The sequence below is a fragment of the Cyrtonyx montezumae genome, unplaced genomic scaffold (assembly GCF_038088225.1).
Source record: "Cyrtonyx montezumae isolate F1298 unplaced genomic scaffold, pur_monq_1.0 scaffold_8, whole genome shotgun sequence".
Taxonomy (NCBI): domain Eukaryota; kingdom Metazoa; phylum Chordata; class Aves; order Galliformes; family Odontophoridae; genus Cyrtonyx; species Cyrtonyx montezumae.
In genome coordinates, this window is record NW_027072089.1 from 98,060,004 (window position 1) to 98,173,061 (window position 113,058).

Sequence of the window (113,058 nt, forward strand, 5' to 3'; positions counted from 1 at the left end):
GAAGGGATAAAAATAAAGTAGGAAAAAAAAAAAGGAGAAAGAGGCTGCAGGCAGTGGAGACTGACTCAGGGGATGGGCAGGCAGCTGCTGGTGGGATGGGAACAGTGGAAGCTAAGCAAGGGGCACATCTGGAGTGGGCCCAGCTGCCTCAATGTGCATCCCTGCCCTCATCAGGGTTGGGAGACCCTGACCACTCCCATTCATTTTGGATGCTGCAGGTGGGTTGTAGCCATCTGCTCCCTGTCCCAGGAGATTGTTTTCTCCCAGATGTGGGCAGGCTTCACTCAGAGGTGCTGAGATGCTGTGAGGAGCCTGTGCCATCCAGCATCTCATCTTCCTGTGTGTAATTAAAGCAGGCTCATAAATGCTGCTGTGAAGGAAATACAGACAGTATAAATCAGCGTTTTCTTGTCTTAAAAATCAATAATTCCCTGTCAAACCCTGAGCTATTCTGCAGATCGGTGTTACCCCACAGGGATCAAGTCAGTTCCAGTGTTTAACATGTTTTATTTTTTGTCAAACTGCTTCTTACAGCCTCTCCTCAATGGGAATCTGACCTATGATGCCTTCAGAGTGGGTCCCTGAAAGTCTACCTCAGCTCTGGGAAGCAGAATTTCTGTAATCTAGTGGCTCTGGAAAATAAAAAGACTATTAAAAGCTTCATTGTGAATGCACACTGTGGTACATATCCATTCCTTATCCCAATCCACTTGCAAATGCATGTTTTTCCTTTTCTAGGAAAGAAAAAAAAGAAATGAAATAAATTAAACTTAAAGTAGAGGTAATAGCTGTTGCCTGAGCTTTACAGTTCCTGCTTATCATTCCTCATATAGATAGCACTGTTCTGAGCAGCTCTCTCTTTCTGCTATTTTTAATAGCAGATAAACAAAAATCATAGTGCAAAGTATCTTATCCATATGCCAGCCCTGCTGAAATCTGCAGGATGTTTTTCTTAACGCTGTAGAAACTTGCTATAAAAAGCTGCTGTGCTACGGTGACTGCAGCTCCATTAAACCCTCTTTAACATACATATCACTTGGTTCCTGATGACACTTTGAAGTCCTTTAAAACTGTGCATATTGAGTGCTTGCTGCAAAAGCAGAGTGCTAATAATAGGCAAGGAGAAAATCTTCCTAGCACTGAGGTCTTGAGAATGGTTTCCACTTTATCTCTGTAGCAAAACATGAATATACACAACAGCACTTACTTAGAAAGAATATAGATAGCTCCAAGGCTGCTCCCCGGCGTGTTGAGCTGCAGAGCACACAGCTCTATCCCGTCATCAGTGGGATTATTGTCTCGCATTCAAGGCTGGAAAGAGCAGTGAGACAACCTGGAATCGCATGTAACTGTATTTCATGAGATCTTGTGTGTTCATGAAGCTCTTTAACCAATTAAAGAAAACCCCAAAGCCTTTAAAAACACGCAATCTGGTCAGACAAACAAGGGATCTGCCTGTGTGGATTTAGAGGCCAGCTGGCAGGATGCCCCCCTGCCAATGCTTTTTCTTCCTCCCACTCAAATCACATAGCAGGTTCAGCCTTTTGCCAAGTTGGTTTTATATGGCTCTCAAGTCCCAGAGACAGTGCGACCTAATAGCATCTGGGTAGAGCAGCAAAGGAACATGCAGTGATATGCCTTCTTAATAAGCGCATGAAGGATGTTAACGGGAGGTGAAAAATAAAAAAGCATTAGATCTGTCCCAGAGAAAAGGATTTGATCATAAACACTTCCATTATGCTTGTGTGCAACATACCTGAGCCAGGAAAGGTGTAGCTGGGACACACCTGGCTCTGGAGCCAAAAATCGGGGATATATGGTGGGCATCAGAGATCTGCCCTCTGTGCTGACACACGGCACAGGGGTGATGCCTGGGGTGTCCCCTGCCTTGAGCACTATGTCAGGATCACCCTGAGCTTCTGAGCATTCCTGAATCCCCTTGCCAGTGCCAGACCCAGGCAGGATGCAGGGTTGTCACGGGGCTCCTGGTCTGGTCCTGAGGGAGCTGGCCAGGGCTGGTAAGGCCCAGAGGCCCACAGAGCTAAACACCAGTGGCCTGACATTCACATGTAGGCCAGCAGTAAGTGCGGTGCACGGGGCATGCCCCCTAGGAGAGGGCTTCAGCTGCTGCCAGCTGCCAGGACCTGGGCAGGCCCATGAGGACCAATGGATGACTGCAGGCCTTCCTGCAGTCTTAGCACCTCCTGACTCACGCTCTCCAGTTGCACCCCCAAGTTCTCTCTGAATTATGGACAAAACTGAGAGAACACTGCACACGTGTCAGGCTGCCAAAAAACCCAAGGCAAAGCAGGTGGAGCAGAACAAAGCCCAGTCTGAATTTCCATGAGTACAGAGGGCAAGGTGGCAGTGCTTGTGTGCATCAAGTGAAGAAAAGTGATCAGAGCAGGCCCTGAAATCAGGAGTATAGTTGCTGGGGTCTGAAGGACCTGTAATACTCCTTCATTGCATGTACTTCAGTATTAGTTCCTGACAATTAATGAAAACTGTCTTGGGTGGTGGTGGTGACAAATGAGCTAGGGATGGGTAAGGTTTAAGCCTCCACTCCTGATAGAGATGCACTGAAATGGAGTTAGAGCTTCTGATCTTCTGAATGAGGGCTTAGGCAGCACCACCAGCACTCCTGAAGGAAACAGTCACCTTCTCCCTAAAGGGGATGCTTTGTGTGATTGCTACTAAAAGTGTGAAATGAGATGCAAGGGTGGAGATATTCTCAGCGTTGCTTTTGGTAATGAGTCCCTTAAGACCTGTTTATGTACATGGCTTACACATTGAAAAAAGTTCATGAAAAGAAAAAGGAATGCAAAACACTCACTTGTTTGTAAATGATTTTTTGGAAGGTCTTCTCTCTATCTCCTATCTGACATGTTCTCCTCTTTAGGGAATAGACATATGCCTTAGATTCTTGTGGCTTGAGATAAAACCTGCAGGAAGAAGCCTTTAGATCAAAGATCCTCTCAGTCAATCCTCTTCCTTTTATTTTCCAAATGTCTCCCTTTGTGCCCCTTCATGCTGAAGTTCCAGAGGTTCGTTGCATTGGTTATTTTGCCTTGCTGCTCTCAGGATTTCTGTGACTGTCATAATCAGTTCCATGGTTGGTGCATTATCATTGGCATGGATGAACATTGCCAAAGCCCCATGTGGATTTGCTACTGCACCACATCCAACTGAGTCATTCCCTCTGCCCCAGTTTCTGGTTGAGATTGAAGTTATGCATCTATTTCAGAGTCTCTCTCAATCTCATTGTCATTCAAAGCTGCAGGGAAAGCATTTAAAGCAATATTATCCTACACTCCTATCTGGAAATTTGTTCCAAGCTATTACCAAGCAGTGGCTGAGATGATTATCCTCTATTCTGCAACCTTTAATGAAATTAACTGTCCCAGCTTGCATGAGCTGTTGATATCTGTGCTTCTGGAACAGTAAACCACTGACACAACTTACTTCAGCTTTGGGTATAGCGAAGCGTGGGAACAAGACTCCTAGGGTTTTTAGATAGGGAACATGTGAAAAACACGGCTTTGTTATTGGTGTTGCGTTTTGTTACTGGGTTGGTTTTGGTCCAGAAAAACAAACCTGGCTGATGTGTTCTCACCATGCACAGATGTCACTATAAATTCACAAGTAACCTTACAAACATTGGTTTTGCCTTTTGAATTGCATGGACACAATGTTAAGCCTTTTCAGATCTAAGTAAGAACAAACTCTTGCCATCACTGAGACAAAAGAAACAAATCTGTTAAGTAAGGAGAACGAGGTGCTGCTACTGAGAAAGCATTAATTAGAAAGGCTTATTTAGAGCACTTGGGTAGTAGAGTAAGTAAGAGCCAGGTGGAAATACAAGTCTGGGATGGACTCAGCAGTGCCCTGCCTCCTGGGTGCTCATTTAAAGAAGTAAGAGATGAGCATCACCAACTGAACATGGTGATGTTTTTCTCTCATTATCGTGAGGCCATAAATAGCTCCCCACTTGCTCAGATCAGCCCTCCACACTGTTCCCCACACAGCTCTCACTGCTTCTTTGGGTTTTGTCAGAAACATAACCACCCATTGGGCTCACGGGTTTGCATCAACTGAGGGCATGTTGGTTGGGAAAAGTTCTCCCAAATGCTGCCAGGTTAAGAGTGTTCACAGCAGGAGGGCACAGCATCAAAGGAGAAGAAAAATAAATGTTTGACGGCATTTGTTCCATTTGATCTTTCCTCTGATCACACAAACTGAAGAAACACAGCTTTACAGCCTCTTGATCTCAGCACAGAATGTGTGCCAAAAAAAAGATAATTATTCCCAGTGTTTGGGTCTGGGGACAGCAGCAAACAGCACAGAAGGCATTTTTAGCACACACCAAAGTTCCCAAGTTGATTTAAATGTATTGCTGGAGGCTTGCACTGGGACTTCTGTGCTCAGAAATGGGGCCTGTATGAGAGACATACTGCGGATGGCACTCCTCAGTTCAATCACAGGGCTGAGTTTGAAGGATTCTTTTTTCTTTTCAAAGAGACATCTCACTGATTTGCTCCAATAATAAAAGATCTGCAGGTGAGTTGGATAGCTTCCATTAGCAAAATAGCCCTGCAGGGACAGCATCCATCATTCACAGATAAATATGCCAAGGCAGCACAGCTGATTCTTTGAGTATTAATTAAGCAAGTGACTGGTCAGCCAGCCATGGACAGAGTTTTCCTGCTCTATGGGGGCATCGGGCTGCATGAAAGCCCTCTAAGTACTTGAAGGATACTTAAGTACTTGAAGTACTTGAAGGAAGCCCTCTAAGTACTTGCCTCAGGCAAATAGAGGGCTACATTACAGCCAAGTTAGGCTTGCACCCACTCCACTGCCACTCAGTGGTGTCAGACAAACCAAACCCAGGGACCAGGTCAGTCCTTAAGTCTTGATCTATCGCTGAAAATTCAAGGAAAGCTTATTTGCACTTGTTTGTCTTTTTAATAGCAATAGATTTCATGCTGATATACTGTCTTTACACCAGTGGTTGAGTGTTGCATGTATATGAGAAGATGACATGGGCAGTTGGTTTCCATTATCATTGCTTGTAGCCACCTCACCATAAGCAGAAAATATGCCTCTCAAAGACAGCTCTGATTAGGAAATACTTTATTCCTTCTCTCTGCTGCTTTATGCTGGCTGGATATCCCCCAGATCTGTCTCTTTCCAAGTGAGGGAGAAAGCATCCCATTTGCCTCCCTCTCAAACTGTCTCCTGCATGCAGGGTCTCTCCGCCTGGTCCCAGCCCCTCTGCACGTGCTGAAGTCATTAAACCATCCATTAGGACTCTGTCCTTTGTGCACGGGGGGGATGGCTGGCTGCTTGGCTGCCTCCCTTGCTCATTATTGGTCTTCTGTGGTCCTTTCCAGCTGATTTAACCAGCTGGTGCAATGAGACATGAACAGCATCTCAGAGAAATGTGCACCCTGCTATAATACATTTCCAATGTCTTTCTGCTCTCTCTCTGGATGCATAAAGAAGCATCGTAGTCTCTTGCAGTGAATTACTGAATCTTTTTTGAAACCTGATATATACTCAGTGCGAAGTTTATTAAATATGAGGTGTATAGACATATGTATTAGCAAAGTCCAGCAGCCTAGATTGTTCAGATGAGAGGATCAGACAACCTTCTGCCTTGCAAATCAATTGCTCTGACACAATGGAATGCTCCAAGCCTGCTGATGCTGAGTGCACCTCTTTGTTCTGCAGACACCTCCACAAAGCACTCAGCGTGGCTTGAGCTTACCTGAACATCCTTTTTAAAATTTTAGACAAAGCTGCTGGATACAACAGCAGGGGGAGAACAATTATCCAACTCTGACCCTGAATTCTCTTTTCTTTGCCTAACTGGCACAGGGCGAATGCCATGCGGCCAGCTGTTGAACAGAGGGAGGAAGAATCAGGGATGCTATTCAGGGTGCTAGAGCAGTGTGACACAGAATTGGTATCTCCCTCCTCCTCCTGGCATAGAAAACAAACTAACTTTAGAGTATTTGTGGATTTTATCTCCTGGCTATTTGTTTGCTGCCACTCATTGTGTAGACTCAGCTTTTACGTACATTGAAAGTAACAGACATAAATTAACAACAAGCCTTCAGTGTGTTAAATAACCTCCTCCTCCTGGAGTCATTTCTCACAGTGCCTTTACTTGAGCACATGTCTCGGTCTGACACTGTGCCCTAGAGATTAGCACAGAGGGAACTGCATGACAGCCACCATGGACCCCTACTGCCCAAAAGAGAAAGACCTTTCCTATTGCTTCTGCAGGGATTGTTCGACTGTGCCAACAAAGTGGCTCTTCAGCCTTGCAGAAAGGCAGCAGACAAACCCCTCTCCTAGCAGGTCTGCCACTCCTCACTAAGTTCCCATCACATAAGGACAAAGAAGAGAACAGGAGATCAGGATCTGTTCAGGAGCTCTGGAGTGCTGTGTTCCCTGAATTGAACACAAGGCAGCAGCTGCTTCTAGTAGTGATCAGATCCCAAGCAACATCAGGCAGCATTCCCCAGGAAGCAGAAATCCCTACAGTGATGCAGCTGAGTGTGCCCAAATCTGTTCCATCTCTGTTTTCAGTACGTGAGTGTGCTGCTTTCTGTGCAGTGTGCTGCTGGAAATGCCCGGCAAGGAGTCTGTGTAATCCTTCCTCTGAGTGATACAGCAGCAGTGTATCAGCAGCAGCAGCAGCGGTCTTCATCCCACCTTGTGCAGAACTGGGTACTTCCAGGGAGCTACTGTCCTGGTTCATTTTGCCAGGGATGCAGAGCCGAATTCCTGCCCTGAGGGTCCTCCAGATAGAAGACCTCTTGCCCCAAAGTCTGATGTGGAAACCACAGAGGAAATGGTAGCGAATCCGTGTTGCAAGTTCCTGGGCTCTTAGTGATGAGGAAGTGTTAGGGGTTAGGACAGCTGCAGACAACCCCATTCCTGCCCAGAAGGACTGTCTGGGTTTGGCCATCGCTGTGTCTGGTTCTCTGCCCTGTTGACAGCTGGGTTTTGGCAAATGCTCAGCACCGACCTACTGAAAATCACATCCCAGTGCAGCTCTTCAAGATGAGCAACCAAATCCCAGAAGCATCACTGTGGTAAAAACTGCAAAAAGAGACTGGGAGCTATTGGATGCCAAACAGGTGAAGAAGAGTGGCTCAATTTGTTTAAGGTGCAGAACGTAAGCACTTCTTTTCTCTGAAGCTGGTGTCATTTCCAGCCCTTCAAAACTTGAGAACACTTGCCCTCAGTCTGTTTTGTGCATCACACTATTTTAGGCAACAATTTGTGACGAAAAATTCATAATTCATCCGTCTACATCATTTCTTTGCTTTGATCCTACATTCAGCAGTTTCTTTTGATGACTAGCAAAAATAACTGCAGTCAATGCAGATGAAGGTGAGCTGTAACCTTCATCCCAAACTCCCTGTCTATATTTATCAGGCTCGTCAGAGCAGTGACCCAGTCCCTGCTCCTGCAGAGCATGCCTGCTGCTCTAAGGGCTCCAGGAAAGCTTACTTGATGGTGGAAGAGTAGGTATCTGAGTGAAAATGAATCTTTCCTGTCCTCTCAGCAAGATAAATCAGATCATCCACAAAGATGGGTGAAGTGCTGTTTTAGCTTTGTGGTAGGAAGGATATCTAGCATATTTTCCAGTTTTATCTGCCCCAAAAAGTCTGACAAGCTTTACAGCGCTGATGTGCTGGGGCCCAAGATGCTTTCCATTCCCATCTTTGGACATGGCTCCCCTTGATGACCATCTGGAACCACTGACTCAGAGCTTCCCTCCCCAAAGGTATTTCTGGACAGAGAACAGTACCCGCAAGGGAAGCCAGTTGTATTTCACCTACGCTTCCCCTGCACACACACTGGGTGTATTGTGGGAGAAAAGACTCCCATCTGGAAACGTATTTCTTCTGTCACATTTACAGGCAAATAAAAGCACAGCAGCGGGCTTTTCCCCCTTTACTAAAGGGGAATCATCTATTAGTTTGCCTGTCTGCAATAACTAACTCCAGGGCTTTCATGGTTCGTGCCATTTCCACAATGCAAAGGGGAAGGATGGATTCAGTACACATTCAAAAGAACTGTAATCTGGAAATGCCTTATCGTGCGAGGATAAGAACAGACCTTCCATTTGATGTGCCTGTGGGGCTGCTCAATTTTAGAAGCCAGTTTTGATGCTAAGGGAATGTTATTTTGATGGCTACACCTCAGCCTCATACATTAGATAGAGAAATACAAATAAATACACATTGGGCAGGGCACTGGGCAGCTGCTGTTGTAAATGTCCCCATCAGGGCTTGCAGGGCATCAGCTGTGTTAACGGGGGGAATCAGCAGTGTTGAGGGGCAAAAAGTGCAATGTATTGGCTGCGCCGGGGGAAAGCCAGCATGGGTTTCCCACTGCTGCACGAGATCCTGCAGCTCCCCTCTGCTGGGGGTCTGGAAAGCGGTGTGCTTTGCCAGAGTGAGACGACATCCTGCAGGATCGGGCCCTGGAGTGCACATAAATCAGTTACAGGTACTTGAATTAGGAGAATTAATTAATAAGGCCTTCCCATCCCCAGGGGGTAGACACCACAATGAGTTCAGCAGGAGACACCATTAATCCTGCATTTGTCCCAGAGCTATTCTTCGTGCTCAGGGCGGGGGAATGGCCGGGACAGAACAGGTCTGCCTCTTCCCTTGGGTGCAGGGAGCTGTGTGCTCTGGGCATTGCCTTTCCCAGTACCTCCCCACATCCCAGGATCCTCCCCATGAGCTGTTCAGCTCCTATTACTCCATCCCTGCTCACCTGTGTGATCGCTCTCAAACTCATACCCGTCTTTTAGGGATGAATATTTTCTATCTTAATTGCAACAGCACAACCAAATCCTCTCTTCTTTAATAGCACAGTTCCTTCTCTCAAGATAAGCACACACATCTCCCCAAAAGATTAGCTTCTGTTCTTCATTCCAGAATATTTGAGGACTAAGTTGCAGGCTGGCTCAAATCCCCAGCATGTCAGGAAGCAAGAGAACATTTAGCATCCTCACCCCAGGTGCCCAAATAACTCCTGTGCCAAACCACAGCCAGTGCTGTGCTTCTGTATGGTGGCAGATGCTGCTGGAGGGCTACGGCACAGTGCCAGAGTGAGTTGGGGGCACTTCTCTCAGCATTTGCCATTGGTGGTGTGCTGGAAGAAGGCACAGTGCATGACAATCGCTAGGATTTACCCTGGATGTGAGCCGGCAGTGTGCTCTTGCAGCCCAGAAGGCCAACTGTATCCTAGGCCGTATCAAAAGAAGGGTGGCCAGCAGGAAGAGGGAGGAGATTGTCTCCCTGTGCTCTGCCCCTGTGAGGCTCCATCTGGAGTACTGTATCCAGGCCTGGGGCTTCCAGCACAGGAAGGCTTTGAATCATGGCTATGGCCGCTCCTTGGGGTGCTGCAAAACTGGCTTGGATTACTTTCTTCATCAAGTTGCTCTACCAGAAGAAATATTTGTGTGAAAATAATGCAACTCATCACACAGCGCTTACCGTGGAAGGTCTTTTCCTCCTAGCCAGCCACATGAGCAGGTGGGATGGTGTTCCTCGTGCAATTTAGGTTTGGGAGTGCAGAGGCCAGCATTTCTGGTGGGGGAGGTACCAAGTCTTCTGCAAATCACCCTGTTTTGTGGAAAAAAGAAATGAAAAAATAACACCAAAGCCCCACAGTTCTGTAATTTCTAATAGAAAGTGAAAAAAAATCCAGAAGTCATATTTTTATTTTAGTTGTAACCTTTTCGACTCCTGGAACTAAAGGAAGCACTGAAACACAAGCAGTTTCTCAGAGAGAACCATGATCTCCAGCAGTTCAAAAACAGCATGGAGAGTAAGTTTCAGCCACTTCAGCTTTTCAGTTTCCCTTCCCAAAGCAACAGCACAGCTACATTCATACACGCTGCCCCAACCTCCCCTTGGCACACCCCCACCAGCCTGCCCCCAGCTCAGATTTTCCTCCATCCTCTCTCAGTGCTGTCAAGTTGTAAATGTGTTGATTTTGAGCCTGTTTTTGAGGAGATGGGTGTGAGGCATGTGAACCCTGTGTGCATTGTGGATCCTTCTGGGAGCCGCTGTGTTTGAGAAGAGATGGGAAGTTGGGAAATACTTTGTAAGGTGGCAAGAAAATGAGAGTGGAGGATCCTTTAAGGGTCTTCACTGAAGGAAAACATTTTGCTGAAAATAAAGCTTCAAGGGATACTGGAGAAGCAATGGAAGGCCATAACAATGCCTCAACCTCAGCTTTGATTTTGAATTGCATCAGGAACCAGAGAAGCCTGAGACATGTGCTCGATCACACAGAATCACTCAAATTGGAAAAGATTTCAAAGATCATTGAGTTCAACCACAACCTAACCATACTACTCTAACTCTAATAATCCTCTGCTAAATCATATCCCTGAGCACCACATCCAAACGGTTTTTAAACACATCCAGGGATGCTGACTCAACCACCTCCCTCGGGAGCCTATTCCAGCACTTGACAGCCCTTTCTGTAAAGAAGTTTTTCCTGATATCCAACCTAAACTTACTCTAGTTTAGCTTAAGGCCATCTCCCCTCATCCTGTCACCAGTGAGAAGAGGCCAATCCCACTCTCACTGCAAGCACCTCTCAGAAATTGGAAGACAGCAATAAGATCTCCCCTCAGCCTTCTTTTCCCCAGACTAAACAGCCCCAGTTCCTTCGGTCTCTCCTCATAGGGCATATTCTCCAAGCCCTTCACAAGCCTTGTTGCCCTTCTTTGGACCTGCTCCAGCACCTCCTGTACTGAGAATGAATGTGGAAGTTGGCTTTGCTGGGCTGCATGTGGGCAATCTATGAGTGATGCAATGGTGGAGAGATGTAAGATGTTAATGCACTGACCCCAGGACAGACAGGGGGAAATCCCAGAGCCTGGTGTTGGTTCTGAGGCTGACAGAGGACGTCGTGTGTTGAGCAATACATGCAGAGGGAGCAGCACAGCTGAAAAAAACACAGCGGAAGTAATCTGACTGGTGCTGCTTAAACATCATCCTGCCAGCAGAACTCCTCACATGTTTTGCAGAGGCACCTGGTTCTGCTGCCTTAGGGGTGGGAGTGGGGAGTTGGGTCCTGGGCAAACCCCAGGGATGAGCCATCCTTGTCCTTGAACACTGCAGGCAGTCAGCAGCTTGCACAGCCTGCTGCCACTTCTGCAGCCACCAGCATCCTCAATGTCCTCATTTTAAGCATTTGCAGAAAATTTGGCTTTTGAAGCCTGGCAGATCCCTGGAATCACTTCTCCTGACTTGGTGTGTTCTGCTGGTGGGACAGCAAAGGTCACCTAGGTGTCCTCTCATAGGGAATGGACATCAAATCTCAGACTTTTCAAGGGAAACTGAGAGGATGCAGATGCTCTTTGGAAACAAATGTTGCTAGAGACGAGCAGCCTCCCTCCCCTTCACGATCAGCCAAAGGAGTCCCAGAGCACAGCCAGACTATGCTGAACATCAGGCTGCCAACAAGATTAAAATTAGACTCACAAGGTTTCATCAAGGGAGAGTTTAGCTGTGGCGCTCAATCAGGCTGCAACACCCGCTAATGACAATTGAAATAAAGTCATTCAAGGCACATCCTTACGTGTCATGCTGCAGGAAGGAAAGTCTGCCCTTGGCTGAGTTGCTTGGCCAAGGTGCGTTTGATGTCTCATCCCACTACTACATGGCAGCTGTTCCAAGGCTGGCACCCCTTTGGGACAAGCAACATTGGGTCCCCTGGCTCCGTGACTGTCCCATGGGTCACACCTCATAGGAAATGACTGATAAACAAGTGGTAAATAGAGTGGGAGAGCATTTGGGTGAGGCTTCCAACACGAGGAGGCTTTTTTGTCCGTTGCAGATCACATCAAGCCAAAAAAGCTATAGATCCCCACTCAACAACCTGAGTAGGATGTCTGAGAAAATTATCTGTTGGAAAAAAAACCCTCAGTTTTTAAACTTCCTCTGTTTTCAGCAGCAATCTCTCTGCTTGTGGAAGGACACGTTTCCTGGGCTCTGCCCATGTCCCTGCAAGCTGAGTCCCTGCAGCACCAGAGCAGCTCTGCACCCCAGAGACCTCCACGGTCTCCCACCCAGGAGAAGAAATATAATGTAAATATATGTCACTAAGTGAGTGTGAAACTCTCTCCAGTTCTTTAACCTTGCCCTCAAGAGGCTGTGCTCCCTGAATAGGCACTTTGTAATCACCTTGCAGTAAAAACTCATCACTCTGCCAACATCTGTTTTATATGTGGTGCTGCCCCAACAAAATTCTGTGTTGACATCACCCTACCCCCGTGTTTCAGCCTGACTTCATGCCAAAAGGAGAGTCCCTTTCAACCCTTCTACCTCTGCCTAAGTCCCAAGGCTGCACGGAGCAGCTGCAGAGGCATTCAATAGCCATGCAGCGTCTCCTTCAGCATTGCAAGGTAACCAGTAGCACCAGCCTGATCACACAGTGCACAGCAAAGTCATTACCACATCACCTCTAAGCATGAGTGCTCTGTTACTCAGGAAGCCATGTGGATGTTCAGTATTCAAATAATTCAGTGAGGAGCACTGAATGCATCTCATCCTGGTTCAGCAAACTCTGGGGAAGGCAACATCCTATGAATGTTTTCCAATGTGCAGGGTTTTATCCTCAGCAATGTGAAGGGTTGTTCTCCCTCTCCTCTCTTCAGAAGTCAGAGTCTACGTGAAGGTAGCAGGACCCACCAGATTTCCATACAAGCCTGTGCGTGAGACATGTCTTCATTACTGGAGAGCACTGACATGCGAGAAATGCTGGTAACAGTGCCTCAGGCAGGCAGAGCACAATCCTGGAAAGGGCATCAAGAGGATTTCACAAATAAAGTAGTCAGGATCTTACATGATAGCTTTGCAACCCAAAAGACAGTCATCACCTACTTGCTGCTCTGCAAGAGAATGTTATTTTCTCTGCAGGCTGTAATGTTGAAGTGTTCTCTGTGCTAAAAAAAGAACTGCTTCAAAAAAGAAGAACCATAAGCCATGACAGAAAGCCCTTCCCATGACACATAGCTTTCTTCTGGACAGGATTGCTCAGCACTGCTGCTCCTCTCCTTGGCCTTCCAGGCAGGACAAACAGCTGACTTAACATACATATTTTCCAGATTCATCTTTTCTTGTAAAGAATATATTAACTTTCAAAGAGAAAGTCATTTCAAAAACAAGAGCTAAAATTAGGCTTATTAAATTTTTCTCTCCCCTTTATAGCTTTTACAAGCAATTATCCACTTAGTATTTTGAATTTATACACAAAACTACAACAGCAATTCTGTTTCCGAAGCTTCTTGAAGGGAAAACCTTAAAAGCTTTTCCAGAACACACAACAGCACAAGCAAATGAAATTGCCATTTCAATTCTTGTTTTTTAAATGAATGGGAAGCAGCAGGGTGCTCATTCATCACCAAATGTCTTTTTAAATTTCATTCTGGTGAAGCGAGCTGTGTGACTGCTCTAGAAACTGGAGGCAGGGTTTGTGTTTGCACTGCAACCCCTTGCACTGCTGTGGGAGTGTTGCTAAAATAGCTGCATGGGCTATTATGCCAGTGCGGAGCCCAAGTCTCTTCTCACTGATGGCACAGACAGGCCACGTGGGGGGACAAATTTAGCATCCCTGCAGCTTGGGGCACTCACCTTTGTGGGAGAGCCAAGTTTAACCTCCTCCTCCTGCTCAATTCATCCTCAGGAGGAAGGTTTTGTTTGCTGCTCTCCAATGCTCACACAGCTGTGCTCCTGCTAAGATCTCCATGTTGGATTGCCCCTAAGCAGCAGCGACAAGGTCAGTCTAGAAGGCGAAGGCATTTCTTTTGCCAATGACCCACAAGCAGCTCTGCAGTCAGTAAACAAAAAAGCAAAGGTTATGCACAGCCAACTCACCCAGTCGAGTCGAGGAGGTTAATAAAACCACTCGGATTCTCTGTCTCGCTCTGAGCCTGGTCTTCAGGAAGCCGGGAGGCATCTGTGTTCAGTAAATAAATTTGTTCCTACCTCTGTCCCCAGCTCCAGGACCCCTCCCACATCCCTGTCAGGCAGCACCTTGCTTCCACTCGTTCATGACCCCTGACTGCCTTCACTGTGTTACAAGACTACAGAATAAAATAAGTCAGAATTCCACTTCTTACCTTGCACATCCCTGATCTCATTCATATTGAATTTTCTCTTGGGCTATGGTCCATATTAACTTTGTACTCCAGCATTTAACCGAGCCTTTTTTCTTTATGTGACCATCCTTCACCACCTCAACCAACCTTGCTTTTCTCAAAGCACTCATGAAACACTGCAAACACCACTTTGGGAAGGCAGGAAGGCACCTTCTTTAGGACTCTCCTGCTTGAATAGGTACAATGTTCTCCTTGACTCCCATTTCATTGCACCTGAAGAGCATCACTTCTCTTCCCACCTGCTGCAAGGTCAGTCAGGATACTTGTTCCAGTCAGCCCAACAGACAGAGGCCACCTCAACCAATATCTTCTCTGTCTGTTTAAACTGGAGCCACTCTCCAGGCTTCTCCCTAGCCCAAGCTCTGATAAAAGCCCTTCACAGTCCCCTTGAAGGCAGGAGAGGAACCAACACTAATACAAATTTGTCTTCAGCAATAAGGGCTGGTGGGTTCCTCCTGATGTAGACTCAGCACTGAGACACTGAACATGAAACCAGAATAGGAAAAGCAGAGAGAGAATCCATCCTACAAAGCCCAGACTTCCTCACCACCACCAGTCCTTTACAACAAGAAACACTCTGCAGAGAAAATGGAAGTAGAGGAACTCCAGCAAACACATTAAAGCTGCAGCCTTCAACTGATCGTAAGCACATGAGCGTTTGATTTCAGATCTCTGAAAGGCTCCTTGCCCCAGGAAGGCTCTGTACCTGTGGCAAATGAGTATCTCTGGACTCACCTCATTCTCGTCACCATAAGCAAACAGTAAATAAAATCAGGTGCAGATGAGAAAGGTCGGCCTTTCCCTCTCCTCTTTGTACCAAACACTTGAAAACCACTAGGAACCATATAGAAGACAATTTCAGAAGAAAAACAAGAGTTCCAAGAATCATCACAACTCAGAATTTTATTCAACAGCAAAGTTGAAGGGAATATTGGTTTTTCCCCTCAGGGCAAGTGTTCCAAATGGAAATTAAGTAAAAATATTGTTCCCCAAAAGTACTCACAATGAAATTAGTTTTCATTAAATATATTTGTCTGGCAAAATAAAATAAAATAAAAAAATCAGAACCCGTACAAAAGAAAATCCCTTGCAAATTCATAACACTGTAGCAATGACAACAATGTAAACCTAAATGTCTGGTAGTTGTAATTAACTTGTGGAAATTACTGTTGAACTTTGGACCAAGAAAATAAAAATCACTCTGAGTAGCAACAAGCCAATTTTAGAGGCAGTTGAGGCTTAGGGAATGCTACAGGGACAGGGCACACTAGTGGCATCATAAACAGTTTGTGCTAGTGGGCTGCTAGTGTAGGGCTATTTGAGAGCTGGGAGGAAAAGAAGTTAAAAGCTGTTGCGGCATCACAGCATATGGTACAGCAAAAACCTGCAGACTTTCCATTCTGAGAGTTGATCAGTTGGGTGAAGGCCAGTGACAAGAGCTGAGATGACAGTGGAAAGAACTATGACAGCGATGAACAGTGCAAGCACAGGGAAGCAGTTAACTTATTATTTTTTTTCGTCATTGCATTGGATTCAGTTGTGAGCAAACTCTTGGGAGTATCTGGGGAAATCTTCTGCTTACAGTAGCTGCTTCTTCTCCCTACTTCCCTCCTCTTTCCAGTTAGAGCCTCTGCTCTGACAAGTGGGTGCCAGAGGCATGTGGTTTGGTAGCGTCGTCCTTTAGTTAAGAATGTCTATTCCAGTATTAAAAATGTAAAAAAAGTCCTCGAGAGGGTGCTTCTTAGTGGCAGTCTCTGCCTTAAGCAAGGCCAATGGCCTGCGATTAGAAGTTAATTAAAGCAATGTGGATTTGGATGAGCAATGGGGAAGATGGGAATGGGGAAGGAAAGGATGCAGGGTTGGGGAAGAACGCGAGTGTTTCTACATCCCTCCCCGAAGCCAAAATCCAAGGTGCACAAGTGGGTTTCTGTTTTTTCTCACTCTTCTTTTTTAATATCTCTCCAGTTATAATATTTCCAGTTTCAAAGCAAGTTTCAGTGGCAGCCTCAGTTACAGTCATAAACAAAGTCATAGTTGCTGGGCTCCTTTGGGATAGGTGGAGGAGCATCTGGGATCTGTATATTTTCCAAGTCAAGGAGGCGTAGCTTTATCTCCATGCTGAGCAGTGTATCTAAGTCGTTCCGCGTCAAATCACTCAACATGTCTTTCCCAAGGAGGGCATTCAGCCCATCGGTCCATACACAGTACTGCACAGGGAAAAGAGAAAAAACTGTCGTTAATAGACTCTCTGCATACAGACTGATTGTCTGGTTTGGTCTTTGTCAGTTATTGCTGCCTCATGACTTACAAAGCAACCTAAAATGAGGTTGATTCATTTTACTACCTCACACTGTGAAGAAGGCATGTTCCAATAAGCTTCTCAGGAATAAAGAATGTCCTAGAACTGGGAAGAGATGACAATCTCTACATGGTTTAACAGTTGGATGTTTGCTCCAAATTTCTTGTAGAATACTTCTCAAAAGTTAAGTAAGAAAGAATGATGCTTCAGCTAGGACAAGAAACATTTGGAGATGGCTCCTCCTCCTTTTCCCCAGTACTTACAAGCACAATTCTTTTACATCAAACTTCTGTTTCCAGCACAACTAAACTGTGGACAACCCATCCATCAAGGCACTCAAGATCAGGTCAGATGGAGCCCTGGACAAACAAAACTAGTGGGTGGCAGCCCTGCCCAAGGCAGGGTTATTGGGAATTGGAACTAAATGGTCTTTAAGGTCCCCTCTTGCCTGAGCTATTCTATTATTCAATGAAGTTAGCTGAGTTCCAGCTCAAATCCCCCTTTACTCTTTCTGTAAGATATCCTCTATAAACTACCTAATCTACAGCAAAATAAACCATAACAAGGTGATATCAATTGACCCGTGCAGAGATATGCTCACATTGACATATCTGTGCGTACTTTACCTCTGTGAAAACTGCAATGCTAGTCAATGCTGTGTCCTTCATGAAAATAATATGCCAGGCTACCTGGTTTAATGCTAAATGCTGCAAATGCTCAACTGGCCTCTAAAACCCCCTCTTTATTGTTAGCTTTTTCCTAATAGGAGATGCTACCTTTCTCAATGGCCGACAGCCTGAGACAAACACTGGCTGAATAACCATTTTAAATATGTAACAAACCCGTGGGTGATCGGTGATGTACAGTCAACTAATATCAAAATAAGTCTCTTTCATTTATTACTATAGGCCATTTATTCAACCATGAACAGAAGTACTCAGATGCTATCATCTAAAAATAAAGAGTTCAATCATGAACTTGTGTCCCAGTTTGCAGGAGAAAACTAAATCAACCGTAACTACATTTTTATCTTACAAATACTTCTGCTAGATTTCATGCCAAAAATGGATTTTAAATTTAGCTGACCATTTGCTACATGATATTGGCAAATCTAAAGATAGCCACGGTTGACTTCATCCTACAGCAGAAATGAAGATTATTTTAAAGAAAGATGGAGAGAAAACCCCCTCTTGGGGTATGTCTTCATCCAGAAAATGGCATGTTTTTCAAATAGGACAGTTAACACACTTCAACATCCAAAGTGAAATACAACCCATTTAAGTCAGTAACACAAGAGCAGCAGAGCTAAAATTTCACCCAGGGTGTTGGTAAGCCAAGCTGCAGTTTTAATATGATTAACTATACAAAAGAGACTTGAAGGTTCAGCTCAGCTACGTAGAGGAGACACGAGGGTTCAGGCTGTCCTGCTAACAAGTACCAAGGAAACAGTTTGCCTACTTACTCTAAGCTCTCAAAGTGTGCCACTGAAGACTTCTAAAGCATGCAACTACTGTGGAGAGTATACAGAATATCAAAAGAAAAAAAAGCTACCCTTGACCTGTAATCATTTTAAAACATACTACATTATTTTTTAAGGACCAACTTGAAATCTTCCTTTGGGAAAAATTTCCTAGCATTCACTTTCAGGAAAGGAACGGAAAGGCAAAGGGCTTTGCTCAAGTTACAGAAGTGCAGAGCATCCATTCAACAGATGCAGCACCTGACGTAAATCGTCCATCACTTACTCAGTGAGTATGACCAGGACTTTCTCTGGGGAAGAATACCAGTGATCCAGAAAGCAGAATTGTGATTCTCTTCTCTTCCAGATATAACTCATTCAGGGCCCACAGAAACCAAGTTCTGGCCAGAATTCAAATGAGTGCAATGGCCTGGAAAAGGGGATTCCTCTCTAATCTCCATATTGGCAAGTGCCTCTAATTAAACTGCACATTTTGAGCAGAGAGAGATCCTAATGAGAAGGTAGAAAAACAGAGGCATTCATTCAATTGCTTTTTTCTTTTTTAATATTCAAAACAGAATAAGAAACACTGAAAAATTAATTTACTACAGATTCATTTTCATAAAATTCCAGTGAAACCTAATTATAGCATACTTCATCAGTTTCTCTGTCAAAAATCAAGAATAAGATTAATCCATCTTTTTGCTATGTAGTTGAAACCAGTTATTAGTATTCAAATGAAAAACAAATATGATAAAGTGATCTCTCAGTGCTGAATCCTCTGGCTAGCAGTAAGCTCCAACAGATGGCTAAGGCTATTGCCATACTTAAGAGTGCAAGAAAGAGGTCCAAATCTCAATGACATTGGCTCTGTAATGAGACCTTATTAAAAAATACCTTAGGAATCAAGCAGTGGAGCCAGACAACGCACAAGATTGCACAGGCTCCATCTCTGAAGGTTTTTCAGATCCATCTGGACAGCCCCAAGCAATCTGGTCTGAGTTCACTGCTGACCTGCTTTGAGCAAGAGGTTAAACTGAGGACCTACCAAAGTCCCTTACAGCTTGGATTATCCTATCATCCCAGTTGCTTTTAGGACACGCTAGATTCCCATGTTCAAACCTCTCTCTAGTCACAAGGATTGCTGAAAAAAGTTCTCTAAATCTGACCTAAAAATTCTCAGGCACTAACGTCATTTGTGGCACTTTACACAAAGCTATCCAAATCTTGAGGTGCCACCTATGAAATGTCACTAGGTGACAATATTGCTAAATCAGCATTTTTATCAACAGGGACCTCAGTTACTTTGATGAAGAACCATGAGGTTGCCTTTGCTTATGGGTGCTACCTCTGTACACTTGTACTATTCACTCAAACCATAACTTGCTCCTCTGTAATCCATGAAAAAGTACAGAAGAAGGGAGATGCCCTTTTGAAAATGTTTATGTGGGAACTATCAAGTAGCAGCAGAGATTGTTGCCTCTGGCCCCTTTTTTGAGCATATTATTTTTGTTTCAAAGAAGCTGCGTAAGATCAAAAAGACATATAAAGATAATTTAGGTGTTTTTAACACAATCTCTAGTGCATCTCAATGCTACTATCAGTCAGTGTGGTGCAGTAGCAGCTTTTGAACATTCAGACCATTGAAATACATTTGCACCCTTAGGCTATATTTGCAACAGAAGTAGCTGAAAAATCTGTTAATTTTCATGACTATTTGCTTTTATGAGCTGAAACAGACCAGAATTCAATTTCTGGAGAGTTCATATCAGAAAGCACCTAACATATGTCCAGTTCAGTAGATGAAGACAATCACATTTGGTTTGGACCAACAGCTCCGATGGCACATTATACCTGGGATCCTGCTGCTCATGGATGAAAATTTACCAGCAGTATTTCTCAGCTAAATTTTTACTTGGAAATTCCACGTTCTTTGTGAGAATCACTTGTGATGCTTCCACATAATTACATAAATAAGTTCTATCACCTCCCAAAAGACAATGATGCTGCCAATCTTCTTTTGTTATCAAGTAAGAGAAAGAAGCAGGGAAGAGACCGTCCCCACACCTTACTGTTGTTTTTCCCACTGTCTTTATACAAAAGTGAGACCAACTGCAAGCCCCTCTTGTATCCACTGATGGAGATGCAAGAGAAAGGACTTTCTATAATTGCCTGTCATCAATCATTTCAAGAAGCATGAAACTAAGAAAAAGGGAATATGCTGTTCTGGAGAACACATGAAACTGAGCCCCAGTGTTTGTGTAACCTCCCTCGATTATACAGGCATGGTCAAGATGAGCTGAGAACAGCAGTGATTCATAAACAGTTTGGCTGTACAGATCATTGATGTTGAATTAAAGTTCACAACACTGAATAAATAGCAAAGTATTTCAGTGTCTAACAGACCAGACAAAGAAAAATCATTACTGCACTAGGAAATGGTGAGCAAGGTCTGTGGAACTGCGAAATTTTCCCAAGCTCTCTTCTTTCCCTTACTTATAGTTTGCATTTCAGTAGGTCTTAGAAATACTGTCCTGGATTTTGTCCCCCGTGGTGCTCTGTGGCACACAAATGCAAAACACACAGTTCACAGTATGCATGAAAACTGCACGTCTTGGTCCTGTACTAATCTCTCTGCTTTCAGTTTGCTGTGGAACATGACATACGTTCAGATGGATATGTACTCTGTGATAGGGTGACCATCTTGAATTCTTAAAAAACTGAGGAGCTGAGAGGGCTTCAAAGAAGTTTTTGTGCTCTGAGATTGACTCACCTCATGCTTGTCTGGAGCAATGAAATTCAACTGACCACTTGAGTCATACAATATAGAGAACGCAAGCTCTAGCACTTCCTGAAACAAGACAAAGAAACGTGTTAATGTTCCAAAAGAGGCATTCATACGTGTAGGTCTTACTTTCTTTCCTAGCCCTTATTCACATAAACAAATGGGAAAATAAGCTATGACACTCCCCTGGTCCAGCCAAAGCCACAGCAGTAGCAGACCACTGCAAGACATTGGCACAGCAAGAAACCCAACACAGATGCTTCAGGTAAAATTAACCCACTGCTGAATATTGCTCACTCTGTGAAGACTAAAATCAGCATAACCCATAAAAATGCGCTTGGAAATCTGTGTAATCACTAATTCCCATAAGATTTCTGTCATTTAGTCTGTACCTGAACCAGAATCAGCAGGTGCAAAGTGAACTATCTGGCTGACTTAGTTGTAAGGACCCTATTGAATCTTGGGAGAGGACAAACCATCAACTTTTTCCTCCTCAGAACTGAAGCTGTAACTTCAAAGGTGACAAGGTGAATTCATTAAGCACCAGTCTTCCCTTAAGGGCACCTGAAGCTGGGATCCTATAGGGAAACCCAATCAATGTGAATAAATAATGAACTTTCACTGGCCAACAGTGAGCACATAAGGATGTTATCATGGTTACCGCACACGTCACTGTAAGCACTGCTACAACAATTTCCCAACCTGTAAGCTAGCTGATATGTAAATAACAACTCTGTGGAAAAAAAGACCAGCCTACAATGGGAGAGTGCTGACTCAGAACTACTTTGATCTGTATCATAAGTCCTGTTTTTTTTTCCTCTTGGCTTCCTGAGCCTCATAAAGCTGATCATCAGCTGATTCTCACCTGACAACAGGCCCTACACTGCCAGCAGCAATAATAGCACTGCTTATTAAATTTGCTACACTAAGTTTTAGAATAGGAGCTGACTGCAGGATCTGCAACATGTGTGTTGGTCTAGATTCCCACCTTCACCTCCTGTGCTCCAACATGTGTACAGATCCTTGGGTTTCAATAAGGGTTACTTTATTTTTGAATTTGTGTGATTAACAGCAGAGTCTGAACCACAGAAACTTGCAATCATTAAGGATAATCTTGTCTGATCAGAGATCAGGATCTCACGGGGAATGCTGCTGATTTCCCTGAGTATAGTTATTAGGTCCAATTTGCAGTATTGCCAAGCCACAGGAGACAAGTCTGTGCTAAATCCCCAAGAGAGCTGAAGCTACAACTACTGCTGGTGTGCTAAGCAAATAAATCGCTCATGGCTCACATAGCCTTTCTGTGTGTTAGGTGTGTCTCTAAGCCACACCTTATTAAGAGTGATATCTCTCATTAAGGAAACAAATTACTGCTGCCCACACAAACCCGGCATTATCTCCTCACAGTGTTAAAAATTACTGACATCAGAACATGCCAAGTCATGCAGCTGAGGTTGTGAAAATGAAAGGTATCACTGAAAAAAGGGCTTGTACTGCTCTCCTATGATGTTCCTGAATTTTATGAAAGTCAACAATTCTGCTGGCCTGGTTTCTGATTATTTGTCCCTTGGAGAATTTCAAGGGATTGAAGATTGTATTCATCCACAAAAAAGGAAAAGGAGAGAAAAGCCCTGTCTGAGAGAGGAACATGAAAGAAAGACATAGATTTGGTCACTCCTAAGCACGTAAACAGAAGGGCCTAGATTTAAGGCATCAAGCTTCTTTTTATGTGTAAAGTGAAAGTTTGGCAGCCCTGGCTTCAGTTTGGCCTCTTTGTTGGCTGCCCCAGAGACTACTGGCTCAGGAATTACAGCTCCCAGGCTCCAGCATCTCTGTTACCCCATGCACAGCAAAACATCAAGAAAAATGGAAGGCTAAGGCTGGAGTTGCCATCTGGTCTTCCACACTGATGGAGGTCTCAGTTAGTTGGTCTGGCTGACTTGTCAGACACCCACCTGGTTTTGGTCTGTTCCTATCAAGGACAGGTGATTTTGAGGATTCAGCACTTCCTGGAGGAAGACCAGTCGTCTCCACCAGCCATCTGTGATTTTCTTTCTAATTTTCTGTTCTACTTCTCAACATTTCTCAAAGGCATCTTCAACTCCAGATTTTTCCACCACTTTCTGATGCTCTCTGATTTCAGCTCTCTCCCATTCCTTCTAATCTGTTCCTTCTTTGTTTTGCTTTACTTCGCTCTTCAACCTGCTGAACTCAGTACCTTGACACTCCTAACTCCTTGCCTTCTTGCACATTTCAGACACCTGCCCTTCCCTAGGTGCTCATAAGGGGGAACTATGCTATCTCATGCTATCTGGGCCATCTGGATAAATGCCATTTAGATACACAGATATTTAAAGTGTCTGTGGTTGAGTGATCCCATGCAGCTGGAATGACCTCTTTCTACTGTCACCAACGCTGGTATCTTTGCGAAGGCTGAGACAACAGCCACATTAAGTTTACTTGCCAGATCTCAGAGGACTGTATATACACGCTGTGACAGGGCACTTATTCAACAAACATGAAATAAAAGGGGAGCTGCAGGAGTACAGGGAAGTGAGAAGAAGCATTTCTGCAGACTACATGGGCACCAAGCCTGAAGACTACTGCATCAGCAAATACAGGCAGATAGAATAACAAATACACAGCAATATTTTACCCAAATTATTCCCTTATGCTTTGCTTTGAATGCTGCAAAATGTAGAACATTTAATTTCCTTGAAATTCATTAATATTACTCAAGAGTTAGAAAAGAGGACTTTAAATATGGTTTAAAAACACAGGTAAGATGAATAACAATTCTATCAAGTTGTTCCAGCTTCATGAGCATGCAAATTCCAACTCAGTCTCTCTCTTATTTATTTCTAAATGGTCCCACTGGAAGAATAACAGCCACGTGCCAGCAAATTATGAGATGCTGAAGCCTTTGCTATGGACACTCTGCCAATTCCAACTATGCTCAGAGCAGTGGCTTTCTGCCATTCAATTTTCTTTTCAGCCAATGGATGAACATTATAGTGGTTGATATGCATATATATATCCACCTTATACATACCTACACACACATACAGTACACACAAAAAGAAAGCACTGGTCAGAAAGTCCTCTTTAAAAAATGTATCACCAATTATGAAAATTTGGGAAGTGAAAGATTTAATACCCTAAAGTCAGCCAAATGCATTCTACACTTGCCTTTCTCCTCTTCATCTCACTGTCCACTGTTTGGTACTCAGAAAATAATGGTGTATTATTCCTATATGATGTTGCAATATTAAGTTGTTGCAGTATTGTGCACTTTTGTTTGGGAAGACAAATGAACTCCCAAATACTGTGATTCCCAAGGGAAAATAAAATAAACAACCAAGCAAAACCAAAACAAAACAAACAATCAGAAATAGTAGAAAACAAAATTATCATTGTTGTTTGGATCAGAAACTGAATACTCCAGCTGTGGATGGAGCTATGCTAACTATTATCTCCTGATCTTCACATCCTCAGAGTTTTACACTAATTCAAAGCAATTTTACTGAGGAAATGGAGCAAAGCTGACCACTGAGGACAAACTGATTGCAGCATTACTATTTAGCATTAAATTCTATTGAGGCATTTCTGCTCCATAAAGATGACAAATTTCCATCACTGCCACCCACTGCTTTCATTGCTCCTACCTTTCCATTTTGTAAGGATGTATGAGTGCGAATACAAGAAAACACTAAAAATACTTTATGTGCATCATAGAAACGTCCCAGCCAAATACTGTTGATGGTTCAGCTGTAAATTGAGGTAGGAGTTCTATGTAATCTATTTGTGTACATGTGTGTGGCTATTGCTCTGATTCAGAAAATCAACATGGAAAGATATCCTTGGGATTTTATTTCTCACATGGCATGACTTTTTTCATTTCTCACTCAGTGCTGAAAAGAGATTACCATATCCTAATAAATTTAAACCACTTTGCATGTGCGAGAAACAGAATAATTGAGATACTCTGTTTATCTATCTCCATTGATAGGTAAGGTAAGAAAAGTCAGTAACGAAGCTGCAATGACTGACAGGTGGATGGTTGGACTGGATGATCTTGTAGGTCTTTCCCAACCCTGATGATTCTATGACTGTGTGACATAGTTTTGACAGCGCCTTTTCATTTTCTATATCTTTCCTCAAAACTTCTCTCCAGTATTTATTTGATCACTAAATGCACACACTTTGCTTTTAAGTATTGAAGCAGGGACTCTTAACTTTACAATTCTGTCCTTAAAAATCTCTTGTTGGTTCCAAACTTCCTTACTTGCAGGTACTTGAAATTCTGATCCAGCTTCCAGAGCTCATGATGTGGTTCTAGGTCAGACTGAACATCATTGGGATCTGACTCCTTCTTGCAAAGTCAGACAGTTAAACCTGACTGAAACTTCATGAATATATGTAATTCAATATGTGATGAAGACCTTCACCTCCAAGGGTGTCAGGGTTTGCGAGTAACTCAATTTCTTTTTACTGTGGTGGCAATGCTTACTAACAAAAACTGTGCAATATCCTGGCACTGAACATCTTGAGTCTTAGCGTCAGCTCAATTTGAAATTCTGATAGAGTAGCATAAATCTAATTTAGGCTGACCACTGTCTGCTAATTTTTTTCCCAAATGCACTGCTGAATACATCCTTATACGCCTCATTAATTGCCTAGCACCCAACTTACATCGTTTTGTTGGCAGTTATTTTTCTACCTGATGGACCTGAAGTTATCACCAGCTGGACATTAATTGGAATACTGGCATGTGCTGGTGTTCAATGAATGTGAACTCATCAGAGAATACAGCTGGAACAAACCAGTTTATCAGAGGCAATAGAAGAGTAGGTATCAAAAGCCATTACTGCTGTGCTCTGTAGCAGTGGTCAAAACTGCTTTGCTTTAAAAGTGGAAGACATCACTGCCAAAGTCTATTCTAATGCGCTCTGGGCATATCACAATGAACATCTGTCAGGAAATCTGAGAAAAGGAGAGTAGGTTGTCCTAATTATTTAACTCAAATAGTCTGAGGTGAAAACAAAGCACATGTGCGTACACAGAAAGGTGCCAGGTTGGAATGGAAGGTATCCATTACTTCAGGGAAGGTTGAGTTGACGAGTCTTGTTTTCTTTGGGGTGTGCATGTTTATGAATTTGAAAGCCATACCTTGTTTTGTTTAAGAGCTCCTTTCTCCTTCATGTGAGGGCAGTCTTTCCCAGTCACAACGGCTTTTATATCTGCCACTGGCACTGCATTAAAGCAAAAATCCAAGAAGCAACAACAAAAACAAACAAAACCAGAAAATGAGTTATAACCAAGATGTGTAAAAGCCACAGATTCTAAAAAGAACCAAGACTAATGTGTTAAAATTGTCACCGTTTGCCATTTCCAGCCTGTTCTAAGAATGAAAACTAAGAAAACAACCAGAAGAAGCAATAACAACTTTTTTGACATGATTTCAAGCATGTGGATAAAAAGCTGAGCCTTTTCTTGCCTGTTGAGGGTACCTTGGGAAAGAGCATTTCATATGTACCTGTATCTGGACAGGTTTTCTGTGTATTTGTATACCTTAACAACATATACTGATTTCTCTCTTACTAATGTAATATGCCTGCCTGTCCTCTTGTTGCTCTCCCCAGGGCCTCTGGGTAAAGGCTCTGCTAAACAGAGGATGCTGTGTGAACTGGACCCTCGATCTCACTCGATGCTGCTGTCCCTCTGCTAATGCCTACATGTGTTTTTCAAATACGTACTTATTTATCTAAATGCCATCAGTATTTTAGTTGCTTCAAGTATTAACAGGAATGAAGACCAACCAAGGCTTGTAATAACCCATTCCAATTGCTTTAAAAAGAAAGAACAGAAATCATTGAAAAAAAAATAGGAAAAAGTTTTGGAAGCTGTTGTCACCCAAACACATTCATGGAGTAAACCTAGTGAGGTCACTAAAACATATTTCCCAAAGCTTCAAGTGAAATTCAATTTTCCAATCATGATTACATTATGGAAAATCTATACACTCCACAATACAATACGGTCAGTGAGTGACAGAAAGTTTCTACAATCCATAAATTATCCATTACCACTACGACTCAGAAAAGCATCATATATATAGAACAGCAAAATAAAGCCTGAAAAACTTGAAGTGATATCAGAAGCTGACTACAAAATGCTGGAGGCTGTAAGCACAGATGTGGCATGCTCACAACACATAAAGCCCTGAAAAAGAGGGCAGCTGTTCCCTGTCCCAGATGGAATCTGCAGTTTGTTTAACCCAGCCAGCCTGAAGAGAGAGATGATATTCACAGAAATAAAAAGTTCTAAGAAAAAAACATATTTATTTTTGGAAATAGACACAAGTTATTCAAGCTTGGCAAGTGGTACACAAAAAAGCATTATTTCTCTCAGCCCTCCAGTTTCTCATCTATTTTCTTTCATCTATTGACCTGTTCACAACTCTTAACAACCTAAAATAATCAGGAAAAGTGAGAAGAATTAGAAGGTCTAAAGGCATATCCTTCCCCAGAGATGGAAGCCGTTGTATTCTGTACATGGAGGACAATGTTAAACATCATATTCAGACCTTAACAATCCAAAATTCAATACAAGTGTATGAAAAGAACACCTGAGTATTTTTGGAAAATGTTCTGCAAAATTCTCAAGCCAGATTGGTTTGACATGCTTAGAATAATAATGATGCTTTATAATCTTACATCTTGTAATATTTCCAACTCTCTTTTATCAAACTCCAGTGTGGGGAGCGCAATGATAAATCTTACATCCTTTACAGTCTTTAGATCTGCTGTCCCATTGTGATCATGGCATTCCCATACAGGCTCAAGAGCCTGCAGGAAACGCAAATGTAAAGTGAAGCCTGCAGTCAGGGTTGGGGTTTTCACCGTGGAAATATGCTCAGAGCAAACAAATCTGAGAACTGCTGGTCTAGTAACTGTGCCTGCAATTCAAGTGTGACCTTCACTCTTTTTCTGTCGTTCTGACACTACTGTAACTTTCAAGAGCTATTTCTCTAAGCCTTGCCCAGTAAAATAGCATCTTGCAGCGCCAATGCAGCAATATGAGACCCTGTCCTACATTCTGCCAGGACCGCAGTAAGAGCCTGAGGCATCCTGAAGGTATTGAAAAGAAGTAACTGTGACTATGAAATGCCAGGGCTTCAACATCAGACAGGTTCTTCTTTCTCTCACAGCCCGAGTCTGGGAGAACTTAGACATTTTAAAAGGTACTGCCTGCAGATAGGTTAGGGATCAGAAAACAGAAACAAGTCTTTGTTTTACTAATATAAAGAAAAGTTTAAATCACTGATTTTCTTCTTTCTCCATTTTCAGGCTGAAGAAACTTCTAACATCTACAAAAATTATTCTTTCTGTTATTCCAGGGCAGAAATGGAACAACCAACCTGAATTCTTGTGCAAGCTTGTCTGATTTGGTAATGACAAGAATGGCATTTATTACTGATGGCAGTTCAGAAAGGAACAAAAAGCAATGATTCCTTATTTAATACTTAGATTTTTGTTATCATTTTCTGGTGATGAAACTACACAAGTCATTATCTCAGTCATCAAAAATATTTTCCCAGAACTCCAGGTTAAACCTCTACAAGTTATGTTAAAGGACAAAGGATAAATTTTCTAGAGAGCATCATTTTCTGAAGGACTCCAAAATGACTTTAGTGCCTACAAAACATCCCAAGAAATCTCCTGGTAGAGGGTGTCACAAAGGCATCTTCCCTCCCAACAAAGTAATGTGGAATCCTTTTAACAGCGTTCAAAGCAACATGTTTTTAAGCCCACTTGCTATGATAATGAAAAAGACCTCTGCCTGCCTCCCAAAAAAACCTCTAATTTTTCAGCCAGTCATTAGATTGTTTGCAACAGAAGAAACAGCTGTCTCCATGGACAGGATGCGCTTCTGAATATGCCAAACTATTTTAATGTGACATCTGCAGTTAGACAAGGAATGAAAATAAACTGTGTCCCTCTCCATGAGATGCACGACATTTCCAAATTGAATGAAATTTACAAGCTCATTGGAAAGCTGAGCTCAGTCCTCATGTACGCCTGCCAAAACTAGGACAGCAGTGTTTGAAGGCATGAGGAAATGCTGCTATCTCCATAAAAGAGCTGCTGATAATGCCCTGTATTAAAACACTACATGTTAAAAAGAGGAACAAGCTTGAAAGAAGCAAAAGTAGCACAATCCTTGTGCATAACTTACATTTATCCTGCAGGGAATCATGGGGTACTTCTCCCTGGGGACTTTCTTCCAAGTCTCCATAGTGCAAGACCTTGTGATTAGGTGAAAGTCGGCAATACCAAAATTTGTCTGTTAAAATAAATGCATTAAACGAGGTCAGTAACTTGTTTTCATCTGCTTTACCAACGGTGTACACAAATAAGGCACTAAGGGAAGGACTGTCCTTTTGTCTTCAGAAGAAATGTTTGCGACGTATGGAAAGTAGGGGAGGGACTTTGCTCAGCAATTTCACGTGGTTGAACAAAACTGGCACCTACCATTTCTGTCTTGATTCAGCCACTGGTTCCTCAGATAAACAGTAAGAAACAGTTCAATTGGTTTTACATGGTATTTCATACACTCATGGACAAAAGACTTAAGTGGCTAACTTCAATGTAACCACAAATGTTTCATGTTTTGCATGTTTTGTGAAAACTGAGACAAATTTGGACACCCCAAACCTGACAGATTTGAAATATCCCATAACACGAAAATTTTGACTCATAGCTTTTTATAGACTAGAGAATGCATTTATGGAGAAATAAGGAACAACATGTGCAAAGATTTAAAAAGCAAACATTAACTCCCTTGTCTTGTAGATAACTCAGCGGTTGGTGTGCCCATGAATGTACACATATCACACTCCTCTCTGCATTTTAGCCCTTGCTAGGAGATACGTATTTTAGGTCTCCTGCTTCTCAGGGTATAAATTCTCTTAATGTTATTTGCTAGATCTGGGCAGTAACCAAAGGCAGCCCATGTGCACTCATCTGAGTGTAGCAAAGGAAGGACTCCTTGGCTCCTTTAGTAATGTGCTGGCTTTATGGACCCAGCTTTTTTTGAAAGGACACTTAAAGTCTCTTGGCCAGTGATTTTAAATGCAATGCAACATAAGACAGAGAAAGGCAATTCAGTTTTGAATGGCAGAAGAGGGCTTCCACATGTTTCTTTAAATTTATTTGTCATGGTGGGTAAAAATGTTTGAGGAAAATAATGATGAATATACTGTGATATAAACAAAGAGATGCTGAAATAGAAGCATCCTAGGACTGTAAGCAGAACAGTATATTACAGCATAGAGTCAAGAGGAAAATCCACTTACAAAGCTTATAAAATGAGAAGGTGGGAGCCCTCATTCAGTAGACTCTCACCTGAAGAACACACACAAATCCAATTTGTCGATGTCGTGAAACTTCTATAGATTCAGATCTTTTACGGGGAACTCTACCAGAAACATTTCAAAACCTAAAGCTTTAAAAATACATCCCCCATTGAACCTGATGGTAGAGCAACTTCCCTCTTGTCTACCCAAAGAAAAGATGCTGTTGTGTAGAGGAAGGTTCTCGTGTCTAACTTTCACTTTAGCCTCAAAAGAATTCAAAAGAACACACATTTCAGACACTAAGATTACAACTACCATATTTTACTAATAAAACCTAACACAGTCTCACTACTTTGTCGATAACCCAGCCAAAATGTTGCAACTGAAAAAAAATTATATATGTATTGAGCTTCTTTCATCTTAGCACAAACAGGGCTGCAGTTTTTACTGAGGGTTTGAAAGAGTTGCTTCCTTAACCTCCTAAGAGTCAGAGCATTCTGGTAACCTTGTTCCCATTTCAGTCCCTTGTTCCAATAACAAAGGGGGAAAGATGCTCTGAAAATTTTTGTACTTCATTTTTAGGAAAAGGTGGTTTTATCTGAACAAACCCTGTCTATCTATCTATCTCTGAAGGTGTAGGGAGCCTTTTCCAGCAACTCCTTGTAACCCAAGATTAATTAAAGAACTAACAGCTGTAGACTGCAGCTCAAAGCATATCCAGTGTGATTCTCCTGTGGGTTCACTAAGAACCATTGTACCTCAGCTAGGTTTTCAGGGGGAAAACCCTTAAATAAAACCTATACGTGGAACTAACGAAGATCCCTCAGCTGCAGCCAGGCTGAGCCAGGTGATAAGAACATTAACAGCAGAGCTCAGGCCTCACTGCACCGAGAAGCCTCCGCAGCCACCTCAGCCTTGGCTATCTGAGCTTCTCTTTACCTCTAGTTTAATAAGTGCATGGTGCCTCAGGTTAACAGCTTTGAACGGGACAAGTGTCGTTCTACTGCAGTGCAGGTGCTGAACACAGTTTTATTGGAAGTGGTATGTATAAAGCAATGCTGCAGTCAAAATAAATATTATACGAAATTGCTCCCACTGACAAGTAGGGTGAAGGAGCCTTAATTACATAACAGAGGGAAGTGGTGAGCATTTATGTTCTAAACAGGGAAAATTTAAAAAGTAAGCAGAAGAAAAAAGGCAACCCTGTGCTCTTTTCTACTATGATCAGAAAGTGATGCTTATGAAACAACGAAAAACCAATGGTCAAAACCTAGAGAGCTCTTAAACACAAGTCTGTAAGTAGCACAAGAGGCTTTGAAGACAGGGCAGACCCCGCCATCTCAATGGGCAGATCTGTGCTTGGGTATAGCTGGAGCCAGAGCATCTGCCAGCTCAGGAAAGAGTGAAGGGCACTTTGTTCAGAGCAGAGCCAGATTTACATAGGTGCATTCTCATTAAGTTGCCCCACAGCCTAAGTCACTTCTAAGACATACAAGTCTTGCTATTGCCAGATGTTGTTACACCTGAAGGAAAGGCAGTTGTATGACACGGAGTGTTAAGAGACAACCTGTGATTCCACCACAACATTCAGGCACTATTAATTAATCTTGTCACTGAGTTTTCTGTCTAGTAGCTGACCTTTGATGCAATCAAATTTAAACGCTAGGGATTCTTCTTTGGGAAACAGTTATTCTTTCTGCTATTCTTTTCCTTTTTTGATTTTCAAACAATTGCTAGAGCTGTCAGTGGGTTAAATACATCGTGGCACATTGTTAAAGATTACAGACAAGGTTAAAAAAAAAACCTAATAACAAGACTAACTACAAATTTGGCTGGAAGAGTCATATTCAAAACTGTGACCAAATAGTAGAGCACAGAACATTTTGCTGATGGGCTACAGAGTGCGTGACCATTCATACAGTGTTTCCAAGTGCATTAATGGCCAGTGACTCATATGCCCTTAACAATGCTACTCCAAGTGAAGAATTGCTGTGATTATTACAGAAGTGCTCTGTGTTAGAGTCTGGAGGAAATAGCTCAGATATTAATGGAAAAATGTCAGAGAGTATACCTTTTCTCCCAGAATATGTTCCAGATTACTAAAAAAAAAAAGTTTTTTTTTCTTATTTTTTTCAGATAGAGGCTGTTCACAGATTTAGCAAAAGGAACATGTTTTAACATCAGTAAAAGCATACGTGTTTGTATGTCCATTTTAAATACATGTGTGGACTCACCCTTTTTCTTTCAACGTGCTGTGTTCCTTTTCAGATACTCACCACAATGACACAGTCACTCTAACTGGTCTTAACTGGTTAGACAGAAACCAGCAAGCCTCACAAATGATTGGCCATTAATTAGCTTATGGCAATGCTGGAGGCATTTTTGGTTAACCAGTTCCTCTCAGCAAATCACATGCTCAGAGGATATTATTTTTTATGGGTTTACAGAGTGTGGAACAAAGTAGAAGCTGTATCCTTTTGCAGAAAAAAAGACAAAGTGTGTTTCAGTGTTCATAAGAGGGATTTCACTTATCCTAATGAGAAGGAAACCTTCTCTTTGCCTCATTTTTTTGCTTTATGTTTTTCTCATTGTAGGTTACATTAAAAATATGTTGCCTTGTGTTTTCAGTATAATGGTGTATAATCAGGCTTGCTTTCACTTCTAAATAAAATCTGTCCAAGAAACCTTGTCTTCAACCGCAAAATCACTTCAATAGCATGCAATTCCTTTATAATCTTTATAAAGGTAAAAGGGGAATTTATTTCCAAGAGTGCATCCAGTCACATACACTACAAATATGCTGGATGACAGATACAGAAGTGTCTATTGTTATCAATAAAATACCTTTATCTGCCACTTAGCTCTACTTGAAAAAAAATAACCTTCAGAGTTATAAACATCTTTGTAGGCTTTTGCTTTAGTCTTCATCTTTTCTTTTAGGAATTACCACAGGAAAGAGAAAGCTAAAGAGGGTTGTCTATCAGCTGATGTCCACAAACAACGAAGTAGGAATTAGCAGAGCTTCACAAAATGCCCAGAAGGGCAGACTAAATTTTACTATTTCATTTCCTATTGATTAAGAATGCCTAATAAAAACAGGAGTTAGTGCTGCAGTTTGTCTGTGAAACATTGCAAGGCAAAGGCTGTGTACTTTGAAAGTGGCAAGGATCCTGCTGGGACAATAATTTCTGAATTTCAACTACAGAGAAACCCTGCTGAATGATAATCCTGCTCTGAAATGCAAAAGGCAGAGACTACACACACCACACTGCTTAACTTTCAGCTACACTCCCCACAAAGAATGACCTGCCGGACTGAGGTTTTCCAGTGCCAAGTATGTATGAAAGACTTTTCATCTCTTCTCAGAAGGCCATAAGAGGCTTTAAGTTCCCTGACTGTTTCTTTTTTTAAGTCAATTGTCTCAACTTAATGTGACTAACCATGTGTATCCTACCACATGTTCAAACAACAGACTAAATGGAAGTTTGCTCTGGAGTCTTTATCATGGAATAATGCCAGTTAATTATTTTTTAAATAGACAATTTAATGCTTTCAGCTTCTCCAGTGCAGGCCATGTTCAGGTTCCTCTTGTGTAATCTGTAGACTTGCAAAATTTGTACCAGGACAGTCTCAGTAAAAAAGAATCATAGGAAAGGTAAAAGAAGCCCTACACATACTGAAATAAAACAGCTACCTGATCTTACCATGCATACAAAGAGTTTGCTACATAACAGGCAAACCATGATGCTTTACAGGGTTTCCCATTTCAGTTTTGTCAACCTGGATGGTGCATGGCCACACTCCGTGGCAAGAGTACTCATGGAGCACAGTGCAGGTACTGGGGCTCCTGCTGACCCCTGAACAAGCACAGGGCACAGACACTGCAGGGCTAGCTGGGGACATGAGATGAGAAGCCAAGATAAAGCTAACAGAAGGCATGCTCAGGAACTTGTGGCTTGTGTCATTTTTTATCATGATATTCTGGAACATTATCCAAAAATTGGACTCCCCTGATGTTGAGCATCACTTGCTAAACCCCTGGACTTCCATTTACTTTTGGTCAAATTTTAGCTTCTGACATCATTCCTGGTTTGATAGCTTGCTCTGCTTGAGGTACAGGAGACACAGAGGGACAAAAGTTGATTTCAAGAAAACTTATTTGACTTTATGCCAGCTGTCATTATTTGCTCTTTTGGGCAGTGCCAAGCATTGTACACATGTAAAAACAGACTGTTCACAATTAAATGGCTTCTGAGCCAAGCATGTTTATGTTTAACATGCTTTGCCTGTTCATTAGACTGCACAGTAATGGCAGTTGTATCTTCTTCCTCCCTCCCTCCTAGGCAATGCCTTACACTTTTGTTTCAGGGAACACAGGAACTTGAGCATTAAGCACACACAGCTCTAAGGCATGTGAAAACATGTCCTCCTAAATGGGCATTTATCTTACAAAAAAGCCCAACCATATATTTCTGAGAAAATAAGCAAGTTCTTTGAAGCATGACTGCACATTTTCTTTGTTTCCAAAGATCCATGAACCCTTTCTGCCCTGAAATAAATATGACATCAAGGAAATTAATTTGATGACCCATACAGCTCACTCCAAGTCATAATGCACAGCAGCCTTTTTAACTGTAGACCAGAATATCAAGTTGATTTTTTTCTTTTTCATTTTATTCTCCTTTAACTTCAACTCCACTCAAATAAATTGAACCGATTTATATACTCCGAGACTTTTGATCATATTAATCATGGACTGACTACAGTTTATAATAAAATATACTGGGGATATGCCAAAACAAGTATGTTCACCAAAGACTCTGCTCCTTCCTTAGAATTTCAGTCATTTGGATCAAGGGTCTGAAAGAACCAAAATAAAAAACCCTCACTACTGATAGCTGAACAATACTACAACACATTATGTTAGGTACTTTCACCTCGTGAAGATGTTCCCTGAAGGGAAATATGCCTCCCTATGAAATTTGTACAGAAGCTGCAGTGGAATATTCATGCTCTTTCCCTAAACTCTGTGCAAAGAGCTTTACAGAGGCTTGCAGTCTTGACAGAGAAGGTATAAAGCTGCATCATAATTTTCTGTGACTTCTCTCTTTGATAAAGGATTAGAATTTTCCAAAATAACCACTGTACATTAAGGAAATTTGCCAGCTTATTTCTTAGGACTAAGGCACTGCAGGGATTATTCCTTCTGTGAGGAAAGCTGTTTTCCACAATTAATTTGAATGTTGCAAATATTGATCTTCCGCAGTAAGAAACTTTCTATTATGCACTGCATTTGCAGTGTGGAAGAAAACAGCAATCTGTATCCTCACAAAATAGAGGTTCTAAAGGGATTTTTTTTTATACAACCTCACATTAATCTTCTGAATTTACATTATGTTCCCATTATTTTGTTTTGAGAAAGAAGCATGCCTCTCTGAGGGGAAAAAGAACCATAAAGATTTGACTGTATTAAAATAAGCAGTAAATCTAGTACTGAGCAATGATTCATATGATTGGGAAAATAATCTTCTCATGTCAATCATTATTCATCTAAGTGTACACAAATTACTTATCTAAGTGGCTTTTAAAAGAATATTTAAACACCATGCTATATTTAATTTATGGCAATGCACAACAAAATCTAAGGACAGGCAGTTGTAGAGTGAAGAGTGCAAAATGAGTTTGTATAAATGTTTTGGACATCTGCTGTTTGATTAGTAATAGAGGTAGAGATTTTGTTCTGGGAGAACAAGAAGTCTGGACACCAGGCAGAAATGAAAATACTTAATTCAGAGTGCAAGACTGCTGTTTGAGATTTTCATTAAATGCTGGACTGGAATTCCAGATGAAGCCCAAACCAGTTTCAGTGAAACAGAAAATCCTACAATTGTAACTAGGAGATGCTTTCAGACGCCCGCTGGTAGAAGCAGTCAGTCAAGACAGCAATAAAAGAGATCTTGCTGTACTCAAGCAGTAATCATCCTCTCAAGTTTTAGACAAAAGTGACAAAAAAAACCCAGACCAGGCAGTCTGAGCTGTACCTTGCCGACGTCGACTGTTCAGTTTCCTAAAGCAGGTGCCCTCCACAAGTCGATTAAGACGCTGCTGCTTGATCAGTTCTAAGATCTCAGGCTGAATCTTCTCTTTCAGTTCCCTTGGGAAGAAAGAAAGCAGGCACTTGTGAGTCTCAATCAAAACCCATCCTCTTCTCTCTGAAACAGAGACTCTCACAAGATGTTTATGTCCAAAAAGAAGACAACTGTCAGAAGCATGCCCAGGTCAGAATCTAGCCTGCTTTAGAATATGATTATTTTCTTATAAAAGGGCACGGGAGTCAGGCTATCTCTGCTCTAGACATCTTCCTGCTATAGCATCAGTGTATGACTCAGGCAACTTACTTGTTTCTTAGCTTATGCAGCTAAAAATAACACTTGCTATAATCCATTGACAAGCTTTCTCTGCAGCAAATAATGCTCTTTCATCACTGGAACACTGTGAAGCTTATTTGAGGGTCTCTCACCCCTTCTTGTATGGTGCTCTGCTAGCATGCTTTACTAGCATTACTATTTAGGACAACACAAGAAGACTAAAACACACTTTGAATCAACAGAAAAACAAAACAAACCAACAAAAAAAAAAAAACCCAAACAACAGTGAACATTGCTAATGAGCCAAAACAACGATTAGTTCTGTATGCTTGGTATTGAACTTAATGCCATTCAGTTAATTTGTTATTGGCAGAATTTGGTGGAAAAGTAACCCCTGATGCGAACTGTTCAAGGATCAAGCTTTGCCTTTGTCCAGCAATGCAAAGAAACAGCAGTGCATTTAGAAGCATTATTATATACCCCCAAGGAAACCCATTTTCCACATTCTACTTTGATAAAAGCAATCAACATGTCAAGAACTAGGTGTAAAATGTATGCATGTAATATTTAAAGTTTGATTTCAAATATCATCACATGGACTCAGAGATGTCTGAAATAATCAGTTATATCCTCATGAAGATTCATTAAGAATATATAAAAGACAGGTTGAAAGATTAACTTGACAGTAAGCCTAGTAAGATTAAAAAAAAAACCTGAAAATGTAGATGGTTTATAAAATATGAAGCATGTCAGAACCATAATTTTGCACTGCTGTGAGCATTAGGTAACACCAAAACTCATTCTGTCTGGCAGTATGTTCCAGTGATCATCATCAAAAGAAAGCAAAGCTGTGGTATTTCGTAGATAAAACAAAAATGTCTCAACTTCTTGAATGCTTGGGAACTTCAGCCTCTGCTGATTTCCACATTCACGTGGATCTGGCAACTTTGATCTGCCAACAACCCACCGAATCCACTGGAAGTTCTCTGTTAGTCAGATCAAGGCTTTAAACAGAAATGTCATAATTCTCCCAGGTATTAACAAAATGGTTGGAGTACCTGATGCATAACTCACCACATATTTACAAGCTGTGAAAATCTAGCTGGTCAAAAATCAAGCAAACATTGTAACTATAGAAACAGGCCACCTCTCAGAAACACACAATTAGTACTTCAGGACAATTTTCTAACATTGTTTTCTTATTGGGAACAGAGGTAGGAATGTGCTGAATAGTTACGTTCTGTGATTAGAAGAATTCTGTGATTGAATAGATGTCTTCCCTTTCTGAGCTGATGAGCTTCCCCATTCCTTAGGTAAGAGCTGGGAACAGGGGCAGAGAAAAGCAGAGCTAAACCACAGTGCACATGACTGAGCAGACTGAGGTACAGTCTACATACAGCAGGACTGACTCCAAGCATTCAAAATTGATATAAACTTCTGTGTGATGTTTTGGTAGTTTAATTTAGAAAATAGATTACTAACATGATTTGGCATAGGGGTTGGACTAGATGATCTCTAGAGGTCCCTTCCAACCCCTACAATTCTGTAATTCTGTGATTAAAGATGTGCTAAAGATCGCCTAGCATTAGGTTTCTACAACAGTATGGAAAAAAAAGCAACAAAAAAGAATGGGTCATCTAGCACATCAATACCTGACTAGTTACTCACAGTATTCCCTCCTCTGTCCTCTGAAGTCTCATCTTCCCTTTACAAATCGGAGGAAGATTTTAAAGCAATTCAAAAATAAAGAAGCAAAACCCTCTGAAGTACTTCAGTATCTAAGATTCTCTGGGGAGAAAGGGAGGTAGGAATGAAGGGGAGCCTTCAGTCTCCTAGCTGATGTGCCAGAGTCTCTCTACACATATGCATAACTTGCTTTCATAACCATGAAGCTCAGTGAGATAGCAATTTCTTTAGTTTTACAGTCCCCATGCTTCAGCACACAGAGGAACAAAGAGTTGAAGGAAGATCATAAACGCAAATATATTTTTGGAAAAATTATTTATTCTCCTTTGGATGACATCAGCTGAACAGTTTGTGCCTTGTGAAGAGCAAGAACAAACTAGGAAAGCCAACAGAGACAGGAGCTTTAAAAATTGCTGTTAGCTTCCTACTGTATTGCTGTGATGTAAGAATGACAAAAGTCAGTGGGCTGACATGACAGAAGGGCTGATGGAACTACACAGTAATATACGATCACTAATTTTCTGATCTCACTGGTCTCAGCACTATAGGCTGCTGACATCAGTTAGATATTTTTAAAATAACAGACTTGGACTGTCTGTAAATCTGAACGGCACTGGATTTTTTGAAAATAATACGGATTATTCTAGCTCTAATTCAGCACCAGTTCTACCTGCCCCTATCTTTTGCCTTTTCTGCTTATATTGAAGACTCTTGTCAGCTGTTCCCCTTCCAGGATGGGGCATACTGTAGTCATTTAAATCATTACAGTGTAATGAAAGACTAATCCAAGGACTGCTTTCATGGGTTCTATCCTTTTATCTTTCTGGTGGGTAGCTATGTACTCTCCTAATCACTTCAAGCATTCAGAGCAGGCATTAGTGAATCTTTAACATCACAGAGAAATATGTCAAGATAAAAAGCCAGAAAGCATCCACTTCCCTTCTTCTCTCTATTTCCTTGCATGTGCCAATTTTCACTCAGATATTACCCAGCAATGGCTCCCTAACTGACACGAGCTTTCCTTTAACCATCAAGTCTCCACATGGAGATCACAACTTTATCCAGTATTACCCCCATCTCTGTTGCACTTAATGCATCAAGTAGTTCTCAGGACTCCTAAACACCCTCTTTCACAGCCATTCAAAATGAGCCCATAATATTCTATAGCACTTATATTTATATTTGTGGAATGGCTGTTTGGATGATCAGTAATGATCCCAAGCTCTTGCATGCATTCTGTTCTGAAGAATTTTCCCTCATCTGAAGAAACTCCAGTGCATGGCACAACAATGCTCTTACAGAAGAAACAATTACTTGCAAAACAAGGTTGCTGTAATTACAGGGACCTAAGGCAATGCTTTCCAAGTTACATTCAAGTCCAACTCAACTGGAACTTCTCTGATCTGGCAGCTTGAAAACTTAAATCATCAGTACTTATATAAAGAACAGCAAAAGAAAGATTTCTATCGTGTCAAAGGCAGGAAAAACCATCCGACTGCCATATGCTCACACAGAATTAAACAAGGCCCACTGACTTTACATTCAGCTGTGCACAATCTCTTTTAGCCTATCTGTAAAGCTTTAAAACATACAGCAGAGCCACGATTGCTCTCTTCACTCACAGTCTCTTTCCCCACAATGGGACCATGATTCCGTACTCCTATCAATTGCGCCATCTACGCAATTTGAGAGAGCTCAGTACACAGAATCAAATCAAAGGGGAAAATGAAAGAACCGTTTCTTTTCACTGACAAGAATAAGCCATCGTGGATGCAATCGAAATGCAAATTCATAGAGTCAAATCTCTGCAAATGCAGTTGTGATTGCTGAAATACCTTATCAATTTACTCAGCCTTCATAGCCTTTGGGCTTAGCCTTTGTCCTGAATCTGAAATGAGTCTAGTAACATTTTAGTTTCCTTTAACTACTTGTTTCCTTCATCTCACCCTGGTGAAGAAAACTCCAGGCCGGGGCAGCAACTAGCTAGAGCCATGCTGGACATAAGGAGGTTGCAGAGGGCAACTGGCATGTTTCATGAGGCTATGCAAGGCAGCAAGAGAATATAAATAGTTGACCTGTATCATAGCTGAACAGTTGACTCACAGCAGAAGCAAGGAAAATGAGCAGCTTTTGTGACAAGCTTAGCAGTACTGTAAGCAGCTCTGATCCACTGAGCACTGCACAGGATTGGCAGGGGATTTTGAGCAGTGTAATGATGCAAAACTGACTGGAACCATTTGTAACTGTTTAATTGATGCATTACTATGAGTGACATCAGTTCTAATTGGGCATTGGGTCCTACCTTTTAAAACACTGAACACATAAAAGAAGCATTCCCTCTCTGATCCACAATGGTATGATTAAAGTGTAGTTCTATTTAGCTTATGCTTCCTCTGTTGCCCTGCTGCTCATGGATGAAGACATCCCCAGAGCTCAGACATATCTATACCCTTTAGAAACAAATGAAAATGAGCATCCAGCAACAGAATTCTGAAATGTCCCAGTTCAAACCCTTCCCTATAGCTTTGCCTTGTGACGGAGATTTGGAAAATTACAAGCCATTATACTTCAAACATAGTCAAGACTTCATGACATATCTATTGACATTTCTGGAATCCTCACTGTTTCTCTGCTGATATCAAAAGGTTCCTGCTATCTCTTTGTGCACCATGGAGTCTGAACTTGTCCTGTGTTATTAGTTCAGCCATGAGTCCCGGTCCAGAGCCAAGAACGGCCTCCATTTCTTATGTAACAGAACAAAGGGTATTCTGAGCAGCAGGAAGGAGCTGTGATGGTGATGTTAGCATTTAATTCTTTGCAGTAAACAACATGGAAATGAGAATCTCATTGTCACGCTACCACAGTGTTATCATTTACAAATAAATAATAGCTTTTCATTAACACCAAAGATAATGCTCTAAAGAAAGATGGTAATACATAACCCCAATCTTTTCTGAAGCCACTGAGTATTGACTCCTTTTATTTTGAACTTCTTGTCTGGCTCAGAGAAGTAGCATTTTCAATTCTTTTCTCTTGGACAGAAGGCAAAGTTTAAAAAGAAATAAAATAAAAAAGCCAATACTGACAACAAAAAACAGGTCTATATGCACAAGGATACAAAGACAGGAAATGTCAGAGCATTGTTTCATACAAATGAGCTATGAGAGACCCTGCAGGAATCTGATGAATCTGATTTAACTAAATTCAATAAAAAAGTTGTGATTCCCAGCAGAAGAAATCAAACACACTTCAAGCAGATGCTGTACTACTGTTTCTGAGCACAGCTCCCTGGACAGCTTACTTCCTCAGGTTTCCCCTGAAGAGCTCATAAGTGTCAATCACATTTGTTAATCCTTCAATGCAAACATGGGTTAGGAGAGAAGACAGTACTTACAGAATTGGACGAGACTGGAAATCTTCCTGGTTCATTCTTTCGGACTGGCGTATTTTCAGTATTTCTGTGTAACTGAGATTCTGAAGCTTACTCTTGAACTGATCCAGTGAGCTAGGCTTGGTAGTGAGTGCTCTCATTATCTGTTCTTTCACTACCTGCATTACCTGTGGTTGACAAGAAAAAGAAAAGAAAACCCATGTTAACATCTTCTTTGCTTTTGTTTCAAATCTTGTTTTGTGTCACAGCAAGGTTTGCATTGGGTTCTTGGGCACCAGAGCAGAGATTCCCCAGTGGCCTACAAGCCCCATTCCCAGTTTCCCTGTGCTGCCTGGGGAAAGGAGGAGGCAGAACAATTGAGGTGAGTCTGGGAAGAGGTCCATGGAGCCAGTACATAGGTGCAGAAGCTGGTTAGTGCTATCATGTCTCAAGTCAATTGCTCAATAGCATATCCAGAAAAGGATTCAACTTCTAGCAGGACAACACAGCTTACAGAAAATGCTCTTCTGGTCTGTAATGAGAAAATTATTAGTTCAGGAGCTGGTGGGGAGAGGGTCAATCATCACTTGGCTGTCTCTTTGGACAGCTGAGCTATGGTCTCTGGTTACCAGACTGTAAATCCCACTCTTTCTGCTGCTTGCGTGCTCATGTCAGCAAGAGCATGACTCTTCCGGGCTGATGTGCTCCTGTCATGTTGGGGACAGGCACACACACATACACACACAACACACTTATAACAGCACGAAAAAGCTGTGATCTACAAAGGAGCCAAGAGTGCAGACGCACATCCTGACTTCTGTCAATTCAACCCAGGTGATGTCTACAAGCTGTAGGGTCTAGCTGCCCACTGGACACGACAAAGAGATTTCCAGGCCTTACAACTATCCTGCTGGGCCTAAAAGCTGCTCTTCTGACCATGTGTTAAGCCACTGACTGTGGCCCATTGCTTCCCTAAGTGTTGTCATAGTGAAAGGAGGGACAGTTTGGCCAGATGGTTGTCCTTGTGAACATTATTATTTGCCATGTAGGTTCTTCCTGTTCCCTCCCTCCCTTCTGCCTTTCAGTTATTTTATTTCAGTACTCAGCATGCTCAACATGAACGAATCTCCATGGTTTCTCAGATGGAGAGAGACTGGTATGTCCATTTCTGGGCTCATCAGTACAAGAGAAAGATGGAAGGAGTCCAACAAAGGGCTACAAAGATGATAAAGAAACAAGCATCTCTTGTGAGAGAAACATGGTCCTGCACACCCTGCTCTGGATGTCCTGGCTTGAGCAGGGGTTGGACCAGGTGACTCCAGAGGCCCCTTCTCATCTCAGCCCTCTGGTGATCCTGCAAGAGCTCCACAGTGCAGGCACCTTATGATCATATACAGTGAAGGAAAGGGAACTTGCTAACAGAGAACGTTAGTCAGAAGGAAGACACCAATTTGCCAGGGATATTAAAGGATTGCTTTTGAAGCAATGTCATAAACAATGCAAACCAAAAACAAGAATGAAGGATAGATGGCCAACAGACATCAATCTGAATATTAATTATTTTATCAGAGAAAACTGCTGAGACATAGTTAACTAAGGGGAATTGCTTGGCTTTATTTCAAATGGTTGCACATGACAGATTACTGCATTTCTCTCCAAATTCCGGACTCATTTCCTTTCCCTAGTGCTGGTGCAAATAGCACATCTTGAAACATCTGATGTTGTGCTGAAGCTGGCTGAAAGAAGAACGCCAGTTTTAGAAAGGCCCATGCCACCCAGATCCAACAGCTAGAAAGCAGCAGGAAATAGTAACCACCCCAATGGTATCAAAGCAGATGTGACCAAAATTAACCGCTACACAGAGGTCAAAAATTTTTTCTGCACTGTTCATTTCAATTTCTTCTTCCATCTTCACCATGTATCTTAAAATGGAAGTTCAGCCTCTCAGAGGTTCCTTAACCATTCTGAAAATTTACCTTTACATATGAGTATTTCTTTGCTTCACATGTGTTGCCTCAATCTACTAAATCTCATTGCCTGTGCTATGTTTTCTATTTTTGCTTCCTGAGATTTAACTTCTTTCCTAGATGTAATCCAAACACTCATTTAAACCATGTGCAACAGTGGAAAGTAAGAAACTAATAATTGGAAGACAGTCTCCAACAGGGACTACATCCATCCTAGAGGTATCTCCAAGAGCAAGATGCTTCTCACAAAGCTGTTTGCTCATCTGGACAGCAAATACTTTTGCTACATTTCCTTGCACCCTTGCAAGATCTCACTCTTGGTAAATCTTGGAAACCTGGCCCAGACAAAGAAGAGCTCCCATCCACCCACTCCTAAAAATTAAACAAACTGCTGTGTGCCTGAGCAAATCTTCTGAAACTTATTTTGAAGATAGAAAGAAACACTGAGTTCTCTGCTCTATAGCTATGCATTGTCTTTTACAGAGAGATCCATTTGTTCTCAGATGGTGGCCACATTCAGCCAAATCTTTCAGACCACCTTAATTAGCTGAGAATCAGCTACTTCCCCAGCTGAAAGGAGAACTCCTCTTGCCTAGTAACAACTACATAACAGTTACATTTAGTCTCACCAGATCACACCAGTCCACATTCAGTCACTTAAGCCCCACTGGAATCACTAAACCAGAGCTGGATGGAAACATAGTCCTTCCATCAGGACCATGAGCGCTCTCATTCACGTGTAGTTACAAAATCCTCTATAAGCCTTGCTTCCTTTCTCTGGTACTTTGTTGTGCTTAACATGCAAATAACACAAATTCCTCCTCTTTGCACTAATTTAAAAGGTTACTGACAGAATATCATTGGTTTATGAGCTGCCCTTGTTCCTGAAGAAGAAGGCAGGAAGCATGCACCCTGGGCCCAGTACATAAGGGGTGATCAATTGCCTTGTAATGTTTATAGCGAATAATATTTAACTTGTTGGCCAGAATGTCAAAGCTGTTGGTAGCAGTGAGTCTCCTGAGCATTTGGGAACCACTGCCAAGATCTTCTTCTAATCTGTTCAGAATTTCTAAAGCTGAGCTGCTTTCTGAGAGACAGCAGTAATCCTCCTTGTGTATCTGACCTTCCAATGAAATTAAAGGTATGCTCTACTCAATATAACTGTACATAAACACTGTAGATAGTTGTTTTAATTGCATTACACTTTGCTTCTCTTACTGAGAGATGAGTATTTTAGAGGGCACATGTTTTTATCTGATGACCTTCTGTATGGTAAGAGGATCCCAAGTTCTGCATTATGACAAGGACAGGTAAACGCACTAAAGACATTAAGAGGAAGACAGAAGGAAAAAACCAAACCAAAAGAAAAAAAAAAGCCCCCCCCCCCCCCCCTTTTTTTTTAATTTAAATGAAATGTCTATGGCATACAGGACCTTATTCCCAGGCTTTCATTCAACTAATCTGTCTTACGTTTTTATGGTTCATATCCATAACCATGAATTATACATGTTTTTATTAAGCTGTTTTTTTTTTCCCTCTGTATTTTGCTTATTTGACCTAATCTCTGTCATATCACATTCTGATTATTTCTCCTTTCTCCTCACTCCTGTCTCTTGTCACAATAAATTTATCTAAGCAAATAAAACCTGTGTCTTTCAGGATTAAGCAGAGATCTGAATATTTAGGCTCTACAACAAGAAGCCAAAATACTTTAAAAAGTGAGTGAGAAGATATCAGTGTTAGGAAGAGGAATTTATCAGAAGCTAAGATCCATCCATACATCATCTTCTCAATGAACATTGTTTCCAGCACATGCAGCTTGTTTCCAGCCACAATAAACACAAAATGGACCCCTTTGTATATTCTTCATTACCATACTGGTGCATTTGGCATGACTGGAGAAGAGTGGCTGTCACCTGTGACATTCAACCATTATCTGCAGGCTTCTAGAAATGTAAATCTTAGCCTTTTGCTCAACAAAACCTGCTCTTTCTACAAACTCTCAGCATCAACCTTACCAGAAACCACACCCAGAACATCCCAGAGGGCTGGAGATTCACCATGACTCATCCGCAGAAAAGCAGACAGATTAAACCTTCTCATAACATCCCCAGAACTGTTTCTTTTGAATAGGATATCATATGACAAAAGACGACTCACAGGACTGTACTACATCTAGAGATTCCCCTCTACAACCAGACTTGCAGAATCTGAGATGTAAGACATTTTAAGGCTGCTTTCTATTGGCTTTTCTATGTGACCACACAAAAAATTAACAAGCCAGTAAACAGAAAACTGGAAACATGACATATCTTTTCAAAATGTCTGCCAAGAATTTGTGTGCAGTTTCCTTCTTAAGTGATCCTGAAGGAAAGCAGCACGGTTTACACAATGTAAAAAAACTGAAGAAACATTATATATTTACTGAGATCCAGCCTTAATCATTTCAGTCACAAAGGAGACTTCCTTCAGAAAAACTCGCAAAGTTTAAAAAACAAACAAACAACCACAAATAAGGTTGCGGAATGAAATGACCAAATCATTCTTAATGAATTGTGCTCACTGACAGAAGAGGCCATAAAGAAAATTAAATTTTGAAGGGAAAGAAAATGACTTCAGTTTAGATGCAACCTGTCAAACACTTTAATGAAAACTTTACATGTTAAAAGTGTGCATCAGGTAATTTAAGACAATTTTTAGGTTATTTCAGTGGATGAATTGTCTGAAGTAGATCAATGGTTATATTTTCAGAGTACTTGGAAGAGTCATCCTGAGAGTCTTACAGATCCTTGAGAGAAAATTTAATGCTGTTCTTTGTTTTCCCATCTTCACATATTGCAACCCGTGACTTCACTACACTAGCCCCTTGGTCTTAGCCTGGACAAATCTTCCACGTTATTTTAGAATATAAATTCAGGCATGCTATTCTACAGAAGTAAATTTAGTGCTGATACAACCTAAACATTGTCAAGAGATACCAAAATTCCTGATTTTTTCTTGTATTACAGTCTGCATATTCCAGAATTATCAAAAAAACAAAACCAAGAAGCCTTTCACATCTAAAAGAAAACAACAACAAAAAAAATCACCAGTTTTCAATCATCTTAACTGTTCCAGAATACAAGGACAATGGCTGTAGCCAGTGATAAAGAGACAACTCTAAGCCAGCTGAGCGTATATAATGACAGGAATAATTAAGTTGATTCTTTCTTAGGCAGTGGGATGAGGAAGTAGCTGACAGAAGATTTAGCAGGTATAAGCTCTGATATATTTTAACTATTAATTTTCTGCAGAATTTATGTTGAAAAAAAAAAGCAACTTTTTGTTGTTGAGGTGTTAGCTTTCTTAATTTAAAGGTATATAAATATTTTGTTTATGAACATTTTTATTTTTATTTTTTTACTATGAACTAAGACATTTTTCTGTCTGCAGATAAGAGACTTGAAACAATGCAATGGTTTGGATCAAGCTGAGCAGTCTGTTCCCATGTGGTATCACTATCATTATCCATTTCAGCAATGACCATCATTTTACAGGCATACTCAATATGAACAAATGAGCACCTAGCAGACATGATGATGGAGCTGAGAGGTAGGGGATGTGACAGCAGTTCTACACAAGATGCTTATAAGAGGTCTGTAGCAGATACGTGGAATCTTAATGCTGCAGTAACAGAACTCTTCAATGTGAAATCTTGCTTATAGCCTCAGAACCCAAACAAATTGCCTGCCTTCTCCTCAGGAACAGCAAATAGAATCTTGTGCTGGATCCTGAGGTCCAACCCAGTAGACTGAGTGGTGAAGGAAGAAAGGCTGAAGACGAAGTGAGAACAATAACTGTTTCACATTTCAGAGCAGTTTTGATCTTCCCAGTTTTTTTTCTGTCCCTTGACTAATGGATCACAGGTGTGGGAAGCCAGTCTGACACCACATGGTCCCTGGGAACTGGTAAGATGAAGCTGTCATAAATCAAAGACTACAAGAGAGTAGGCAGGGGATTCATCACATTACTCCACGGACTCCATACAGCAGAAAGGGAAGAAGAGCCCCAGGGCCATGAGCACAGGACCAGTGAGACCCTGAAACAGTGAGAAACGGGGGCTGACAAAAAGCAAGAAAGTAGTCAGAGAAGTGCCTGCATCTGAAGGAGTTGATGTAAAAAAAGTTCATTTATCTGAAAAAAAAAAAAAAAGTCAGGGGTAATTCTGCTATTGGATGTGAGCATTTTGTAAGTTTCTGTTCAGTGGAAATGAACTACTAATTGTTGTACTCTGTTATATTACATCCCCAGGCTACTCCACCTGTGCAGGAAGAGCCTGTGGCCACAGAATGATTTGGCAGTTCCCAAATGAGCTCCCAGAATTCTGTTAGCTGCATGGATCATTCTTTCCTATCTACGTCCTGATGGAGAAGCACCAGGTACCACGGAGGCCTCCAGTTATTTTTCAATGTTACTATTGATTTGCTCAATTAAAGACAGAAAGAGTGGCAGGGGCATTGGCTGTGAGCCAATTTGACTGAATTTGATTGACAAAAGCCTACAAAACAAAACAAAAAATTCCACCGAAGGGCAATACAGCTGAAGGGATGAACATGAAGATAATTTTGTCAGTGACTGTTAACATTGACTATAGGCAAAGGAAACAGAAAGGCAGCCAGTAGGAAAGATGCTATAAACAAGAAAAAGTGACTAGAACAGGAACAGACAGTCTAGCAAGGGAGTATTAGCATGTGGAGGAAAGCATCTGATTGATGATTTGAAAGAAAATAAATGAAAAGATGGACAAGTTTCAAGGAAAAAGGATTAATAAAAAAAAAAAAAGATGGTGGATATGACCAATGTATTTCAGTAGAAAATGAAGGCTGAAGAAAAAGATGACGAGATTTCAGTAGAAGATTAGTTAAAAGAAAACAGGAAAAGAAAGTGCAAAAGATGGAAGAAATTATATTTCTACTGTAATATTCTGGCTCAGAAAAACAGCTTTCTGAAGCGTTACCTCCAATAAGGACTAGCCTGAGGAATATGTGGGTAAAAAAGATAGTAATGGAAAGGGAAATGAACAGCAGTCCTTCACGTAGTTGAAAGGCATGTGGACCCAGAATCAGCATCGAAACACCATCCACGAGCTATTTTTGGTAACAGACGATGTGAAAGTAGTCCACTACCTTCTTGCAGGGTTAAAACCACATGCTGCCCTCTCATGTCTAAGGATTTAGTTCAAAGCTGAGGCCACAATGCTAATCTAAACATGCACATCAAATACCACTTGCTTGGGTTGTATTAGGCTCAAAAAGGAATGACTGCTATAAAATCTCTTCCTTCTATTTCATATTTCTAGAATACTATTTGCAGCAGAAATAGGGAACATATTTATTTCCTTTACGCCTTTATGCCTTGAAGTAAGCAAAATAAGAAATGAGTGCTGTGTGACAAAGCTTTTCTGCCCCAGAAAAATGATGTGCAAAGTTAATATGACAGTTTTTGTAAACTTCTTTGTCAGTTAATTAAAGTCTTAGGTCAACCAATATTACGTTACTTCCCCCAGTGTCTGACAACTCCTCTGGCAAAATAAAACATACACAAAATCCTTGGTGGGTGGCATTTAATCCAGAGCTTTTCACAGGCAAAATGTACTGATCTTCTCAAACAAAATGTTAAGTGAGAGAAGGGGGAAAAAATGAGGGGATATTTGTATCCTTAGTCATACACCAATCTATCCACTAATATGCCTGATGACATGATTGTGATCTCTAAAGAAAAATAACATGAGAGTTACCCATGACTATGAACACACATTCTGGTGCTGTTTTCCTTTAAATACATGATTACATTAAATTGCATACATTAACTTTACTATATGGCAATAAGCTGGTTCTACAGAAAAGCAAGGATAATGTTCTAAAAGGTAGTTTTTTTTTTTTCTCATAGAAAAGCATAAAAATAATTATAAGTAAAAATCATCTCAAGTTTGGGTTACTGATGACATATAAAAAAGTCTTGGAACAGAGAGAAACATAGGAAAAGATGTGGGATTCCCAGCTCCACATCTGAGTGGAAAGGAGGGCCAGAGCATCCTCTCTGTGTCTTTGTAACAATAAAAGAAGTAGAGTTCTGCTACCACAACATGGCATCGTGTGTGCAATAGCTCAGGTGGCATACTGTCTCCAGTACTGGCCTGTAGGTAAGCTGGATGGCCCCGAATCAACTGAGCAAACCATAGCCATCAGCCAGCGCAAAACACCAGGCAGTACAGAGATTGATTCTCTACCTTTTCCCTTCTTGCTTCTCTCCCCTTTGTCAGCATTCCTCTCCCAAACCAAAATGGACCTTGAAAATCTACTGTATCTATACAGTATGTATCTCTAGTGACTCTGAGTAGCAAGTTCTGCAGCTCTTCTGCCTACTCATTACCTTAATTCTCACAGGCATATTAATAAAGGAGATATATGGCCTCTGAAATAAAACATGGGAAGCCTAGCAAGTGTTGATTAGTTAGCCCAGGACTGTGGTCTGTGAAGCAAAAACTGATAGCAACAGAAGATCCAGGTATTTTCAGAATCATATGACTTTACTTTGATACAGCAAGAGCTTCACCTACACAGGAAACACACTTTTAATCCTGAGTAATTTCATGTGTACTTTTTCCCTGATACAGAAAAGAAGCTTCAATACTGAGCAATTAGCTGAGTTAACCATTCTTACAGTAACCTCAAAAACGTGAAACTTCTCTTCAGGAATCTGAGAAACTAAGAAATCTTCAAGTTTCCATACATGCTTTCAATAGAAAAGGAGATCTACCTATGAAAAATGTACATTTTGATGAAACTCAGTTATGCGAAGTACTGTAATTTTGCCCTGCTTTGCTAATACTTCCATGTTTTTCCAGCAAGTTCAAAAGTTGGCCCACCACCCTAACAGTAAGCACCCAGGTAAGGAGTTTCAAAGTACTGTCTCACTTTTATCCATTATTTACATGAACAAAGGAAAAATAAAAGTAGCTACAAGTCAGAAGCTTCAGCTTTTGCTTTTCTATGTTTTAGTTAAATGCCATTCACCATTCCAACACTATTTTTTTTTAATTCTATTGTTTTAACAGGCTAGATTTCTACCTAGCAAAACCTAAATGTGTTTTTGGATTGAATTAGAAAACTACATTATTCACTTAGGTTTTCCTGATGAATGCAAGAGCCAAACATTCAGTAAATGGGTGTAGGACCATTTGATTCATTCCAGTTATGTGCTTATTCTCCCAGTGATGGTAAATGATTGGGCTGAACATCTATGAACCATCCAAGAAGGCAGTTGTACAAATATGCTATTCCTCTGAATGAACTCATAAATATTGATGCATCATAACTTACAGTAAATAGGCTGTCATAAGTTTTAGGTAAACCCTCATTTTCACATTCATGCCACTGAAGAAAGCAGTGAGCTGAAAATCATGTCTGGAGAACTGTTTCAAGTAATAGTTGTATTAGTATCACAGAGTCCAGTCAGGACCACAGGAATAAAAATAGCTGCATGAATTAACAGAATGATTCACAAAAATATGTGAAGCAATGAAAACATTAAATGCACCGTGACTTGTTAGATGCTGACTCTAAAAATTATTCTGTAAATCCTGAGCTCACAAATTACTAACTTGACAGATTGTAATAAGTGCTGTCAGAGCTATTGCAAACCAAGATCCGCTTTGAACTGACAAATGCACAAAAAACATCGATGTGTAGGGATTAAAAAATAAACTGAAAAAACGTTTTCATTGCCACTTAAAAATGTTCTGAAATTACTGAATAATACTCTTTCTTTTTAATTGAGTTTGTACAGAGTCCAGTCCAATGAGACCTTTGCCTAAACTACTTAAATCATTACTGTCCTCTCATATAAACAATTAAAGCAATGCATATAATTTTTCCTCTTGAATTATGGCACGTAACCAAGCCATATATAAAGAATTCAACTAGACTATTTCTTAAAAGAAGAAAAAACACAGATGACATGCTTTGTCATACTTCATTCTAAAAACTGCAGAGGAATGGTTTATGGCTTCAGAGACCTATATTTTTGATTGCCGCAAAGGAGCAATCTTTTCTCTACCAGATCAAAGGAAAGGTTTTTTAAGATCTGTATGCACTACAGGAAAATAAACTACACCCCAAGACTGATAACAGTGATTTATTTCACACATAGTACTAAAATCAACTATACAAACGCATTCAATCACTTCACCTTGATTGCAAAACCAGTCTGCTAGCCATTGAAATTAGGAGTGAAACAAACCTATGAGGCTACACAATGGTTCCTTCAGAAAAAGAATACATTTCCATAAGCAAAGGGCAAGCCACCTACAACTATATGAAAAGTTAACTAAAGACCCATCAGACCTGTGTAGGCTGGTTCCATTGCTCCCCCCCTCCACTATGCATATAAGAAGCAGCTAGAAATCACACTTCTTTCCTTCCAGTGATTATGACAGTTTTTTTTTTCCCTGCTCCTTTAACTCACATTAAATCAGAGCCAAAGGAAATTTTCTCACAGAAGGATCAAGACAACACTGCAGTGTTTACAGCTTCAAGTTTACTTCTTGCTATTGATTGGAAACTACCAGTGATATGCACAGAAACATGCACGTCTCTAGAAGCACATCGATCCTGCCTAGGAGGATAAATAATGTCTTAAAATAGTGCTACTTCTACTAAGTAGCTAATGAGTTACAGATGGAGAAAGGCTTACAGTTTCAGTGGTGAAAGACCCTTTCTCTGGTAACTTGAATGTTATCATTACACTGCTTTCCATATCATCATAAATCACTGTATTTCTTTCCACACTGTCAGTAATCTACAATTCTAACAAGCCAGCGGACTCTCTGTGACTACTGGCTTTGAGTTTTGGGGGCAGGAGCTATTTTCAGAATTAAATGCAAGCTATTTGGTTTCCTTTGAAAGACAGAGACAAATTCTGTGCATGCTAGAAGTCAGTAAAAAAATATCGGTTGCCCTGCAATCACATGCATGACTGCACAAAGGATTTGCTTCAGGAAGTTCACTCTGGTCCAGAATGAAGCCAAACGGCAGACACTGCACTAGACCACAGTCCAGGGGCACAAACATAGTGTATCCAGACACCTGTGTCACACTTCAGAAACAAGAAAGCTAGCACTGAGGCTAAAGACATCAGGATGCTATTCTGCTTTTGAATCATCTAATACAATGTGTAATTAGAGTGCAGCATCCGAGGCAAGGAATGCAAAAGGTTCTCTGGAAATGTAATGCTATTTATCCTAGTGGAAGTCAAAGGGCACTACCGTGTCTGTCCAGCAGAAGGCAGATGTCTGCACCATCACTGCCTCACAACTCCACACTGTGTCTTCCCTTACAAAACTACTCTTCTTCTTATACCTTCTGTTTAATTCGTGCTGCAGTCTGGCTTTTCCCTGGCCTGTCTTTATTCTTCTTTTCCCTTTTTAAATTCTTTACCCTCCTTCTAGAGTTATGACCGGCTCCCAGGACCCCAATAAATGAACCCAAATATCACAGCAGAAGCCACACGCGGAAACATGCAACTTTTTTATTCCAGAGGTGAGGCTGACTGGGGGAAGCCTTATAAGGCTGCTATTATAATAGGAAAGAGAAAAGCAGCAGCTCCCCATGGCAGCTGTGAACTGGGCAATATGCCCAGGGGGTGGGTGGGGCTGCTGGTTCCCAGGGAGGAGCAAACCATACAGGCAGAAGGGACTCGAGGCACTGCTGCTGGGTATGGGAATGGAGACAAATACTTCAGGCACCTCACCTGCCACCAGCACCCACCTCTTCAGGGGCCTCCAGACAAATATACTTTCTGCTTCTGCTTACTCAGCCTCATCCCCTTTGGAATGGCTCAGAATGCACCTGTGCTATGGCTCGTTTGGTGCACTTCAGTGATTTACAGGAATTTACAAAATGCTAGGATTGATCAAAAGCTCCATAAAAACCAGCCAATGAACAAATGCAACCACAAAGTTGACTGATCCATGGCTTTGGGCACTTTTGGTCCTGCAAACTTATTTTACACATCATTTAGTCTCTGCCACACTAAACACTTGGTGTTGCAACTCACAGCCATCACCTATCCAGCAGGCAAAGCAAAGTGATGGACAGCCTATAGAGGGCATGAATCAGCTAACCACTATTACCTTGTGTACTGGTAAAAACAAGAAGTGCTATTCTGATCCCATCTGGAGTACTGCATCCAGGCCTGGGGCTCCCAGCACAAGAAAGATGCAGAGCACTTGGAATGGATCCAGATGATTGCCACTAAAATGATCAGAGGGCTGGAGCACCTCTCCTGTGATGAAAGGTTGAGGGAACTGGACTTGTTTAGCTCGGAGAATAGAAGGCTCCAGGGAGACCTTACTGTGGCCTTGCAATACTTGAAAGGAAGGGGAATCACTGTTTATATGGATTGACAGTGATAAGACAAGGAGGAATAATAAAATAATTTAATAATAATTTTAAAATAAGATGGGGGGGGGGGGGTTAGGTTAGATGTTAGGAGGAAGTTTTTCATTCAGGGTGTGGTGATGCACTGGAACAGGCTGCCCAGAGAGGTGGTGGATGCCCCATCCCTGGAGGCATTGAAGGCAAGGCTGGGTGTGGCTCTGAGCAGCCTGCTCTAGTGGCGGGCAACTGCCCACAGCATGGGGGTTGAAACTAGATGATCTTTGAGGTCCTTTTCAACCCAGGCCATTCAACAATTCTACTATTTGACTCTATGATTCAGCATGGAGTAACATCGCTATATCCAAGTCCTGTCTAGTCTAAGTAGGGCACAGTTTTGGTGCATGTTAAAAGTGTTACTGAAATAAAGAGAAATTAATTCTGGCACCCTGCAAAGCTCCCTTGCACCACAGAAATGTGCTTTGTCTTGGGGAAGCAAATTGCACCTGCCTTATGTGTCATATCGTCTGTACTGCAGCACAGGTAGAAAAGTATATAGCTCATGGTAAGACTATAAGACCCTTCCAGCCTTTATAATGCACATCTGAGTACATCGGATAAAGGACTTACGTAGGTGCAAAGCTTTGTTCCCATTTTTTAAAGCTGTCAGAAGGAAATACAGGGGAAAAAAGCTACCTATTAGAGCTCCTTGAGAAAGCAATAAACTTTTGCAATAGAAATCTGGGCTAAGTAGCATCCTGTTAAAAAAAACACCTGAGGTGACAGTAGCAAGCTTTAAGAACAGTAAATTGCTCGTTACCTTGTACATAAACACAAGTCATCAGAATTGATGTTTTACACAGCCACCTCCACTAATAGCAGGATAGGATCCCACAATAGTTAAGTATTTCCCAATGAAGACAGAATTCTAGCTTCTTTTCTGGACATTCACTGTAAAGGTACCTACACACAATCCTGGACAAAAACTCTGGCTTGCGCAGCAGCGTGGACAATTGAGGGGGATTCTTTAGAGGTTGGAAACAATGCAGAAGTCCTTCTGCCCTCCATGAAGCTGTGCTCTTCATGCACCTTCACTGCACTGCTCACAAAACTCATGAATCCTAAACTAGTGGTAGCCATGTGAAAAATACAGGCAATACAGTCTTCTCCAAATTATTAGCAGGCATCACCAACAGAGCTAGCAGCACAGCAAGTTCAGACATGTAAACTTCCTAATAGGATGTTAAAAATACAACCAATGCAGCTGCTCATCAGGAAAGCCTCTCAGCCCAGATGCACTCCTTTCTTTGGAGGACAGCACCAAGGGGAAACAAGGCAGAGGATTCCCTAACAGCATGTTGTCGCTGCTGCCCCTATGCTACCCCAGGGAAGCTGCAGAGCAAATACCTGCATACATCAGGGCAGCTTCTCATTGTGTGCAGAGCCATCCCCATCAGCTGCAAGGGAAAGTTGGATATATAAGAGGACTTGAAGAAAGGTGAAGGAATTGCTGCAGTTCCTGTATCAGCAAATATCCTGAATTCACACCCATTTTAAGGATTACACAGGGTGTTTATCAAAAAAGAGATAACAAAAAGAGAAAACAGAAGGTCAAACTAAGCCCTGGTGATACTGTCATCAGACTGAATTAGTCTGGGGAATAATCCAGCATTTTCAACCTCACCTCACAATGTAGAAATAAAACTTTAGGAGACAAAAACAGACTAAAGTACTGATAAGAGGTAATTAGTTTAAGTAGATTGAAGCATCTGAGAAGTCAGTGGGACCGTGCTAAAGAACATGGAAAAAGGTCTGCTGAAAAGTCAATGTTTTTGGAGACAGCAGGCAGTGGCAAGAGAACAATAAATCAGCAGGAACTATTGGAAATAAGCCTTTCTACATGTATACATAGGTCTGCATTAAAGGGGCTTGGACATGGACCGCTATTGCAATAATATATCTAGCACATACATATTCCATTCAGTATTCTTTTTCTTTTATCAACCTGCTGTTTAACACAAATAGTCCAGTAAAATCTATTTTGAAGGGCTTTGCTAACATGGGCTACTTTTTAGGGCATTTAAAGCATTTCTCTAAATAAGTTAGGTATCTCAATTTGAAAAAAAATATATTTATAAAGAATTATCATCAATCTCCTTCTCAAAGCACTTTAACAGACAGTTTACGTATTCATAGAGCTCTGAAGACTGCAGCCCACATAGTATCTGCTATGTTTCCTCCAGACCCAATTCTTAAAACAAAGGAAACCACAAACAAGGAGTAATCAGAAGAAAGATGGCATTGGGAATACGTCCTTGTTTTAAGATGAGGGCTTACTTTGACAATCAGTAACAAAAAGGTAGTAGAGTATCAGATACTCTTTTCTCACTGCTTGTGTAGACATAGAACACCCTGGATAAAAATCAGTAATTGGTTTCCAATAAGTCTTACTTCTCAATCAACAAAGAGCTGCCAGTGACACCATTTCCATAAATATCTTGGTTTTTTTTACTAACTGTGGCAAAACTTGAAAAGAGGTGAAACTGAATAACAAAATCTGTATGTGGATGAGAGACTTCCTATAGGAGAAAGTGTCTCCAGAGTAATGAGTTCTACCTTCCAAACATATCCACGATGCACAAGTCTTCAACATCCAGTAAGCTCTGAGAAGCATGGACCACTTAGGTGTGAGTTCAGATCACATGCCAGATGGATTTGGGATGATTTCCAGAAGACTCCAGCAGGAAAGTGGATGTGCCCCTTGGATTAGGGGCAGACGCTGCAGATCATGCAAACCCCTCACCCCACTGAGAAGTTCCTTCTGCTTGCAGCTTCCTGACATTGCTTAGCCATGCACCTAAGGGCTGCCTCAAACTGGGATGCTGGTGATGAGGAGGGAGCACAGATCAATAGCTAAACGCTGCCGAGGTGGAAAAATATCTCAACAGAAAAAACAAGCCTCAGAGCACAGCAAAGCTGCACAGCCTGCAGACAGAGGCAGCCCTTGCAGTTGATGGAAGCTGGAGGGAGGCTGCAGTGAGAGCCGAGCTCGCGCTGCTGAAGGGCTGTAGGCAGGTGGGAGGAACCTCACTGTGTTCAGGGAAGGGAGGGCGTAGAGAAGGAACAAGAGCCCTATTGTGTTGTGCCTACGGTGGGGAGTATGGACATGTAAATTAACACGGTTTTTCCTCTGCATCTTCACGTCTGATTTAAGAAAGCCACTGATGGAGAGTGCTACTGGATCAGACTGATCTTGGATTTGGAGTACGCAAAAAAAAAAAAGCATTTTTACTGCTGAGAAAAAACAACAACAACAACAACACAACACTATTTAGGGCACAATGCCTCTTCAGGCAGTGCATCCCCTGCAGCACCCAGCAGTCCGCGAGGGTTTGAAGCAGCAGCTGTGGCATCCCCAATTCATTTACATCCCAATCTGCACAAAGCAGCAGAGGTGGCTTCTTCTAGCTATGCGGGGGCCAGTACCTAAGGGGCACCCGGTAACATTCCCCTTTGACCCTAAGTTTTACCTCTGTTTACTCTCTGTCTGCTGTTCCCCAATTGCACTCCAGGGACCTAAGGTATACTACAGGAGGCCCTAGCAGCTCCACGATCCTCACTCTTTTCAAATTATTGCTTTTATTCTGACTGTCTAAAGCCATGTTTGTGGGGCACTCTGGCTTGTCCTGCTTTGGCACTGTGCTCCTCTTGAGGTCCTTAATTTCTCCTCAAGTCAGAGACACGCTTGGAACACATCGCATACAATAAACGTCACCCTATCATTCTCCTTCTTATTCTTCTTTTCTCCTTTGAAATCAGAAAAGCAAACCTGCTATTCTGAATGAATGTTGCATAAGTAGGTGTGATAGAGATGTGTAATCTTTTCCTTCTAAAACATGAGGAAACTTGCCTAAGTGCAGAAAACAGCACTTGGCATGCTCATTGGCTCTACAGCACAAGCGTGGCTGCAGAACTACAATTTCTGCAGCATCAGTTCAGAAAGGAGGTTCTCTTTGATATACAGAGAATATTTAATTCCCAACGACTGCAAAATATCTTATTCTACCAAAAGAGCTGATCAGAGTGTGACACAAGTTTTTCCTTTTAGTTTTCCTCAATGGAGTAAAACAAATTTCAGGCTCCAGTGGACAGAAAACAGAATGTTAGGACAGACGGCTTTCTGAGTTTATAAACCTGCATATTTAAAGACATCCTCTCAGACTTACTAAATTTACTGTTTGGAAAGAGCAGATGTTAAATTTCCAGTTCCATCATATCGGAAGCAAGAAGAGGGGAAAGCTTTTCTGTTCCTGAGATGCCTGCAGATTTGACCAGCTGAGACCACTTCTTACTTTAGACTTCTGAGTACAATGCAAATGTGTCTAAGTACATCTGAGAGAGAAATCTGTTCTGTGCAAGCACATTTCTCTCCATACTTGCAACTGTGCCCTACAGAAGCCAAGATGATATCTGTGTGAGAGACACAAGAAGTATTGGCTTCAATGATGTCACCTGTCCTCTAGCCAGAAATCTCCATGACTTGATCCAACCATCCCAGTTGCACAGGTAACACCAACAACTTTATTTTATTTTATGAAAACAACTGAATAAGCAACATCCCTGGTACCTTTACGGAAACAATATGCAATATATTTTTTTTTTCATTTCCACTAGAAAGGAAATTTTCAAATAAAGTTGAACACCAAGCCTAAGACTATCTCAAGAGAGGCAAAGATTCAGTCTTCAGCTAGTAACAGGCTTCCTAGGCAACAAAACAGCAAAGCTTTAGGGTCCCCTCTTATCTTATAACTCTACAGGTCTGGAAACGAGGAGGTCAAAGGCACTGGAAGAGTAAGATTCCTACCTTTTAAAGGCTGCCAGTGCTAACTTCAAGCCACGTAGAGTCAAGAAGCATTAAAGCAACAACAGTTTCACCAATTAGGTGATTCACATCATTCTAGTGGCAGTCTTCCGTCAGTTAAAATTCATTTTTCTTTCCCCAAGAGCCCTGGACATTTGGGCTAGAGGTTAATCAGGTCTTTTAGTCACTGGAATGTACTTTTAAATTTCCTAATTGCCTGCAGAAATAAGATTTTGATAATACACATGCCCTTCACAGAGCGGTATTAAGATTTTATAACCACTCCTGAAAGTGGCCTGCATAATATGATAGTGACTTCATCCCTCCTGGACAGTAGGGCCATTGCAAGCTCAAACACAGCAATTATTTGCTGTACTGCCACATGTCCTCTACAGGCACCACAGACTAGAGGCGGATAGTACAAGACAGAATTATCTAGAAGTAAGAAAAGAAGAAATGAAGGGAAAATGGCAAAGTGATTTCAGATAACTTAGGCAATTCATCTTATCTTCTTGCTCATCTACAGCTCCAGCACTGCAATGCAGCTCATTCATTACCTGAACACCAGGAGAACCAAAGTCAGTAAATATAGTCAGTTTTATACTTCGGGGATGCAGTAATCATTTAATGATTCCTTGTCCACATGCTTCAAAAGTTTAGGAAACATCACAGAGAAGGTTAGCTTTCATCCTCACCTGTGCTGGAGAACTTAATGCAGCATTCCCAGCAGTGGGGACAACCCACACCCACCTGTGCTCTGCCTAACGTTCCTGTAGTTTCACAAAGGTGAACAGAAAAGGCTTCTAAAGGGGTCTCAAAAATATGGTTTGAATCTGAGTACAGACATTCAGTAGGTGAATGGGTGAGATACTGTGATAACCTTGTCCACACACGATACCGGCATGCCCATGCCGGTTACTTGTGTCCTACCCTGGTCATGTCCAGACACCTTTATTACAAGCCAGGCATTTCTCTCTTTGTCCCTTAAGCTCCTGCTCATGTGCACTAGCATCAGTAGGGCAGCAGCCATCTCCTCATTCAAGCACAGCGAAAAGCACAAGCCCTTTCAGCAACAGTTAGCTCTTCACAACAGGAGTCCTCCTTCTATCAGTTCCATGGTTCACTCCTTTTGGTCATTCCTCCAGTAATTGCCAGGGCTCTGTGATCAATCTACAACAGCCTCACAGCATTATTCAGGGTAAGCATTTACCCCAGTTGGGCCTAACAACACCAAATCCCTATTCTTAAGTCAGCTGGTGGCACTACCTTGGGCACAGGGGGAAGTTTGGGAAATTTAGCTGTCCTGGGAAACAGGAAAAAAAGCCTGCCACAGACTTGCTGCCAAGCCATCCTGCTTCTTGCAACAGACAAATTACCTCCTGATTAATTCTATCCCAAAGAACGTCTGCAAGTGCTGCCAGGCAGCAGTAACATTTGTTTAATCAGAGGCTCTGGAAAATGAAGTGCTTCTGGTGCCTGTGATAGATCCCACCTTTCTCCCCCAATCTTGCTCTCTTCCTCCACTACGGGTGCCAGAGCCGCTCTCCTCCTCTGCAGCACAGTGAAGAATGGAACACAGATGAACAATTTAGAGCCGATAAATCAATCTTGCTTTACATATTCTTGTTTCCTCCACAGCTTTCCTCCCACTGATGTCCCCTGACACACAAATACACACAGATATAAATACTGCCTTGGCTAAGTCAACGTGGTTTTTTTTTTTCACCTTTTGACCCACAGTACGTAGCAAATCAACATCACTGATATCGAGACTCCCCACCATGTCCTCTGCACTCTGACTGTTACTACATCATCTGCCTTCGCACTGGCCTCTAGCAAACCCAACTCCCACTTGGGTGCAAAGGACAGTGATGAATTCTACACAATACTCCTGCCCCTTCCTATGATGATTTCACTTTCTAAAACATGTTTCTTAGGTAAGACAAATCAAGGAAGAGTTACCCAGAGAAGATGAAATTAAAAGCTTTTTCATAATACTCTTTGGGATACTGATTTGGCAAGGAATCTGGGAGCAGGACAACTGGCTAATTGGGTTGCAGAATGCTCCCTGAAAGGCTGTTGCAGTGAAGTTGGTCATGAATTCTGATCAGGTTCTAGTTGAGAATTAAGTAATTCTTTTCCTATTTAAAACAAAAATATTCCATATTTTGTTCCCACTGGGTGTAAAGGGAAGCATTAGCAAAAAGAAACAGCATTCTCAATCCTCTTCATAACAGAAATAACCTAGGTCTGGGCACAGAAGGACTCAATACAAACCCAGCTGAGCAGGGAAAGGCTTCTGCTTTTTTTGGGGGGAAGGAGTGAGGAAGATTAGAGGGATGAGGATCCACAACTTGCTAAATAGCTGTTCATAGTGAACCGTGGAAATAGAGTCATTTGTTTCCAACAATATGGAAACCATTCCGTGGGCTTCTATGACGTTCTTCCAACTTGCTGTTTCCTTCCTTCCTCCCTCCCTCTCTTCCTTCCTTTCTCTCTTTCTTTTTAAGAAGCAATTGCTATTTTCATTCACACATTTATCATAAAATGAATAAAATAAATAAATCCAATGAATAGATCATTAAATGAATAAATAAAATTAATTAAATAAAAATGCGATATTTTTCACTGTGTCCAGAGTGCGCTAATTCTGAATGAATCAAAAATAATTTTGTGGTCATTTTTATTGTGACTTCCTCAAGAGGGAAAGGAATCCATAGATCAGCTCTTTCTGTGCCATCTCAAATGTGTCAGAGCAGTAAAATAAACTATGATATACCAGGCATATAATACTGTATTATTTTTGGTAGTTTCCAGCAGTTTGGTAAAATAGGAAGCATGAACCAACAGCATGAGAGGTTATGTTACACCTTCTATAACCAGTAGCACCTGTGGACTTTCACCAGCAATGATGGCAGTTACCATCTCAGGAGTATGGCTGATACATGCTTACTTTATTGCTGTCAGCAGAGATATCTGCTATAGGGTCAGCAGAGATATTTGCTGTAGGAAAATAATTCCACAAAGGAGTTGATCTGAAACTCAGGAAAATGGCTTTGTAAGTGTTACAGGCAGCTCCAAAGTCTGCACACTAGTTGTTTTACAGATCACACTGAGAAATCTGTCAGCAGGCACTGGTAGGGGCACTTGGCTATGCCTGACTCCCTTGACTGCCTGCTCTGAAATCTCCTGGGTAGAGCAGATTTGTTGTCAACCTAGAAGCTCAAAAATCTGATGCTTACTAGCAAATGTACAGATTGTATATGAACCACAGGTGTGCAGTCTTCTCATCCATACGTACAGAAACACGACAGGAAAAGAGAAAGGAAAATTGCAATGGTAAATAAGCTCTCACAGCACACACAGATAGCCACTGGGTAAAATGATGGACACTGTAGAGCTGTACTGTCCTAATTACTAACAATTTCTTCTGCAGCTGCTATAACACATTTAACCAAACTCTCTTTTGAGGTAAATAAGCTTAGTTTCTCTGAGTATAATTAATGATGTTAATGTATTCCAGTAAAGTTTTGGTCAGCTTTTATCTGGATCAGCTAAAAGTTACATGCAGCCTATTTCACAGAGACCTTGTTACATTATAAGCAGCTACAATGGGGGAAAACTTCAGGAAACAAGCCTCAGAACTGTGTTTTACATTTACGCTTTTAACAGGAACACCATATCAAATATAGCTTGTCATATGTTTCTTTTTTAACTTGCCTGAACTGAGATTGTTCCCAACAGATAAATGAGGTGAGCTGCACTGCCCAACTGTGGCCAGCATTCTAGAGTGCCATAAGGACAACATACATCCTCTATTACAGGGCAGTTGTTCAAAATTTGTTCTCAGCTTGTGAAAAAACATGTCTACTACACCTTTTTTTAGCCCCATTTCACTATCTTCAGTTCTCTTTGCAATTTGGCATTCAAGTTGCAGAGCTTTAGAATTCAGAAGGGACCATTAGATCAGCTAGCCTGAACTCCTCCACAGCAAAAGTTGTTATATTCTGCAGCTATATTTGCACCGAACTCAGTAAGTCATGCATCTCTAAAACATTTCAGACTAGCATCTGGTGAAGATCTGCAGACTCTGAGAGTTAGGGAATCCACCACTTGTATGACTAATTTAATCACCCTTCATATCTCATATCTTCTAATGTTAGCAATAATCCTTAGCAGCCTGTAATGGGCCTTCTGCATCTGTATTCAACTGAAGTGAAGTGGCAAAAGCATATGAAAATTTGGGAAATTATAATGAAATAGAGAAAACTTCATGTTCTGGCTAAAGGACTTGGAAAGAGATCTAATGATTCTAATTAGAATTCCCTCCTTTTCATCCCTCGTCCACATACATCAACATATGGATTTACATATCCTCACTACAAAAGGCCAAGACAACAGCTACTGCTTCTTACAGCTGGTTCCATGTTCTGAATTGTACAAGGCAGTTCTCAAAGAATGCCCTTTTGTCTAGTCAAAACTGCCTACAAGAACTCAGTCTTCTGTGAGGACTGTTTTGTGGCTACATAACTGCAGAAGGCCTGACTTATAACATCATTGTCCTTACCATATGTGCAACAGTATAACTAATACGAAATAATTTTAACAGGGATTACTGGGCGCAGATTTTTAAAAAATGTGGTTGATGCCAAGCTGTACTATTAACTACTGAAACTCATGATTATTATTTTTTATTTTGGGTGTAGGAATTATATTTAGATGTAGGTATTTGTCTACAGTCAAAATTACAGACTGTATAGCAGAAAGGAATTAACATATACCTAAACACATGGCATATATAATACACAGGGCCCAATTTAGATGCTTTTTAGTCTTAGCCATAGGTGGGAGTGCATTCATGTTGAATGCGTGGTATTACTGTGGGAACATATTCAAGATACAGATGCTGCCTTAGGCAGCCTTTCTTCCCACGCAATCCCTCTTTGCCAACACTTGGATCAATCTGCATGGATGTTAGGTGCTGAGAAAGAGTAATGCAAGCTCACACATTCTCCTTTACGTCTGCTTCATGCCTGCCCCTGCAACATGCTTCTCTCTGTTCTTTGCTATGGAAGTGGCTTGGTATGTCTTCTCAGGTTAGATAGTTGCTGGGGTTTTGGAGGATTTTCAATGAAGCTCAGCATCCAAAATTGAGCCAGCTGCAATTTTTCTCCACACATCTGTAAACACATTAAGCAGTCGTATAAGCCAAGCCAGAGCCTGTTAATAACAGGACTGGCGGAGGACATTTCAAATTACACATGGAAGAAAGCAGGCCTTGAGTTTGATGGCATATTAACGTGCTTGCTTTGCTTAGTTAGAACTTGAATAAATTTTGACTTCCTTCCTTAACAACTAACAAGATAACAAAACAACAAAGACTCCTGCCAACTCCCAGCCATGATTTGTCACATGCTAAAATGCCCAGAGACAAAATAGTTGCATGCACTTCAATCTGCCACATTACAAGATGCTATCTGTACATCCCTCCATTGCCAGATGTACTCTGGTCTTCTTTATTTTCTCTATTACTACTTCTGCCAAGTGATTTTTACTCTTCAGATATCAAACTATCTGTAACGTTATCATTTCCATGCTTCTGGAGCTGACGGAACCCCCCAGAAAAGTTCCTTGCTGAGCTGCCAAGAAAGCACCTTGACATTTTCACCTGTGCATTGAGACTAACAGCTCAAGGTTTATTTCACAAGCTTCCTAGTAAGATAGGCATACAACATTCCTCGACATCTTGTTTATGCCACCTAGACAGAATACACAGGAATAAGAAAATTCTCCCAGTTCTCTTGCTATTTATGTGATGGCGTGTTGCCAGATATGTTTGATCACCATAGAAGCAAGCAACTTACTATCCATGCTGGAAAGAGATGGAGTTTATATGAAGGAAAGTAAGTATAATACATACATGAGGAAGCAGAACTTATTACTATATAATATACTATTATATTAAGTATAATACATACATAAGGAAGCAGTACAGCAGCTCCATGTGAGTTATACTGGACTGCACTTGAGGCAAAGTCCTGAGTCCTGGCCACTTGACTATTATGCCCTTCCTTCAACATGCAGAATATTATAGAATCCACCATTCCTCATACTGCCCATCTCTTTTGGCATACAAAGCAGACTAGCAAATACTTGCCAATTTGAGTTTTCCCTGTAGTTGTTCGGACTTCGAGTCCCACATTTTTTGCAGTTCCCCACAACTGCATGGCATGAGCTCAACCACATCAACACATTTTAAAAAATCAGCTTACAAAACCAGATCAACAGAATCTTGACTCTATGCTTTCATCCCTAAAATCATCATCATTGCAATTCACTACACTGCATTACTACATGAACTACAACCAGCCTATGGGAAATGGAGTATTACTGACATAAAGGTTACCCGAGATGCTGATTTACTGCAAGCGTCACTTCATACAGACTTAATACATCATACAATAGGGCAGCCTTCACTTTGGTAGAAGACCTTCTGCTTCATTTTCCTCATCCCAGCAAGTGCTGTCAACAAACAAAATGAAAGTAGAGGACAATGTTCCTTCTGGATCCAGCTGGCATAATGATCTGTTTCAGGACAGAAGGAATACATAACCTCAAACATGCAACTAAAGCCTGTACTTATAAAAAGGGCAAATCAGCCTCTCTGATTCTAGTGAGATTATTCAAATAATTAAAAAAGTTTATCTGAATGGATTGGTGCCCAAATGCTCTTGGCATGTAAGCAATCTGTGAAGAGAATCACTGGGAGGAAATGAACAAAACCAGAAAAAAGTGTCATTTCAGTTATTAGAAAAATAACATCAGGTTGTGGAATCACCTTCCAAGACAAGTAGGAGAAACAGCCTAGGGTATTTAAAAACTAACTAGACAAGACAAAGTTCCATGCTAACCAACTGGACAACGTGACCCAAAAGTCCTTTGTCATCCACAATGAACATAATTATATACAGATGTAAAACGTATTAAGCTTATGTAAAAATGTATTTCATTATATTCCACTTTGGGTGCATAGCTTATTTAATGGGATGTCTCCTAGGAAAGCAATTTAGTAGTGCAGCTAGTAACATCATCTGCTGTTTAACTGGGACAGAATTAGCATAAATTCAACTTAATGGGGACACCTTTAGCTAAGACCAAATAATTGTGGTACATCACAGTACAATTCTACAATCCAAAAGTTTTATAACCACTAAATTAGACTACAGGAAAAGGACATAAATGAAATACTCGACCAATAGAGTGTATGGTCTAGGGGTGTATTTTTCATAGCTATTTCATCTCTTTGATATCATATTTCACAGAATCACAGAATTGTAAAGGTTGGAAGGGACCTCTCAAGATCAAGTCCAACCTCCCTGCTAAAGCAGGTTCCCCACCGTAGGTTGCATAGGCAGATGTCCAGACAGGTCTTGAATATCTCTGGAGAAGAGACTCTACACCTCTCTGAGCATCCTGTTCCAGTGTTCAATCACCCTGACAGTAAAGAAGTTCTTCCTTGTGTTAGTATGGAACTTCCTGTGTTTTGGCTTCTGCCCATTACCTCTTGTTCTACTGCTGCATACCACTGAAAAATATGCAAACCTTATTTCATCTAAGACATTGTTGTAACTATGGTTACATAGAGGATCTCAGTTTCTGAAGCTATAAGATGGCTAACCCCAACACATACACGTGTCTTACCAAAACTTGCACACTTGCCAACAATCGTGTTTCAGGTGGAATTCCTGAACCAGTACTACAGTTAGTGACTTCTTGATATTTGAAGTCTTTGTAAATCTTTTTTGTTTTGTTAAAGTGGTCTCTTCTGTAAGTATAAATATTTGTCTGAAAGAGTGTATTTTTTTTTTCACTTTGTAAAACCTGCTTCGTTACTGTACTGAAACCCATGCCATGTTATCGAAGTTGTCTGGAAAGAGGTGATGGGTGGCAACTGCACTTCAACAGTCTACCAGAAGTTTTTACAGTCTGACACAATTGCTTCTAATACTCTCCAATGACTTATGGAAAGTACTGCATCACATTTTCCAGGTGTTCCTTCCTGCTCCTTGACAAGATGAAAAAGCCACCCAAAAATTAAACAGTCAGCTTGGAGATTTAGACAAATCCTACCACACTCTGTAAAGAATAGAAAAGGTCTTCGCTTTATTAAAGGGCATAAACAAACCACTAAGAACAGATGATCTAGAACCCAGAGAAGTACGTCTCTGTAAGAATGACTCAGGCAGTAATCATCACGACACACTCATAAGTATAGCACACAGAAGCATTAATTTGAATTGACTTCTCACCTCATGAAGTCACCATAAAGAGCAAGCCATGTGTCAGGGAGACTGCGTAGTCCCCTACTAATCTCCTATGCCAACTCCTGTTGGATAAATTTTTCTTGTTCTCAGCCATTATAGGAAAGCTTTCTTCTAATCTTAAATGTGGACTGCTAACTCTCCACAGCCTGGAAGTAACAGATCCTTCATGGTTAACTTTTAGGAGTCAACATGTAGGTTTTTTAATCTAACTTTTGTTATCTATTTTTCCTTACGAATATGACAGCAGCAATTCACACTGTGAATTCCTGTGGGAGACAACAGCCTCCAATATCTCAAGATAATTAATGAATAAACCTTTACTTGTCTTCCAAATTGATCACAGAAGTTGTTGGTGATAACATGGTAATGTCAGGTGAGTCTGGAGTTTAGGATGCCTAAGCATAAACAAATATTCTTGTTTTCAAGAGTACAAATCTCTACAGAGAAATTACATAAAAGACACCATTGACTTTTTTTTTCTTTCTGAAAAGCGCGAGCAGGAGATACAGTTGAAAGAAGTTAGGCTTCAAGTGTTTGTAGGACTCTCAAAATCCACCTGTGACTTCCAGCTCCCATCATGGGAGGAAGATGGATAAAATTCTATGTTATGTCTTCCAAGTTTGTGCAAATGTTGTGTATTTCCTATAGAGATGGACATGAATGACACCAGACACCAAAATCTAGGCACCTGGTTAGCTCCCACAATGACTACAAAGAGTACTCCCCTTCCTAACTCCTGCTCCTGAGGCACTTAGTTAAGGGTCTCGGAAACACACACATCCTCTGCAACATAAGTGGCTTTCACAGAATCCTATCAATCCTTTGAAAACTCAGAGCCAAAGCAAAGTATGCTGACTGTACATATACAATACTATGAGCTTAATCATTTTATAAAAATACTGTACATAGAGCAGTCACTAAAAAGCAACCCTAAAAAGACACATTTATATGTATATATAAGATAAAATGACTCTTTACATGAGGTATCCTGTCATAATACAAATGTTTTAAAAAAAAATCTTTGGATTGTATCCCAAGAGTAATCACCCTTGGATACTACAAACAAACATACATAAGATTTCAAACAAATCCTTGCCCTCAGTGATTGAAAAGATATTTCTTCACCCTTGTTCACCTGTAGACTGAATGGCTGATACCATACTCCTGAAAAAGAGCTCTAATGAGTAAGTTTCAGAGTACAGAGCGGAACCATTTAACTGAATCAGCAAGAAAACATACCAACTAAATAATTAATTTGGCACAAGTGTGTTACAGGCTTCATCCCAACCCAGTTATCATTGGTTGTAATGAGCTTTTGTTAAGTAATTAATTCCATGTTCATCTGTTTCTTTCCAGGCATGAAAGTTATGATAATTCACAGCATAGAAAACTAGGTCACAGATGTCAAATGCCAACGACCACATTCCCCAGCTCACTTCAAAAAATAAAATCATGCCTGAGTTTACCACCAATGAATAACAGCCACTCAGCCTCCTCTAGGTCACCTGGGTTTCCCCAAACCATTTCTATTTAAATACCTCAGTCCACTTCTAAAAGCATACCTTCAGATAGGTGTAGAAACCCTGACAACACTGAAATTTGCTTTAATATTACAACTTACACTACAAGTCTACATTTTTAGCTTTCATCATCTGGCAGGAATTCTAACTGCTGAATTTCTATTACCACTTTCACGTTTCATTTTTCATAATTATTTTTCAAATCAGGATGACCAATCTTTAATAATACATTTGCACAAATATTCAGGGAGCTCATGATACTTGCGATTTTGCACTTCAGGACACAAGTTCTGGTAAGCATTTAATTAAAAACTACAGCTAAAAAATTAAGCTTCTATCCAGATGTGATTAAAAACATCCTGAAAACAACTGTTCCTAAAATTGCAATCATGAAATACTTTTACAATGACTTTATAACAAAGAAAAAGCTAAGTGTGGATGTTTGTATGTGTGAGATGAAAGAATATTTAAAATCTATGCCATGAAAACCCTAGACAATTTACTTGCTCATCCTTCACAAAAATCACATACCCTGATAAATTGGAAGTACATCAATTCATAGAAAAAAACATGAGGAACCACACTGTGAGATGTATTCAAAATAAAACAAATAAAACAGTTTATATTAGAAACGGGTTTCTATTACAGCACTCACTGTTCTGGGCAAAAGTAATTTAAACGAATGAAGCAGAACTGTAAACAGCACTGGAATTATTATTTGAAGTCAAATAATGTAACCTGCCTGTTGGCTTTAGCCATGAATTTGTTATTTAAACTTTCAATAAAAATACAAATGCATATTTTTTTCCTTCAGAAACAGTTACTTTCATCCAGGTCTCCCTTAGCCTCCAACAATTGCTATAAATATCAATACACCCTTGTGAAAATCCCACACATGCCAAGCTCAATTTAGAAAAATAACAAGGAATAGTGCTTTTTCCATTTCTTGTTATTTTTCCAAAAGGTTGCACTGAGGACCATCTCTACTGCTCACAGGTATGAGGTCTTCTGGCTGCAGCAGGAATAAATGTATGATAAAACTGGGCACTGCTCACCTGGCTTCTCAAGGGCACTGGCAGATGAGGATCAACTGAATTGGCTCATACTTTAACTTAAAGCTTCACCCCTTTGAAATCCTGGTCCTGATTGCTAAAGCTCTCCGGACCTGCTGTTAAAGCTCTCGGGAAGCTAGGACAAAGAAATCTGAAAGACTTCTCCCCATGCCTCAGAAAGGGTGAGATCAAGAGACAGTGGGGCAAGAGAGCACTTCTGGCAGTCACCTATCCTACAGGGGTCAGTGAAACCAGCAGGTTTTTAAGGATGTCCCAAAAATGCTTGCATTAGCACCTCAATGCCTTCACAGAGTGTACGTAAACAAAAGGAAAAAGAAAAGCTGAAAGAAATGTACGACTACCAGATAACCTCTGTAAACAGCAGCACAGGGAAAGTCTTTGTGACTTATGCACGACTATATAATCTACTATCCAAAAAGTTTTGGAAACACTACACTGAAAACTGAAAGAAAAATTCTGAGCTACACATTTTCCTGTACACAAAGGGGAAAAGGTTTTCTGACATCTGATTGATAACTACACTTTTCTCCAGTTACACTAATATTCTTATTAGTTGCTTCTGCTGTATTTCTATTAAATAGCCATTCCTGAGACCCCACACTGCCCTCCTGATATTTATTTCCCACCAACTTTACAAATGTTTTCAGTCTTTAACTGAGGTCCTCCAAACTGCTTTTCTCTGGCAGAATAAAATCCTCAGTGAAAGCCTTTAAATACAAATACACAAGATCCAGGATGAAAATACACAGAGCTGCTGTTTATATATAGCAAACCCATGACATGTAAGTTCAAACAAATATAAACTTAAATGAACAAATGCAAGCTGATCTACAATCAACAGTCACTGAAACCTTCAGGCACTGCTTTTACACTACAGGATATTGCCCTGAGGAATCCACATGGAAAAAGGAAGGTTAATAAAATCTGAAAGATGAGGCTGGTATGTTTTTGCCAGTTAGCAAATTTGTTGAAAAAACGACCTCATAGTTCAGCTTCCCAGAAGCGTGAACATTTTTTATACCACTGATATATGCTCAGATTCAGAGCAAGTTGAAGCCAGTATGAATTTCTAGAAATAATACAACCTCAGACCTTGGTTGGACAGCAGTTTGAAAATGGATTGCTGAAGGACGTAGAGACATTGCTATTTACTCCTCCAGAGGAACTCCCTCTTGTTACATTTTTTCAATTGTGCATCACTATTGACATCAGATTTCCAATAATGGACAGAGACTATCCCTTTGGTTTGAATACTAAATATCTTTGATTTTTTTTCCCTTTTCTTGCATGCTTTCCTTACAGTGCCAAAGACCTACTGGGTAACAAACGACTTCAGAAGAATCAGAAGTAATTCCTTTGTTTCAATTTAGAATAGATCCTCAAAAAACTGCTTGTCAGTAATTTTCAAGGGGAAAATACATTATTTTGACTGCAATATTGATGATGTAAACTATGCCTGAGTCCTACAGGGTTATATTCTCCTACTGAACAGAGAAGCCCATTAACATGAACAAAGGCTACAAACACGCTCTTCCCTCAGCACATCAATGCAGCATTGCCATCAGGGAAAGAAAGGGCACTCCCTGTGTTTTCGTGCACATTTCTTGGAGGTCAAGGTCTTCAGAACACTAACAGTCAAGCTAATTCTGTATGCATGAGACTTTGGCCTATCTGGAGCATCTGGAGAAAGCCAGCTTATAGTGATTACTTGTTAACACTGCTCAAGTTTGATAAAAGCACCTTTCAAAACAGATATGGACTGCAGAATGTAACTTCTACCTATGTAATCTTGTCCATGAACATCTACTATGTAAAAAAAATTTTTCAATTCTTTTGTCTCCAGATTTGCTCTTTCATCATTTCCAATTAGTTTGGTGTATACATTAATTAAATGATCTTTAAGGTGGCCTTCCAACCCAAGTGTTTGATTGCACACTATGTAATAGAAGTAACTCTAGTTACTTTTCTTCTGGATTTTATTAGTATTTAATGAAAGATTGTTATCTCAGTATTTCCCTTTGATATAAAATGCCCAAGAATATTCCAAAAAAGAGGTCAACTCACACTAATGTTTCTGTCATTTGTTATTCAGATATAGGGCAAGAGTACACTACCCACCACAAATGTAGGTCACAGACTCATCACCACACATGCTAACAAAACAAACCAGTTTAATACAGTTTAATCTTCTTTCCCTAAAAAAGAAAAGTAAACCAAACAAACAAACCCACGGCCACAAACAAATAAGGGATGAGTCAGTCTGGGATTTAAATCCGCACAGCTAAGTAATTCATTATGCACTATACTGGAAGCATAGTGTACTTCAGGGAAGAAACTGAATGTTAAATAATGGGACTCAGCAATAACCAGGATGGGTATTGTTCATCTTGGAGTGAAGCAAAGGGATGTGATTTCTCCTTGTTGATCCTAAGTAGAGGACTACACTATTGGAAAACAATCTGGTGTCAAAATGTGAAGTCCTGTAAAAGCTTATTCCAGGCACTACAAGCAACAAACATATAGTGAATATTATTTACATATCAGAAAGCGTATTTGAAAAATGTTTCTAGAATTATATTTTAAAGAGACATACGCTTCTTTATCCTCATTTTCGATGAACAAATTAGTATCAAAAATAAAAACAGGCGTTTTTCAGCTCCAACCAGGCAAAAAAGCTCATCTCTTAGTTCTCCTATTGTAGTGCCCATGGCAACGTATTTCCTGATACAGAGGCAGGTTAGCGATTAAACTAGGAAAATGTTCACTTACTGTAATGCATGACATACTCTGACAGAGGTGAAAAATCACTGTCCCAGGAAAACACAGTGGAGGACGTACAGGTCTCCCACTAATGTATATTTGTGTACAGTGTTGTGCATACATGCAGTCTCAGCACAGACTGCCAATTTGAATGACCATTCATGCAATGTGCTTGCTTCTGTCATCAATGGATAACATTTGTATTTTTTCAGTTGGCAATGTAGGAATTCCTTTTAGTTGTGTAGGTCTTCACTTAAAGTTAATTATGCTGAACACTATGCATTTTTCCCTCTAATTTTTATCTCACAGTTATAAATCAGGAGCAGTTTCAGTTACTCGCCACAGGAGCATACTGCAGAAAAAACAATGGTATTTATTTGAAGGGCACTAACTATTCTGAACTGGAGCAAGCACATATATTCCAGGTAGGCTTTTAAGATTCCTTAGGTGAAGGAATCCATCCAGTGTAGGGTATCACTTTCTACATCTAAAGTTTATTTACTGCTTGTCTAACATTTCAGAGGCTTTATCGCCTTACTGTTGAAATCCCAAATGATCTGACACAGCTCTTACAAGAAGCTGCATTCAACACTGATGGCTCTGTAGCGTTGAGTAACTTTTACTAGAAAACACAGACATCCCTCCTAAAAAATAAAAATAGATCTCAGAGAAGCCTGTAATTATCCTTGAATATCCCTAGATAGGCACATGCCTACTCCACGTAAACAGTCCACATCATCAGACATGGAGTTATTACAGTTCAAAGCAGTCGAAGTGTTGACTGGGAAGAATTCAGTGCAGCTTTCTCTGAACATAACTCTTTCCTCTCTTCCTACAGGTCAGGTTTTAAAAAAGACTGCAATAACACTACGATGAAAATGCCATGATCTCTACTTGGAATGAGAGAGCACGGAAGCAGTAGCTCGCAGGTCAGTAATCCTCTCAGCAGGACACAGCAGTGACAGCCGACATCACACTGCATTATACTCCTACAGGATGCCTTTTTGCTCTCCTCTGAGAAACACAAATTGGTATTTTATTCCTCCGCCAAACGTGTGACATGAGAAAGGAGAATCCAAAACAGTGGACTCAGTGGATTTCAGGAAAAGCTTGAGACATAAGTATTTTAAACAATGTATTCCTACAAGGTATACATCTGTATAAATATATACGACGTATAAATCTAAATTTATACATTGTACACACAGGAAAATCTAGCAAAATGCTTGAAAGGTTTCCAGCTGCAGTCCATCTGGCCTTAAAATATTTAGCACACCGTACTCAGTTCCTTTTCTACTTTGCACCTCATCAATGTACTGAGGCATGAAAGATGAAGCAGTTCTATGCTCAGCAAGCTCTGGAGAAGCAAACAGAGATGGCAGTAGGGATTTAGTGAGCTATGGGGCTCAGCTGCAAACAGGACAGGCAATAATATGTCCTAGCTGCTTGACTCGTCTGTGTGTTTGTGAATTTTCTGACCTACAGCTCAGGAGCCAAGGATGCTTTCCACTTATTTTAGTGAGACAAGGCAGAATTTCAGTACGTGAAATGAACTTTCTATGGAACAATGTAACTTCTACAAGACACACCAGATTCCTTAACATTTAAAATGCTTAAAAATAAACTAAGGCAATAGAAATTCTGTCTTTCCAGCAATGCCTAGCATTTAGCTCATTCAGTCTATTAACACTCCATGACTCAGAAATCTCTTCTTGACAATACTTTGTGCCCTGTTAAATATGGTCTATCTTGTTAATGTAAAATTGAAAATATTTATTATACAGAATAATGACAATCATCCCCAACAATCCCAAGATATTTGCATGGCCCTCTTTGCAGCCTCCCACAGCCTCAGCACTTTTGGGAGGGATGACAGTCAGCCCTATCTAAGCTTAAGTTCACAAACTGAGCAAATGGACTGAAAAAATATTTCTTCTAACCATTTATTTCAACTAAGTCAGATCTCTACTTCTTAATCACTGCCACCTTAGCCATGCCAGCTACTTGTTAAAGGCCACACAACACAAAATGATGGAATTCAATTGTTCTGGGCAAAATCCTTGATGCAGATCTAGCTATAATGACACAGAAACTTCATTATCTGGGCTGACTGCATAATTACACAGAGATTACATAGAAAAACAGCAGAAAATGCTCCCAAATGGCACACGCTGTGTCTACTGTGGGAGATGCATAGTTCTGCTAACTGACAGCCTTTAGAATGAACCTGCACCACAGGCAAACATTTTGAGGGAACTCAGTTATGAAATCTGAAACATTCTTTTAAAAAGCAAATCCTATATAAACAGTCTACATTTACTATGCCTGTAAATGAACATTTTTTTCCTAATGAGACAGTGACAGTGCTGGTTAACTTATGTCTGAAAATGATAATCCTGAGATTCAGGGGTCTCTCAAGCCAAAAAGCAGACAGTGACTGTTTTAAGTATTGGCCTACTTGACTGCCATTTATTTATAAGCTATTTCAGGTTGTTAGGGACTTTTGGCAGAACCTCTTTTTGTGTGCAAGGCCTCCTGAAAGATAACCATCAGGTTCTACCTCTCAACTCTGCCTCTTCCTCCCTGATGTACGAGCTCTTCATTGCTTCTTTGCAAGCTCCCCTTGCCCTTCAAATCCACTATACTCCTGAATGCCTTCAGACCACGCCTGCAAGCTGTATGAAATTACCTGACATAAACTGAGCAAGACAGAGAGAGGTTCTTGCTGGCTTTTGGTGTGTGGATACATACATAGTTTTTTTCTAGTTACCCTCTACCCTTGTTCATTTGTTCGTAGTAGCTTTGGCAGGTTTTCCTCTCAAATTATTTCTTCTGGGCTCTTAATCTTCATCACCATTTGCCAAAGAAAAATGGTGTACAAGGCATGCAGCTCTCAGCAGGAGCTGGAACAACACTCTGAACGAGGAGAACAGCAAAGCTGACAGCTGTGCTTTTCTGCACTGAGCACAGTGGGTAAATCAATACCCCAGCAGCCCTGCTGCCATCTGTGGAGTTTCTGGAGCAGACAGGTTATTTATAGAAACTTGTTTGCACAAAGCCAATATTTACCTGTCGGTGCTGTCAAAATTTGCAATCCATCTTTGCTGTTACCCTGCTGCTTTCCATGTCAGTAGTGGAATTTTCCAAAAGAAAATACTGTAGCGTTTTCCCCCCCTAAACATTCTTGTCCAGCAAGGGTTGGTTACATTAATTGTTGCAGCAGGAATGCATCTGGTTTCCATGGGGCCTTGGGGATCCTCCAGAATGCAGGGAAGCTAAAGGGATGTCAGCCCTGGAGAGCCCGTTTCTTTGCCCTGTTCCAGCAGCAGCATGCCATTTTCTTGCCATTTTACATTACTAGAAGCAATCTTCCCAGCCCCCAAACAGCAAGGTTTCCTTCCTGAAAATTTGGCTGCTGCTGCTACTGTTGTAAACATAGCCATTATTTTCAAGCAGTGGAGAATTTTTCAAGCAAAACTAAAGTGTATTTTCCTCTAAATGCGAACTTAGATTTTACAGCCAAGTCCTGGGAATGAAATACTTGAGTGGCCTCAAGCCTGTCTCCTTGCAGGTGAGAAGGAGGAACTAACCCCTGGTTGCTGGCCCAGTTTTTCCAGCACATCTAAGACAGGACAAGGTGACAAGACTGGCTTCTGATGGTGTGTGTGTAGCCAAGCAGAGGTGGTCACTCTCTTCTTATTATCTTGTGATGGTCAATATTATAAAAATACATTCTTCTGTAATGAGACAGAAAATTCTACTGAACTTTCTATTTCACCTAATGCAAGAGGGTAGCTGCTGCAGTAAATTAGAGCAGTTCAGGGTTCAAACTCAGAGCCTGAGTGTGCTTTGGGTACACATGTAAAGGAGTGTCATCTTCCAGTGTATTAGGCACTCTATCATATAATCTGATGGCAATCTACATATCCTGCAAGCTCACAAGTCAGGGCTGGAGAAAACTAGGCAGAGCACTGCAAGCATTTTCCAATAAGTCCTATAAAGAATAAGGATTGAATTACTCTGTCAAATGAAGAATGCATTACATCGTCTTGCACTAGTGTAAGCAGGACACCAGTTAAACATACCAGTCTGAGGCATCATCTAAATGATGAGGGGAGCAGGTGAATAAGAACACTGAACAGCAGCAGAAAGTCTTTAAATTTCTTCTGTTTCAATACTAATTACCATGCTCTATGACTTAAACAGCTTCCTGACTAAGGTCTAGGAGGCAGAATAAAGCCAGAAAACAGAACACAAATTTCTCACTCTTGCTTTCTCCACTGAGACTCACAAAAAGGATCTCTTTATATACCGTGGTTTCAGATGGTTTTTGAATATTGTTTAAAGAATATGTCAAAACCACAACAAAGCAATTCCTCCTCTTAGATAAGGTCTACAAACTCCCCCTCGGGTAAGTACTAGAGAGCCTGCAGGAAGGCTGCTTGTTAGACGAATGGAGCCACAGATGTGACTTTTATCTGCTATGCTAAGTGGTGATGTTATATACAACGCAGAGATGCCCAGTTGTGGAAAACAACATTCTGAACAGATACATTCCTCCAAAATAAAAGGCTTCTAGATGCCAATTTTTAATTTATTTTCTGGTCTTGTCTCCTTTTAACAGGAGCCCATATTTAATCTTTTCAACTGATAACAAAAATGTGGAAAGCTGATAACACTCAAGAGCTTGCAGGATCAAACTACTGGTATTAAAGGATCTTGTCATAAATGGAGCGTGGGGCATTTCCACAACTGTGCAATTCTTGTCCTTGACACTTAAACAAAGAGAATGCTGTGGGACCTCTAGAGTTCAAAGTTCTTCTGCACTCAGAGCAACCTACACAAGAGCACAGTGCTTCTCATTTCATCTCATTATATTTCATTCCATTTGCAATATCAATGCTTCTATTGTGCTTTGCAGGATCTGGTTTAGCCATCATCACTTCGCTATTGCTCCATGTTGATCAGATAAATGTTTGTCATGCCAGAAAGCAAACAAAGCCCCTAGCCCAAAGCCTTCACTGGTGAAACCATACCTCATTTGTTAAGCTTTGACAGCAGTAAGAATACTCCTTAAAAGAAAACACATGGCAATCGTAATGAGAAAAGACAGCCCAAGATTAAGTACTGGACCAGCAATTCTGTTTAAATATAGGCTAAATATGACCAATTTCCAGTACTTTAGTAAAGTCGAGTTAAAAAACTTAGTAAGGTTCATATTAAGAATACTACTTGAAATACTAAAAAACAATGGAAGTAGGCCACTCCTTCATATTATGAACTGTGTGCTGACATTTAGGATGCATTGATTTCATTGATTTAACTGCTGAATGCCACAGATGCTTTTGTATGACCTTGGACACATCACTTAATCCTTCCATGCTTTCCTTCTCCCAAGTACTAAAGATTGGGAATGGCTACATCTAAGTAAGTGAATGGGAAAAGGCACACTGGGCTTAAACCAATGTCACAGTGAACAGGGAAAGCAACATATAGTACTGTATCTGAAAATGTTGAGTATTTTTCCTCTACATTACCTAGGAATCTCATTCCAAAATATAACTCTCAGAGGTGAGACTAATTCATTTAAGAAATGAAATATCTCCGCACACTGGAATACATCTTCTTGATCTGTACCATGGCACATTATACAGACTACTCAGTTTTCTATGTAGATCTACATGGCTTAAAGGGCACTGGGAAACGCTGCATGCAACAAGACATAGGGAACAGAAGTACAGTGATCTCTTCTGCTCTAACATCTATTACTGAGTTGTAGGGATGGGACCTAGATGACTTGAGTGATCCTTTCAGTAAAATGTTCATTAGTATTTTTTTCTTAAGTCTGATTTAAAAGGAAAAAAAAAACAACAGCACTCTGATGGCAGCCTTCAGCATACTTATATGATTAGGGTAATAAGAAAGAGACAATTTTATAAAGCAGTTTGGAGATTCTTTCATTTTTTCTTTCAAATTTCAGAATGCAGCTGGTTCCAGCCTTCCAGCTGGCACAGAGGGGAATCCTTGCCACAAGTACTCAGCTTAATCTGGGATCTTCTCAATCAGACACAGCTGAAGTAGTGCCATGATTACAGGCCTTGGTCAAGTGTCATAATACAAGATGATTTACATTAATCAGCATTCTCTAGAATCAATGCAAAACAAATGCAACATAACTAAAGACTTAGAAAAAAGCCTTTCTGAGCCAACTACTGCCCCCCTGAATACACCCTCTTGACAAATGGTAGCCACATAACCCAACAGCTACATTGGCAAAGGACCAGCAGACAGGCTGGCCATCAGAAAAATCTCTGAGATGTGGTCTGCACATGCTGTAAATTCCTTTTTAATGTTCATAGGTTGGTTTTGAACTTATGGAAAACTTTCCTCTTGCAAATTTCAGTAGCCTGATATGTCCTACCAGTTCTGAAGAGTTTCAAGTTGTCAGAGACCATTCACTGCCACCCATGACAAAATAACCTGCTGCCTACCTCTACTGCTATTGAACCACGAAATGAAATGCTTACACTAAGACACAGCTGTGCCAGATCTCCTGTTTCATGAAGGAACAAACTAATTCACAGAAAATTTAGAGAGTAGAGAAGCAAAGGGGGTGGCAGAGAAGGAGGTTGATGGTGGGGATTAGGCTAGTTCTACCTTCACGGCACCGAAGTGAAAGAGCCAAAAGCTTTTATGCTCTGATTGCTATTATAAGGTAACTTCTCTCTCAGCAGTATGTGACTTCTAACACTCTGCAGCAAAGCACCATCTCTGCTTGGCTGCACTGTGGTGCCTACGTATATGCACACTGGCAGGATAGAAAAGAATGCAAGAATAAAAGGCAAGTGAAGTAGAATAGTGTGCCAGGAAGAAAGCAAAGGAGAAACAGAAGAGGAAGGTCACTGCAGACAAAATACTCAGAAGAATGAAGCACCTTTGGACCAAAATGCAGTCTGTTTCTTACACCAGATAAAACTTAATACCAGTTTGTGGTGTAGTAATGTATTTGTAGACAGTGATGCATTCAAGTATTGAGGAAAAAAACACCTGTTTTAAAACCTTCAAAAAAAAATCCAGCATGTAGAACTGAATCAGATCTCTCAGCTTAGCCACCCTAGAGCAAATTCCAGATGACCACATGGTCAAATACCCTGCTTTCACCTCCAACAAACTGAATTCTCCCTTAGTGGTTGATTGCAAGTAACGCCTGTGGCTCCAGAATCACAAACTACAAGCACCAGAACAGCCTGCTGGAATCCAGAGAGGCCCTTCACATCTTAAAGGTTGCCCACATGGGCTCTACCAGAACATGCACACTTCTGCTCACAAATATGACCAGGGTCATGCAGTTTCTCGTTAGCTGCATTTTCCACTGCCTCTGCACAAGCATGGATATGCTGCAAGTGGCTGGGCACTGGAACCTCCTTTATACCATGTAAGAGAGCACATCAGCCCAGGCAATGAAGAGGATGTTTTTAATTAATCCAACAAACAAAACTGCCTGAAAACACAGTGAAGAAAGAACAAAGGCTCAGCCTTCTATGGGTCAAACGCAAGGGCTACACTGGTACCCGAGGGCAACTTAATTATCCTCAGCTGAGCTCCACAAGGGATTAATTTAACCCTCAGAAAAGGGCTTTGCCCAGAGAAACCGAGAAAGGAACAGAACAACTCGGTTAAGAGCTCAAAGGATACATTTCCATAGAGTTTGGTCAAATTCCTCCCTTTGGTTGCTGTTTTTAGTGCACACGGTACATATAGTAACACCACTATTTCCATCCTTCTCCCTCTGCTCTTGTCAAAGCCTATTTCTTCTATTGTATATTCTCAAATGACTTTTAGTTTAAATCAATTACAGTCTCAAAAAAATACAGCTAAGTACTCTGAGGCTTTTTCACCCACTTGAATTTTTTTCTTTTGCTTTCTTTTGAAAAATTCTTAAAATGTGAAACGTGTCTGCAAGCTGGAGGTTCCTCTTTTTCATTTATTTAATACAAAGCTGTTTTCTGTTTCATAACTAATTGTTTCAGCTGTAGGCTGCAAATAGTGTTCGTATTCCAGAAAGATAAAGCTGTCAGGTTCTAAATGTGATTGAGGTGTAAAAATGAGCAGGAGCCCATTACTGCATCAGCTGAGACCATTAAGATAGCAGAAGAAAAAAATGGGGTGAAAGGGCCAAGTATGTACAGTAGAAACATAGCAGGACTCAGCTTTTTTTTTTTAATCCTCAGGGGGCATTTTGTTTTGTAAGATTTTTTTTTTTTTTACATTTCTACCTTAAAGATGACTGTTCTTTGGCCAACATGAAGATTCCGCATCATCTTTTATTAATTTGGATTAAATTAAGCTTCCCAGTATAACAGGAAATGCAGAAAGTGTAAATAAAACAAATCATTTAACTACCTTTTCCAATACCAGCATTTGTAGGAAAAGAAGGTGGAAAAGTCCTCTTTAATAGCCATCTTGTTGAGGGCAAGCTACCTTACTGCCTCCAAAATAGTTGAAATAGTTGAACTGTTCTTTCTTGCTGCCTATTTTGATTGTTGCTCCACTCTTCCTTTCTCAGAGGCAACCTGCAAGCTTCTGAGAAAAGAACACATGCAGGAAGAAGACCCTTTGGCTCTGGTCATAGTGCAGGACCACCCCAATTGCATAACACTGAAGCAGCCCATGACCATGAGCCAGCATGGTTCAGCAAGCAGACATCACTGATCTAGTCTAAACCTTAACAATGCCCAGATTTTGCCCATCATGTACTCTCACACATGCTGTGATATACAACTGACCATGCTTCAGCTCTTTCAGAGCCAAAGTTTGACTGCTCCAATACTGAAAAATTTAAGTTTTAAGGAAAAATGCCCCTCATTTGAACCCAGTGGGTTAGATACAAGTTTAGATGAGCATCAGGAACCATTTCAGAGTTCATGTATTTGCAGTGGTTATTCCTGACTCCCTACAAAGACTCTTTTGTTGAAGAAAATTTCACATCTCTTTCAAGCGACTAGAATCTCAATGCTTTAATTATAAAAGAGCCCTTGGCTAATATAATGAGTTTACATCGGTAAATTGGTTTTACGCTTTATTTCAGGCCATTTGCAGAGAAATCCTAGCCCTAGAGATGCAAGTGTATGTATTCTTTGAGCTATTTCATTGAATCTTCATTATATTTTGTATCTGCATTATTGGTCATGCATGTCCCAGACAGAAAGCCATGAAGACAAGGGTGAAATTCCTCTCCTTGGCTTTTGGAGGCAAAAAAAGTCTGTGGTAGGTGAATGAACGCATCAGCCTGACTTAGTCAACAACGACACCACGAGACAGTGCTTTCTCCCATGCTGTTTCTCAGAGATAGCATGCCTGCCAAATACAAAGAATAACTTGTTGTTCAAGGTTGGGCTTGGTATTTCCATTCTGGACATGGCATGAATGTTCTCCCTTCACAACACAGACTGCCAGCCACAACAAATCTTGGCTCGCAGTTCTGCCTTCCCCACCGTTAACTCTTCTTTGCCCTCAAACACTACAAGAACTTCCACCTTCTCTTTAGTCTCTGGGCTTTTGCTGATTATTTTCCATCCATCTTTCTGCTTTGGCAACACACTCAGTGATTCTGACTTTACATTGCTGGAGCCTTAGAGACAACCTCCAGCAGTTTTCCTGATTTCAACTAAGTGTACTAAAGATCTCAGGAAGAGGTGATCTTTCTTGCCAATAACAGATCTGTAAATTTAGTAGACACATAGTAGGTAGCTACCTTTCTAATTAGTATCATGTGCATTTCTGCAGGTTATTCCTATGATATGCCTAGAAGGTACATACTGACAGAAGATCAATATGACCAATATCAAATTTACTATGTCTCTCTAATAGTAACCTGGAGCAATCCGAGTGCCCACTGATGTTACTGAAAAGCGACTGGTTGACATATATGAACACCTATGACCTCATTCCAAAACAAGACTGTGAGTTGTATAGCGAATCCGGGCATTTATGCTTCTAAATTCCTTTATCTTAGGAACAGATTTCTAAAATGTGTTGGGTGCAGAGGAAAGCTTTTACATAACATTAACTGAAATTTCCTAAGTAGGAATAACTTTCATAATTACTACAGTAAGATCATCATCAAAAGATGAAAAGAGGAAGAATGATATCCAAACACTACACTGAAACCAACTACTAAACCAGCCAAACTCATTTAGAAGAAAATCCAGCAACACTTAGCTGCCCATCAGGTTAAGCTACTTTCTATTTAAAGGCCAGTGAGGCTCTTGATGAGACCAACACCACTGACTGTAGGGGGCCTGGATTATCATGCTTAGGAATCAGTGGTTACAGATCCTGAATTACCACAGGATTAAGAGCACAGCAGACAGAATTCCACTCAAGTGCTCAAATGCTGCTGTCAAACACACACAGTTTAATCTCCCTCTCTATCAGCCCTGAAAACACACACAAAACAGCAGAAAGCTGCTCTTTTTCTTCCTTTTTGAGCTCATACCAAAACCCTTTTTAACAGGTAAAATATTTTCAGAACTCAGCTCCTCTTTCAAGACTGATAGCAGCAGGAAAATAACTTGAATGGTAGGTAACGTCTTCAGGATGCTGTACATCCCTGTTTCACTCATACATTTGTCAGTACAGTGTATTAATTTAGCTGCATTATTTTGAAGAAGCCTTTTGAATCTGCTTAGAATAACAGGAAGAATAGAAATAACCTGGCAATACAAGAAATTTGCGTGTTCTGCACAAATTCACACTTCCAGTGATGAGACTGTGAATTGTGTTAGTAAGAAGTCTTGAAGGACTACAAAGGAAACAAGAAGTATTACTAAACTGTTCATTTTTATCTTAACACACAAAACATACCATTTCTCTTCTTACACCAGCAGCATCAGGCATCCTGGTTATCTTCTCCCACTTCATAAAACAAAGCTGGATTTTCCAATAATTTCTAATTGGATTCTTGCACACTAGCATTGTATAAACAATGATAACCTTCTGTCCCTAAATTCAAGGGACTCAGTTTTTCAGTTTTCAAAGAAACCTTATATGAGGTTTGAGCTCAAAGTGGCTCAAACCATGCTTAGGTAGCACTCACACATTGGAATAATTCCACTGGACTACATAAAATTGCTCCTATGAGCAAAGTCTGCTTAGCACAATAGGGAAATGCAGAATTAAGCATTCTGTTCCTAGATATGAATTAAACGCATTTGGTTAATTTTCTCTCTCCCTCTCTCAACTGAAGAAATAGAAAACAAATTTCTTAGTTGTGTGTTACTATTTAATTATGCATATAATAAAGCACAATTTCCTTCTTGTTTATCACGTCTATATGCACCTACTAGAGAGTCAAAATAAATGTAAAATGTTATAGTTACAATTAAAGAGTTGAGCATTCATATAGGGCTTGACTATCATACCTGTTATGATCTAAAGTGCATACACCTTTCTGCTGAGTCAATGCAGTTTAGAAATAGCATTCTTTTTCCAAAATAAAGATTTCCTGCACCTGTAAGGTTTTTGGGGTAAGCACGGTTTAATAGGCATCAATGAAAAGTAGAAAATCTTGCTCTGTTCTCCTACTGTTTGCTGCAGGTAAGAGGAAGTGGCAGGTTTTCAACAAAACCTATGCCATCTCCTGACAAAACTGAAATTATCAACGGGGGACAGTTGCAAGGCAGCAAGACAAATCAATACTATTACAGAATGACTTGGAATGATGAAATAACTTGACTGACTGTGCTGCTGGAATGCACCAGCCAGCTAAAAGTAATTTTTTTTCTTCCTTTCTTCCTGCATCCTGACAGCAAAGAAAAGAACAAGCTTTTATACCTGGTAGAACAAACATTTTTCATTATATGTTGGTAATCAAAATTGTTTCTTGTTTGGCAGCTGGCTCACACAGAGCTCTTTGACATCCTCTGCTTTCCTTAGGAGGATGAGCCTTTTGACTACTACATGGTACAATTTCACCACTTCATTCCACAAGAAAGGTAAGCCCCTGATTCTGGGGCAAAAACCTAGGATCACTGAAACCAGTGGGAGCTGCAACACTTGTTTCAATACAGCCAGGGTCCCATCTCCTGCATTGGTGTTCCTTTTTAGCAGCTCCTGATTTTGCATCCCAAGGAAGAAGTTCCCATAAACAGTGAGTACTGCCAAGGCAACTGGATTTGCAAAGGATTACTGCTGTGCTCTGAACACAGCTCGTACACAACCTACTACACTCATCCTTCACAGGGGGTCTTGTAGCATTGGTTGCAGCTAGATATAGATGCTTCAAACTGGCTAACATGTCAGAGATGCACATTCCTCTCGTTAGGAGATGTGATTTCTAGCACTAATGATACAGAAGCATGGATGGGGACTGCATGTGAAAGGCACGATCTAAAGTGATCTGAATTCAGGCCCAGCTGTCCACCTGTGCAGGAGATAGTAATTAAATGTGCATGTTTCTTCATAATCACAAGAACTGCATACCATGATTATCTTTGGCTCCCCACTGTAGCAAACTGGGATTTTGGTGCAGTAAAGCCTCTAAACCATAAGCTCAGTAAACTTCTCCAACAAACAGCAAGTGAGCTCAGGTGTTTAAATTTAAAATATAATTAGCTGTAGGGCTTTCCTATATTTTTCACATTACCAATCTGTCATATCTCTTTGACTGAATAAAGTTCCTTTCAATTACTTATACTCAGTAACGCATATCAGAGTTAGAAAGGTGATCATGTCTTTGTTGGTTGAAGCTCGACAGCAAAGTGCTTCACAATCCCCCCAAAAATGTGACGCACATCCACCAATTGTTTATCTCACTAAATTACTGACAAATGCTTGTGCTCAGATCTAAGCATGAAACGCTTGATCTTTACTTCATTAAATAAATTCTTGCTTGGAAGTTTCCATTTATATTGTAAATGTATTAAAAATTAAAAAAAAATATGACACTCACTGGGCTAGAACTGCTTGCAGTGAAAAGCGTTACTGGGATTGGTACAAAGTTCAGTCTGGAGTAAGAGTCCATGACTTATGAATGATGGAAATTCTACATGCAAAAGTGGGTTGATTTATAATTTAATGCATGAACAAGCAGAACTTATTTTGAGCTTCACTTGTACTTTTCCTGTGTTACTACAGAATAGCATACATCCACTTGTGAATGAAAATAGGCATGCATTTTAAACATAACCCCCAATATATTTTGCTGTTGTTTGTTATGGAGCGTTAATTTGAGCAAGGGATTTAGGAAAGTAAGTTATGAAGTGAGAAAACAGGAATTTATGCCTGAAACAACTGTGATTGTTGCCTATTTCCTTTACACACCAAAGCAGCTAGTGTAAAGGCAAATGGTTCTGAGTGGGCCTTATAACCTTTTTACAGCTGTTAACTGTTTCAAAGTAGGACCTGGAGAGCCAGAACAGACAAGGCAGAGCCTTACATCAGGGAGGCTCCTCTTTCTGCAAGCTCCTATCATCCTCATGGGTGAACTCCACCACAACGTGAGTACAGGGAAAGGGAGAAGTGAAAGTCCCTTGTGAAGGCACAGAGGGAGACAAGGTACAAGACTGGTATTCTATGGTTCTTCCCATCCTATGACTAGGGCCTGAGACAGAATTTAGCCACTTGTCTTGGAGACAAGAAAGATGACTTAGTTGTCTTACAGACCAAGTTCTTCCAGCCACAACATTCCTCATAAATGTAGTGAATTACCAGATGAAGAGGTGATAGCCTTGCTGGTGTGACAAGAACGGGGACATGCTCCTCTTCTAGGGGGTTCAAGGGCTTCAGCACATTCTGGCATACCCTTTCAAGCTGAAAGCCAAAGGCTCTTGCTGTGCTGAGGCATGGGCACATGAGTAAAATATACACCTTGACCCCCTGCATCGTACATCCATGATTTACATGAAGGGCCAATGGGTTCTGCAAAGCCCCTCTGCTGTTTTCATACACATCAGCAAGAAACACAAACAGATCAACAGAGCCACATTTCTACTCATGAAGATCTCTAATAGGACAAAAAGACAGTCCTTCAGGATGTATTCCCCAGGGCTGGGATAAATCTAAGACAGTTTACACATTTGCCAGAGAAGGCTGGAAACAGAGAAAGATGTCACACCTTGAGGAGAGGCTCTGAAAGCAGCTTAAAATAACACCATCCCTTACAGTGGATACCATTAGACACCAAGGCAGAAAACCCACCCTGAAGTTAGAACCTTATTAACTTTCACAGCAAAGTGAGCTCTATATTTGCATGGATCTGGAAAATCTATAGTTGTTTATGTTTTCAAGTCTGTTTAATTACCCAGGTGAGACTAACAAATAAAAAATTGCTCTGTTGCTTCTGAGCATAAGAGCTGCGGCTCATCTTGAAAGCATTCTCATCATTTCTGAGATCCGTGGGTGCATGCCTTTTATAAATGTGAAATCATTCAAACCTTTTCAGCATTTCCCCCACTTTTTTTTATATCCATTTCATTCTCACAGGTGTCAGAATAAAGTGACAGCTTTGATCTTGGTGGAGATAACCGTATGTGGGCAGGTACTTTTTCTTGAAATGCAAACTGGGAGAGGATCTAGAGGTCAAGCCAGAAGGCTACATATACTCAAAAATCTAGTTTAAAAGAGAATCCCTTTTGTGGCTCCTAATATGCCTTCAGATGTGTATCTTGAAATACCCATCTGTGAAGGTTGGAACATAGTTATATGGAGAGCAAGTTTTCAGAAAACTGATGTTCAAACAGATGGGAAGACTAAAGGAGTTGGGTTTGTAGCTACGGAACAAGCACTTTCATTGCCACATCAAAAGCACTGATAAAAGCAGTCCACCAACTCAGGATAAGAGTGTAGTATTTGATGTATTAATTTGACAGCGTGCTAGAATTAATATGAAGATCTCCTTTTTCACCCCATTACAAGACTGATTTTGTGCATTACAGAGGAGTTTAAAACATACAAAACAGCTAATCAAAGTTCTAGTTTATATGAAGGTCATCTCTCTCCCGAGGCCCCACTTCCTCATAATTTTTTTAAACCACTAAACGCTTAAGTAGAGAAACCTGCCAGAATTTGTTGCGAAGACCACAGAAAGAGAGGTTATGTTCTGTAGACTTTTCAAAAAGCTATAAATTTCTTGCAATACACATGGGCCCTACATGTAAGTGAAAACAAGGGTGGGTAACTCAATTCATGCTTTCATTTTCAGAGTGAATGTCATTACCTCTGCTATATGTGAACAGTTTCATTTGGGTAGGGATGTGGATGATACCACTAGGAAGAGGTAGTTATGGAAGCCAAAACACAAAGTTACATGACCTCTAAAACTGAGTCTCCCTAACACAAAACCAATCTCTCTTCCCGTCATGCCTCCATTCAGAGACACATCTCTAAAAGTGGCTTGTAGCTGCTAATGATGGGGAACAGAGAACTCTTTATTAACCAGCAGCAAGTGTCTGCAGTGAAAGAACAGGAAAGAGCAAGTGTGTGCGCTTACTCACACTAAAGCGAGTGAGAACCTAGTTACCCTAAGAGGTAAAAAAAATTCTGCTTATGACCATTGATTGCCACTGTTCCCACCAATCCCAAGGAGCAGAAGTTGGAGCAGGATAATTGGTTCTAGTAATTCCTGTTTTTTATGAGACCTCGAGTCAAAATGTGAAAGAAAATCTACAGGGTGTTTTTTTTTTTTCCAGAAACAAAATAAGTACCATAAAATAAGCATGCTAGAATGGAAGCAGATATGCTCCCAGTGGCCTGTGCTGGGCTACACTCTAATGGTAAATAATAACATACATGAAGTAGCAATGCATGATTCCTCTTTACAAGACAACTCACTGAAATGCTGCCAAAAATCTGTGTCCCACTTAGTGCTTCAAGACAATAGGAGAATAATGACAGGTCTGTAAAATCTGCTGGAATTGACAGTTCCTATTGTTCTGAGAACTTTTGGTGACGCACAGGAGCTTTCAGATTAGCACAGCACAACGTTGAACAAAACAGGTGTCAAGCAAATCAATGTGCTTTTCACCATTCAGCCGTTTTTGTCTTACTGCTGTTCCACTTCTATTCTGTGCTTGGTGGTGCTTCGCTGTGAGCACTTGCCATCTGAGATAAAGAGTACATATATGAAACAGGAAGAGAAAGCTTTCTGTGACTTGGTGTGCTTTTCTATGTATGCCATATCTCATATAGAGTATCTTTCCCTGCAAGCATTTTTTTCCCCAGAGACAAACAAAAATAAGAAACTTCTAATCTGAGCCATTAGCCTTATTCAGATTCAAAGTGTCCAACTCCATTGGATGTACAAACATCAGGAATAGCTATAGAAGATAATTTGTTTTGTGGGGTGCATAAAAATTACTTGAATGAATGAAAATAAAAATACAGCTGATGCAAAACTGATGAGCAGTTGCTCTTGCATCCATTTACCTAGAACAACCACAACGTTTCTACTGAAACAGGAGGGTTAAGATTGAGGGAAATACTGAAATATTCCAATTCAGAACCTCTTAGCATAAAGAAAGAAGATGCATCCAAGCCTCTACCTTCCTCATTAAATGAAGCCTCTGTACTCTACATTTCCAGTATAGACAAACCTATAGGAATGAGGCAGATGTAAGATAACCTGTTAAGTTGAAAGCACAATGAAATGAGTCAGAAGATGGGGGAATACCCGTTCAGCTCAAATTTTCAACATTACCATTGCTGAAGCAAAAGGAGAAGAGAAATAATATGCTGCCTTTGCAAAAATTTTGCTCTTCCAAGAAAAATCTAAGCATAAGACTGAAGATCAGATCAATGCCTGGTGGCTTTTAGTGTAAGTCAAGGGAAGAATGCCAACTTGGTCTGGCACCAGGCATTTTAGAAGACATACGAGCCTGTCGAACCAAGTGTTTTCCAATGCAACCAATTAAAGCTACCTCAAGATAGCATTTTTCAGCTTCTGCATCCTCCCAACTGCTGCCAGCATGCCACAGCTCTCACTGAAGCCTACTCACTCCTCTGTTGCTGGAACTCTTATAGCCTGGGAATCTGAAATGCTTCCCCCACATAGATCATCCCCAAGCACTAGTGACGAGCAACTGTTCTCTGCACCATAAGGTCAAAAAAAATCTAATGCAAATGTGGCTTTGACTGCAGCACAATTTTTTCTACCTCTGGCACTATACTGTGGTTTGAAGCCAGCAGACAGACTAACATAATGCACTATCCAGAGCTTAACAGTTATAGGCTGCCTCTGTCCTGCCCCATCACCCTCCTTTTATCAGCTAAGGCACAAGGATAGACAAGTAAACAAATCCCCTCAAACAAGGTTATGGGAGATACAGGGATTTTAAACAGTCACACAGTGTTTGCATAGTGACAGTGACTTAACATAAGAGGTTTGCATTGTTTCAGCTATATCCCTAGAGCATTAACAAGAACGAAGGCAACATGTTAGAGATGCAGTTACCTTAAAAGACAACGTTCTCCTAGGCTCCCACATTATCAATCTCAGCTATCAATCCACTATCAATTTTCAGCTAGATCAACGCTGAGAAAATACAAGCAAATGATACAAATCCTCCAAAAAGTGACATAGCAGCTAAATAACTATTCCAAAGAAATATATATTTTGGGCACTTCCATCATTGCTAAACAAAAATAAGTTCTGCAGTAGAAGCCAACAGTTCTCTTGAACACATTAGGATAATATTGTTTTGAAGCTCAGTGCCACAAGATGCCTGGGGCCATTATTTCAACAAAATGGGACCCAAATATCCCAGGAAGATACAGGGAGAGTGACTTGCACCTGTCTTCAGAAAAGCCAATAATTCAAACTTAATGAAGGGTTCCCCTGTTTTAGTAGTACATCACATTTAACATTCAAAACTACACAGAGGAGCTTACTACATGCTTCCATAGCAGTCACTCCCACCAAATTGATGCATAGCTTTCTACATTCTTTATTTTTCTAATTTATTTGGCTCAAACAGTTCCTGGAAAACACAAACCATTCCTTTAAGCATAAACATGAGGTGACGCTGATTACTTCAGCAGAAGGAATAAGCTCCATGGACACAACTTGCAAGTTGCAAGTATCTCAAAAGCAATACTGATCAGTTAAGTCCTATTCAAAATAAATAAATAAAAAATCACAGTGTGAGACAGCAATGCCACTTCCTAGTGACTCCCAGCACTGGAAGAGGAAATTGTATTTCTAAAATGAAAACAACACATGGGAAAAGGATCCCTAAAAGACAGTCAGCTTCATGTGATTTGTGCACTTAGTTTTGTTAATATAAAATTCCTGATACCCATGACTTGAACGAAGAGTAAAAATATAGAAACTTTTTTTTATAAATCTTTTGTTCCCGTTTGTCTTCCCTCCTATGTGCTTTCCCAAACCAGATAAGATGACTACAGCCTCTCAGAGGATTAAGCAATCACCCCCAGCCCCAAATCTGCAAAGCTCTTCGTCCAGTAGCAAATATCCGATAAGAGACAAGCAGTGCTGAGACAAATTCATAGTTGGTGTAACTCAAGTAACCCCAGAGGGCTACAGAGGGACAGATTTGCAGCTCCCTTACGACCTACTTCTAACTGCACTGTTTCCACTTTACAAAAGCAAAAGCAGAACCCCAGCAGGCACAGGAATAAACTTCTAACGCATGCCCTGCAATGGTGGACAAGGAAACTCCTCACACCCACCATGCACTCACCTGTTCCATCAACAATCAAGAAATTACATGCCTTTTTTAAAGCCCTCTCCAAAAGAGATTTTTTTTAAAAAAAGAAAAGAATTATGCAGGAAAAGCAACAATGCTCTGTGCTGAGAACAGTAGCGAACGATAAGCAACTTGTGTTTCCTTGCCTCAGTGTCTGCACTGGTGCTTTACAAATCCTAGTACCAGTGCATCTGCTATCAGCGTTCAGATGCTGGTGACTACACACAGGCAGCTAGGAGTTCTGTGCAAGGAACATTCCCTTCCATGTGGCTCGCTCTCCCTTCTCAAGCACAGAGGGTCCTGAAATGCCTCAAGAGCACACAGCATCCTCTTAGACACATCTTAATTAGGCTGAGCAGCCACCCAAGGCAAAGCAAGCAACTAACGAGTTTGTTCAGTGCCTGGAACTGTTAGTAAGAGCACATCTCACCACCTGTGAGACAAAATTAAGAAAACCTTTATGCTATTTGCAGCTAACACTAATTAGCTTTTGCCACTCCTTGACTGACGACACCATTTACAGACCCACGCTCAGGCTGAAGCGGAACAACAAAGTGCACAGCTGTACTTACAGAGATCCCGTAGCTCCATCCTTCCTGATGACATATCGCCTCCCACACCAGCGCAAGCAAACCACTTAATGCTGCTGTTTGAGGATGGCACAGCGCGCGCAAGTGGCAGATGGTCCCCGGTGAGGCTCTCCGACAGTCCCCGTCCCTTGTGCTGCCATGTGAGAGGGGCCCCCGCACACCGTTGCCTGGTCCCAGTGCCGCCCAGCTTGGCTTATGGTGTGGTGCTGCCAGCCCGGCAGGCTCCCATTGGCACGGTGGGTGACGGCAGCCAATCGCAGCCGGCTCCCGTTTCGGGGAAACTCCTGCCCACTTATTCTGCAGCTGGGGAGACCCTATTTCTCAGGAAGAGCATCGCTCACCCAGCATCGCAGGGGAAAAAGAAAACCCTGGCTGTCTGACTATTTCTGTGATTCCCCCACTTTCCCTTCCTGGGGCTGAAGGGAGAGAGGCAGAGCTGGGGAGAACGTGGGGAGCTCACCGAGCTGAGCCAAGCGGAGACGCACGATTCCTTGCTCCATCGCCATGGAAACAGCCTGGATGCAGCGGGATGGATTTGTGCGGCACATCTGCCGCCAGGCTCACGATCAGTAGCAAGCTCAGCTCTTGCCTCTGCTTTTGCTGCTTATTTCACAGGGAGTTTGCTTTCTCTTTTCAGATGCACTGGGAAAGTAGACACAGGCAAAGATGTGCACACATCAGCTCTCTCTTTGCGCAAACACCCTGATCTGCACGTTTGTGTACACACGTGTATGGCCAGGAGTAATAGCCTGTACCTATCCATACAACAAGGACATATGCTCTCTGAGCATCCAGATATTACTTCCATTTCAAGTTTGAGTAATGGACTAACGTAAGCCAACATCACAGAATGGCCAATCAAAATAATACAACTTGCTTTCCAGTTCCTTAAATTCCACCTTAAATTGGGGTCATAATCTGACACGACTATCAAGAAACTTCACCATTAATCTGTTGTTCTGTTAGTGGGCTCCTAAAATGGCATCTAAAACCCACAAAAGGCTACACTGGAGACTGCTCCCACTGCTCTGTCCCTGGTCTGATGACACGCCACCAGGAAAAGTCTGCACAGAGGGTTATTAACCAAAAGAAAACCACGTTCCTTGGTTATGGAAACTTTAATTTTTTTAAACTAAAAGAAAAAAAAATGAAGGTCCTTATATATATATAATTATATATTTATTATTATTATATATTATTATTATTATATATATTATATATATATATATATAAAAGCATTCCTGTGCTGTTCTAATGTGAGAAACTCATCACTGCATTTACCACAGTAAGCAATGGTACTTCAAAAAGCTTCCTGCTGGAGCCCTGCAGGTAGAATGAAGGCCACCCCTTGGTTAGATTTACTCTGCCAGCCTCCCCATCTAAAGTCCAGGTAGGTCTTTGGAAACCATGGGCCTAGTGCTGAAGAAAAGAGTTGAGAACAGAAAGTAGCACCAGGAGATCTATCTTCAAGACATCTCTCACTCTATTAGTTTGGACCAAAAACCGAGAACAATACTCTCCAATGGAATGGGATGTTAGAAGGACTCACTTCTTACAATGACTAATTTCTTTTGGTTTTTATTTTCCTCTAAAGCAGCATGAGCCACCACTTCCTGCAGCACCACCTCTACAATAATTACCCTGAGCCTGTAGGCTTTTGTGGCCTTTTAGTTCTGAATCCTTAAACTTTAGTAAGATGTTTATGTGCATTTTAGGGGGAAGGGAGACTAATTGTAAAGATGAGATTTGCTGTCAGGACTTGCTGGAAATAAAGTTTCTTTCCAGTCCCATCTTCCCCTCTCTTGCACCTTGCATCCCACACAGGAAGAGGGTGGTTTGGGGATGAAGTACATATCTCACCATTTGTTTGGGAATGATAATACAGTTCAGCTGTTTGAAATTCAGTTTGTGAGCTCTAATAGTAGTGTCTTATGGCCCGAAAATGTCAATATGCAGATCTTAAGCCAATAAATACATAAAATGTTTCTTGACAAACAACTGTTATACTCCTAGTGGGTCTCTACACTGGAAATTTGATTTTTTCTTTTTAGCCAATATTAAATTGGAGAGCTTTCTAATAACATAAATTGTCCCTTCCTGTTGTAAAATATCCAGAGTTCAAAATCCTCCATTAGGTTTTGTTTAACCAAGCACTACTGTAAACAAACAATGATTATGAGGGCAACTTTGAAATACCTGGAAAAACCTTCTTAAGGTCCAATTTCCCAAACTCTTCATCTGCATTTTACCCACTGTCAGGAAGAAGGCTGCATTCCAGATCAGGGCAACCAGTGAGAAATTCAGAAGACCCATTTTAAGGCCTTTTCTTGCCACAGGAAAGGAAAAGAAGTGACAGCTGCTTCTAAAAGCAAGCAGTTAGATCTAGCTTCAGAAAAAACTTCAGAAAACTACATCCTTTGCCACTTTCTTAGTAATTCCTGGCATAAATTGCATTTTCTTTCCTTCCAAGGTTGTCAGGTGAGAAAAAACGGGTTAAGTTTGCTGTATTCTGAATCAGGACAGGACACAAATACGTAAGGAAGCTTTTGAGGGAGATCAAAAATTCAAGGCCAGAGAAATCCACGTAATTTGAAAGAGACATAATAAACGAGAAATGAGAAAAATCTTCTAAGTATGTGAGATAAAATGAAGTTGTTCTGCTGAAAGGATCAAAGATTTCCAGGAAGGCTTCACACCAAACATGCTGTTTCCAATCTAACAGCCGCTGTCAGCAGGATGCTGTGATGGGCAAAGACCTGTTTGTGTGTGGGAGCAGAGGAACAATCAACAGTGACATAATGCTTACTCATCCTTCCAGATCATGAGTTTTCTATTTTTAGCCTAGATACCTACATGGAGAAGGTGGTTAACCTACTAAGATTAAAGTCACAGACATGCTGGTTGGCTCCCAGTAACCCCTCATTCAAGATCATAAGTTACAAGTCAATTCTCAGTAAGCTTTGTTCAAAACTCCATTTGCAGAAGCAGCTGAATTCTACCAGGAAGAGCCTGTCCTACTCACTCATCCCAGGAAAACCTACAGATTTCCCTTCCACAGCTACACTGTCAAATCAGCAGTTAGCATTCATTGTAGGTACTCCAAAGAAGTATTTGAGAAACTTTCAAGGCTGTATTTAAAATCTAGTTTGGCTTCACACAAAATTCGGTATCAGAAAACCCTGTTCATCCTTTGTCAGGACCCCCAGCATGTAACTTTAAATAGCCAGGTTCTGGAGGTTTCTAGTTGTTTAATACAACTAAAATAAGCTTTTGGATAGCAACACGTACACACAAAACACTAGGCCAGGACACAAAGAGATCTATCCCTTCTGCCTCTGAAGACAGCCTTAGTACAAACGACCAAGCTTATCTGACTAGGAGAACTCAGTGATACATAAGCTGCTGAAAAACCTGTCAGGGATGCAGCTCTGCAAATCAGATTAGACACGACCTTCAGAGGTGATCTGCCACCATGTCATCCAGGAAGGTCTGTATGAAGTACAGAAACAACTTTCTGCAAAGCATGGATGGGTTTGATTTCTACCATCCCAGCACCAACGTGCATGCTCAGTATTCACTACTTTCTCCTGTACTTTGAACACAGGGAAAAATCAAGTCTTTTCCTACATCAACAGGTAGGCTGCTGCCATCCTAAAGATGCATACATATATTAAAAGATAGTTACAAACAGCCCGTGGGCTAGATGGCACAATCAGGATGCTAAAATAGGGACTGCTGCAGCAGTAAAATTATGTTTGTGTGGTGCATTGTACTCAGACCTCTGCACTCACTCTAAATAATATCACTACCTTTGGGACACAGGGAAGAATGGTGAAGAAAATCTCTACTTATGTTATATAAATTAAGTTGGAAATTCAAAGTTTGGTACAACAGCTTTGGACATACACAGCAATGGTCTGGACAGCAAATTTCTAGAGTGTTGAATCTGCAATACTTTGTATCTTCTCTGGCAACTGAAGTTCTTCAGCTAAACCAAAGACAGCCTACAAACTACATCAGAATTGTCCACAGGAGCTGATACAAATATTCCCCAGATTTCCTACTGCTAAACAATTAAACACAGCTTGGGTGGTAAAAGATGTCCTAATCTAGACAGGACAATGGGATGCTCCATTTCCCCATTCAATATTAACTCCACCATTTAAAATACCATGTTTATTACACAACCAAAATATCCTCATGTAAAAAAATAAAATAAAACAACACTAAAATCAAATGGAAAGGAAAAAGAGCAAAAACAGTAGTGTATAAGAAACTTAATATAAACAGAAGAAAAAAAATGACATCAGAGTAAATAGATTTGCACTTGCAGATTTTTATACCAAAAATAAATAACAATGAAAATTATTTCCAATCTTGAAACTGGAAACAGCAAAGCTCTAGCTGAAAAACAGCCTCATGTGATGTTTAGGTTTGGAGGCAGTGTCATATACAATCATAGTTTGTATAGCTATCATATAAAACAACCTTAAAATACACAAGCCCCTGCAGCCATCTGCAACCTTTAAGTCTTGCCATTTCAAGTATACATAGGAGTCATATAGCATGTGAGGGCACTGAAGAACTTCAAATCAATTACAATAAATCTAGGCAGAAGACAGAAAAAGGTTTCATAGACACATCATCAACTTCAAGATTCCTTACACAGCACTCAGGACAGAATTGCAAGGGCCACTATAATTACCTTGCTGTAAAAGTTCTGATATATTCATCCTATGAGAGCATTTTCTGCCAGATCTGTAGCATTGGGATTAGTATTTCCCTGCTCCTTTCACCCCCTTTTTGTTTAAATATTTATTTATTTGTATCAGAAGTTCCTTCCCATGCTGCTGAGAGAACTTTCAGTCATATCATTTAATTTTTTCATTCACTATTTCATTCACTATTCATTTCAGAACACACATAACTATAACAGAACTATTTCACACTGCTGCACTGTTATACCCACTGCCTTCTTCTACCTTTAGTAATTTTATCAGCATGTGCTGTGCTAAGGCTGACAGACAAGAGACACAAGCTGGATTTATCTGCAATCCAAACTGTCTGAGGCTTCCCTTAATGTCTGCTCTCCACAGGATGGCAACTGAGGAATGAATGTCACGTTGCTGCCATTGCTGAAATGGAGTATGCTATGTACAGATTTGGTCTTGCTTCTCTTACATACATGCAACCTCCTCTCCTTATTCATTTGGGCATTATGTTCTGGAAGGTGCTGACTGAATCTCTACTTGATCATACGGCACTGCAACAGAATGATTTATTTTACATGTTGGCTTTTCACAAAGCCAAAGAACATCAGGAAGGGCCTATATATGTGTGTATATATATATATAACAGATATATATATATATATATCTGATGCAGATATCTGAACTTACTTTGATACTGCCATGGTTCAATATTTCAACAGTGATGTATGAATTTTTTTTAGTATGCTAATAACAAACAGGTGCTTAGGAACTACTTACATGGGAGATTATTTACCTCACTGACTGTAGCAGCCCATGTGTCAGCACATCTGCTGCATGAAAAGATTAAATCTGTACACATAAAACCTCAGACCCCCTTTTGCTCATGGAGAAGAGTTCGTCAGGGTGAGACCTGAAACAGAGGCTCTCAGTTTTACCTAATGAGACATTAAGGGTGGTGCAGGGGACAACATCAGCAAACATCTCTGGTTTTCTATAAAACTTGTACATCTTTTTCTATGCGCTCCAGAAAAAGAAACAAGAATTTCCATTCTGGAGAATTTCCACATACGTGTTTTAATTTCCAAAGCTGCTGTGTTGTTATTTAAGAACACTCAAACATACAGCAGCCTTGTGAGGAATTGTGTTAGTGTGATTATGAACATTTCAGAACAGACTGACAATGCTGGTTGATGATGCTTCAAAAGACTGTACTGAAAACAGTTCAATTACAGGATTATTTGTGCCATTGCTTGCTTTCCCATTTCCTTGCTTTCCTTGTTGCACGAGGACCTCTCAAACAGTATTTTACAATCTGTCACCAGGGTCCTATCCACCATTTGAGATATTAGACTCACAGGAAAGGAAGGGTAAGTGTCAGAAGGTTCTAGGAGAGCACAAAGGGATTGCCAAGACCAAAGTTAATGAGAAAACATAAGGCTAGTCTACAGGTCCAACAAGCACCCACCACACTTCCTTGTAAAGAATGAGCCTCCTTCCATCTCTCACAGGTACAGAAGGAAATCAATGCTCACATAAGCTGAAAATAGCTAGGGCTGTTTACTATGTTATCTTCTGCAAGTATTCTGTAATAGGTGCAGTATACCAAGTGTGCACCAGCTTTAGCTAGGGCACTGTGAGGCAACTTGGAGCTACAGTCCTTTCTGTGTCCAGCTCCAGTAACTCTGTTCCAAGGGTAAGGCAGGCTTTGTAACCACCCTTTCTCAAAAGCACTAGCAGCCACTTCTTCAGTCTCTACATGGAAGCGTGCAGACCAGTATACATATCCTGAACACGTGGCTTTGCACAACAGCAGGGGGCCCACACACACCCATTCACATTTACAGGGAGTATAAATAGCTTGGCTTTATAAATAGGCTTGCTTAAATGAAGACTCTTACTTAAATAAAACTCACACTCTTGCATGCTGCTTAGTGCATCTCATGTTTAAGTCTGGGAGGTGGCAACCAAGTTAAAATGACAGGAGAAACAAAGCATGATAACAAAGCAAATGAACACCCCATTTTGAAATTCAGCAGATAGGAATGACAGGTAAGGCCAATGTCCTGATGTACCATTCTACTAGTGAAGGCTTTGTGAAAAAAGAAGAGATAAATGAGGCAAAAAGAAACTGCAATCAGAGAAGATACTGAAGCCCTAAAGCAGCAGCCCACACAAAACTGCCATTACAAAAATAAACCTCACATTTTCAGTTGGAAGGAAAAAGGAAAAAAAAAGTATCAAGAAATGAAGAGTAACTTCCCCCCTTCTCTGCATCTTTGGAAGGACACCAGATGACTGTCCAGACCCTACACTCATACCTACAGAACATTTTTATGGACATTTCCTATCTTACCCTTTTCAAAGCATTCCAAGTAGCTGCTAGGACTGTTTTCTCTGAAGACGGGTAGGAAGGACCGGCTGTCAGAAAGGACTCTCTGAACCTCCCTCCAGCAACCCTGCTTCACATTCAGCCCACACACCATGCCCAGCACTATCCATGTTCTGGCTCGCTTTGTCAGGACTATTGCATCTGCTCATAACTTCCTTCTCACTAATGAGTCTCTTGCTAATTGATCCTGCTGAGTGCATATTTCTTCAGTCTCTATCATCCACATGCTAAAGATACTCATCAATAGCACAGCAGAGCCATGCTTACCATCTCTGAGATGAATCTCACCTTGTACTGTTTTCATTGAGCTCCTGCTCACCAAACCACCAGGACTTCTCAGAGTCCTAGGTCCTGTCTGCCACTCACCCTGTGCTCATTTGCCAGCATGATGGTACTAATCCATTAGGATAAAAACTCTATGTCAGTGGTTCAATTAGCAAAGAAGCAGGCAGCTCATCACAATCATTCAGGCTTTTGTTCTTTGTCAATTCTTGACTGCAGATGCAGACATCAAAAATTCAAGGAGCACTTATGGGAATATCATGTCATTAAATTCCTAGGAAAGTTTTACTCACTGCTTTGTGGGTGTTTTGTTGCTGCTTATTTTTCAGCCTTTAATGCATACACATTAATAAAAGACAATGCTAAATAATACCTGAGATGCTCTAAGATCAGGTTCTGTTAAATGACATCATCTGTATCAGTCCCACCCCTTAAAACTGAGGAGGAAAAAGCCAAAAATCAACACTGCTGAATCCAAGTCTGCTTTGCTACAATCTTTTCATGCTATCAGAAAACAAGATAATAGCCACTCGTGCCCCAAATATGGCTAGTATCTTCACACAGAAAAGAATCATAGAATCTTCAAGGTCAGAAAAGATCTAAGATTATCTTGCCCAACCATTCACCTACCACCAGCACTGCTTACTAAAACATGTGCTTAAGTACTGAATCTGCCCTTAAACACTTCCAGGTGACCCCACCACTTCCTTGGGCAAGCTGTTCCAATGCTTAATCACTCTTTCTGAGAAGAAATTCTAATACACAATCTGAACCTTTCCTGGTGCATCTTTTAAGGCTGTTACCTCTTATCCAGGCTAGTTACCTGGGAAAAGAAGCCAATCTCCACCTCACCACAACCTCCTTTCAGTAGTTGTGAGAGAGCTGCAGACATTTTCCAATCTAATTTCCTATAAGTCAAAAAAGACTATCCAGCCCAACTGCAGTGAAAAATTAAGTTACTTTGGATTATTTAGTAGAGTCCCACAGTTGTCCTTAACACTTCTGAACAGACCTAGCATTGTATCTCATCCAGCAAAATCTGTGATTGTGTATGAAAACTGTGCTCATCAGTTTAAAAAAATTACTTTAAAGCAATTTTGGACCCAAATTTCAGTACAGGTCAGATAGACCAGTGATCCCACTCACTACAACAACTGCTGTAAAAGAGGTAACATAAGGAGGAAGAGGTGGAGGCATCTGGTAGGGACTCTGTCCTCGGCTAGGTTCATCAGATAACTGATAGATGGAATGTGGTCTTTAACTCTGATGTAGAAAATGACAGAAAGACGATGGCATAGACACCCCTGGATACTTCCTGATACCCCCCCAAAATTTTGTCCTTATGGATGTAAAACAGATGTATGCATTCCCTGCTCTTCACAAGTGGTAGGTGGACTTCATCTTCAAAACGAAGAGAGATTTACAAAAGTCAAGCAACACAGAAACAACTGCAAAAACTGACAAACTGCAAGTTTTGTCTTCTCCCTCCAGTCCCCAGCCTCTGAAACACAAACATTTACAGTGAAAAGCTGGTAGTATTTCTACCTGCTACACTACTGCTTTATTCAGCACTGTACTGTTTTCATTCCATTAATGTTTTCCTGTGATGCATTTCAGAATTGGTTAAAAAAAAAAAAAAGAAATGGAAAGCGAGTGAGAGAAAGAGGCTTAAAGACTTCTGCCTTCCTTAATCATGCAGGGATATATTTTCAAAGCAGTACACCAAGAGTATTCCACGTGATTCTCATTCATGTTAAAATTAGAGACACCAGAATAAACCCCATATGCTGCTTTGAAAAGGTACTGCAACGTGCCCAAGGAAAATTTCCACAGCTTAATGGTGCTTGCACATTTTTTCTGCCTGCTTTTCTTCCTTTGATTCCTAAATATATTTTTAACAGCTCTTAATTTATTTCTCTTTTAATAACACTTTGTACTATTTGGACAAATAAGAAGTGATTTGCCGGTTATCTTGGTCTCTCTGCAGCATTTTTTTAAGTTATCCTTTCAATCACAATAGCTTTGCTCTTGAGCATGCAAAGCTTCCAATATCACTTTTTTTGAAATGGTCACCATATACAACCTGTCTACTGGAGCTGCATCCTGCAGTAATGACTGGCTGCTTTCCACAAATGAGTTGCCTGAGCTGCAGCAGCAGCAGAAGCCCACCCAAGGGCAGATGAAGTAGCAGGCTTGCTGTGAGCACAGTTTGTTCCAGTTTGGCTTTGTAATCACAGCAAGCATTGCAAGCACTGTGGTCACGTAGGTACAAACTGATAAATGCTCATTGATTATGAATTGTCAGTTATGACTATTGCCATCTTCATCACTTAAAAAGAGATATTTTAACCAAAATCTCATTTTGATTGCTCCAGTTCTCTTTTCCTTGCCCTTTATTTTCTACTGCTTACTAAAGCTGCACACAAGACTGCACTGAAAAAAGCATGAATGACATATCTTCATTTTCTCCTCATCCCTTCTTATTACTGTCTCAAATCCAACACATCGTCACTCACAATAAAAATGCAAACGCTGTATCCAACTATATCATTACTTTAACCTTTGAAGGATGTAAACAAAGGGAAAAAAGCTTGCCTAGGTGTAGAAGGTTATTCCATCAAAGGACAACAGAAAAAACAAGCAAGCAAATAAATCCATTACCATGTTTTCTTGCTAATAGTATAGTGTATCAGAACAGGAGAAAAGAAACGAAGACAGGACTATCCCATCATTAAAGCACTGTCAAGAAAGCATGGACAAAGACCAACTCCACCACTGGTTTTACAGGTAATGTTCTACAAAACATTTACTCTAGTTAGCTGAATAAAAAATATTTATATCACCTTTATTCTCTCTTTTTTAACTGTTTGTACATTCAGCCTATTTAGATGGCATTCTCCTTCACTGAAAAGAAATAACTGCAACTTCTCAGGATGAAAAAGCAGCAGCTAGCACATGGAGTGACATCCTGCAAGTAATGGAAAATTAGCTAAGCCCTTCCCATAAACCTACTAAAATAAAACAACACCTCAAACCACTAGTAGCCAAACATTCTATGTGCTATGCATGTTGGCTGCTCTAAGCATTACGACTCCAATTCAGCAATGGGCTACTAGGCTTAGACAAGTTACCACATGAGTCAAACTTCAGTAGTAAATATTTACTAAAATGTACTCACCTAATTTTAAGCATGATGTTTTTTACAAAATACTTTTGATCTCACAAGTATGAGGAGATAGAAGGGCTCTGAGTCGTAACAACTGAGTTGTCAGAACTATGACAAGCTATAGTGGCTTCAAAAGGGGCCACTGCACTTGATAGGGAAAACCTGACCAGTGGTGGATGCGCTAGCACATCCATCACAAAGTAGATATTTTGCATTTCCCTTAACATAAATTTGTGAGATAGGTTCATACTGTGTGAATTTGCGCTAGGCTTAATGATAGATAATGACATGAACTACTATTGTACGCATGGAATTACAGAATAATTCAAGTTGCTAGGAATTTCTAGCAGTCATCAAGTTCCGCAAGCACAGCAGATCTTAGCTCAAGCTCAAGCTAAGCTGCTGAAGGCCTTTTGCCTAGTAAGTTTTGTGTTTTTCCACAACTGAAGATATCACAGTATCTGTTCTACTCCTGGATTACTATCAACAATTGGAAATCCTTTTTCCTTACGTTCAACTACAGTTTCCTTCTCTGCAATCTGTGGCCATTTTTCTTTCTCCCCCCTTCGCTGTGTACTTCTGAAAAGGGCATGTACCTTCTCTATAGCTTCCTGTTCGGTAGCAGGAGACAACAGCAACTGGATCCAACTTCCTCTGTCCAACCAGGGGCAGGGTGAAGAAATGTAGCTCCTTCCCAGTTCCCTTGAACAGCAAACTCCATCCTCCTTAAATACCTTGTGTTCTTTTACCAGATTAGCTCAATTTGGTCAATTTACCCCCTTTAGCAGGGCACAAAACTGGACACTTTCTCCAAAAATTTCTGCCTCAGAAGTGCAAATAAAAGGGAATAATTACTTACTTCAAGCTGCTAGCAATGCGTTAACTAACATGACCTAACATGCAGACAGTCCACAGTACACAAGCACACAATACTCATCAAAACAGGGACCATCCTGCTACCAAAGACCTACAATTATATTAACAAAACATGAAATTAGTCTGGGCCCTCAGTTTGCACTGGCAATCACATACCCTCAGCAATCTATGGTGCAAAAGTTAATATCAAAGCCCTACTCATGGTAAAAATCAATATCAGATACTGAAGTGTTACTCTAGTACTAAAATCAAGAAGCATGGAGAAGGAAATTAGAATCATCAAATTCTTTCAAATGATAATAACTGAAGCAAATTGAGCAGCTATGAAACATTCTGTTCTCTGGAGCTTAAAAGCAACAAGCCAATAAAAAACACCCAACACATGCACAACTAAACAAGTTTATGGAAAGACTGTCCTCCTTTTCCTCCTAAGTAGTGCCACTAATTAAAAGATTTTCCTTGTTTGTTCAGATAGCTACATCTACAGGAATTAGAAATTCCTTCTTTACATGCAATTTTGACTTTAAGATTTCAACGCCATCCTTCAGATTGCTACCCACTGCTGAAAATAGCTACCAGTAAACACTATCCCAACCTCACAGATTTCCAATATTCTACAACCTCCAAAAGTCTTCTCTGGTCTCTTGACATGAGTTGTGACAGTGCAAAGTAGTCAGCAGGTACCTTATCTACAGAAAGTGAGAAAAGTCATTAACACCCTCCTTACGTCAAGGAGGGTGAAAGCAGTTTTATGAGCCATGCTGTTGCTTTCAAGGAAAGGGAACAGGCAGAAGTAGTCTAGGGGAATAAATCCTGGTGGAGGCCAGAATACTCAACAGGGAGAGGTTGAAGAAAGCTTGATTAAGATAAGTCCAGTAAGATTTCTACGTGCTTTTCCCACCCCCAAAAAAGTAAAAAAGAAAAAATCTAGTCACTAGTTATAAACTTGCTTATCACACACAAAAAAAATCACAAAACTCATTCAGGCCTTAAAATGCAAAGTAAATATCAGTTACATGGCAATCAGAAACACATATATATAAATCACCAGGAAGAAAACAGCCCTTTAGTAACTTCCAAATCCCTAGCTTATATAGAAAAGAGTACTTGGAAGGGATACAAAAATCTTGACAGCTATGAGATTACTTCCTTCGTCTTACGCATCTGATTCTGCAAAAATAGGGATGTTCTGTTTTTCTGTTTGGTGACTTTAGAAATATTCTTTTCAATATGAAATGATGATCAGTTGCCTCTGAAAAGGCTGACAGTATAACAATGATACAATGGGCTCTGCAGTTTCCTTTGGATTCTTGAGCAAGTAAAACAAAAAGGTCCAAGCAGCCTTTACTATTCAAGCAAAATAGATACAGTCACAATTCTTAAGCTCTTGCTGCTGAGGTTCTCATATCAGCAACGCACTAACAATCAGCCATTTTCTCCAAGACAGAAAACGGATGCTTGAAATCTGAAGATACATCTCCAGAGAAAAAAAATTAGCATAAAATTCAAAGCATGTGTAGAAGCTATCTCCCCTGATGTTTCCATTCTTCCTGATGCAGACTTGACATTTTTGATGCAAGGATGGTTCTCAAGCATTTTAGTTTCGTGGGCAAGCAGCTATTATCTTCAACTGACATGCAAGACCTTCAATCAGCTGCACTACTGTCTTTTTCAAATTCTGACACAGAGTTTGGTATTTGCCTCTTCATCTGCACCTCTGGTGTTTGGGTTAACATACGTATGTATCAAATCTCTCTTCATTCCTGCACTCAGCTTCTAATTTGATATCCCCCAACAATCATTTGCATGCATGGGGGCCTTGTTTATCTGCTTACCATTATGTGTTAACTATGGTAACTTTGAGGAAATGGGAGGGGATCTAATCAATAAATTCTCTTTAAGTCACCAGCAAACACAGCATTTCCCAAGAGGCTATTCAGACTGACAGCGTGAAAGGGCAAAGAAAGGCAAAGTCGTATTACCTTGAAAGGGTCACTTGTCACCGTCCCCTGCTTTGTTCTTGATGGATGAATGTCAGAACCCAAGCTCACTCTTAGCTTTACTACCATTCCTAAGAACCTCAAGGCCAAAAACTCTGTGGGACAAAACAACACTTCAAGAAAGGTTTTCCAGGCCTCTCTATTGATGCTGTGATCAGACAATGTGTTCACTCCACAAAGCTTCAGGGGCTTATGCATTTGGGATGGCTTATCCATGCAGATAAACACTCCCACCCATGATGGACTTGATGCAGCCCATGCAGGACAAACTGGGTTGTATGTTCACTGCTGCCAGCACGCCAGGTAGCCTAAGGAAAGCCAGGAGTCAGGTTCTTCCATCGGCTTTGTGTGCAGGTGCAGACAGGGCTGATAAGGGGAGAAAGGGTGGGGTAGGGCCTATCCTCACCCACACATCTCCTCCCGTTCATGGCCTCTGCCCACAGCCCTCCCTCCCACATGCCTCCGCTGCAACTGAGCCACCCGCTCTTGGCTCACGCTGGTACATCAGATAACAGGAGCATTTTGTCAGATGCTGGCCAGTTACCTCATCTGCTAAAAATAGAGACATGCAGCAGACTGATTGGCAGATGCCTTTTTAGTAGTGACTGACGTATTCCTGCAAGACAATACGTGAGACGCACACTCTGAAGAACAAAGGACATTTGTATAAGGACAGATGATACAAAAATAAGCAAAGCCAGGGCTTCTTTTGTTGATAAGACATGTATGAAATATTTTTCCTACTCTTTTCAACCATCATGCTATTCATATTACGATTACTTACAGCGAACCAGCAATAACATGAGCTTTTCTGTTACTCTAACAGAAGCTATAAAAAAAATCTCATTGTCAGCCACATCGTTCATCACGATAACCTCGTTTCAACTGAAACAATCTGAGACACCACCTCCCCCCCTTTCTTCTCTTTTTTATTTGCCTATAATAAGGTCTATAGTCTAGGGAGCTCTTGGGCTAAATTCCATGCATTGTGATTCACAAAATGAAAATCTGGTATTATATGCCCACTGACATTCACATCAGCAGCAATTCATGCAGCAAAAAGCCATATGCCATGCACTTCTGATTTAACTGTACTACAAAAACATATCCTAGAAAGAAGAAATAAAAACACAGAACAGAGTGGTTCCCAGGATCTGATTATTACCCATGCTCTAAGTCAAGAATGACAGGGGCAATAACACAAAATATGCTGCTTTCATGACAGTTCCAGTTAAGTTCCATCATTCTTCCTTGCAACTAATATACCCTGCATACAAGAGGGGAATTCTCTCCCATAGGAAAACATTCTCACAGAGTACAAAGAAAGGGTTAGCACAGATAACTTGGACCCAGCATTTCTCCCCTGGTTATCAGGCTTACCACTCAATCATCTTTTTGAAGGCTAAGATGTTTATTGGCTTGATCAGCACCCACAGAGATGAAAATGAAGAACACTTTGAAAATTTGAAGTACCAACAGTTTTAAAAATTGCCATCTACAGGGTGTTAAGCAGATCTGCGTGTGTTCCATAGTAACTCACAGACTTCATTAGAAAGCAGTGGGATAAAATCCACTCTGTCAATGAAAGCAAGGTTTTCACAAATAAGAGATTTCATTGCTGAAACCATGAACAACTTCCATAACTGAGGAGTGGATAAGTCAAACAAATTTTTGACAAAGGAATGGAATTAATTAAAATAGTCCTTTTTTTGGTGTGTTATTTCATAAAACAAACAAACAAAAAAACCCTTTCCCAAATAATGTCCCGAATAATAAGAGATGCTTTGCTGAATAATTCATCTTTTTTTTTTTTTTTAGATGTACCCATACTGGAACACAAACAGGCAGAATCACAGCCTTAAAATGCTTTTCCTTTAAAGCCTGTGACCTCCTTGAAATCACTGCGTATGTGATCACTGGAGAAGTCTAGTTCAGCTACAACAAGATGTGACCCTGCTACTAAAGACTTCCAAAGCCTTCTGGCAAATACAGGAAGTAATGAAGATACTATTTTTAAAGGAAAAAAATAATTAAACTAGAAAACCTACAAAATACAGAGAGAGGGAAAAAAACATCTCCCCTTTTCCCCTTCATTATCCAGTGAAAGAATTTATATTACACAAATTACCTCTAATGTTTAAAAAAATACATTTGTATTCCTGACAATGCCAGTGAACATCAAAAAATTCTAAGAGGCAACTAACTACATTTAAAAATGCAACATACTTGTTCAGTTCCTATGAGTTTGATAGTCCAAATCTTTAGGGCATGAATATTTAAAGTTACAGCTGATTTTTACAGATCGATTCTTCAGTAAATGGAAAGCTGCACTGTCAAGAGCCTTAAAAACCCCTCCTCAGGCTCCTGCAGCCAGAAGCAGCAGATGAGTAATAAACTTACTCTGACAAGTACAGTGGGACACATTAGGAGATCTGACAAGTGTGGATAAATGCACAGAGATGGAGAAGTCGAACAGTGCCATTTCCAAATGAGCAGGTGATGAAGAAATAAACTTGCAATATTCAGGCCAAAGAAAGCACAGAGGAAGCACCGACCAAATGGTAGGGAAAGATCTTAAAAGCTCTCTCTTTACCGTATTAAACTGCACTGCTTAAACCACACCCATTTTAAGCAAGTGATTGCTAAAACAACAGATCTGACAATGATCCTGTCCTCCATTACCCTGCTAGGGGATTTCCTCAGTACTCAAAGGGTGATTTTTTTCCCCCCAATTAAAAAGTCAAAATTTTTATACAAGATATGCAGCAGACTTTCAAACTGTTAAATGCTCTAAAAGTTTTTTATAAACTCATACGTTACATAATGACAATATATTTATAGCAATGATCTGCTTCCAATAAAAGTTAATAAATGCTAATGGTTTCAGGTGTGAAAATGTGGAATTTAATTTGTGCTATCTCCCTAAGCCTGGGGAAAACTGAATTCACTCTATGTGAGAATAATTTATTTGCAGTATCCCTATCTGATATAAACAAAGCTTTATTACACCTTCCCTTGGCAGTGCTAACAGAGAGGTATAATCATTACACTAACCCAGTCTTTCCCATAAGTAGAACACAGAATTCTTCCAAAAGCACTCAAATGAAGTTAAATGCATCTGGTTCAGACTAGTGAGACACTGATAAGAAAACACCACATGCTTCAGGGAACATCTGCGGAAGAGCTATTTACCATCCTCCCCCCTTCTTAATAATTAGAAGGAAAAGCAAGCAGCAGGCAGGTTCACAGAATGACCAAAGGATCTGACTTGCAAGTCGGTTTGTTTTAACTAATTTTTCCTCCCCTCTTCAGGAAAATTATTCTTCCCTTTAGGCAATGTCTTTCCCCACATCCCTGTGCATGGCTGGAAACAGCAGGGCCAGACAGGTTCAAACACTGCTATGAGGATGGAGCGTGCCTGATAGAGGAGGCTGGAGCAGCTGGACAGAATCCCTGCTGCTGTTTCACTGTCGAGGTGTTCAGGCTCTGTGTGCCTTTGCCTCTTGTAATGTGATGTTATCAAGGATAAAATTGTGAGGGGCTATTACTGCTGCTGGAGGGGACCACCCAAGTACAGTGGGAGACCTGCTTCCCCCACCAGCCTGCTGCAAGGCAGAGCCCACAAAGCAGCAGGGGCACGGCCTAGCACATAAAACAGGGACAAGATGAGAATTAGGGGGGGTATTTTGAAGAGGATCCATGCACATTCTGCCACAGTGTCCCCTGTTTGCAGGGCAGTCAACGAGGCAGGTGACAGCTCCTCTACCACAGTCACAATGTGCTGCTGACCCAAACAAACCCCTCAGGCCTCTGCTTCTCCACAGCTAGCTTGTACTACTCTGAAGTGAGATGGGACCACCGCACTTGTTTCCACACAAAACATTACTACTTACACAGTTTCCCTCCTTAAAATCCTGCCCATGAAGACTCAGTCACAGTCTAAACCCAGCCTTACACAGTGATTCATTCTACGGCTGCCTTCACTACACTAAGAAGCTGAGAACCCTGTGGCGCAGCATTTCTGAACCATCACCCAGGAAAGAAATAGTATTTCTCATTTTTATGTTATGCTTGGTTACCTTTTCTGTTATCTTGTCATAGAGCAAGGAAAAATGTTCACAGGGCCTGAGCGTGAGCAATAAACATCTTCCGTGGTTATCAAGTGCCTCACTGTTTGCTTTGGTATTTAATTACAGGTCTCACGTAGGGCATTTATTGTTTGCATCTGCTGCCACTGTGAACAATATCTGCTAAACTGATTACTGCACAACACAGTGCTTTCCTCTTTATAACCACCGCAGCCATACATCATCCCCTTGCAGAGTAGGTCCCTCTTCTACACAGACCCAGTGTCAAGGTTTGGCTTGTAAACTACAAGGCCAGATCCACAGCCAGCTGCTGCTGTAAGAACATATAGCTGCATTTAAACTATAAGCGAGACTTAAAATATAAGGAGTTTTATTTATTTCTTTTATGATAAAGGTAGAAACCCTGGAACAGGTTGCCTAAAGAGATCATGGATGCCCTATCCCTGGAGACATTCAAGATCAGGCTGGACAGGGCTCTGTGCAACCTGATCTAGCTGTAGATGTCCCTGTTCATTGCAGGGGAATCAGACTAAATGGCATTTAAAGATCTGTTCCAACTTAAATGATTCTATAGAACAAGCACAACTACTCCAGGGTATGCCAGGGTATGGAGGTAGCAGATCAGTAAGGTGTGGAACTAGGGCCAGTTATGCCAAGACACTGAAAACAGATTTTTGTAGGCATTACACCAATATAAATTACATTTTCATAGAGCACTTTGGTGTTTTATGCTTCAGTGATCTCAAACATATGTCCAAAGGGCAAAATAAATTGCATTCCCCATAATGAGGAAAATGCATCAGTGGCACCATTAGCAGAACTTACTCTGCTTTTCCATTCCCTAAACCTATAGGGTCAGTGAGTGCGTTAGATTTTGATTTCAAGCACTGTACACCACAGTTTTTCAGTTAGCTCAAAGTTCCACTGAAAACAGAACCTGTGCCCTTCGGATTCTTATCTCACAACAGAGAAGTGTACTCTACAAGATTGCTAACACAGGGTATCTCTAAGTAAACTCACATTAGGGCAACACAAGGGTATTCACCTAAGTATAACTAGTGGAGATCAACACAATTTTCCTTTTGGAGTACACTTGAATTTGGCCCTATAGGGGGAGTTTTACAGAGGACCAGTACCAAACATACCACTGACTATCATGTCAAAAATACAACTGGACAAAATAAAGAACATTATAGCTTGTGTGACAGCAGAGCCTGGTAACCTTGAGTAGGGCCAAGCAGAACACAGCTGGCCCTACAGGAGGAAAAGCCAACACCTATTTAAATTAACAGGCTGGTGATAAAGGATTCTAGGTTTATAAATCAGCTTTCTTACAGTCAGCACTGTCTCCAAAAGCTATACACAATGTTTTCTTCTGCTGCAATAAAACATGTAGAATTATATAATCTTGTCTCCAAGCTTTATATTTTCAAAATCATAAACTATGCTGTCTGCTCACAAATGACTGTGGAGGATAGAGCTTGTTAAGTGTCCTTTGATCATCTGTAGGCTCAAAGAAAAACAAAAAGGTTTCAAATGGAATTGTTGCCAATTGTACATCTGTCTATCTGTGTATCTTAATTTCTCTAGAAAACTCACCAGACATGAATTATGCAAGTCTTAAAGTATTCCAAAGGCAAAATATATGTTTAGCTGCCTAACTGAATTATTCTATTCAGACATCCACTAGTATACTGAGAGACTTTAAAAAAGGTTTTACATCTGACAGAATCATATTATCACCATAGAGATCTAAGGAGGTTTGCTAACGCAAGGGTTGAGCCCAACCGAATGCGACTGTTTTAATGAATGAGAATCAGAGAGACAAAGCATGAGATCATAAATATCTCACTAAAACACCATCACATCCTTCCAACTATAAATAGAGTGCCATTTTATTTATTTACTAAGTTTTTTTAAAGAAATAAACCTATATGAAATCTCTACAAGATGGACTGTGGTACCAGGGAGGTGTAATATGCAATATTATTGCCAAAAGCAACTCTTAATCTTGATCTGAAATCTACAAGCAAAGATCAGATTCATGACCACCTGAGAAAACCTGAACATCTACAAGTCTATAGGTTACAATGAGATGCATCCATTAGCCCTGAGGGAGCTGGGTGATGTAGTTGTCAAGCCACTCTCAATGATATCTGAAAAGCTGTGGCTTTTCTCTGGTGCCTGGAAAAAAGGCAACCATTTTTAGAAGGCAAAAAGATGACACAGGGAACTATCAATTCATTGGCCTCCATGCCAAGGAATATTATGGAACAGATACTCCTGAAACCTAAGCTAAGGCACATGGAAGACAGGGAGGTGGTATGAGACAACCACTATAGCTTCACCAAGGGCAAGCCCTGCCTGAAAAATCTAGTGATCCTTTATGATAGCATAACTTCATGAATGAAGAGATACTGACGTCATCTATCTAGACTTCAGTAAGGCCTTTTGACACACTGCCTCATAACATCCTTCACTCCTAGTTGGAATTCTACGGATTTGAAGGGTAGACATCAAATTGACAAGGAACTGGTTGTGAGATCGTATTCAGAGAGTGAAGGTCAATGGCTCAGTGTCCAAACGGAGATCAGTGATGACTGGCACCCCTCAGGTGTCACTACTGGGACTAATATTCTTTAATATCTTCATGAGTGATACCAACAATGAGATCAAGTGCACTCTCAGCAAGTCTGCAGATGACACCAAGCTATGTGATGTAGCTGGGAGAAACAGGATGCCACCCAGAGAGTGGCAGTGGGTCCAGGTGAATCTCATGACATTCAACAAATCCAAGTGAAAGGTCTTGAACCTAGACTGTGGCAAACTCCACTACCATTACAAGCTGGGGGGATAAAAGGATAGAGTACCTTTCTGCTGAAAAGGACATTGGTGTACTGGTGGATGTCAAGCTGGACATGAGCCAGCAATGTGTTCTCAGCTCAGGAATCCAACCACATTCTGGGCTGCACCAAAAAAAAATGCAGCCAGCAGGGCAAGGGAGGTAATCCTGCCCCTCTTCTGTGCTGGTGAGACCTCACCTTGAGTACTGTGTGCACATGGGGAATCCCCAGTACAGGAAAGACATGGACCTGTTGGAGCACATCCAGAGGAAGGCCACATAAATGATTAAAGAGATGGACAATTCCCATACAAGGACAAGCTGAGAGCTGGGCTATTCAGCCTGGAGAAGAGAAGGCTCCAAGGTGACCTAATAGAGGCCTTTCAGCATCTAAATTGGGGCTATAAGAAAGAAGGGGACAAACTTTACACAGATTGTTGTGATAAGGACAAGGTTTCAAACTGAACGACAGAAGATTTAGACTGAATATAGAGAAAAAGTGGATTTTTTTTTTTACAGTAAGGATAATGAAGCACTGGAATAGGTTGCCAGAGATGTGGTGGATACCCCATCCCTAGAGACATTCAAGACCAGACTGAGAAATCTGACTGAGATGTAAATTCCACTGTTCATTGCAGAGTAGCTGGAATAGCTGACCTTTGATGATCCCTTCCAATTCAAATGAATCTATGAACCTAACCTGCAGGGAAGTATTAGATCACTTCTTTCAGGAACACGTAACTCTTCAATGCAGGACATGAGGAAATAAATCTCCATATTTGCACACAGAGCCCCTTCCACCTCTCTTACGCAATTGGTTGTGATTATCAGAAGCTCAAAATTCAGCTAATAAAGCTCCTCCTCTTCAGTTATGATTAAAGTAAGCAGAGAAGCTTTTTAATGGAGATCTTCAGGTCTCAATAAAGAGTTACCACACAATACACCAAGAGCTTCC

The 113,058-nt window shown here is 40.8% G+C and overlaps 1 protein-coding gene across 1 annotated transcript; it reads right to left on the minus strand.

The window, feature by feature from the left end:
* Positions 1–15,094: 15,094 nt before the first annotated feature.
* LOC136058703 (engulfment and cell motility protein 1-like) lies at positions 15,095–91,898 on the minus strand. The gene is made up of 7 exons (XM_065752364.1): positions 91,731–91,898; positions 41,559–41,722; positions 36,152–36,264; positions 28,991–29,098; positions 25,922–26,004; positions 20,741–20,818; positions 15,095–16,416 (listed from the first exon to the last, which is right to left on the minus strand). The coding sequence occupies exons 2-7, from the start codon at positions 41,717–41,719 to the stop codon at positions 16,216–16,218; spliced, it is 744 nt and encodes a 247-aa protein (XP_065608436.1). The 5' UTR covers positions 41,720–41,722; positions 91,731–91,898; the 3' UTR covers positions 15,095–16,215.
* Positions 91,899–113,058: the final 21,160 nt, after the last annotated feature.

What these genes read in the sequence shown, in the direction of transcription:
- LOC136058703 (XM_065752364.1), bottom strand. Translation starts at nt 41,719, where the DNA reads ATGCAGGTAGTGAAAGAACAGATAATGAGAGCACTCACTACCAAGCCT. An exon ending in TTCCAGTCTCGTCCAATTCT is followed by an intron (nt 36,265 to 41,558) that starts GTAAGTACTGTC and finishes TTTCTTCCCAAG; the next exon opens with GGAACTGAAAGAGAAGATTC. An exon ending in GAGCTCTTAAACAAAACAAG is followed by an intron (nt 20,819 to 25,921) that starts GTATGGCTTTCA and finishes GTCTTGTTTCAG; the next exon opens with GAAGTGCTAGAGCTTGCGTT.